The sequence below is a fragment of the Zonotrichia leucophrys genome, chromosome 11, assembly GCF_028769735.1.
Source record: "Zonotrichia leucophrys gambelii isolate GWCS_2022_RI chromosome 11, RI_Zleu_2.0, whole genome shotgun sequence".
NCBI lineage: Eukaryota > Metazoa > Chordata > Aves > Passeriformes > Passerellidae > Zonotrichia > Zonotrichia leucophrys.
The window spans coordinates 9,330,061-9,473,922 of record NC_088181.1 but is presented as its reverse complement, the minus strand read 5'-3'; the positions used below and the strand labels follow the sequence as shown (position 1 = coordinate 9,473,922).

At 40.7% G+C, this 143,862-nt stretch overlaps 4 protein-coding genes across 7 annotated transcripts; 3 read left to right on the top strand and 1 right to left on the bottom strand.

The window, feature by feature from the left end:
* Positions 1–2,912: 2,912 nt before the first annotated feature.
* Positions 2,913–15,345, top strand: LOC135452576 (galanin receptor type 1-like). Its single transcript, XM_064722805.1, has 3 exons — positions 2,913–3,719; positions 4,576–4,641; positions 14,915–15,345. Exons 1-3 carry the CDS (start codon positions 3,012–3,014, stop codon positions 15,230–15,232), a joined length of 1,092 nt encoding a protein of 363 aa, XP_064578875.1. The 5' UTR covers positions 2,913–3,011; the 3' UTR covers positions 15,233–15,345.
* Positions 15,346–17,595: 2,250 nt separating this feature from the next.
* DDX28 (DEAD-box helicase 28) lies at positions 17,596–19,381 on the bottom strand. The gene has a single exon (XM_064722799.1). The coding sequence runs from the start codon at positions 19,364–19,366 to the stop codon at positions 17,735–17,737; it is 1,632 nt and encodes a 543-aa protein (XP_064578869.1). The 5' UTR covers positions 19,367–19,381; the 3' UTR covers positions 17,596–17,734.
* Positions 18,702–34,914, top strand: DUS2 (dihydrouridine synthase 2). 3 transcript variants are annotated; one of them, XM_064722802.1, is made up of 16 exons: positions 18,702–18,808; positions 19,795–19,934; positions 20,810–20,855; positions 21,545–21,636; positions 22,484–22,527; positions 23,183–23,243; positions 24,335–24,382; positions 24,982–25,047; positions 26,680–26,750; positions 27,137–27,223; positions 27,329–27,497; positions 28,434–28,555; positions 31,133–31,276; positions 32,424–32,511; positions 33,144–33,217; positions 34,409–34,778. In XM_064722802.1, the coding sequence occupies exons 2-16, from the start codon at positions 19,812–19,814 to the stop codon at positions 34,644–34,646; spliced, it is 1,473 nt and encodes a 490-aa protein (XP_064578872.1). In that variant the 5' UTR covers positions 18,702–18,808; positions 19,795–19,811; the 3' UTR covers positions 34,647–34,778. The 3 variants fall into 3 exon arrangements, with proteins under 3 accessions (XP_064578872.1, XP_064578870.1, XP_064578871.1); XM_064722800.1 differs by lacking the exon at positions 18,702–18,808 and adding an exon at positions 19,416–19,471 and having other exon boundaries at positions 34,409–34,914; XM_064722801.1 differs by lacking the exon at positions 18,702–18,808 and adding an exon at positions 19,519–19,656.
* A 27,458-nt stretch (positions 34,915–62,372) lies between these two features.
* On the top strand, positions 62,373–127,555 carry NFATC3 (nuclear factor of activated T cells 3). 2 transcript variants are annotated; one of them, XM_064723065.1, is made up of 11 exons: positions 62,373–62,665; positions 77,952–79,071; positions 87,047–87,209; positions 99,678–99,877; positions 100,546–100,718; positions 101,471–101,611; positions 103,161–103,216; positions 103,847–103,973; positions 105,759–106,805; positions 115,325–115,426; positions 124,097–127,555. In XM_064723065.1, exons 1-11 carry the CDS (start codon positions 62,566–62,568, stop codon positions 124,219–124,221), a joined length of 3,354 nt encoding a protein of 1,117 aa, XP_064579135.1. In that variant the 5' UTR covers positions 62,373–62,565; the 3' UTR covers positions 124,222–127,555. The 2 variants fall into 2 exon arrangements, with proteins under 2 accessions (XP_064579135.1, XP_064579136.1); XM_064723066.1 differs by lacking the exon at positions 115,325–115,426.
* The last annotated feature ends 16,307 nt before the right edge of the window (positions 127,556–143,862 follow it).

Sequence of the window (143,862 nt, the reverse complement as noted above, 5' to 3'; positions counted from 1 at the left end):
TTTCTGATTTCCAAATGAAACACTCTGAATTTTTAAATACCACACATAATGTGAGTGTTCCCAGCAAATCAGACACTACAGGCTCACTTGCTATTTATGCTCCTGTACTTATTCAAGACTCGATCTTCTGCTAGTTGGACTAATGAACAGGTCTTATGGCAAGTGCTTTGTCTTGGCATGGTCAGTTCCCTTCTGAGTGTATTTAGATTGGCAATTCTAAATACAGGGGCAGGAGATTTCTCACTGTCAAAATCTCATGATTTAAAGCAGTGGAGAAGTGGCACAATGAAAGAAACAAAAGAAGGAATCTTTATCTTTGTGAAACTTTAGACTGCCATGGTAAACATATGTTCAGGATAAGTTTTCAGCAAAGCATATAAATTAACACTGGAAATCGCTTTCTTGTGTGTCAGGCCAGTCAGGAATATTTCTACACCAGCCAAGCTCCATTTGAAATCAGATTTGCAGCATCTCAGTTCCCTATTGAAAACAAGCTGAGTTCCTGCACATAGTTTAGCCTTCTGGATGTCTAATTCAGCAGGTGACTGTCACTTTCTGTCCAGAATATTCACCTTTCTTCTCCCTGCCCCAGTCATAACACTTTCACAGACCTGGAATGTTCCTTCTGCAAGAATTTAGGTAATTGTTGAATTTTATTTTTTGTAACAAATCTGTACAATTCTATGATCTGTCCCTCCTCATTGCCAAAACTGTGCTATTCTCTGTCCATATTCTGCTTAGCATGCCATGACATCTTTCAGATCTGCAAAGCTGTGTTTGTTTTGCAGGTGACACATGCAAGCAATTCTTAAATTCCTGCATGCATTGTCTCAAATCCCCTGCAGCAGAAACCACACATTCTGCAGTTTTTGTTATTTTTCCCAAACCCACTAAAAGATTTAAATGCGTGTTCTCATTTGCTAACACTGTTACAGGCTCTTTTTAAAGAATTCTTGCTGGTTCAACTGTCCACTAAAGAAAAGGGGAAAAAAACAAATTCACAAAAACCCCAAGCATCAAAAATACAAAGATAGCCATTGAAATCACTTTCAATAGACTTTTCTAAAATGCTACATGTAGCATATGAGTAATATGACAAGAAGTAACCTTAGAGTGGTCATATATCACAAAAGGAAAAAGGAAAACATATTTAAGTTTGATGATTTAAGGGGGTGGGGGGGTGGGTGTGCATAAGGACGAGAGAGAACCACAGCAGACAGAGAGGTGAGTACTGAGCTGACAATGTTTGAGGGAAGGAATGGAGCTGCCTGCAGGCAGCAAAGGAGGCAAAGTGTCAGCAGATGGCACTCGGGCTGCAGCACAGCTCCACAGCTGACAGAGATCCCGGCAAACACACAAACATTCCGGAACTGGAAGATTGAGAGGTGTCTGAGGTCCTGTACCACTGAGAGGTGTCCGAGGTCCTGCGCCATTGAGGCAGCCAGGCTGTGGAGCTGCAGGTGGTGTCAGGTCCAGCCACGATGATCTGCCCATGACAAGGGGAGATGATTTCTTCCACTGTGGCTCAGACATCCTTCCCTACCTGGCATGACCCTGTAACTACCAAAAGCTCTGAGGGAAATAAGGGATTGAGCTCCAGATCAGTTTTAAGCATATTTAAGGGTGTAATCAGAGCAGGCTACAGAAGGCAGCACTGTCACCTCTGAACAACAAAAAATCACAAGGCAGAGCAACTCTCAGTTCCTGAACTTGGTTCCTAGCATTAAGGGGCTCCCCCAGTCAAACCCTCCCATTCACCAGAGCCAGTGATGCCCCACTCTAAGCAAGTGCCTGGAGCTGTAACCACTGAAAACAGAGGTGAGTACTCTCCTTAGCAGGCACCTGTGCTGCATCCATAAATCACTGTGTGCAGGTACTGTTAATGTTTGCCTAAATTTGTTCCCTCCTCACTGCCTGAAGGATCCCTCAAGAATTGTGAGGAAACAAACCATTAGAACTAACCTGCTTATTACTTTCCAAAACATATGTGTTGTTTCTATAAGTAAGCATTATAACCACACTAACTGAGTCCTTAATCTTAAACAAAGCTGTTTTAAAAAACCCAAACTTATCTCTGTTCCCTGACAGTGAATATTACAGCTGCTCACAGCTACTAAGACTGAACATTTCCAGTGCAGATGCTATTGGCACTACTGGGCTGAACCCAAAATGTCGTCAAAGATATATCAACAAGGTCCATGAATATTCAGGCACTTAGGAATTTGGGCAGATATCCCATCAGTGGCAGGACCCAGTGCTGAATCTAAAGCTCTCCCAGCTTTTTGTGTTGGAAAAACAACTATTCAGATGGCTTTATGCTCTAATGGGAGCATTGAATACTGTGAAACAAATAAGCAACTAAAATCATTCTCTGTTGATTAAAATAAAGTGGTTTAGTTTTTTTTCAGTCTTATACAGCCAGTAACAGTGCTGCCCCTCACAGAACTGCACACACTATTGTTGTGCAGCTGCTGCTTATCCATCCCTTTGGATGAGAACTGTTGCTTTGCTCTTTCCCCTCGAGAGCATTAATGCATGGGGACAAAGCTGGCCAGGGGTTGTTTTCTGAAGGGCTCAGGTCGCAGACAGCATTTGTTCTCTGTGCCACAGCTCAGGGTGGAGCTGGGAAAGCAGGTGTGACAGCCACAGATGCAGCAGAGTGGGAGGGAAGCAGAAGAGGAGGAGCATGTGGAAGCCGAGCTGCTGCTGCTCCAAGCTCCCAGGGCAGCCCCATCCTCTGCTCCTCTGGCACAGACCTTCTCTGCCACACCAGCACCAGCTGCCAAACCTGGATGTCACCTCTTGGATGACACAAATTCCTCAACTCCTTTTTTTTGCCAGTCCTGGAATAAACTGCACCAGAGACGCAGAGAACTCGGAAGAATCATCTGAAGAAAATTACTCCTCAAAGGAAAGACACAGCATTGGAAAAGGCAAAAATTCATCTCTGGCCACCCTAACCAAACACAGACAGCAGTCAGGGCTGCAGTGACTGTTCCTTGCCTGGCTCCATGGAGGAGCAGGAATACAACTTTGTGCTTTCCTTTGGAGTCAACACCAGCAAGTGCAGCCTTGAGACCAACCAAACAGAGGCCCCAATGTGCTGGGCAGGAGTGACCAGGGGTGGCCCAGAGGTGGTGATTGTCCCTGTGCTTTTTGGGTTGATTTTTCTCCTGGGAATGGTGGGAAACACGTTAGTGTTGGTTGTTCTGGGACGCCTCCGGCCCGGGGGCCGCCCATCACGCAGCGCCACCAACATCTTCATCCTCAACTTAAGCATTGCAGACTTCTCCTTCCTGCTCTTCTGCGTCCCCTTCCAGGCCACCATCTACTCCCTGCCAGAGTGGATCTTCGGTGCCTTCTTCTGCAAGTGGGTTCACTACTCGGCCACGGCAACGATGCTGGTCAGCATCTTCACGCTGGTGGCCATGTCAGTGGACAGGTACATCGCTGTGGTGCACGCCAAACGCTCGCCCTGCATCCGCAGCAAGCGCAACGCTGCCCTCGGCGTGGCCGCCATCTGGCTGCTGTCCCTCCTCATCGCCATCCCCGTGGCCCAGCACCAGGCCCTCATGAGCGGCCACCAGCAGGCACCCAACAGCTCTTTCTGCTGGGAGCACTGGGCAAACGGCTCCACAGCCAAGCAGATGTACAAGATCACCATCCTGCTGGTGGGATACCTCCTGCCCCTGCTGCTCATCACCTGCTGCTATGCCAAGGTGGGTGCCAGGGATGGGAACAATGCTTAAATGGAGGAAAATATCCCAGACTCTTGGTGGCTTGTGTGCGTACACAACTACACAGCCAACCCTTTCCATATCCTCTCCTGGTACAGAATACCTTTTTGAGGTGGGGGGAGGGAAGGAAAACAGAGAATGAAATTACAGCAGCTCACAAAAAGGATTAAAACTACCAAGATGACATCCAGCCTGTCACCCAAATCCCCTAAAAGCTCTTGCTGTTTTTCATATTTTTCATTTTGCTCTTTCTAAATAACAAATGTTTGCTACTGGCAAGAGGAAAAACCTAAGAAGGGATAAACATTTCCAGGTTATTGCTGTGCTGTAATCAGGTGTCAAAAAGCTAGATATTGTTAATTGAGAATGGCCTAGAGTGCTCCAACACTCCTTACAACCCTCCCTTTGGAGGGTGAGCCACTGCATTTGTTTGTGCTGCCTCCAGGAGTGACAGGACAGCCCCACCAGGGCACAGGACTGGCAGCTGCTCTCTGCCCATGAGCATCACCAGCCTAGGGAATAAATGAAGACAATCTGAGGCTCAATATAAAATTCAAAGTCCATCTGAAAACTCCTGTGGATTTCAGCATAGTGCCAGCTGAGCTCTTAATATATGCTGAACTACTGAAAGCCTAGCAGGTTTAATGCTCTTTCCAAACCTTGTTTCTTGAAAGAGAAATTGGAGAGCTTAGAATTCAAAGTCTGAAACATCAAATTCATCTTTGAAGTCATGTTAAAACAATTACCTCATTTTTTTGGTGCTTGTATGAGGAGTTCAAGTATTAATACACAAATTTCAATTTCCCATTCAATATATTCCTCTTTTTTTCCCCTCAAGGTTTTATACCACCTCCATACAAAAGTAAAGAACATTTCCAAGAAGTCAGAGAGATCAAAGAAGAAGGTAAATATCTTTGGTTTAATCTCTATATTGACTATAATACAATAGATATGCCAGGTTTATAAAGTAATCAGCCTGGTCTGTGCTGATCCCAGCTGATTTAGAGACTTTACAGTTTCTGCCAGTCCTTTTGCCTATGAATCCTTACCAGATTTAACTATAGGTTGTATTAATTTCTATTGGTTCATTACATTCACTAGCATACACTCAGTTTTGTTTGCAATATACTTATGAGGACCAATTCATAATTGGTCTTGCACTTACACTGTCTGCAAGGATAGAATTCAACAGGTATTTGCAATATTATCTCATAACACAATAACTGTCCAAGTTATAATACACCACGAACAATATTTATTAGACAGATGTTACTTAACCTTTCCTCTCAGAGTGTTTTGAACATGTTTTCTGCGTTCATCTAACTTCCACTAGGTTCTGATAAGCATTCTTTTCACCACCTTTTCTAAGGCAACACATTAGGCAGCAATGAGCTGCTGTGCATTGCCTTCTGCAGGAGCACCACCAGACCCAGATGGAACAGAGACTACCTTGAAGAACAAGGTAGCACTGATTTTTTCATAAATGCTGATGCTGCAGCAGATGAATTGTGAATTACAATGTCAAAACCAGAAGTATAATTTCTGGATCAATAGTGCAGACTACAAAGAGAAAGCTGAGTCAGAGTTCTGTGTGTTTAACAGCTACTATGAGAAAAGGCAACCAAGATGTGTTGACAATTTTGATAATGTAAAATGCAGCAAAGTGCTAAGAAGCACTGTCTCTCCACATAGAATCATTTCAAAAGTTTGAAAAATTGCTTTAGGTCTCAAAATTACCAAAAAATCCCTAAACTGATTGGTTTAAATTTCCCTCCAGAATTTCCTTACTTATGTATGAATGGCACACTACCTATTTTGTTGCTAATCTTTCAGATAATACTACCAACAGTTGAAAATTACTACTGTTACTTTCCTGTAAAGAAGTTAAGAATTTCATTTATGACGATGTATCCACTTGTGTCGTTTTCAGATTTGCTCTATAGAGTTAGATGAAAAAACAGCACTACAGTTTCCTCAATCTCAAGTTTAGTTATTAGATATTGCCAAGAGGATCAATTTAAAAAAAATACCCTTTGATTTTAGCAGTTCAAACAAGTTAGTGGTGCAGCACTTTTTCCTCCCTGCCCTTAAGTATTTCCCTGGCCATTATTATGAAACACCCAACAGCAATTCTTGTTCCATATGGCACAGTCAGACCTAGTTAAATAAGTGATCCTTTCAGGTAGAAGAAAAATTAAATACATGCTTCTACATACACACATATCATCCTTCACAGTGTGTCTTCTTCCAGCCCTGTCTGGGTAGAAATTGTCCACCTAGCCTTCCTGCATGCCAAACATCTTCTCTAGTGTACTTACTCAAAGGGTTTTTTTGTTGCAAACACTATTCAGTATTTCTCAAGGGAGACTTCCTTGAGTTGGTTGCAGTCATACTCAATTCTTGTATATTCGTTCAAAACATACTTGAAACACAAGAGTGAGAGCCAGTTTTTTAAAGCACATCTTCTTAAGAACGCAGATGGCTGTCAGTTCTGTTACTCCAGCTTCCTTCATATGTACTTAGTTGGTCCATTTGTGAAGGTAGTTGTGTTTGGGTTTAATTCATAAACCTCATCAGGGATTAAGTGAAGAGCTTTTGTTTATTTAGCTGAAAAATGTTTGACAAATGAATCTTGATCCACATTTGGAAGGTTAATTTAGGACATACAGAACATTGAGTTTGCTCTGAAATATGTGTGACTTCAGTGGTTAAACCCTGATTGCCTTGAGCTATGAGAGAAAGTGTAGCACAACAGCCAAGTCTTCCCACATGAGGTGATAAAATTGTCTGAGTCACATCTGTTAATTCACAATGTGCATCTTCACCAAACTGATAAGGAAAACAAGATGTCATATTCATAAAAAAGAGGATAGTCTGAAATTATGACCATGCAGTTCCTACTTCATTCCTATAATTTCAAGAAAACAGAGCATTTGAGCTACTATCCTCCTCCTACTCCCAAGAGATTGGGATGTGGGTTTGCTCTTTTTGGGTTTTCCCCTTTGGGTTTGGTTTGGTTTGTGGGTTTAGTGTTGTTTTGTTTTTGAACAGTAAAATAGCAAATTTTGCAAACAGTTTTTTGTTCAAATCTCCCAATGCTCATCTGGGCTCCATACATGAGTTAAGGTCTCAAAAGAATCAAATTGCTGACTCAGAGTCCTTGTTGAACAAGATTTTCCAGTGGAACAGTTGCCAACATTACCACTGCAAACAGTTTGCCCTGTCACTCAGCATTTCAGAAGCTATAAGAACTCTCCTCAAGACTGAACACTTAAGACAAAACATAGTTTAGAAAGAAAGCAAATAACAGAGCTCAGGGAATGGTCTTGCTATAAGCAGCATTCCACATGTTGACTGGGAACACACTGCTATTATTCTCCATTATAAGCTGCTTCTGAAAAAAATAGTTTTACCAGGGAAGATTTTTTTTAAATGTCAAGACTTATTTCAGGATCTTTACCTTTCATTGACCTTGCTGGAGTCTTGGTGTAATACCAGTCCCTTCCCACCCCCAGATCCTATAACACTGATAACAGGCAGAAGAGACATCATTCTTACTCACATTGTTTGAGCCATAGCACACAGTAAGAAGCATTACTGGGACAAATCCAAGGTAAAGCCACCAGAAAGGTCATAGAGGAGCTGCTATTTTGTCTGCTATTAGTACACCCTGGAAATCTGGAAACAGCATGTGAACCTCAATAAGACAAACATTTACAGAACAAGTGGGACACTGCTGGATCCAGACCTAAGGTGATTTCTAAAGAGATGATGATGGTGTGGCAAATGAACAGTCCCAGTGTTGTGCAAGTACAAGCATGATTTTCCTAGCTGCACTGCTGTAGCAAAGAAAGCAAAATAATCCTGGATTTAACTGACTCTTACTGGAGCCCAGGTACTTGATACTGTAGCTCAACCTCCCCCTTTAAAGGTCATACTGTACCAGTAATTTGTAATCTATGCTTTCAAAATGAAAAAAAAATTACAAACCTTTTTTGTTTAATAAATCAAACCCATGGAAACAGGAAACAAAGTGTAATGAACTACAGTATTAGGAATTCATTTTTCCAAGGAGTCTCTTGCTTCATCCTCTACCCCTTTATGCCTTTTTGTGACACAGAATGGTTCCCAGAACCTGTTCCCTGTAGCTGTGCTCACTCCAGCTGTGCTCCCTGCCCTCCCTGGTGTTTACTGCCTGCTCCCTCCAGCTGTGCTCCCTTCCCTCCCTGATGTGTGCTGCTGCCCCCTCCAGCTGTGCTCTCTCCCTTCTCTGGTGTTTGCTGCCTGCTCTATCCAGCTGTGTTTTGTCCAGCTGTGCTCCCTCCAGCTGTGCTCCCTTCCCTGGTGTTTGCTGCTGCTCCCAGCAGAGCAGCACCTGCTGCCCAGGGCCCCCAGAGCTACATGAACAGACAAGTGTGTGATAACTCTGTGTGTTGTCACAGTATGGAAACAAAACCCAGCTAAAAGCTCAATCAGTGCCAGGGCTTTGGCTATCCACAGTTAAGGGGAACTCTGACACATGCACCTACAGAGTGGCACTGCCACCCCATTTCCTCTCAAGGGGGACTTGTCAATAAGTACCCACTGCTATATGAAGCATCTTCTCTAAACAAAAGTCTCCAGGCTTCCTTTCACCAGGATCTGAGACCCAGCTCTTGTCTCCCAGACCACAGTGCCACAAGATACAGCTGGGCTTTCAGTGTGGGTTTTATTTCCTGTACAATGTTTGTAAAGTCACTTTTCCCTTCTCTTTCATTACTGGTGATCTTTCTACTGTCTGTCACTGTCCCATTTGCCACAACATCATACTCAAGATCTGTTATTTGAAGGTATGTAGAGGCTAGAAGGACAGTCTAAGAGAGCTCTGGTTTTCAGAACAGACTGCTCGTGGGCAGTTTTTAGACCCACTATTGTAAATTCAGTTACAACCAGATTTTGTTTGAATGGGTCCAGTTTATGAATAATCGAGGGAGCTCTGACAGCTGTCACCCTCTCCAAGTCAGTGTTCCAACACCTGCTGAAAGGAACAAGTATGTCTTTAGCAGAATCCTACAAATGCCATAGAGGCACATATAGAAAAAAAAGAAAAAGAAAAAAAAACCTAAAAGGTTTTGTGCTTGGGTTGTGATCTTTAAGCTTTTAACTTACAGGATGGTTATGTTCAAACTACAGCAACCTTTCAATTTATGCAGACATGAAACTTTACAAAAATTTCCCTAGCACAAAGTTTGCTGCATGCTGGCTTCACATTCCATTATCAGAAGAATTTGACCTTTAATTCAGATTCCCACTTTGAAATCTTTATATAACTTTGCCATCTACACGTCAAATGTTGGACATGCTCAATTTAAAGGGCTTTTCCATTTGTACCATCTCCGCATTAGAGCAAGGAAGATGTTTAGAATTTTTTGCATGCCTAGGCTGAAATTCTGCATGATGAACTAAGACTGTGCCTGCAGAAGAGAGACATGACTGGCTGCTTCCCCATTTAATGCCATTCTAGCTGTACAAGTTTGCCAGCCTTGAAAATCAGATGGTGAGATGCTGCAGGATTTTCCTTTGAAGTTTTGGATAATTGTTTTTTGGGGGCCGCCAGCAAGACCACATGCTAAGAAATTCTGTGCACCCTCTATAACAATGAAGTGTATTTCAGTTCTGTCACCTCTTTTCTCAGCTACTCAGAGTACAGCAAGTCTGTAATTTGGCTCCAAAGAAAGTTAACAATCCCTGTCTGACAGTGTTGCAAAATGTTTCATAAGAGCCCAGCCCCAGGAACTCTGATCTTACATCTGCCTTAAATAAGATGATTTAATGATGGAAATTAATGCAGACTAAGGTCTAGCAGGGCCCTGTGGTGTTTTACTGGCCTCTGGAGCACACCAGGGCTCCTCAGTGTTTACTCAGTTCTGTATTGTGCATCTTTAAAGAACAAATAACAAGTTTTGCAAACTGAACAGTCTGAAATTCTTTTCCAAGTTTAAGAATGTGTCTGGGGATGTGAATTTCACAGCAATTTTGCAAGCTCCCTTGATAGGATAGTAGGAGTTGTGGGACCTTGAGGCCAAAAGCTTCAATTAACAGACCAAATGAGCCACTTCAAGATAACAAATTAGTACTTTGCTTTTCTATTGGTTAGCTACAACAGAAAGGTGAGTTGTCCCTGCCTGGTGGGTCAGCAAATCAGCTATTCATTGCTTCCAGAGCTAAGTAAACACAAAGACACACAGAGTTTACTTGGGACACTCCCTGGAGTGCTGCACTTTGAAGGTCATACAAGAGCTTGAGGTAAAAGATACAGAATCCTTCAAGGTTGATGGGTATTCCTGAACATCTTGGCCAAGAGAGGCAGATAAAAGTTGTGTACTAAACAAATGCTCTGTATGCTAAACGAATTATTTGGCTATTGTCCATGCAAATTGAAAGTTTTCATGCAGACAATGAATATGGCATTCAAGGCCTTGGTATTTGAACAACAGAAAATACAGGAAAGGAACATGGAAGGTCCTGGGATCCATGGAGCAGAAGAATATAACTCAGAAGTGTCATCCTGCACATCGTTTGGTTAACAGGAGCCCAGAGCAGCAGGAACTAAGAGCATCATTACCAATTAGGAGGTAATAGAAATATCACAATGCTCATACACATTTATGCATAGAAAGTGAATAAATTTCAAGGGCACCAACAGAGGATATTAGTGGCATAATCCCAGAATGAGAGATGTGCAGATGAGCAGCAGGAACAGTGCAAGCAAGCTGCTGGGAAATGAAGAGTCCCTCTTAGCACATAAAGCAAGTAATCAAAATGAGCTGATAACATCTGAAAATATATTTACTTCAGTCTCTCCTCTTCTTCATGGCGTTCAGCTGCCATCTCTGGCTCCAAGAAAGAAGACAGAACAATAAAAAAGAATACTGACAGTGTGGTTTTCAGATCACTGAAGAGTAGAATTAGACTGAAGTGTAATTAAAAAAAAGGCCAAAAGGCAACGAGAAGTGCTTCAGTAGTAATTAAGAGATGTGTGTGCTCTGAAGTAGAGACAGCTGCTATCCAACATCTAAGTTACTCAAGAATAGGTATGCCATATTCTAAACATTTTGCATTTATCACTAAGCTATAGGCATGTTTCTGGAGATCAGAGTGTGCTTGGGACCTTTCTGTTAGAATTCTATGTGCAAAAAGGAAAAGAATGTTTGCAAATCCACCAGGGCAAGTCAGATTTGCCAGCAAAGCAAACAAGAACATGGCACCAGGAGTGAAGGAAGTGGCAGATTTCACTTTGCACACTGGCTCACAGACGGACTCTGAGCAAAGGGATGTTCTCCATTGGGTATCCCTGAATGTAAAGCCACAGAAATTCTCTTCCTCTGAGGTTGGTAAGCTCCTCCAGCAGTACAGTGGTATATTGCACTAAGCCACATGTCCTTCCTGGGCACTGACACTGGGTCCCTGCAGAACCTAAAAACAAAAGCTTAAGGCACCGTGGGTCACTACATATTTTCCAAGTCTTCACTACAGTAAATTACAAGTTACAGTGAAGTCTGTCACTCTGTAGTTCACCATAATGAAGTATGGGGCAGTAAAAATGTGCACCAATTGTCACTCAAACTTTAAGGAGAAGAATCTACAAGTTAGAGATAGCATATCAGAATAAAAGATTTGTCAGTAAATGGCATAATCAGACATCCTCCTACAAAGCAGTAATAAAGGAAGAGTCATTTGTAATTTGCTGATAAGACAGTGTGGAAGAACTGGCATAGGCTTCTTTATGCTTCTTCATTTAAATTATGGAAGAAGAAAATAAGGAAAAATAATCTCACCATATTCAGGAAACAGCAGTTGTCTCACTAATGAAGCCCAGTTTGTCCCCAAGCCAGTACTGTTTATTGAAAACCTAATTGAATGTTCTTTCCCATTTCTGTGTGGCTGAGGTACACAGTAGAAATGGATGGTCTGATCAGCTGATCAGAAAAATGATGTGCAGCTGGGCTGTCTCCAACTGGAATTAAATTAGGAAAGTGACAAGCCCTCTACCCCTCTAGACTCTTCTGTCCACTTTATATTTTAATTTCAGGAATGTTTATTAATCTAACATTCAGGTGGTTCTTCCTAAAATATGTAAATCCATGGAATACTTGAAGCATTTGACTCATTAAAGGCAATCTTAATTTTGCCCTTGACAAGATGCCTGACAAGTTGAAGCAAGAAACTTCATTAAAAGCTTATCAAGGACAACAGCTCTAAACACAATTAAATGTTAAAGACTTCATCATCCTCCTGAATGAGGTATCTCACCGAAAATGTTTTTAAACACATTTTCCAATGCTTTTTGAAGGATGAGGGAAGGCTAAAAGCAAGAAATAGCTTGTCCAGGGCCAGGGGGAAAAGTAATAAAAGGGCAAAACAGACAAAGAAATGCTGGAAAGCATAAATGAGAGGCAGATGACCTACAAAGATAACAAATGAATAAGCAAGTAAATTCAACACAATCTGCACATGACAGAAATGGGCAGGGGAAAGGGAAGAATAACAGAAGTTCATTGAATTATCTGACAAGCAAAAATATCTCCTTGTCTTTGTCACCATGCTATTGATTCACTGTACAGGTTCAATGCACTTACTTTGCCTGTACAACAAATACACTGTAAGGAATATCCTGGAGATGCTTGAAAAATTTCTAGGAGAAGTAAGAGAGACTGAGGTGGCCAGTAATGGCCATTGTACAGCTCTATTACAGACCCACCAAAATTTCAGAGTCAAGCCAGAAGGTTTGCATTAAGTGGGGACAGCTTGATCAACAGTAATGCAGTAACCGTGCAAACTGTCACAGCTCATGGAAGAAGTTCAAACAATACACAAATTATTTGGATCAGTCCTCCACAGCTGGTCACAGTCTACAGCAACAGTACTTTAAGCTACAGCAAAGTTACCACACTAAAATCCAAACAGTGTTTTGTTTCAGTTTCCTCTGTTTTAACTACATATTCCTTAACTTGAAAAAACAGAGAAAAGTTCCATTTCCAAGACCTGTTTCTTGAGTCATGAATCACGTATGAGTGCTCTAGTATTGTCTGTGTTTTCCGTCTGCAAAATCCCAAAAAGCTGGACCCCAGAAACAGCTCTGTGCTATTACATAGCAACTGCTAACCCATTGTGTAATACTCAGCCCTATGTTAAATGCACGGTTTGTTATTTCACAATAAAAGGGGGGAAAAGCTAGGTATATAAGCCTTATTCAAAAGCATATTTCAGTGCTTGGAGCCCCCTAATTTAGGCAGATGGATGCTATGAAAGGTTGCCTGGGTAACAAGCCTAAGCTACTTAACATTGCTAGAGGGTAAAGAAGTAGCACCATTATTGCTGGTGAAAGCTAATGATGGGACCTGCTTATTAATAATTTCTTTGGTACCCATTGTACCACAGCAGGTGAGCCAGACCCCACAAGACCACTAGGTCTGTGTCCTCCAGTGTCATCAACTTCTAATCATTCCAGTCTATTTTTAAGGACATCATCTGCCTCCCAGCATGGTTGGTTTGAGGACACTTGGCAGGGGGGTTTGTTCACTCTTAGGGGAACATTGTTAGCTCAGCTGTCTGACAGCATTCTGGTAGGTGAAACAAGGAAGCACCTGGAGTACGTCAGGTACACAATGAACCTACAGGTTATTGCTTTTCAAAGTTAATAGAACCTTGCTTGAGAGACCCATTTGACAGAAATCCCTTTTTTTTACTTGCACTGTAGTCTTGATCTAAAGTAATAACATCTTCCTTAGAGAGGTTAATAGGTTTAAGAAAATGTCACCCTGATAACCACTGACTAAACAAATTTCTGTTCACTAGAAAATCATCCCTTTTCTAGGAAAGGAACTTTACACTATTCACTTGAAATCATGCAAGGGAATTATTGACAGAAACATTGACCTAGATTAGTAAGGCTGTAAATCTTGAACTGAAATGAAACCTGATTTTAATTTTAATCTTTCTCCATTCCTTTTCTGCTACTTGTACAACAATTTTCCTTAGGGGAAGGATATAATCTGCATGTTTGCAAGTTGTTACATTTATTAAAATGACAATATAGAAATGAGAAACACTAAATACCAAAGGTAAAAAGCAGATTCTGCAGAGAACAAAGTGGGGGAGGAGGAGGGAAGTCACCAGCTGTGCATATGCTACAGAACCCCAAAACTGAGGGTTTAAATACAAAACAATTGCTCACCTTGCATTACCATTTTTATTTTTGAAATTTCTTTAAGTCAGGTAGAATTAGCCCTACAAAAACATCAGGAAAGGATCTTAGGGACCCCAAGTCAGTAATCTCTGAGACTTGCCAGGCATTCCCTGGGTGTTCTAGAAGTAGAAAGTGAGAGAAAAGCAACACTACCAGCTTTCCTAAACTTGGAAAGTGCGGTCCTGCTCCCACAGGCCTCAGGGTCTTACAGAAAGAAAGTTGAAGTGAGTTACAGCTTAATTTTATTTACTGTCACTGTTAACCTTCATTTTGTATGGAAATTCCAAAGACCACTGTTTTCATGAAAATTTTACCTCAGGTCAAGCTTTGGAACTCACAAATGACAGACTGTGTCAGAGGCTGGCCAGCTAAGCGGGGAGCAAGCACTGCAGGGACACACCTCCAACCCAGGCAGCACAGGCTGGGATCTCACAGGCACAGGGAGCCTCCCTCAGGTCGTCACCCAGCTAGGAACATGTCAATGAGCACTGTGTATTTTAAAAAAAATCCTCTATGCATTGGTTTTCTGAGTTTCTTCTGTAATAGGGAAGATACTGGAAAAACCTTTCACCTCAGGCCAGCCTTTGTTACTCCTCTCAGTGGCATGCTTACTTGGAAGTTGTTTTCCCCTGCAGTTATTTTCCATAGCCTCAATGTTCCTCACTCTCCAAGTGTTAGGAACTATTATTTCCACTCTTCCTTGTAACACACTGCTGCAGCTTTGAACTGTTTGAAGTTTTATGGGCACTACCTCAAGTGTCAATAGTTATTTGCTTGAGCTAAAACAAATCAATCCAAGTTTACCAGGGTTTTTTGCATCCTTTTTCATACTGTCATGATTTGCCCACCTGGCAGTTGTCAGTGTTGCCTGACAGGAAAGCAAACCCACTCATCCCACAGGCTTGCTTGCTTACTGTGACCATTTAATACACGATCTTCTCTTCTCCAGACGGCACAGACGGTGCTCCTGGTGGTTGCTGTGTTCCTGCTCTCCTGGCTGCCACACCACATCATCACCATGTGGGCAGAGTTTGGGCACTTTCCCCTGAACAACATCTCCTTCACCTTCCGCATCATCTCTCACTGCCTGGCCTACGGGAACTCCTGCATCAACCCCATCCTTTATGCTTTCCTCTCGGAGAATTTCCGCAAGGCCTGCCGCCAAGTCTTCAGCTGCAAGCTCCTCCTGCGGCCCGTGGCCGCTGAGAAACTGGCCAGAGTGCGCATGGAGAACTTCTCCACCACCCACTCCACCACAAACGTGTAAGCCGGGCTCACAAATACCTTTCAGGAGGAAGAGGAGGGAAGAGGGTTCTGTCTGGGGAGAACATGCGTGCAAGCGCACTCCAGGGAGCGGTGGAGTCTGCAAAAGTGTGCACTTTGCCAGGTAACCTACTGGAGTGGTAGGAGACATATTTCCCTCTCCTGTGAGGACATGCAACAGAGCCTTGTACCTTGCTAGACACTGGGTACTATGTGCAACAGAATTATCTGAATGCCCATAAGATAGAGCCCAAATGAAGTTGAGTTATAACCATAGGACCTAAAGTAAGATTTACACAGAAGGCAGAATGTGTACAGACAAGAAGACAGCAGTTAATTACATCTGTAGACAGTCATTGAGATGTGAACAATGAGTGATGCAACATTCAAAGAGCAGTTTGGGAGAAGACAAACTAACGTCTTTGGATGTCTGTTTCTTCAACCAATTTGACCATGTGTGATCTGCATACACATTTAGCTCACTACAGGGGGTAGGGTCTCTATATCCCCTTGAAGGCTTTGCTGCAGCATTTACCTATTGAGCAATTACACCTTTCACATGATGTGCCAGTGGTGTGGCTGTCTGCATTTGGTGGCTCTGTATCAGCTTATACACCCCAAGTGAGTGTCTGTGTGCTCCTGTGTGTAATTACTGCTGTTAATCACTGGCTCCAGCAACTGTCTCTTGGTGAGCAACAATACAACAGAGGTATTTCTCAATATATGCTTAAAAAACTGTGGCTTTGTTTGAAAGTACTGTCTACAAAAGGTTTTGTTGGTAAATAGTGTTCTCTTGAATCTATCGACCCAAGTGGCTTTTTATTAGCCACTTTAGTATATAAATGCCTGACATTTGTGGTGAGGGTTTGTTTGGGTTTTTCGACAAACTGCTGTGATCAACAGTGCCCTAGCAACACAAGGTAAGGGCATTGTACCAAGTTCAAGGTTATTACTTGTAACTATATGAAGTGCATATTACTTCAAAAGTAGGAAGCAAATTGCTGAAAGAATTTCATTATTTCACTGTGTTGTCTAATTCAGTATTTCTGTGTACTGCAATCCAGACTGCCATAGACTGTAAAAATGTAAATTACAGAAGTTAAACTACAATTTGTTGTCCATACAACGAATGGGTTTCCAGTCTCCAAATGGAACACTCTTTCACTATATTTCTAAAGCTTGGGAGCTATTGTATTAAATAATTTTACTACAGTTTGTAACTTCCTTTATGAGCCTCCTAAATGTGCAATATGAACAGAGCACAAGTGCAACAGGATGAAGTCACTGCCTGATCCTTGGGTGACTATCTGTGCAAGTTTTCTCTTTGTTTAACTTTTACTCTCAGTATACTGAGAGTAGCTCCAGTGAATTATTTCCTTAGGAACTAGATTTAGATTCAATGATGTGATCTTCTCATTTACTATAATGTAGAAATCTACTATTACTACATTTCCAGTGACTGCATAGCCTAAAGTGGAGAGCATGGGAAAAACAGCCACCCAGAGAAAGGGTTGGGGCAAATCACTGCACAGAAATCAGAGCTAAAATGCTTATTTGTGTGACTATATACCATGGATACAAACTAGCAGCTAGATATGAAATAACCTCACATTCACTTCAACTCTCTTGGTTGGAAGCAAAGTAGGACAAAGGCACAACATTCAAAAGAAGTCCTACACTCACTCTGTTAGGTGAGAGTCATTAGAACCTGTGAGTCAACACACTTCTTTTATTTAACAGAAGCCATCTTCCAGTGTGCTGGGGTTGGGGTTTTTTGGTTTTTTTACAACCAGTTCAAAAACTGTACATGTCACTATAGTATGCAGAAAAAAAAATGTACAGGAAACACTTTAGGGCTTTTTATTTAATTTATTTTTATTTAATATAATATGAAGGAGCAAGATCCCATTTCTCAGTGAAAGGTAACCATAAAATAACAAATTAAGGCCTTGAAAGAGCCCCAGGCATTATTGTGCCTTCTCATTCCCACTGTACAGGTATCTGGTCTAGAATTCTCTAAATGAACTGCTACATCACAAGAAAATAAAGCATCCTTTGTCCTTTAGACCTTTGTGTCTGTAACTGGTCAGGTTTTTTCTTCTGCCACAGTAGCAATTTTTCAGTTTTAATAACGAATATTAGCTGATGGTAGTGGGCAGTAATGAAATGCAATAGAACTGTATATCATACAAACATACTTTTATTTGGACTTGCATTTAAATTATGTCTCAAAATAAGGAAACCAAATCAACTGATGAAGTAATTCTTCAATATTCTCCAAACGCATTCTGTTACTCTCTTACTAGCTTCCTTTGAGAAAGCCACATGCTGGGATAGCTGTGCAAATGAATACTGCAGCTTCCAGAACAGTGCACAAAGTTAACCTGATCACCTGGTTCTGAAACTCAGCTCTATTCTTTCAATCTGCCTTACACAAAGCAGCTCATCCACTCTGCCTTAACGGCCTCAAGGGAAGCCCCTACCAGGGAATGCCGGGCAACCTGAATCAACCTGCATTAGGAGAAGGTTTATTAATAGAGTCCATTCCTGGGAGACCCGTCCTTTTCCGGGCTGCAGTCTCTATTTTCCGTACCAGGTCCACGTCCCACCGATGGGTGACAAAACTAACCACAGCTCCGGGTGCCTTGCTCCCGACCCGGCCGACTCTCCCGGCACGGTGCAGGTAGTCCTGCAGGGTGTCCGGGAAGTCATAGTTGACCACCAGCTGCACACTGCTGGTGTCCAGCCCCCGGGAGGCAAGGTCAGTGCAGACAAGGACAGACACATCACCTTTCTGGAAAGAGGCGAAGATGCCGGCTCTAGCAGCCGCCGACATCTGCCCCTGCAGCCTCAGGTGCTTGATTCTGTGGTCGTCCAGGATATAGCCCAGCCAGTTGACGGTGCTGGCACTGTTGCAGAAGATGAGAACAGCCCCGCCTGATGATGGGCGCTCCTTGAGCAGCTGCAGCAATTCGGGCAGCTTGTCCCGGCCTTTGAGGCGGACAAACTTCTGCTGGACGTGAGGCGGCAGGCGGTGCAGGCTCTGGGTGCTGAGGGTGACAAACCGGCCCACGTCAGTGAACTTCGCCAGCGTCTCGCTGAGCCCCGCGGGGAAGGTGGCTCCGACCACGACCACCTGCGTCCTCTCCTCGTCGGGCCCGGCCGGCCCGGGAGCGCCGGCGGCCAGGGGCGCGTGTGCCAGGATCTCCTCCAGCAACTCCGTGAAGGACTCGTCCATCAGCGAGTCCGCCTCGTCCAGCACCATCCAGCGCAGCCTCTCCAGGGCCAGGAAGCGCCGCCGCAGCGCCTCCCGCAGCGCGCCGGGGGTGCCCAGCAGCACGGCGGGGCCCGGCGGCGGCGCCCGCAGCTGCCTCCGCAGCCCGCCCGCGGCCCCGCCGCCCGTGAGGCCGCGCACCGCCAGCCCCGCGGGCGCGCACAGCGCCGCCGCCACCGCGCCCACCTGCGCCGCCAGCTCCCGCGACGGCAGCACCACCAGCCCGCGGGGCGCCGCCGGCCCCGCCGCCGCCTCCGCTGCCGGCGCCTCGGGGCGGCCGAGCAGGCGCTCCAGCAGCGGCAGCAGGTACGCCAGAGTCTTCCCGCTGCCCGTCTCGGCAGCGCACAGCGCGCTGCGGCCGCGGCGCAGCGCGGGGATGGCGAGGCGCTGCACGGCCGTGGGCCGGCCGATGGAGAGCCGCTCCAGGCCGGCCAGCAGCGCCGGCTGCAGCCCCAGCTCGGCGAAGGTCGGGCCCTGTCCCCCCTCAGCCGGCAGCGCCTGCACGGCGGGAGCCGCCTGCTGCGAGGGTTCTAGCTGGAAGTAATCCCCGTACGCCTTCCGGTGCTTCCATCCCGCCGACACCAGCGGCGGCTGCTCCCAGCGCCCCACAGTCTGCCAGCGGGGCTGGCTCAGCTCCGGCCGCCGGCTCCGCAGCAGCAGCTTCCCGGAACGCGGCGCCGCCGCCTCCCGCTGCTCGCGCCGCCGGCGCTGCGCGCCCCGCTGCAGGCGCTGCCGCAGGGCCCAGGGGACGCGCACCACGGCCCCGGGGGGCTGCGGGCTCCCCGCCGCCGCCGCTGTCCCGCTGCCCGCCGGCCGCCGCGGCAGCAGCAGCGGGAGGGCGAGCCCTGCCCGGCCCAGCGCCATCGCGGTCCCCACGTGGGGCGGTGGCGCTGCCCGATGACGCCTGAAACAGGCGCTGGCCCCGGTTCTCCCCGCCCCGCGGAGCCGCGGCGGAGCCACGCGAGGACGGTGAGTGTGGCCGGTGGTGCCGCTCCGTTCTTTCGCCTTTTTCCGCTGCCGGCTGAGAGGGTTCCCCGCGCCGCCACCGCGGGAGCAGTCGCGGCCCTGAGGGGCTCCGGCAGGGGCGGCGCGGGGCCCCTCGCTCGGGAAGGAGCCCGTGGGGCGGGGAGCAGCCCCCGGCGCCCTCAGGCTGGGTGAGCTCGGTCCCCGCTGCCCTGCGAGCCCCTCACACCTGGCGGGGCACACACCGCCCCTTCCCAGGAAAGGACGCGCCTCTGTTTGCGGGTGGGAAATGACACTCCGTGACGGTGCCCTTGGGCTCTCTCTTTCAGGGGGTACAGCAGCGGGAATGACGGTGAACACACCGCTGTGCTTCAGGGGAAAGAAGATCCTGGCTCCAATGGTGCGAGTGGGGACGCTGCCCATGCGGCTGCTTGCTCTGGACTACGGTGCTGATATCGTGTACTGTGAGGTATGGAGAAGGAGCTGATGAGGCGGTTTTATCTAATAATATTGTTATTAAGGAAAATATAAATGGACTTTTTTCATTGTATGACTTGTTCTTTTACACATAGTTTTCCATTAAAAATGAGGAAAGAAGAATCTCTGTCTTGAGGCATTTCTCTGAGCCATTCTCAACTTATGGCAAATCCATATTTAAAGACTGTTCAGTAACTTCAAGTAATTTAGACAAAACACCATCACAATTTCCTCAAGTTGTACTTTTATTTGCCTTTTGGGGGGGTAGAGGGTTTTTTGTATTTTTTTTTCAGCAGAGTCAGAACTTTGAAGGAACTTTGAAGGCTGACTTCATGTCTCACCTGGTTAGTTCTGCTGTGCCTCCATGTATTTCACTCTTAGTATTGTTCTCGTTATTTCTTGAACGCTTTTTTTTAAGCTGCCTGAAATTGAGGTGTGGGGTGCTCAGCACAAGAACTGTTAGAACGGATCCAGAGGATGCCACAGTGCTGATCAGAGTGCTGGAGCACCTCTCCTACAAACACAGGCTGAGAGAGTTGGGATTGTTCTCTCTGGAGAAGAGAAGGCTCTGAGGAGACCTCGTTGAGCTCTTCCAGTACTTAAAGGGAGCTTTTAAAAAGGAGGGAGAGGAACATTTTACAAGGACAGATAGTGATAGGATCGGGTAATAGTTTTAAACTAGAGAGTGGAGAGCTTTAGATTAGATATTGGTAAGAAGTTCTTTAACCAGAGGGTGCTGAGGTACTGGGACAGGTTGCTCAGAGAATTGGTCTCTCTAGATAATTACTTAATAAAATGGGCAATTGTTTAGAGCTGACAGGCTGAAACAATTCAACTCACTGAGATTTTTTTATCCTTTCTACTCAGGAGTTGATTGACATAAAGATGCTGCAGTGTAAGAGGGTTATAAATGGTAAGTGTAATACCTGCAAGAAGTCTCTTTTCTAGTTAAAGGGTAATTATTTCTCTGAAGCATTTTCCTAGTGATTATAGTGATGTATCAGTACTTACCATCTCCCTGAATTGTGTCTAGGGGCTTACAGTAAGGTTTTGAAGTGCTGCCTTAGACCTGCTGCTCTATATTTTCAAACTTCCAGTTTGCTTGGACTGCAGTAGAGACAGTTTCCAATTATGTGTCTTTTTAACTGTTAGCTGTTTGTGACATGATAATATACACACCTTTTAGTTTACTCCAACAAGGAAGCAACACATACAAGAACTCACTGTTTATCAATCATTTATTAACTTGAAGTCCTTGGGCTGGACTTGCAATAACATGATTGTCACTGCAAGTTCTTAAAAGGGTATCTTTGAGACCTGGCCCTCTCTGAGTGGCGTAGAAACAGTTGTTTGCAGTGTCCCTGCTGGGAAACAGAAGTTCACTACAAATCTCCTCTCCCCTCCTGCCCCTTCCCAAAAATAGTACTGTTCAATCTGGCTGAGTCATCATTGGGCTTTGATACTTTTCAAAGAACATCACATGCCTTTGATGGCATTTCATTTATATACAAATGACATGGTCATTTGACTTTTTTTAGTTTTTGCATTTGTAGCATTTGTACAGAATTTTTATCTGTTTTATCTGTTTCTCATTTCATACAGAAGTACTTGAAACAGTGGACTTTGTTGCACCTAATGACAGAGTTGTTTTCAGAACTTGTGAAAGGGAGAGGGAACATGTTGTCTTCCAAATGGTAAGAAACCAGATACTCTTCTAACAACATAGTTAAATGAGGTGGCTTCACACCAAAGGTGCTGCAGAATTTCTGAGCTGTTGCTACAAATCAAGATTCTGCATTGTAAGTTCTCCTAAGAGGTGATTAAGATAACCTCTGTGCTCCTCAGCAGCTTGGTTTTGTAAGAGGTACCTTAGATATTTCTGAACTTATGGATGTGGATATAAATTGTGCTGATGTCTGATCACACATTGAAGTTTTTCACTGTCCTGTGGACAGTGTCACTGGAAAGACTGAAAGAGGCAGCATTGTTTAGTATAGATAAGAGAGGATTAATGATTGCATTGGCTTTGCACAAATGGGTTAAAGATTCTCTTTGCTGAAGAGAAAATGACAGTGATTTGCTCTTAGAGACCACTCTGTGTAGGACAAGAGATGATGGGCTTGGAGGGAGGGGGAAGCATGAGTGGACTGCATTAGATACTGAAAAGACCTTTTTCAGTGGTAATGTAGCCCTCAAATAAGTTGCTTGTAGAGTCTGTAGAATTGTTATTAGTGGAGCTTTTTAAGAACATTAAAATAGATATCTGTTGCTGAGGGGCTAAGAACATTTGATATTGCTGTAGGTGAAGAGGGCAGACAGACCTCTTTGGATGCATTTTTGTATCACCTTTTATCATCCAGTGGCTGACTCCACTATGTGCTGTAGGTAAATGTTTGAAGCATCCAGTGTGCCTCTGAGTGGGTCTCTGTCTGCACTGAATGTTCAGAACAAATATAATTGTACACATGTGCAAGTAAGCACCTTGGTTTTTTATTAATTTGTGATATTTTGTAATTATAAATCCTCTTCTTTTACCAACAGGGTTCAGCAGATGCTGAAAGAGCCCTGGCAGTAGCTAAACTTGTGTAAGTCATCTTCTCTCAGCCCCTTCCCACCTTGGGTTTGTTTGGGATTTTTTGTGCAGAGGAATTATTGTAGAAGACAGTTTTTTTATGATACCTCTTGATAGAACCAGGAAAAGTTCAGCTGCATGAATTCTGTGCTGGGATGGCTTCTTGCTAGTGCAAGTGTGTCCTTGATCTCTCCAGAATGAATTTTCCTGGGTATTGCACAGCTGCAAGACCAATATGCTTGAAAATGTGGTTTAAAGCCTGCAGTAATGTATTGTGCAGAAACCAAAAGTGGCTTTTAAAAAGGTGGTTTTAAGCCTCCATTTAAAGAGATGGAAGTTTCAATAGGACTTACTGTAGTGATGAATTTAGTGGTGGATATACTTTATATAGGATTAAATATATAGAATGTATCTGAGATGAGTATCTGCAGCTTCTGCACAGCACTGGTTATTGAAACCTGTGAACAGTCTGATCTTCAGACCATCATTAATATTTATATATTTAACTTAAATAAGTGAGAAGCTAAAAATTCAGAAGTTCAAATTTACCTTAAGTTCTCATTTAAGTCTTTATGATGGTGGAACAATCATAATGTTGGCAAGATGTCTGTCTCTTGATTCTTGTTCTAATATGCTAAAAAATATTTTGATTTTTCCTTCTCTTTCAGAGAGAGTGATGTGGCTGGTATTGATATCAACATGGGATGCCCAAAAGAATATTCTACTAAGGCAAGTGTATTTTGATTCCTCTTAAATGAGCCTTTTGTGTCTTGGAGATATGGAGTGTGGAGTACATGGTCTGGTTTTCAAATTCAAGCAGTAAAATTTTGATGAAGAGAAAAATTAAATTTAATTATTTGTAGTAAGCAGAACACTCTAGAAGGTGTCACGGCCCTAATACAGTAAAATAACATAGACTGTTAGAAAATTGCATTCTTAAAGGCTGGATAAAATGAAGTGTTTAGGATTTTTTAGTATTTTTCTGAAGTCATTAATTCATTGGGTGAGTGGAATAAGTTCCGCCTAGCCTTAATAAAAACTGAAATCAGAATTTGTCATTTGAGCAAATGACTGGCAAAATACAGTCACAACTTAGCTATGCTGAATTCAGTTCTTTGTCAGTTTTAAATGAGAGTACAATGGGTCACTTAAAACCTGTTTTGTTTGTTTTGTAATAAAGCACATTCAGTTCTAAATTAGTCCTGTGTCTGGGACTACAGCAGAGCAGTCAAACTGATTGTTAGGACTGTTAAGCTACTTGGTGTAGAGATAAAGGATCAATAAATTGAACCATGGCACTCCATTTTCATGTCAAATGCTCCACAGAGCTGTAATTAAGAACAAAACACCAAATATCCATCTTGTACTAGGGTGAAATATCAGGAGTACAACTGCTGGTGAGTGGTTGTTCTCCAACAATAGTTCTGGATCAAAAAAATTTGTACAAAAAAGTTGTTGGCCTCTGCATCTATGTATGCAGATGAAATGGTGTGGGAAGAAAAGCTAAAATATTGAATTGTTCATAATTATGTTATGGATGAAAAATGGATGATTATGTTTGCTAAAATAGCTTTCTGAAATCCTGTCTGTTCCTTAAAGTGATGAGAACAAGTTGATAATTACTGCTGAATTATTCTGATACAGGTCTAAGAAATGTAGCACCAAGGTGTTTAGTAATGCTTCTGTATTTTAAATTTTGCCATTTTTTTCCTTAATATGATATTGTGCTTTTGTGCTTTTGTTGTGGTCTGCTATTAGGCAAAACAATTGAGTTGAAAACTGTGTTTGCCTAGTGGGTAACAGCTTCTCTGTTTTCCCAGGGAGGTATGGGAGCAGCACTGCTGTCTGATCCTGACAAAATAGAGTCTGTGAGTATCACCTGGTGGGGTTGGAGCTGCCTTGGGAAAATTGTGCACTGTGCTCTACTGGCAGCAGGAATGGGTAGCATAGACAACAAATTTGTGATTGCTTGAGTGGAATACTCAGTTTAGGACACTGGAGTTAAGGTCATAGATAAATATTCTTGATTTAGTTCTCCTTGCCATTATCTGGACTGTAAAACTTCTACTTCTGGATTTTTTTTCAGTTTAAAAACTTTCAGTGTGGTGCAGTATTTGTGAGTTTTACATGTCTATGCATGTAATTTGAAATCAGAGTTCACTGGTCACACCATATTAAAAGCAGGGTTGAAACTCCAGCAGCAGTTAATTGCTCTCTAAAATCCCAGTTCAAATCAACAAAGAATTGTAAATAAAAATGTCTTAGACTATAAGTAGGCTAGTATACTTACTGGATAAAATTGTATATTCAGTTACAGGTTGTATATGTCTGTCTAGCATGTAAGATTCTTTATACAGGTTTAATAAACAGTGTTACATTATTCTAATTTATTTTCAAGAGAGAAAGGAGGAGAGTTTTAGTAATGCCACTGTTGTGATCAGATTTTTGTCTTCTCTTTTTTTTTCAGATATTGACCACCCTTGTTAAAGGAATTTGTAAACCAATAACCTGCAAAATCCGCATTTTGCCCTCAGTAAGAGCATAAATTGTTCTGAATTGTTCAGCTGTTCCTGCTGTGATTTGCTATCAGTTAGAATATATGTTGTTCTAGTATGTTTCACTGTACGCCTGTTGCTGTGAAATAGCACTTGGAATTTACAATTTCCGTTTGGGATGCTGTCCCAGCGTAAATCTGACCTGCAGGTGCACAGAGACTGTGGCTGTGGCCTTGTCAGTTTCTATGGTAGACAAGGGCACAAAGGCTTTTATCCTCTAAATTTCTCAACTGAGTCATTTTTATGTCATAGAGGTACAAAAGGGTGTAGGCCAGCACCCTCAAGCAGTCACTAGATGCTGTTCGTTCCTATTTTTCACATGGGGTGACCAATAGATAATTGTTTTCTGTTCTTTTAGACTAATTTTTCTTCCATACTGTTTTCTTGTTCTTGTGATTAGAACAGCCAATGGGGTCTGTCTTTTTCAGGATCTTTTTCCAGAATTTTTTTACAGCTGATGTAGCTTCCTTACTGCTTTTTTTTTTTTTTTAAGATGAATTCTCTACATATTTTTAAACCTCCAAAAGATTGTACCTTTTGGAGTACCTTCTCTTTTAAAGACTGATTATTTAGCAATTGAGTATTTAATTACAATTTAGCAATTGGGTGTTTAATTACTTCCCAGATACTATGATTGCATATGACCTAAACAGATATTTCAGTAGATGGATGAACTCTACCTGAGCCAGCTTTGTTCAGAAGTCATTTATGTGCTGGGATAAACAAATGAAGCTTGTGTGAAAAGAATCAGTAACCCAGTCTCAGATCATTTTGGTTCTGGAGTATTAAATTAGAGAACCTTTATGCTAGAGCCTTTTCCCTTTTTGTTGCAAGCTGGTTTTGGATAATGTCATCCATCAGAGCATCAGGTGAGCTTCTGCCTCTGCATCCCTGCCAGCTGGGACATGTTGCAGTTTTCAGCCTGAATCTGATATCTTTGGGATGAGCCACAGATATTCCTTCAGCTTTTGAAAGGAAAATTTGCCTTTTTTTCATTCTCCCTTTCCCTAAAGATGCATAAGACAGGCTAGTGCAGCAGTGTGAAAATTTTATTTCTGCTTCTTAAGAGCATTTTACCTCTTTGAAGATATACTGGGCATGTAAGAGTATCCTTAGAATATTTTAGATGCTGGTTAACATTTTTAAGACACATCTGAGAGGAATATTTATAGTTTTGTGATTGCATGTTAGGTTGATTTCAGAAGGCATCCTCTGACTGAAAAGCATTTTAATTACAATTTACAGAGTAGTCATTAGAGAGGACTTGCTAATCAAATGTTCCAGTCATTTTCCATTGACAGTCTGAAAACCTTTGGAAAATATTCTCCCACTACAGAGTATTGTGTTACCTGGTTGGAGAAAGTTTGTAATCTGTAGGTTCAAGGAAGCATTGAAAATGGATTCTTTTTTTCTGCCATAGCATGTAGGTCTTTAATTGTAGTATATATTAAATGTTTGTACATGTTATGTTATTGATTAAAGGCAGGAATCACATCCTTCTTGATAAAAGACTTTCAGCATTTGTTTCTACAATGCCACATTATAGTTATTCATGATAGTTATTCCTTTTGCTTTGAATTGAAATCATATCAGACTGTCTTATCTCTCAGGTGGAGGATACTGTCAATCTGGTGAAGAGGATAGAGAAAACTGGCATTGCTGCCATTGCAGTCCATGGAAGGTAAATGGATTTTAGGCAAAAAAGATTTTTTAGTTTGTTGATGACTGTACCACAGTATGATATGACTGATACGAGTATCCTCTATACACTAAATGTAATGTGTGGTTCTGATTTCAACTGTTAACTGAACTGGTGTTCTAGGAAATCAAGTCAGTAATTAGGGAATTAAACTCCTTGCTGCTCTTTTCCTAAATATTTTTACTCAAGACCAAATAAAACTAAAATTATCTTGCATACTTTGTATCTAAAAAATGAAATATATAAAACAAATAAGCTGAAACAAATATATCCCAATAATCCTTGTGTCATGTCTGCTGTGGTTTAGAGATCTATAAATTCCACAGGAAATCTTTGGTCTTGTGTTGGTTTTTTTTTCTGTTGGAAAGGAAGAAGGAGGAGAGGCCTCAGCACCCTGTCCATTGTGATGTGATCAAGGCCATATCTGAAGCTGTCTCCATTCCAGTAATAGCAAAGTAAGTTGGACTAATTAACTCATTCTGGTCAGGTGCCTGTACTTAAAATTTCCAAGTGCAGGCAAAAGAGGCATGATTAATTATATTAGTGTTGTTAACTTTTAGTGGAGGATCTCATGAATTCATTAAGGAATATGCAGACATTGAGACCTTCCAGGAAGCAACAGCTGCCTCATCAGTCATGATTGCTCGTGCTGCCATGTGGAACCCCTCTGTCTTCAGAAAAGAGGGGTTTTGCCCCTTGAAGGATGTCATGCAAGATTACATCAAATATGTATGTTTTTATGAAGATCTTACATGTAATTAACATTGTTTAGAATTGTTAATCCAAATCTTACTGCAGTATCTTAACTCCATTTCAAAGACTTGGTTCTGGGGATATTTTAACATAGTGCATGTTACATGATCCTTGCAAATCAATCCCTGCTTCCTCTGTTTGATTTTGTTTAGAAATCTGTATGGAGAAAACATGCTTTTTTGCCCTTGTTTCTTGGGAACATTTATGAGGCTTACTAAAAATGTAAAGAAATCTAACAATATGTAGTCCAACTCTTTTGAAATCACAGTTGTACAAATTGAGCAGATTATTATATGCAGTACACAATATTGAATTTACAACATTGAACAGAAAGGTGAAAGAGTACTAAATAATCAGTTGCTCCTAGATTCACTTTTAGAAATTAATTACTTTTCACAAACACAGTCAAGAAGTATTTGCAGTAGGAAAGCAAAGGGAATGATTTGCCAATAAAGTAATTGGCAAATTACTATGTTGTAGTACTGTAGTTCCATTAACTAAGTCATCTAATGTATAAAGTTTTATCCATTATTCAAAAGACAAAATTTTAATGATGTCATAGGGAATTAGTCAGAAATCTCAACTTTGATCATGTCATCAAATCAAATTCTTTTTTTAATTTGAGCTTGCTATTAACGAGTTACTAAAATATCAGTGCATTGCTAGTCAATGATGTAAACAGGTCAACTCTTTCTTCAGAAGTATATGAGTCAGTTGAACTTTAGTTGGTGAAGTCATGCCAAAATAATCAGATTATAGTCACATTCATGGGTGGTGTTGAATCTGTTACTGAGGAAACTGCACTGTGGTTTGCCTTTCAAAAATGATTGGGGAAGTCATCAAGACACCATGTGCAGTGCAGAAGATAAATTTGTTTGGTGTGGTTTTGAATTCTCTGTTTCTTTCCATCAGGCAGTGAGGTATGACAATCACTACACCAACACTAAATACTGCTTGTGTCAGATGTTAAGAGAACAGTTGGAAACCACTCAGGGTAAGAAGCTGCACGCTGCACAGTCCACACAGGAGATCTGGTAAGCATGGACTTCAGAAAAGAGTTGTACTCTGTCAAACTTGGACACCACTTCTCTGTCTAGCACTGCCTGGCATTTCACACTGTCAGGAGGTGTTACAAAAACCCCAAAAATAAGCCCAAAAATCTAGATGGAAGATGTGAAATATCAGAGTAAACTTTTTCAGGTTTCCTCCATGCTCAGATGTTAAATCTTTAACCCTAAAACTCTTTATATTCAGCACACTCATTTGAGTGGTGCTTCACTGAGTGACAAGCATTTATCCAGTATTTGCATGAAGTGATTAAGAAAAATTTCAGCTTGTCTGAAATTTTGTGGAACTTGTCTTCTTCCAAGGATTTGATTTAGCTTTCCCACTTGCATGTGAGGTTTGTAATGTTACTGGAATATTTATAACATATTTGTTTTAAAATGAACACTTAGAAACACAGAAGCATGCATCAGAGTTCTCTGGTACTTAATTGTAATTTTTTGTGCTGCTTTTCATTCCTGGAACATCTTAATGAATAATGGCAATCTTTTTGAGAAAATATAGTAGCTTTAAAGAATCTTATCATCCTGCATATCTGAAACAGACTGGATGAAATTTCTCAGTGGGAGAGACAGAAATGAAAGAACAAAAATTTTGAGAGAAACCATAAAATAGGCAGATGAATAAAGAATTAGCACTGAATTAGGAGAATTCAGGTTTGGACACATTTCAAATGGAACTAAAAGCTCTGAGCATGTTGTGTTATAATTATCCTTCTGCTAGAAGGGAGGGGAGGAGTCTCCTTGTTTTTTATAAAATGAACAGTCTGAAACTGTTTGATATCTAATGTGTATGAAAATGGATAGAAATGTTGAAAGCTTGAAATATTTTGAAAAAGAATGTATTGGTTTCTAGCAAACCCTAATCAGCATTCTGTTAACATTCAAAATGAATGGAAATGCCTGCAATCCTTTTGCCATTTTATTTGTTTTTACCAATTTTGGCTTTCTAGAAATAATTCTGTCCATGATTATTACATTACAGTACAATGAAGGGAATTTGTATTGCATATATGAAGGGAGCTAAACTTCATTATTCTTAATGGAGCAGTGGAATCCATGAATAACATTTAAACTTTGCAAGTTACTTTTCATTTTGGCAACTTACTTTCATTTGGCAACTTTGTTTTGGTATGCTAACAGACTATTTTGATTATAGATTTTGAGTTTAGGAAAAAAGATAAAGTATAGATTGGATCTCAAATCTTTTGCAACTTCAGTAAAGTCTTAGCCCAGAGGGTGGTGGTGTTTTCTGCTGCATGAATAGCAATGCAGAATGTGTAAAATAAATACTGTAAGTAACAGTTTTACATAGGTAATTAGAGGTGTAACAGTTCATACACATAAACACTGGATAGAGATCTAGTGTAAAACTATGGAGTTTATGTGCTATGCCTAACAATTCTTTAGGGGCTTCCAAAATCAAACTCTCTGGTTTTGTACATGTGATGCAATACCAGCTTCAAAATGGGCTAAAGCAATGTGTGTGCAGGAGAAGGGGACAGAGAGAGCCATTTGGAAATTTATGAAACTGTTTTTTGCCAGAAAACTTGGTCTTTTAACCCCTGTTCTGAACATCCTGTTTCATGTCCAGATAACTGAGGAACATTCAGTTTTTAAAATGCACCACTTTATCTTCAGACAATTGTAGTGCATAATTCTGCTGTCTCCTGGTGGTGAGGATGGGTTACAGCCATTTGAGCTTTAACCTCAGTGCTGAATGCAAGAGAACAGCCTGCTGCTCTTCCCACAAAACATTTTCATAGCAGTATGTGATAAATTGCCTTCCCTTAGAAGCACATAAGTTAGTATTTTTCAGCTTCATTGCTTTTTTGCTTGGAGCATTGGAGGCTTTGTGGGCAGAATCCATTTTGTCATTGAGCAGTCCTGTATCAATCAGCATCTTCATAGCCAAAAGTAAAAGTCTCTTTTATGCTGCAGGTTTTATTGCCATTATCATCTGCAGAAAATCAATAGTCTCAGTTTTTCAAAGTAGATCCAGCCTGCCATGAGTTTGAAATTTTAAAGGATTTGAGGCTTTTGCCTTTGACTAAAATCCTGGTTTCTGCTTCTCTTTATTTGGGCTTGTAAATAATACTCTGAAGTCAGAAAATCTGAGATTTTGAGGGGTTTGGATGTTATAGTGTTTATTGCTTATAGTATTTTTAATCACTATAATTAGAAGAAAATTCTTTTTCTTACTTTTTGCTTGTAATGCCCTTGTGGAGCTGATGCACCAGGAGTCATGCTGAGATGTTTGTTTGCTGCTTCATCCAACTGCAAGTTATTAATGAACTAATAGCTTGAACGTTGCAGGACCTGTATTTCTGACTGATTCTGCCTGCCCTTCCAGGCTACAAATTGCATATGTAGTGCTGGAAATTAGAACATCCTTTTCCTACTTGTAGCTCAATGTAATGTCACTGTGCAGAATTCAGCCACACTTCCACTTAACATATACTGTAAACACAATTGATTTCTACATTTTCTTTCTCTGTCATAATGTGATTCAAAAATTTATAAACTGATCTCTTTCTGTTTGAATAGTGAAGCCTTTGAAATGGGTGACTTCTATGAAGAAACCACAGCTATTTTTGAAGCAAAGAAAACATCTTTAGAAACCAAGGTGCAAGATGAAGATGACCAAACAGAAGATCCAGATGTAATAAAAATGGCTGTTAGATTTGACAAGTAAGTGTGCAAATCAATTTTTTCACTCTCTTGCATCTCTGAATAATAACTGTGAGGTTGACAGTGTCTTAACAGTTTTTTGAAAATGATGATTTGCAAAACAGCACTTACTGGGTGAATTCCTATGAAGCAGTAAGTGAACATCATTGCATAATCACCACTTTCCCTGTGCCATTTGGATGCTGTAGGATGTTCTTTAGTTCCAGGCTTCCCGAGACTGCTTAATTCTCTCACTTAACTTTTGAAAGTGCTGAGTGCTCTAAAAGAAAATTAAAAATAGAATATCTCCATGTAGAAAAGTGTATTACAAATATGTAGAGTTCAGTTATTTTTAGTGAAACTTGACTAAAACATAATTTTTCTATAAAAAGTCCTGAACAAATTTCTTAATACTCTTCTAAGCAGAGAACACGCTCATCTGAAGTCTTCTAAATGTGTTCCACTCATAAGCTGTTCCTTGAAAAATTAATTCATGGAGTTGAATTCTATTTTATATCATTTTTAATTATAATCTCTGAAGCCCGTAGAATTGCTGTTACTTTCCATGTTAAACTCAGATTTGCTGGTTTTTCTAATAGGCCTATCAAACAGCTCAAGTGTGATATGCAAAATCCTCCACAAATGCAGTCATAGTGCTTTAATATTTAGAGGATATATTACCTGACTCCTTGAGAACTGAATACAGATTTTTTAAAATGTTTTTTTTTTCTGCCATGTGTAAGGGTCTGTAATTCTTTGTTGACAACTGAATAAATTCCTACATTTTCTACCCTTTTTTTTCATTTGATTACTGCTTCGTAACAAAAGCAGCTTCTCCTTTTTACTACTGGTGTTTAATTGGTGCTTATAAGAAGCAGTAGCAAACTGTATCTCTCTTCTGTGTCACATAGAATCTCCTTTCTGCTAAGTATGTCTTCTCTAGCTGTATTACTACAGGATGTAAATGTTCAGGAAAACTTTAGATTTTATTTTAGATGTTTTGTCACGCCTATTACTTGAGTTCTCTAATGAAGAAGAAGCATCTTCTTCATAATTTGAGCTGTAAAATTACACTTCAAATAACTGGTAGAAGTAATACAAAAAGCATCACTGTCTTTTTAAAATAGAACTTTGTGCACAGTTGTTGACAACAAATTTTTCTGTCTAGGCGAGAATATCCACCACAGATCACTCCAAAAATGTATCTTCTGGAATGGTGTAGGAAAGAAAAGCATCCTCAGCCTGTTTATGAAACTGTGAGTCAATGAAAAACCCTTTCAAACCTCTCCCTCTGCCTTGTATATGAAATTAAGTATTTTAGGACTCAAGGTAGTGAGAAATTCTGCTTCCCTCTGGTGTAGCTCTTTCAGAAAGCAGCTGCAGAAATGGTAATGCACACAGGTATGAGAACAGCAGCTTATTTTATTAGAAAATTAAAAATCCAACATCAGGCCTTCAGTCTGCTTTTGATTAATTTGTGAAAGAAGTTGCTGTAACTTCCTGGTCATTATATAGGAGCCCATTACTTTCTTTTACTACCTCTGTGAAGTAAAGAATTAATTCTTGGAATGTTTTCTCTGTTCTTGTACATTGTTACAGATAGGAACTGTATGGGACAGGAGCACCTGTTTGGTTACATGGGAACATTATTTGATTACTTTTTAGTTTTGTAAAGCAAAAATATTTATAACTTGGACAATTTGTTAATTTTTTCATGTTGTATATGTATGGTGAAATTTGCAGTGTGAATTAGAGTAATGTTAAAGTTATATTACTTGTTATCCTTGTCTTTATAAATATGAAGGAATGTTGATGATGTTGTTTCTTATTTAAATTGCATGACTGGTTTTTGACAACCCCTTTCCTTTTAATTCTTTTTTTCCTACAGGTTCAAAGACCACTGGATAGGTTATTCTGCTCAGTAGTGACAGTAGCTGAGCGAAAATACCGATCCACTCTGTGGTAAGCCATCCTTAATGGGTTTTTCAGCTGGCTTTTGGTTTCTGAAATGTTGCTTAAAAACTTGCATTAAAAGGATATTCTAGTTTATTCCATTTGCCTTTGATAAAGGTCAACTGAAAGTTACCTCCTAAAGCTACTTCTAGGTGGGAGAAAGGATGAAAAACTTCTGAGAATTGAATGTGACAGGAGGAAGTAAGCACTGGCATAATCAAGTAAACGGTTACCGATTTTAGTTCACTTTGTGTTAGTCCACAAGCTGTATTGGAAGGGGAGCAAATAGGTGACCCAGTTCCATTCTGTATGTGATGAATGCAGAAAGAAGCCAAGGGAGGCAGAGGGGAATGTTGGAGCAGGTTATGTCTTCAGCCACTGCAGCAGATCCATTCCAATAAGAAGTCAGGACTAAGTGTCTGTATTCAGTGAAGCAGAGTTCTTGGAGATCACGATTAATTAGCAGCTCCATCCAGGCCTGCTCTGGCCTGATGATGGTATTTTATACAATCATCTATTAATACCAGAGTAGATTTGAGGCATTTGTACCTAAGGTGATCTTGATTTAACTGCAAAGCTAGAGCTCAACATTGAACATTTTAAACAGGACAAGCACACACAACTGCTTTGCAGCCTTCCTGTTCAGAGACTTTAGGAAGTTATGCTCAGCTGATATGAAATTTTGAGAAGAAAATGTTTTCAAATACTGACTTCCACAAATGTGTGATGGGCAGTCTTTCTCAGAAGTGACAGAATTTTTATTATTGCGGAACAGTTCCTGCTTTTGTCAGCATCAATGAACTTGAACAGCTGACAGAGAATGTACTTACGCCTGAGCCTCTTTCAAGAAAAGTGATCCTTCATAACTCAGTTTTGTTTAGTGATCAGATTTGTAAAAGTTACCTTTCTGGGGGGCAAACACACATTGGCTGTGTACCTTTGACATGGAGAGTGTTCAGGAGACAAGCCCTGATAGAGATAGATTTTCTAGGAATATTGCATCAGGAGTGAAGCATCAACACTTGACACTCAGCAAGATTGAAATAATTTCTGGAAATGACTTGGTTTGTTTTTCTGCTGTGAGATGACGACTAATGCTGTTTGTTTCATGATGTTGCATCAGAGACAGGAAATTGTCTCTTGGCAGTGTAGAGACCTCAGTTTCTACTTTCACGTGTGCTCTGTGTGCTTGCTCTTCAGGGACAAGTCCAAGAAACTGGCAGAACAGGCTGCAGCTATTGTCTGTCTGAGAGCACTGGGTGTCCCAGAGGGAAAGCTCTGTGAGGGAGAAAATCACCTGATTAACAAACGCAAGAGGGGGGACCAGGAGCCCCTGATTAACAGAGACCATGGAGAGGACCTTGCTGAGCCTTCCCATAAAAAAGCCAATTTTATTGAAGACACTTCTGACATGAATGTGCCGACGATGCCACGATAGCATGGAATTAATGGAAATTAGAGGTTTCATGCCTATGCAGCTGCAAATGAGCTCCTGTTTGTATATCTTGCTGTTCACGTTTCGTTTGGATTCTCTCAGAGACAGATACATTTCCCAGTTGTGAAAGATGCCACTGAGATGTTTACTGTTCACCACCCACTGTCCCTATGGTGCCTTTCAGATGATAATTAGGAACTTGATTTTAAACAACATGGAGAAGGTCATCCCAGTAATAAAACTTTTTTAAAATATCAGGTATTTTCAAAGCAACTTTATCATTGGTTTCATGACTTGTTTTTTTTATTTTTAATAAGTCTACAGTGTGCGGGTAAGACATGTATTGATACATCATCCACAAACAGAGGAATCTAACTGTGTATTGGAACTGTGGAGTTAATCAGAAAAATCAATGTAGGAAAATAATTAGCAGCAAAGTAGACATGGTTGTGTCAATTGAGTTTTATGCATGTTTTGCAAGCTTTGTTTACACCCCTCATGTATCAAGAAAAACTTTTTTTGCAGAAAGAAGGACTTAAAAATTGTAAGACAAGCATTAAAATAACATTCTTCTGTGATAACTTCTACTACGTTTTACCTTCAGAAATATGGCAGTAGAATTAATTGTCCTTTTCTGGTCTAATGTGTTAACAATTGTGTCTTTCCAGTAAGGAGCTGGAGCCCAGCCTGGTAGCACTGACTTTGTTGAATGAAGGTCCTTTTTGTCTTTTGAACTTGAAAGTCCTCGTAAATGTCTACAAGTAGATTACTTGCAGTAATGGCCATCCAAATATGGCCTTGTATGTTCTTGAAATGTGACCTTGTTTGTCTCAGCAATCAGCTGTTGGAGATACAGGGGTCTTGATCAAAGGCTCATGTTCTCTTCTTTGTTTTCATCATCATAACTTCTTATTAAAGTAAACTGTAAGTAAATGCTGTATGCCAGGAGAGGATACAGACCCTGTCTAATTCAGGACAGCTCAGCTGAGCTTGTCTAATTCAAATTAGAGTTCTGAATCTTCAAAAGAATGCCAAAAGAATTCAGAGAGATCTGTTGTTAACAGTTTATTGAAACAGTGACTTAGTTTCCCTCAACAGTGTGAGGGATCTTGAGATCATCAGCTCTGGTCTGAAAACAAAAGGATGGAGATGTATCATGCCATGATCTCTAAAGTACTTTGTATAAAGAATGTGCAAGATATAATTCATTTGGCTGTAACTCATAAAGAATCTTTCTATTTAAAATTTTGATTCTTTTCCTCAAGTGGTAGTGCCACATTAAACCATTCTTTTAGAAAGGAAGAACAATATCTCATCAGACAATATTCAGGGTTGTGAAGTTAAAATGTCTGCTGTTTAGATTAAATGACAGTAAATCTATACAGTCTAGGAAGAAGTTTTTCTTATTCAATTTGTACATTACAGTAAATGCACTTAAATGTGTTTTTATTTGATATCATTTTAGTGCTACAATTTTACTCTGAAGCACTAAAAAAATTTGTAGTATTAATGAGAAATTTCAGAAGTAGCCCTTTTCCTATTATAAGTTCTATCTGGAATATCTTACTTTTGTCAGAACTATTTGAAGCCACAATAATAAAGAAAAAGGTCATTTTTAGGTCCTTCTACGAGTGTGATTTGCAGGGTCTAATGTAATAGAATCATGGAATGTTTGAGTGTGGAAAGGACCTCTGGAGATTGTGTGGTCCAAACCCCATGCTCAAAGCAGGATGAATTAGGGCAGGTTTCTCAGGACTGTGTCTAACTGGGTTTTGCACATCTTCAAGGGTTGAGACTCCACAACCTTTCTTGGCAACTCATTCCAGTGTTTGAGCATCCTCAAGGTAAGCAAAAGTGAGGTTTTTTCCCTTCTTCTACATGGAATATCCTGAATTTCAATTTGTGCCCATTGCCTCTTGTCCTGCCACACAGAAGGATCTGGCTTAGTCTTGTAATCACTGTCTGTCTAAAAGGAACGTTGAATCTTTGGGTAATACAACTGATGTTGCCTAAGTACAGGGTGGACTTGCATGGCAACAATTACTGTGGATCAGTGGGAGTTCCACTGGATTGGGATGAGTTAATAGATGAGTCAGTCATGAGAAGCATGTTAGTTCTCTTTTGACCCAGAAAACCCCAAAAAATTACTCAGGAGAAAGTGTGTACTGCTGACTTGAACTTCTTACAGAAGTGAGATAGGATCATTCAATTTAGGAGCCAAAGCCTTCATAACAGTATTTGTACCTTGGGGGTTTTATTTCTGGTATTTTGTCATGTGATGTGAATGTGCCTCCTCCTGCCTCCTGAGTGAGGTACAGCCTGTGCAACTTTTCATATTGCTTCCTTCAGCCAGTGACTCCATTAATTCAGAACCCAGGTTTGTGCTGAGAGCTTGGTGTTCCAGTGCTCCTGAGGAGGTGTAAATTCTGGATTCATGTGAGCATTGAGCAGATTTCTGCAGGATGCTGTCAAACATTCACATGTAATTGTAGTTGAAGACAGATACCTTAATACAGGTAGCATGAATACCAGCCTGGAGGGGCTTTACTACTCTTCTTATATTACAGAATATGTGCCTTGGTTTGGTTGGTGGAGAGAGCTGGGTAAAGCGGCTGCATAGTTTGCTAGGAGTGAAACAAATTCTGTGTTAACACTAACCTGCAAGGTGTGTTTATTAAATCAAAGGGGTGCTAAACCTTGGGGTGGATGTTTCTGTTTTTAATTACCTCATGTTTTCAAGTCCTTCCTGAAACTATTACACTGTTGCCAATGTTACACTTACTCCCCTTAGCTCTCTGCAGTGCTTGTACACACTAACGGGGTTGTCTGTGCTGTATCTATGGATAGGCCAAACAGAGCCTGTGAAAATGAGAGTGACGAGTCACTCTGTTGGAATGAGCTTTCAATGCTAAATATAGAAGGGCTGTAATTCTGGCAAATGGCTAGAAAGTGTAACCTTTGACACCTTTGATCAGTTTCAGGAAGAACCAAAGAAATGTTGCACTTGTATATATATCTATGTGCTTGCCAGAATGTTGTGATTTGATGACTTTATGTTACATACTTTCACTCCTTGTAATTGTTACAACCAATGTGTGAAGACTTTGATCATTGAATACATCCTAACCAGTTCTACAGATAGAATCACACATGATAAATAGAGTTATCCTTTCTCAGCATTGGTGGAAATGTAATTACTTCAGTGACCAGTGTTTTCCTCTTAGAAATCCTTACATTCACATTGCTTTTAAAGAGCAACTGGTTACTGTCTGAGTTTCTGCCGTGCTTCTTTTCCCTGCTGTACCTTCCAGAAACAGAAGGTGGCAGGTATTTTTATTGTTGGCACAAAAATACACTGTCTTCTGCAGTACTTACCAATCCAGCCATTGCACTTCAGCATTCTTGCATAGGGTGGCAATTGAGACCACAGCTGGGTTGCAGGATATTTACCTTCACTTTTCAGAATTTTTTTTTTTAATTTTAATCTGGTGTGAATATAATGCTTGGTCAATACTGATGAAAGCTGTGCTCTATTTTAAGTATTTGCTTAGTGAAAATGTTTCACTGTTAATCCTGTGGAACTCTGTGAAGCAACTGGAGGGGTTTTTGTCCCAGGGGTACTCTCAGCCAACAAAAGAGCATTTGTATTTTTTTACTTGGTAGTGATGCTGCAGAGGGCATTTGTAATGATACCTGCCAAAGTGTGGTCCATGGGTATGGGGAGAACTGTGACTTGTCCTCCCTGTATTCTGCTTACTAGCAATGTGAACAGGAATGCAGAGATATTTTTACCAGCCTTTAGTGTGGATGCACTCAGTGAGGGTCTACCTCCAGGGCCTTGCAGGCTGGAATGCTTTTTGGAATGTCCCAGGCTCTGAGCCCAGCCCCACCCTGGAATGTGAGGTTAAATGTTGGCGGTACAGAGTTTGAATATCAAAATCCTAGAGTTGCCCAGCACTGCAGTTTCAGAAACTGGCAAGTGAGCCACATGTCAGCTCAGCTGCTCTGCAGTTCAAAGCATAAGCATGCCTGGGTTGCTGGGGAAGGAGGGGGAGGTGGGACGGGTTTTGTTTTGGTTTGGTTTTCCCTTGCCCGTTATGACACGCACAAGAACGTGCTTTTCAAACACGTCAGCTGGCAAGACTGTGAGAGGTCCCACACAGGTGTTAGCTGGAAAAAGTCTTCATTCACAAAGGCATTTTACTGCCATCCTTTAGTCAAACCTAGGAACTCAACATAATGAGAGCTGTAGGCTTTTTAAACAGGAACTTGCTTATATTCAGGCTTTGAGTCAAGGAGTGATGAGATGGCCTGCAAGGCTTAAGTTCCATCTGTGCCACTGTGCAGGAGCCGACGCTTGGGGCTTTGAGTCAGAGGTGCTGATGACAAAGCTGATGAAAAACATTAAAAGCTAAACATGGAAAGCAAGCCTTTGGTGAGGAGGGAGTGCATCATGTATTGTTAAAAAACACTTGTCTAGGTCAGTTAAGGAGAAGAACTGCTGAGCTCCTGGGGGAGTCTGGTTCAGTCACCCATATTCCAAGGAGCTCCAGCCTCAGTGGGGTTTGTGAGAGGAGCCTTAAAATGCCTCACTTGTGTTCACTTAGCTCCCAAATGAAATTGTGTTGCAGGAGCTAATGTGAATCAGCTGTTAAACGTCTACCAGTTAAACAAATAAATACTTTTCCCTTGTCCTGATGTGGTGGGAGAGTCTCTGTTTTCTGTTTTTAGAAAATTATTGTCTGCAAGAGCACTCTAGAACAAATCTGATACTTTACTCATTTTAACTTAATTTTCCTTGATAAATTCCATACATTTGTTAATGCTTCAGTATGTCATTGTATTCCTGTTCAATTGTCTTGAAAAATTATTGCTTGGAGATTGCAACCAATGGATATTATCTATGTACAGTTGTGAACATGCATTTTTTGATTAGTATTCTGTTGCATGGAGCTGGCAGAGCTGAATTTGAATACACATCTTCAACCTACTTTTTGGCTGGTTTAAGGCCGTATAAACACATTCCCTTCTCTAGGGCTTTTCTTGTTGATTTGCAGACTTCTCTAAGCAGTGTTAGGCTGCTGTGTGTGCCTGTGCACTTACCACTGCACAGGTGTTAGCATGAGTTGTCAGCAGCTGGTCATGGGCCTTCGTGTTGAACTTCTTAAACAGAAACTGATCAAGTGGTTTCCCTCATTGTGGTCAAAGAAAAGTGAGCGTTATAAAGATATTTATCTTAAATTACTGCATTTATACCTTTTCTAATCTTAAGCATTGTCAAAGATTGTCTTTGTGAGTAAAAAAAAAAAATCAGGCTGTGATTGAACTTCATTGGGAAGCTTCTCACTGACTTACCTGGTTTGGTTCAGTGTATGCTTATTTACTTAAGAAATTGACCTCTGCCATTCTCTATAAGTTTTTCAGGCAGTAAAAGGGGGTTTTTGTTTTTTGGGGTGGTTTTTCTTTGGTTATTTATGGGGTAGTTTACTGTTTCATTAGCTTTCTGAATTGCTGTAAAATTGAAAGCAAAGTTTCTGGCCGTCTGTGTATCCGTTCTAGTTACATTTCCATACTAAATCCCAGTCAACAAAAAGTTTAAAAGCTGAAGCCATTGTTTTATTTAGTGCTGAAATAGAGCCAAATCCTGGGCACCAGACAGAACACAAGTAAACATGTGTGAATAGAGACACCTACATGAGCCACAAAACCCATGAGATCTGAAGGGTGTTAAAAACAATATGAGGCAGTTTCACTTGAGCAGAAGTGTGCATTTATTTGCCCTGTATGGCATACAAAAGGAGTGTTTGTAAGGGTTTGGTTTTTTTGGCAGTTAATTTAACATTGTGTATTCAGATCTGTAGGTGCAAGGGAATGGAAGGTGAGGTGGTCACAAGGGCATCAGAATGATAAGATTTCAGAGAGGTGCAATATTGGGACTGCAGGATTCAGGCAGTAAATCAGTGTACAGTTAGACCATGATGCCTACCTGTCACATCACTGGCATGGTAATTATGTCATGTTGCCCTGTGACATTCTCTTATTACAGCTAATAGCAGCTTTCATGTTTTGCAGTGCCTGAACATGGAAAAGAGTTGTAGTTCTTAGAAAGTTTATAGCCTGTAGGCTATAGAAATACTGCATTATGAATGCTGAATTAATAGGGATTTAATAAATTACCTTCTCTCCCATTAACTTTTATCAGCATGCCAAGTGTTGCAATGCAGACTGTAAAATCAGTGCTAGTTTGCTCACTGGTGTGGGTAGCATGCATGACTGTGCAGCATGACCTGAGAGTGCATATCCCATAATGGCAGCAATGCTGGCTGAAGGGATAGAGGGAAAAAAAAAATAAGATTAGTCACTGCTGTCTTTCTATGCAGTTATATTGGTACAGCATTTACCCATAGATTAAACATTTACCCCTTTTTCTTGTGTTCATTTTTAGTATATAAACTCACATTTGTAGTAAGATTCTCCATTCTTTGTTAGAGGCAAAGTGTGTAATACAGTGTTTATTGAAAATGATGTCTTATGCCACAGAAGCAAACACAGCTTCTGTGTTCTCCACAGGATGGAGGGAAGAGTTTCCATTTAACTTTGTAGAGAAACTGAAGACAAACAGATTTGATCCACCCACACTTTATTTTCCTCATACCTCTTCATAAAAAAAAAAATCAATTTAGATGAAGAGGAGGTTTTACAGAAAAAGTTGATATATTTTCATGAAAGGAAGAGCTAACCTCATCCTGTTAGAAAACATCTTGCATCTTCACCTGTCACTGCCTGCCTGCTGTTGTGTACTGTTTTCCTCTCAGCCCAGCTATGAATTCACGGGATCACCTGGTCAGAGAAAACATTTCACCCACACAGCTCACTCCTCTCACTTCCCCTGTGAGTGGAACCCTCCATGTCACTGTACTGACAGTGCAGACTCGCAGTGAGCAGCTAATTGTATTCCTTCTTGCATTAGGAATTTTTATTGGCTGTTCTAGGACTGTGACTGAAATTGATTTTCACTAAATACAGCTCAGCCCTTAAGGAAGCCATCTGCAACTCTAACAGATTTTGGGATATTGATAAAAACTGATCCTAGCATATTGATGGTACTCTTCACTCAGGTCTGTGTGGGTTGGGAAGAGGGTTTTCAAATGGTAATTCAGGATAACTTCTGCTCAGTTGTTTTCTTAGCCTTACTAAGCTAAAGTTAGCTTTTGTAAACACCTTTCTTTTCTTCCACTTCAGTATTTAGAGTAGGCATGTCAAGCTGACCAGTCTTTTTAGCTGAACATAAGTAGTCACCTTGTTAATCCTGGAATTTCCATTGCAAAGCTTTCTTGCATCCCTGGGTGAATAAAATGAATTTGGGATGTAGCTGTTACACCTGAACAGTATTGTGTAGGTTTTGACTTCCACTCAACAAGGTTTTTAGCTGAGGTGACAAAGTACATCAGTTGTTTTCCAGTCTTTGGTCTGCAAAGATAGTTTCTGTAGTAGAGATCATTAAAGAGCTTCTTCCTTGAGGTTTGTAGGGCACAGTTGGCAGCATCCAACTGCTGCCAGTGTTGGTTTTCCTTTCATTGCTCACTCACACTGCAGCTGGGATCCTCAAGAACATGTGTGTACAAAACATCCTGTTGACAAGCTCAGCACAAACATCAGTGGCAGGAAAAGAAAAGGGCAATTAAAATACTTCTTAGTCTTTTCAAGTACATTATGTCCAGATCAGGACTCAGGTCAGTGATAAGTGTGTCTGTGGAGTTCCTACAGTTGCTGCCTGTAATGTAGCTCATCTCCTAAAAGAATGTAATGGTTTTCATTTTTTGGCATTTCTATGCAAATTATCTGAGAAATTAGTGTCATCAGAAGATACAGACCACCAGATGCACTTCTCTGTTATGCTTCCTTGTGATTGAAGAGATGGAACTGGAACATGTCTGGAAATTCTATGCACTGTACTTCACATTCATTGCCTGCTCAATATTGTGCAGACGAGTTCGTGAGCTTTGTGTAAGTATTAAATGTATTCTGTTCATTTCTATGGATTAATCAATTGATGAACAATGTACAGTATTGAGCTCTGTCAACAACTTGTATCCATATAACAGAAATACACCCCCAGTGCATGGTGAACTGCTGCAGTTAACACAAAACTTGCATCAAGAGGATCTTCCTTGATAAGTGAGGAAGTGGCATGATCTGTCATTAGCTTCCTTCTAACGAGAAACAGGTATCTGCAACCACATCTTTAGACTCCCACGCCACTGTGGATATCAAGATGTTAAACTTGGTTTATTTTAAAGGTCATCGTGTGAGATCTCATGCACAATTTCTAAGCCATAAACAAAACATAGCTCCATAAAAGGAAAATACAGATTATCAAAAGTGAGTGAAACTTAACACAGTGTCTAAAAATAGACTCCTACATTACTTTTCTGACTCAAAAACATTGGCAATTTTGCACAGAGTTTGGGTTTTTTTGGTTCATATGAGAAAAAGTTCAGGTCTGTGTGGAATATACTTTTATCCTCTGTATGATAGCAAAATTCAAAACAGGCCAAGTGTTAAGAGTATATGGAGTGTCTGCTGTGAAGAATTTACCATCTAGGAGAGAAATCTGAACAATAGAGCAGACAGGATATAACTACACAGGGTGAAAGGTAGGGAGGAGCACAAAGCTGACTGACCCATTTTTCACAAGAGTAAAGGAGAAGCTGGAGTACATATTTTTGCACTTTTTGTGCTCTGTGACAAGGATGGATGTGGTGAAGCAGGAGGAAGCTGAGGGACTCAGAATGGACTCATGGTATCATCGAGACAAAGGAGAAAGAAAACCATTATACAAAGCAGCTTAAAGAATGTGTTGTGGATGAACTGGTGAGCAGAAAGTTAAAATAGTCAGGGATCTGGAACTGGGGTCACATGAAACAATATTAATGTTGGGGGAAAATTATTTGCCATCTCCATGAATGCTTTATTGGTAATTTAGGTATGACTTCAAGATCCTGGATGATGTCCTGAATTCAGATCTACCTACTATATACATGAGGACTATTGATGTACTTTCTTATATATGATTGTTGACAGGAGATTCTTTAAAATGGAAATCAGCATTTTTTCAAGTTTCACTAGTTGAGTATAAAGCTTTAGACTGAGTTACTTATAAAGGATGAAATGCTGGTTCAATTAGATGGATTACAGTAACATACTTTGAATCTAAGTTCTCACAAACTTAAAAGCTATTTGGCCAAGGAATTTTGCTCCAAGCTCTTTTCTGTTTGAAATTTTTTAATCGTGTGCTTAAGAAGGAACTGATATGCAGTAATTCATGGAGACTGCATGAGATTTTTCATGAAATGTGTTGTATTTAACTGAGATGGAAGGTGAACTGAAGAATGCCAGAAAGGGGTACTCAGTTAAGGAAGTTGGTACCTGTCCCTGAGTCTTGTAAATGTATTGGAAGGACGCTGTTTGAACTATGTTGCCAGTATATTCTTGGACTAATTATTCTTGAAACAACACACATTTCTCAGAGACACTCAAAGCTACTAAATAAACTCTTGTAGTGTTGAATTCAAACCTCTTTAATTCCTTCTTTCTTGAAAGAGTGGAGCTATAACTGAGGCAAAGGACTATGAAGGCTGACTTGACATCTCTTCTAACTCTTTAACTGACCTTTTCCCACTCAGCAGTAATTTCATGCCTTTACAACTCCAGATCCTCTGTTAGAATAGATACACTCTCTCAGCAAGGCTCACGTAATAGGCTGTGGTTTGAACCAAGGTATCAAGTCCTTGCCTTCTGCTTCTTACTGCGGCCTCTTTTGCTTCTTACCTCCTCCCTTTTGCCAACACAGACACTTGCTTGTGGTTGCTTTTATTTTTCAGCTGAATCAATTCCCTGATTTGATTCACTCTGGGACCAAACAAGTCTCAGTGGTGGCACAACAGCAAGAATGGCACCTCAGTGAGAAAGGATGCCTGGGAATGGAGAGTGTCTAAAGAGGGAAAATGGGGACTGTTGGCCTGTATTAGTCACCTATTAGTCACCAGGAAAGGTCAGTACAGCCACAGCCTCATTAGCTTCAGGCCCAGAGAAATACCCCCCAGCAGTTTATGGGCAGTGTTCATATTAGTCAAATGAGACTTCTTACATCAAATTATCCCTACATGATGAGAGTCATGGCAAAAGAGCCCTTCTGAACAAGGATATTGGGAGACACTTTGCTTTGTAAGTTCTGTGATTTCTGGGAGCAGTTAAGACAAATGTTATTTCCATGTAATTGAAGTTGTATTGTTAAAATACCAGTTAAAATGACTGGCTACTGGCAGAAGAGCTAGACTGAAACAGATCTCTGAGCTGGCTAATAATACTTCTCAAGTATTTATTCAGTTTTGTAGAACATCATGCACCCCTGCAATGAAATCTGTGCTGCAAGAGTTCTGCTAACAACAGCTGCTCTACAGCCAGGCTGGCTGTGCTTTCATGAGCTGTAGCTCTAAAAATGCCTGCAGTGTCCATACACTGTCAGACACACTGGGGAGTTGTTGGGCAGTATCCCCATTATTGAATGGTTAAAGTAGTTGTAGTTCAGGTGGACTAGCCATTGATTTTGATGCATATGACAGCAATGCAAGTTTGTGATGGAAATCTGCTTTTCTGAGCCTAGATGGCGATTTTAGGGAAGACTGTATCTTTTAAGCCCTAGATATTTTATTACGTCTTGCAAGCTCTCAATAGGGATCGTGGCAGCTGATAAACAATTCACTCAAATGTAGCATCTAAAATATCTTGTTTTACCTCCTTTATCCTCCCACTGTTGTTTCCTGAAAACAAACATTTTGAAATCATTATTGAATCCACAGCCTATTTGTAGATGTTTGCCTGAGGAATTAATGCTGTGGAGGAGGTTTGGGTTAGTGTCTATATATGCTGAAGTCCTCTGTCTCTGATTTGGATGCACTGTGGTCAAGTCAGTTTTGTGATTTGTGAAATTCTAGAAGGGTAGAGTGGAAATCTCCTCCCGCCCCTGCATCACACTCTCAGTTCTGCAAGTGCAGCTGTGTGTGCAGCTATCTGGCCAGCTTGACTGGGGAACTGATGCAGGGTTAAAAACAAGCCTGCAAAAGAAAGTGGGTTTGTTAGGTAGAATTTTTTGATAACAAAGGGCCAGAAGAGCCACTCAGGGATCTCCTTTATTGCCCTCTTTAAACCAGGTTATGTAGTTCTTGGGCTACCCAGGGCCCCACAGTTCACATTACCAGATGCTTTGGACAATGTCTCAGTCCTAAATGGAAGATGAAAACAGATACCTTTTCAACACAGAAGTGGCAGCTGGAAGTACTTAAAGGGTAGATATTGGCAACTACAAATGAGCTGAAATGGAAGCTAAGTGGATTCTTGTATGTCTAACAGACAAATAGCATTCTTGTACAAAGTGAGTTGTCTTTCCTGGCAGTAAGGCACTCAGACTTGTTTCTTGACTGAGTAACAGATGCTGTGCCTCTTCTCTATGCTGTGTAAGATAGCAGCATTTAATATTTGGAGGGAAGGTAGTCTGCAGCAAAGAAAAAGGTTGTGCCAATTCAAAGTGTGGACAAGAGAACAAATACATTTCATCTTGCAGCAGTTTTTGAGTTAACTGGTTTTAATTGTAAGATTATCTTTAAATAGTTTAGCCAGAGGCTAAACTTTGCAGATCATTAAATATAAATACTTTTTTTCCAAATGGCCATCAGTTCCTCTCTTTAAAGAAACTACTATACAGTTGCCTACTCCTATGATATTCCTAGTGAGATTTCACTTTTCTTCTAAATCATGGTATTCATTCACTTTCTGTCAAGGTATTAGTAGGCATGGTAACCAACTGTCAGTGGGAACCTTGTCCAGTCCCAGGAGTAACAGGAGCCAACAAAAAGGAACATTTTTCTTTCATTCCTTTCCTATGGTTCTCTGATAGTTTGCCACAAAAAGCAGATTATTTTGACAGAACCAGATTAGGGAGTGTCTCCATGTGTAGTCAGACTGCAGATCTGAGGGGACTGGCAGCTTTGGTGGTGTGAAGGAGTTCATCCCTTGATACAGACCAGCTGCACAACTCTGACCATGTCCCCAAATTCAGTAATGCTCCATCTCAGATCAAGGCAGGGGAGATGGAAACTCTGTTCTCAAAGTCCCTTGTGATACAGAGGCCAAATAAATGTTCAGCTTATGGTCTGTGTGATTTCTGAATGATAAACTTGAAGTTCTGGTTGCTCTAGACATGCAGATGAGTCTGATCCTTTGCTTTACTTGACTGTGACTGAAGCCAAGGTTTGCAGAGAAATCCTCTGTACTGAACTGGTCCCAAAGAGCATAAGGGATAGAAAAAGCAAGGGGAAGGGAAAAATCCAGGGGAGAGAACTGAAAAAAAAGCTGTCTCAGCATCCACAGTAACCTTTTTTCACTACTCTTTGATGCTGCTCCTGAGAATTTATTATTTTCTAAATGAATGAGGTGATGACATCTTGAACAATATGTCTCCCTGAGGAGTCCAGGTATTTCTCACAGCTGCTGGGATAGGTGACAGACAAACTACACAGTTATCTGTGAGCTATGTAACATATATCTAGGAAAGCATATAAACTTTTGGGACATTATTCACAGTTGAAGGCAGATTGGCAAAAATAATACAGTTGGCTCCACTCTCCACGTTCCTACCACATGTACATAAGCCTAGATAAGATAGAAGCTCTTTTAAAGGGATTTATGCATTTGAGTTTTCTTCTGACTTCTGGCTCCAGATTTTTGTCAATAGATTAAAAAACCACAAGCATGAAGTATTACCAAGAGTTTTTTCTGAAGGAAAAGATTTGGGAGGGGAGGAGCAAAACAAAAATGTCCCTCTGTTCCCTAAAACAAAAGCATATTCTTTGGAATCTCTTTATAGAGTTCTAAATAAGGTGCATATACCCTGGTCAATATGTGAAAGGTACTTAGTCTAGTCCCACTGCCCTTCAGAAAATATACCAGGCCCTGGGAGAATCATTGGGGAAGCAGATATGACCTGTAAACAGAATAAGTGTTAGGGATTACCTCCTACCTCATGGAAAAACAAGTACTCTATTATACAGAGTAATAACTCAGCCCTCTATTCATAAAAGTGGGGAATGAGCAGCTGCCTAACAGCTCTTTTTTGTGTGTTATAGAGCCTTTAAAATTTGGTTATGAATTTTTACATACAAATACCTATATTGTGTATCTGGTTTGGGGACAGCAAACATACTGAATCTTGGAAGTTTGAACATTTATGTGGGGTTATAAAATAGTCTGCATATTTGAATTTTTAATTTTCCAATAAACTGCAAGAGTCAGTAACAACAAGCTGGTTCATACAAAAGCAGTGTGAAATTGCAACCTTATCCAGGGTGGGAGAGAGAGGGAGAGACCATGGAGGGCTGTGTGTGACCCTTTTTAAGTAGGAATCTCCTCAGTCCTAATAGTGCAAGTCTGATTTATAGTAGATCAGGGAGCTTTTGCAGGTTAAAACCTCTATTCTACACATCACTGCCACCCCCCTCCAAACAGTTCATTGGGGGCAACAAGGCAGAAAGAAAAGGAAGGAACAAGGAGACAAGGACAAGGAGACAAGGATGGTTTAAGACAGAACTGCTGGCAAAAGCAGTATTTATCAGACTGTGAGCTGTAGATGCCTTTGTTGATGTGGGTGTCTGTGACATTACAAATATTAAAGGCTTCCCAGCAGAGCTAGTCCAAGGAAATATAAACCAAACCCATTTGTTTCAAGATGAAAAACCTCCTGATCTATTGAAAGGAGAATTGCCATTATGGAAGAGATGTGATTTCCTCAGCTGCCCCTGGTGAGGCAGAGCACACAGAATTTACATGTACACCATGGCCCTTCCCTGCACAGATGTGTATTTGTCCTATAAAACTGTTGGTAGAAAAATTTCAACAAGTTGAAGTAATTTAAAATTTCAAGTTTCATTTTCATGACTAATATTAGAGGCTACATCCAGCTGACTTAAAATGAAAAAAATATAAATATCTAAGGCATTTTGGAAATGAAATGGATTTTTTGGAGGTAATTTAATGATGGTAGACTACTTATTCCATTTGTTGCTATGACTCAGTCCTACTGCTGTGTATGGTCAAGCTTCATCTCTAGGCACTGTCATAAGAACTTGGTGGGTGTCAGAGTTACAGTTCAAGTCAGCTGAGAGGCATCTTTGATTTTGTGCCATGAAACTAAAAATCAGAACAAAAGTTGTATTTCCAGTTGAATGTATGGGGACTTTTTAATCTTGTAAAATGAAAACAATGCTCTGTTCTTTATCTGCATGCAACTCTTCAGTGTTAAGGAAAATTTTACATTGCTATCCTATTGTCTCTCCCCCTCACAAGAGGCAAAGTGAGTTTACGTAGGATGAAAGTCTCACCATAATCTTCTATTTTTAGAACTGAACTTTTTCCCCACAAATCCTGAAGACAAAACACCATGTGTGAAGTTGACTATTCTCATCGTATTCCAGCTGAGAGGAGAAATAAAAGAGCCAACATCACAAATAAGCCTTTTTCTCACAAGACTTACAGCACATTTTTTTCTGATAGAAAGCATTCAGATGAATTTCCAAATTCTTAGATGTTTATCTAAACTATACCCACATTTTTTAACCTTTTGTAGTTTTCCTTATATCTGAGACTAAAAAATACATTTATCAGGGCCATGGCTTAGAAAAACAATCATCCCTAGAGGATAAATTGTTTGTTTTCAGAGTTACTGCTATGAATTGTGAGGAGGGGAAAAGTTGATTAATTTCTGTCTAAGTGTCTTTTGTCTAAGATTCTCTCCTATTTGAACTAAGCTTTAGCCTGTTTTTCCTGATTTACTATTTCATATACATCTTTCTGACAATGATCCTTTAAAGTGATTATCCTTTGCTTTACTGCATGCAAAATGTCTTTAAAACAAAGGCTAGCATGAGGAAATTCTATAGCAAACAATTCAGTAGCCCTGTATTTATCACTTCCAATAAGCCTCATTATTTACTGTTCAGATCCCTTTTCTCCAAGTTTCACTACTGATCAGCCTCATCACAGCTTTTCTTCTAAAGTCACTGTACAGCAGAGTATTCCCAGCATTTATAATGGGGATACTATCTGTTCATCCTCCCTGTGTTCATTCAGGGGGTTTTTCCTGCTGTGGGGCTCGTGGCTGACTCAGGGCTGGAGCGTTTCTCTGGGGCCGCTGTGGGCATGGCCAGTGAGCAGGCTGCTCCTGTGGTTTTGTCTCATGACAGCAGCCCTTGGCAGCAGCACTAACTTTAGCCATCCTTGCTCTGTTCCTGCTGCACCACGGGCCCTGCTGACACAGCTCCTTGTGGGGGTGTCAGCAGGGGAACCCAGCCAGCCCTGACAATCCTCCCCTGTCCCCACATAAAGCCCAGAGCTGGGCCAGTTCCCTTGGTCTGGCCCACGGGGTGGTCTCACACGTGGTTCTGCAGAGGCAGCTGAGCAGATGGGATGCTTGCAGGGCACAGAGGGAAGGAGCAGACCATTGCACTGGCATTGCCTAACACCATATTCTTAAAAGCCTCAGAGTGCAAACAGATGAAAATATTAAATTTATTTCCTAATACTTGTAGTTATAGCTCCAGTCTAATGGCTAGGTTGCTGATTTTAAGGGAGTAGGTTTTGAGACTTAGGTGTTATAACTTATCACGTAGCCTAAATTAATTTATTTACTCTAATTGATTAAAACATTGTTAGAGAAAAATCCATAGTTAATACACCCCAGATGCCATTAATGGCAGTCTAAGTAACTGGTATGGATCAAAGCATTGCTCCTTTGCTAATTATTCTTTAATTGCAAGGCTAATACCATCTTTGGTTTGTTATCTGGCACAGTAAAGATACATGTTTAAAACAGCAACAAAGGTCCTGCAAATGGGGTCAGGTCTGGCTCTGTGCCCTGGATTAGAGTGTGCTCTGGCATTCAGTCAAATTGAACCAATTCCAGTGATTTCTGTACTGTACCTGACTTGGGCTGGCTTTTCCTGCAAGTCTTGTAGGTCAGAAACCTGTGATTATGCCTTTGCTGCCCTGCATTCATTCTCCATATATTGTTCTTTGATCAAACCCTCAGATATCCCATGGTTTAAAAGCTATTTTTGTTTCTCCCCTCACTCTCTGCAGTTGACAAGCAATTGACAATTTCTGTTGAAGCAGCAGGTTCACCCTTATTAGTACCTTATTTTTGAAATGGGATGTGTTCAGTTGATACAAATTGCTCTTTTTGTTTTAATTTTATGGAGAAGGTGTGGAGACACAACAATAGAGGAACAGGAAAAGGTTACATGCAAAGCCCTGTCTTTGACATGTTTGTTGTGGCCTCATTGCAAAATTGGTACATAATGAGAGAGCTCTGGTACACACCCATCAAATACCTCAGAGAGTTGGCTCTGAGGCACAGGCAGGTGGGCTGTTGGTGAAGAAAACTGAGGTGATAAAGGTATGATAGATAGAGGTTCCATCCTGATTTTCACAGAGAAAAACCTTGAGTTTAAGCTGTGTGGGTAATGTGTCTTATTTAAATAGTGACTGCAAGGGAGTCACTGGATGAGCTGGGGGTACCTGGCAGAGGTCACCCCTTCCCTGAGCCATCCCACCAGGACATGCATCCCCAGCCCAGGAGGGAACAGCACGGGCTGAGCTGAGTTGAGCTGAAAAACCTGCTTCCAAAGAAAATTACTCCATTCCCACCTTGTTCTGCCCCAGGCAGAAAATTACCACAGCAAAAGTGAGTGAGACATTTCCATCTGGTTGGGTGAGTTTAGGCAGTTCTCATATGGGGGGGTCATAGGGAAGGAAGTGTGTGGAAACCCCCTTTCACACAGGGAAATGTCAACTGGAGCAGCCCAGCACCTCTCCAGCAGCACCTCTACTGTGCTGCTCCCAGCAAACCACTTCAACACGTCATGCTGGGCCATTTGTGACTTCTCTGCTGAAAGATGTTACTGTTCCCATGGTGGAAGTCTCAGGTTTGGTGAAGTTTCATCTGTTTAATTTGCTACCTGTGCAAAGGTAGTTATAGTTCATGTCACTGTGGGCTCCCAGCAGGGTGGTTAACCCCAGAACACTGAGGGTCCCAGGGCTTCTCTGGCACCTCCTCTCAAGCCAGCCTGAAGCTGAGCTGGCGGAGCTCCCTCCCTGCTGCCACTCACGCCACTGGATAATGAGCCAGTTCAGGGAACTGAGACAAAAAGTTGCTTTCTTTGGAGCAGGAGCCCTGAGCTGGCTGAGCTCCCTGAGCTGCCTCAGCACGGCGCTCACATCAGCACAAATCACCAGCAGCACAGGAGGGTGGGGGCCAGGCTGTGGCAACTGTAAATTAGGTTGGCTCAAGGTGTTAGAGAAAAACACCCTGAATGGAAGCAGAAAAAATAGACAAACTTCCCTTCCAGAATACTGTTTTTCTTGAGCAATTGAGCCGCTACTGAGAAATGCAAGGATATAATGTACAAAGGAATTTAAATCCTGCGTAATTCTAATTAAATTTTTAATTTTGTGTCATATTTGGGCCGGTTAAATTATAAATATTGAAGTAGATTTCCCAAAAAAGGGATTATTTCCACCCCTTCCCTTTTGTTTAAATACCTGTCATTCTGGTGATATTATGGGTTAATTAGTTTATTTTCTGAAATGTATTTCTGGAATATTTCCCCTTTAACTACTTCAACCCATAACCTCATGTTCTGAGAGTTACTTAACCTTTGGTCTTGTACAGTTTACTGGAAACCATTCCTTTCCTTTTAGGATTTCTTATTTGTGATTCCCTTAGCAATATAAACCACATATAGCTACTATTTCCTAACATGAAGCCTCACACAGACAGTTGATGTTACAGTTAATTAACAGAAGAGTTTTAGATATTTCACAAAGTTGTTGACACCAGAAATGCTGTACATTAATAGCAATGCTTGACATCATTTACTGTAAGAAGAGATTGTAATCTCAGATTAAAAGCATATTAAAAAGTAGATCAAATTTATTTTCCACCTAAAGGACTACTATAGGAAAGAGTTAACGTTGCTTGGACATCCTATGTGTAGTTCTATGCCTTAAAAAGTTTGGATTTCTTTCAAGTTCTGCTCCAACATTTATTGGCTTACAAATGTTTTCTACACTAATTTTAAAGCTTAATTTTAAACTCTTACAATAAATTTTATTACAGCCTCAATATTATTTGTCAGGGAATCCCCAATGAGAAAAACTCCAAGAAATCCAGTAAGACTATTTTTAATACTCTGAAGATGTATAAATACCAATGTGGAAACTATTTTTAGTTTGATCTTTTGTCTGATTCACTGGTCTGTACCAATTGTTTTGAACCAAGCACAGTGAGAGCCTGGTAGCCAGTTGGACTGGGTTTACAACTTTGGAAGCTGCTTAGACAAATAAGTTTCAAGTACTGTCTTGACTGGAAAAGATTCATTTTCAGTTTATGGTCATACTGTAGCAGACATACCCCTCCCTTTGTAAAAATAAATACAAAACTGCATTCTGTGATATAGATCTTTAATACATTGGCTGGTTTTGGAAGGTGCTACTGTAAAAAAATTTAAAGCATAAAATGCAGTTTTTCTTAACACAGATAAAACTTGGAGCAAGCAATGTCCCATTTGGTGCCTCTGGTGCTTTAGAAGGCTTTTCCTTTTAATGTTTCTTGAACAACTGTATAAACCCAGGGGATTAGAGTCTGCTGCAGGAGAGCACCAAGAAGGGCAGCTGTTGTTCTCTTGAGCATTTTTTTGCTGAGCCATCAGGCCAGCTTAATGCTACTACATGTTAAAAAAGTCATGCATTATAGTGATTGTGGGGACTGCCAGTCCTGCTGAGTCCCTGCCCAGCTGAAACCTCTCCATGGCTGATTGATTGTTTCTTCTTTTTCAATTGTGCAAAACTGGAGAAGATGTGTATGTTGGAGTTATAATGGAAAGCTAAGTGGCAGATTCCAGAGACCTTTTCTTATCTGAATATATTTAGTTCAGCAAAAGGGTTTATTAAGTTAAAGCAAAAAGTGCCATAAAACTACTTACTAGCACCTCCCTGTCTATATTTTACCCATCTTCATGGAGATGACCAGTTTCCATTATCTTATATTCTTTGCCTCCCAAATGTTACTACCTGGATGTAACTACTATTATGATATTTTAGCCTAACAATCACAGAAACCAGAAGTAAATGACAAAATTAGAGAGTAGCCTGAACACTGGGCAATTTTCTAAAGCTATTGTTGTCTGCTTTTTGATTAATCAACAGATTGTGAACCTTGGTGTCAAAAAATGCTTTATAAGAAAAGTCAGACTGAATAAAAATAAAACAGAATAGTTAATTGTTTTTCCCAGGAGCCAGTGCAACCTTGAATGCTTTAAATGTTAACTAGCCAACATTGTAAATGATAAAGGCACATGACATTTCATAATAATCATATTTTCAGTCTGTCAAAGTCAAGCAATTATAATGCTCAAGAAAACATTATGCAATTAAATACATGAGAAAAAAGATTTTTGAGCACTCTAAAGTATGTATCATTTTAGAATGGATATATTTTGTATTTTAACATTAATCACTCTTAATGTCATGGATTATAGAATTGTTTTAGACAAATTTCGTTTTTTAATTTAAGTTTGATACTGACCTCAGAGAATTATTTACCAATCAAATAACATCATAATGTTGAATTTAACAAGTTTAGCCTTTTCTCTTACTGTTTTTCTCAATGGGAAAATATTTGTAACTTATTGGTGTTACTTCTTCTTAATGTATAGGAACACCAGACCCTGGTCTCCAAAGGAGTAAGTAGTAGGTCAATTTATTTTGTACTTGTAGACAGATGATTTGTGCATATTCACAGGCATCTGTGGCCTTTTTGATAATGAAAGCAAAAGGACTGATCATATGATTTGGTTTTGCTCGATGATTAAGTGACCTGAACCCTTTCAATAAGATTTCTAGTTTGAATACATGTTAAAAATCCATTTTATGTGAGCATTCATTTAAACTCTGTTGTTTTGTTCAATATAAATGACCAGCCAAACCATTCTTTGTATACATATCTGATGAATACATATATAGTATCTGCAAATACAGCAAAACTAAATTAATTATAATGGGTGAACCTTACTGAGGAATATTTTTCCAGAGCTGATTTGGATCACTTTATTAATGGAATAGCTCGTTCTCCAGCTAGGAAAAATACTGAGATAGTATTTAATCAGTTATTCCTTTCTGTGTTTTGTCTTTTCTACTTTCCATAAATGTTTAATATAAGCAGTACCTTTATCCCAATCCACTCAATATATAAGGAGCTAGAGGTTGCAGCTAAGTCTATTCTTGGGAAGGGGTTAGGGTAGAAAGATAAGGATCAGGACCAGCAGCATATCAGATGACTGGCTGTAATGAGGATTGATTCTTTGACCAAATCAAATAGTTAAAGCTCCCAGCCCTTGCTCTGTCAAAGAAGAACCAACCCTCTTACATGCTGCAATCTGGACATCCAGCCAGGCGGAAACTCAATCAACTAAAAAATGGAGAGGCAAGGGCAGCTAATGAAAACCCCCACCTCTACTCCAATGCAAAGGCAAAAATAAAGGTAAACCACCTGGCTGGCCTGTTTGACTTCAGACTGGGATGGATTACAGCAAAAAAGACACACAAGCACCTGCAACAGCTGGGGGACGGCAGCCGTGTTCCACGTTGCCTCTCAGCTGAAACCTGTTGTGCCCAAATTAGGATGTTGAGTCAGAAAGCTCATTAGGTACAGACTGAGCAAGGGGTGAGCAGATGGGCTCTAAGGGCTGCACAATGGATCCACAGAGGAAAGGTGGAAGTCTGAGATTCAACCTGCCAGGGAGCCTTGCAAGTTTTCCGCCCCACTGGAACCTATTGTTTCATGTTGGCTTAGGCTGATTGAGTCAAGGACACAAGAGAGGTTTGCACAAGGCTGACAGTCCTGCTCACTCAAGAGTGAGCCCATTAGGCTTCCGATGGAAACTGGGAACAGGCACATCAAGAAAAATTTAGTAATACATTCATTCTAGTTGCTTATTCTGAATTATGGTGAAAAGCTGTAATGAGGGAAAATACTGTTTTTCTGCTCCTGAAGATAATTAAAATACTGATGAAGAAACATTGATTTATGGATAAGCAAATTCTATGTATCATTTATGAAATTACAGTATATAAGCAGGGATGACTTAAGCATATAAGATTGTGGTTATACCTAAGCTAATCAAAGGATATCAAATGTATATATGAAATACAGAAAAACCATTGCACATTCAACTGTGTGTGCATTACACTTGAACAAAACAGAACCATTCCACAGAAGGATAGTATTTATAGATCCTAGGACAAAATAGCTAAAGGGTCTGGGACTCAGGTTCCATTTTGCTACAACAGTTGGGTGATGCTTCTCCTTGTCCAGTACAAAGAGAAATACCAGCCAAAATCATCTGGCCAGGCTGCTTAAATGTTCAAATGGAATGTGTAACAAGTATTCCAGACTTGAGAGTCCTTACTCAGATGCATTTGCAATCTAAGTAAAAAGAAGAACAGGAGTTGTATTACCCTCACCTTAGAGAGAAACAAAGACAATGTTTTTTGTCTATGTAAATAGCAAGTTACTTGTGCCCTTCTGAAGTCTGAAAATTAGACTGCACAAAAAGGGAAGCTTGGAACAGAGCCCGTATTTTCTATATCCCAATAATGTACAAGAGGACTGTCTGCTGGCTAGTGAACATTCAAAAATGAAAGTTAAAATATGGAAAAGTAAGTAAAATGCCATCTTAGTCTTTTTTTTCAAGCCTAAGAGCTTTTAAGAAACCTCATCTGAGTTTCCACAAATATTTATCTTATGCAAACATCACTGTGCATTAAAGGAGTTTGTTCTTGTTCTGGTAGCAATCTCGGTTGTCATCTGATTTCACTCACAAACCACTTTAGGCTTTGTAATAAGACTCTAAGGTATCTGTAAAAGCAATCATTTCAGAAGCAAGTACTTGTGCCTGGAGTGTCCTTATATACTGGTATCAGTAATAATGCAGCTGGTAATTTTACTTTGCTTTCACTCTATCATCTGAGAGCAAAGTACTATGAATTTAAAGTCTGTGAGGAGAGCCATGCAGCTCAGTGCCAGATTTCTGGACCCTCTTAGTCTTTTCAACATGTGTGATGCTGACCTCCAAATGGGAGGCTTGCAACCTGCTCTTTAAAACTCTAGAAATATAAAACAGCAGCAAACTTTATGAAGTAATGTCTGCTTTACATGGCATGTTAAACAAACAATAAAGCAAAGCAATGATTGTTTAATGTAAAAGTATATTGAGGAGAAATATATTAAAGTGTATTTAATATGACTGCAGTAGGTTTAGGAGAGCGATGAAATTTCTTGGGGAAAACTGTAAAATGGTTAAATGAGACTGTGACCTCATTAAGTTTTTATGTGGGTATGTTTTTGTCAACACACACCTTGTCGGCAATCTTTTTTTTTTAACTTTGTAATCTTGCTATTACAAATGCCCCATTGATCAAACAGCAAGCTCAAGATCTAGATAGAAGTGTTGTAGCCAAGTCCTGACATAGGAAAACTTAAAAGGATGAGTGCAGATTTTCATTGAAAATCTATCAAAGTTCAGTCAAATTACTGTCTTGTACTCTGTTTTTTGCTACTGTGTATTCTAATGCCTGAATTAGCACAACTCCTAATTTTGCTAGAAAACTTTCCAATGCTCTGCAATCTACTTTTGTTTTTGTTTTGCTTTTAATTCCCCAACGGCAGAAGTTTCATATTTCACCCAGGCACTGGTAATTAGCCAAGGAAATTATTTTAAATGCCAGATGTCACATATTAAATATAAATAACCTATGACCTTGTGTGCAGAATGCAAGCCTCTTTCCTATATGACTGCTGAATTTAATCTTCTTCAGCATAGGCTCTGTACTGAAATACTATCTTCCTCCTGCAGAACACCATTCTGCTTGCTTAAACAATGGAAGTGCCTTGTTAGCTGGAAGAGACACGAAGGCTATGATAATTTTGTTTGTATGCCATTTGCAAATGAATTTAAGGGTAGTAAGTGTACACATTGAGCAAAAAATGTCCCTTGTTGTACTCATGCTTTCTTCAATAGCTGTTGTAAAAGGCATAACCATAGCTGCAGCCAAGGAACACTATCTGCTCAATCCAGGAGTCTCTCTCTGTGCTTTCTCATCTGCCCTTCCTATGCCACGCTGCTGTGTGGGGCTTTTAAACAGGTCCAGATTCAACCACAAATGGGAATGAGATCAAGCACAAGAAATGCAACCTTCTGTGTTATATTCCTAATTCGAGGCTGTTTGGTTGGTTGAATCATGCAGAACGAATGCCTGACCATGCGTCTTGCAAAGCCTATTCTGGCTACAATTGCACAGCTGGCTTTGATTTGCTGCCCATAGGAAGGGGGGAGGAATCCCTATTACTCCAACACAAATACAGATCTGGGATGTGGCTGCAGATCCAGAATTCCTAGCTATCCAGCATCGGATGATGTGTGGAAAATAAAACACAGCACAATGTAGCCCTCAGGTTTTTGGAGCCGAAAGTCACAACACGCCTAAAAAATAGCCACAGTCTGGAAAGGATTCAAATACCACAGGAAGCACGTTCCTTCCTTCTCCAGTCACATGCAATAACTCCAGGTCCTGACCAGATCAAGGTGTATCCCCATCTGGATGCAATAACACAGCCTAGAAGCAACAAGGACAGAAACCACCTATGCATATTAAATAAATAAAGGAAACTTCTCCTCACAAAACCACAAGTGAAATAAAGTTGCCCTTGTTACTGCCACCGTTTCATTTCTCAGTAGCCAACAAAAGCCAAATCAGCCATCCATGCCCTGGATCTCAAGCACAGAAGTTGACATAATTCTCTGGAAATTGATGTGAGCTCACTCACGTCAGTTGTTTTACCAACTCCCTCCCAGCCACACCCCAATTGCTCTTTAGCTGTGTAGAAGAGGTTTGAAGGTGTATTTCTCTTTAGTTTCATATGCAGAAAGGATGTGCTTTCTGGTGCAGTACAACAGAGTTAGCAAAATGAAAGCTATGGTGAAGGCAAGATAAAAAGAAAGGATGATGTTGGCAATGGAAGAACAGAACTCAAAGACATACATCTGCTTTTGAAGTAAAAAGCTTTATAAAGCTTACTGTAAATAACTTACCACTTTACCTTTTACATGTTCTCTAAATTCTTACCTTGTTAGCTAGGTGGTCATGTCATAACCAATTGCTCTGTTTATTTTAGGACATATAGTCCATTTTCTTTTTCAATTGACAGCAGTCGGTAAGACTAAAAGCAATACTTAATATCCTGCTTATATTATAGCTTTCTGAATGCATAGTGGAGACAAGAAAAAGAGGAGTCAAGATTTACTTCACAGTCAAGGGAAATTAACAAGTCATTAATATTAAAATCTTTAATTTAGCATATTCATTAGAAATATAGTCTGAGCATCTTATCAAAGAACATGGATGAAATACTTGTGTTCAAATCCACCCTTATGAAGAGAGCAAGTTTGATTGTATTTTTCACCGGGGACGTGCATAATGAACAATCTACTGGTATAACAGAACAGGAAACTGCTGTGGTTGCTCCATTTGCTGTAATCTGACACAACGATTATTTAACAATAAGACAAAGTCTAATTCAGCTGCTTTGAGAAGCAAAAGATTGCCCCAAAGTTTTTAGACAAAACTTAGCTGTTAAAAGTAATTTTATGTATAGTGTATTTTACTGACTGGTTCATCGTATATCTGTTTTCATTCAAGAATGTATGAAGGTTTTTCTTAACCTCAGTTAATCCAATTACACATACTTTTCCAGCTTGTCTTGCTACGTGACCTTGGATTTAGAGATAAAAAGAGGCTACAGGCCAACTGGCTGTGAGCTCCTTATAAAGGTTCAGGCTTCCTTCAGAAAAGGGAATTGTATACCTTAAGCGAGCATGAATCTTTGGTTTAAGTGTTGTAAGAACAGTAGCTGTAGCTGCTCATGTATTTTCAGTAAAGAAGTAGCTGGTGGTGTGTGGGAAGTGATAATGGCAAGGACAGTGCTTTACAAGATAAGTAAAAAACATATGGCTGCTTTTGCACTAGAAGCAACTTCCCATTTTGGGCAAACTTGGGCAAACTCCTGCTGTCCCAAGTTCTGCAAAGTATTTTTTAATATTATGTGTTCTGTTTCCTCTAGAATTGCAATGTCACAAAGTAACTTTTCATTTAGGCTTGCTCTCTTCAGCACAGATTACTGACCTTCCTCAGAAGTGCAGAGAGAGAGAATTCACAGAGAATTCACTGCACTCTGTTAAGAGCCTCTGGACTGAGGATTATTCACTGTGGCTAATTCCTCTTCACGTGAGCCTTCTTGTCTCACTTTCATTCACAGGCTCTGATGAGAACATCCAGGTACAAATGCATGCCAGGGATTATGACACACCTGTTGGGATCTGCCTAAACAGCAACAAATATGGAAAGACCCTGTGCATAGAAACAATTGGAATTATTTTAGAATCAAACAATATTAACCTGGAGATGGCCATAGAGTCACAACACACTAACTAGTTCAGATGATTTTTCAACTGAGTAATGAAGCCTTAGAGATAGTGATGATATTTCTGGTTAACATGAGTTTCAAATTAAACTGTGAATATTACATAACTGGCTGCAAGCAAACTTGACTATCTGTGAGTAGTAGTTTAAATCCCATCAATGCCAAAGTTTCAGCTCAAACCTAAAATCTTCCTAGGTCATATATATTAAGGATTAATATTTTACTTATTCCACAGCACACAGTGACTATTTCCTTAAGTCCAGTCATTCCTTGGACACTCCAGGAATGGTTATTCCACTGTCTTCTGGGCAGCCCCTTCCCATGCCTGACAACCTTTTCCATGGAGAAATTCTTCCTGATGTCCAACCTGAACCTCTCCTGGCATAGCTGAAGACCATGTCCTGTCATCCTGTTGCTGATTGCCTGCGGGAAGAGGCCGACCCCCACCTGGGAGTTATAGAAAAGGGATAAAGTCACCCCTGAGCCTCCCCCTCTCCAGGCTAAACCGCAGCTTCCCCAGCCTCTCCTCACAGGACCTGTGCTCCAGACCCTTCACCAATTCCCTGCTGTTCTCTGGACATGCTCCAGCACCTCAATGTCTTTCTTGAAGTGAGGGGCCCAGAACTGGACACAGGACTCAAGCATTAAGCTCCCTCAAGTTGTACTGATTTCTTAGAGTGCAAATTCCAGACACATCAGGACAGTCAGAGTTTCTGTACTGCCATCTCCTGCAGGGAACAGATGCTCATGCTGCAAGAACAAATTCTGGTTTATTTTGCCCTTATTTTTGACTTTTCATCTTAGTGCGAGGCTAAACTATAGATTCTGGTATGTTATCGTGCAGGCAGAGCATCCTGAAGCTTCTGTGATCTCTCTGCTGACTGCTGGGCTCCCTTCATTGATGACATACATTGCTAAGGAATATTTTAATTATTTTCCTTATAGTGTAAAACTTTTAGATGCAGATCTCGCAAAATGCAAGACTGAGAATACACTATACCATACTTTTAAATTCTTTTTGGAATTGCTTTTGGAGGAGAATTCCCCACAGTTCTACAGCCTTGCTGCAGCAGCTGTGGTGACCAGAAAGTTAAGGGCACGAGAAGTGCCACAGTGCAAGCCAGGGTGGCTGGGCACGGGCTGGGCACTGGAATGGGCTGGGCACTGAAGGGGCTGGGCACGGGAACGGGCCGGGCACTGAACGGGCTGGGCACTGGAATGGGCTGGGCACTGGACGGGCTGGGCACTGGAACGGGCTGGGCACTGAAGGGGCTCCCGAAGGAAGCGCTCACAGCCCCAGACCTGCCGGAGTTCAGGGGGTGTTCGGACAGGGTGCTCAGACACACGGTTGGGGTTCTTGGGGTGTCCTGTGCAGGCCCAGGAGCTGCGGGATCCTTGTGGCTCCCTTCCAGCTCAGTATTCTGTGGTTCTGTGTTTGCCTGACTGCCGCTGTTCCCACTGCGCCGGAAGGCAAGCAGCTAACAGCTTTGAGTCCCGGAGCCAGCATTTGTTACCCAAGCGACATTCCTCAGCTTACGCCATCCCACCTAATTATTCCAGTCATTAGCTGGAGCCAAGAGCACCACCTATTCACATGCGGTGTTTTAGAACGTAACGCTCCGCACGCCGCAAGGGAATTCTGCTCCTTCGCTCGGACGTGGGGCCGTCTGCGCTGTGCAGGAGGGGTCACGGCGCGGGTCCGGACCGGGAGCGGGCTCGGAGCGGGGCGGGCGCTGCCGGCGGCGGCGGGACCGACACGTGGCACCGCGCCCCGCGCACGGCCCCGCCCCCCGCGCGCCGCTGGCCGCGCCCGATTGGGCGCCGAGGGCCGCCTACAACTCCCGGCAGGCCCCGCAGCGCCCGGAGAGCGGGCGGTCTCTCTCCCTCTCTCTCCGTCCCTCGGTGGCACGGGCGCTGGTCACGGGGCGCTGTCGGTGCCGTGACGTCACCGCGGGAGGGACGGCCGGAGGACGCACGGACAGAAGGGGGAGGGCCCGGCGGGGCGGGCCGGGGCGGGGGGCGCTGCCCGGGGCGCGGCGCGGGGGCGGGTCCAGCCGCAGCTCGGAGTAGGCGCCCGCCCCCCCCGAGTGACAGAAGCGCCCGGGCACCGGAGCTCGCGCTGGGGCCGCAGCCGCCGCTCGCGCCGCCGCCCCGCCTCCGGCCCCTCCGCCGCCCGGTGTTATGCGGCGCTCCTGAGGGGCGAGCGCAGCCCGGCAGGACCCGGCGCGGCCCTGAGGGGCGACGGGGTCTCGCTGCGCCTCGCCGGCCAAACCCATGACTACGGCAAACTGCGGCGCCACCGACGAGTTCGACTTCAGGCTGATCTTCGGCGAGGACGGGCAGCCCGGCCCCGGGCCGCCGCTGGGGCCCGCAGGTGCGCCCCGGGGCCGGGGGGGTCGGTCGGGTTCCTGTTTTCCTCCGAACGAGGCGGGGAGGGCAGCGGGGACTGCGCCGGCCCCGCCGCTGCGGGAGGCGGCAGCCCGGGGGGAGCGGCGCCGTCCGTCCGTGCCTCAGGCCGCGGCCGCTTCCCGGCGCCGCTCCCGTTCCTCCCGCGGGACGCGGGGGCTCAGCAGCGATCGGCCGGGCCTTTCCCCGCCGTAAGAACTTTCTTTGCGAAAAGAAACCCAAGCGCTCGCATCGTGCGGGAGGAGCCGCCCCGGGCGCGGTGGCGCCGGCGGGGAAAAGGCCCCGGGTTGGATGTGGTGGCCCCACGCCCCCCGAGCCCGGGGAGGGACCGGGCCGGGAGCACCGAGGTGTTAACGGGGCCGCAGCAGGGCAGCGCTCGGGCACTTGCCGTGAAAAGTTTCAGCCGAAGTGTTCCCCGTATATAGAACATCCCAGTGTGTTCTGCAGACTTTGTGTACGTGTGCACGGGCGAGCACCGCGTGTCGAGATGTGATGGTTTTTTTGGGTCCCTGTGTACAGATGCACGCATACATCTCAGAGTGCTTCCATTTTACTTTGTTTTGTAGTACTGGAGCCTGAAAATCCCGTTTTAAAATGCTCTTGTATTTCTTGAAACTGCAGAAAACAAAGTATTCCCTGTGAATTGTGGCGTGAAGAATCAATAAGGACCAGCTGTGCCTTGTTTAGCTGTACCAGAGTTTGATGGCTGCGTGCTTTATTTTCTAACATACTTGAAATAAGTTTTGATTGGTAATGGGCTGTCTTATGTCTAAGTGTTAGATGATAAGATAGCTTGAAACACGGCTGTATCCAGGCTAAATGATGCAGCCATGTTGTTTGGCTCGGTTGTCTGCCTAAGTTAATTAGAAAAAAATTTGTTTGATACAGTCTGTGTGAAAGCACTCAGGATTAACTCCTTAGAAAATCCCTAACTTTCTTGATGCTCAGATTTGATTTGCAAATTCATTCAGATCAGGGAAGGCTTTGTCTATTTTCCATCTCAGTACAATAGCAGATGGTGTGTGTTGTGAAGGGGGCCTGAATTCTGCATAGATAAGTGCATTACAGTACCGTATGAAAACAATGGAAAACATGTGAACAAATGACAACAAAAAAAATTTTGACACCCTCATTTCTATTATTTTGACATAAAACTGGTTGTCTAAACTATGTTCCTTTGTTGATGACAGATGAGAATGAGAGAAGAAGTTTCTCAGAAAGCTGGAAATACTAGTGTGGGATCAACTCACTGTTCTATTTGTATTTGGGTAGCAGTCCTTAATAAGCTGTTCAGATGTTACTCTGAATACAGAGAATGTTCCATGCTTAAAAAGTCAGAACTGTTCTTATGTCAAATTTAAAAATGTGATATTTGGACCATGAACTAGTTTGTTTGCTGTAGCTCTCAGTAAGAAATTCTGCATGTGAAGCTCAAGTAATTTTACTGTTTTGTAGAATTCTGGAGATGATCTTGCCTGCTGTGCACAGATGTGGCCTTCGGGGGAAAGGGTTAGAGTAGAACTCTGCCTTCATGTCCTCTGTTAAAAGAATTGCCAGAGCTCATCTGTTCATTCTGCCCTTGTATTTTACACATGAAGAACTAGAATTCATATGAGAGGTCCCATATTGGAAATCTATTTTTTCCCTTACCCCTCTTCCAAACACATTAGATGAACAAAACAAAAAGTTCTTAGAGCTCCCTGAAGCATCTATTTCATAATCCCATATCACTTCCTTCAGTGGTGGTGTCTGTTGTGCTGCAAAGTAAGCGAAGGGTGTATGCTAATAATAAAACATGTAGGTCACAGGGAAAGTTGCTTAGTTTGAAAAAAATAATACTAAAATTACTCAGTTTTCCATGATCATGGAGAACACCTAAAAACACATTCTGATCCTTTGTGCTTTGTCTCTAGAAGTTTGAGACTGACATTCTGATGAAGGAAATGTCTGGTACTAAGTTCTTGTGCAAATAACATGGAAATCTATGTTAATGGTGTCTTTTATACTGAGACTACTCTAGTGTTGTGAGGATTTTATTCTTTTATATATGTACACATGTAAGTATATACAGTTTCATATTTATATTTAACTGTATTTGTAATCAAAAGCAAGGCAAAGTGAGCTATTCTTTCATTTCCTTGAAATACTTTAGATATCTGAACTACTAAGGAAGTGCTAGTGCCAGGCAGTAGATTATCCCTTTTATGATATTAAAAGAACAGTAAGAGAAATTAAATCAGCTGGGATCTTTAGTTATCCACAGAACAATTTCAGTGGGTTTCAGGATATCAGGACTGACATTTGTAGTTTTGTGCTAAGTGGCAGGACTTCAGACTTCTGTTCTGCATTAGTGCTTCTTTGCTTGATCTGAAAGTTGTAGCTCCTGCTGCAGAGGAGAATGCATGAAAGATGTGTGAACATGCTTGCAATCCCTAGTGTAATACTGCAATCTTTGTAGAATACTTGGATTGAAATTAAAAGGGGTAGCCCATTTCCAGTAGGTTTTGAGTGGAGGTAAAAATTTGCTCAGGTAATTGCTAAATTAAAGATTCTCAAAAGCTCTTCAGCTGCCTTTGAGTGGATGTTAGGTACTGAGCAAGAGTTGCTGCAAACTTGCTTTCTGTTTCTCTGTTTGTTCCGTGTTCTTATCCCAAAGAACAGAGAAATTGTCACTTGGGTTCGTAGTGTTGAGCACTAAGAGCGTTTGGTACAGTTCTAGGTACTGATGAACTTCATCTTTTTATGACCAAGAAATTCAAGTCTCCAGTGCCCAAATTTAATGCTATAGATCACTCTGAAGTAAACCAAATATCTTTGCTTTGCTCTTTGTTGCAAAAGTTTGGGTAGCTGCAGTAGCATCTGATTGCATTGTGCCACCTTGTATCAGCTGCATTTGGAATGTCTCAGTCAGCCCTGCATCACAGAACGTTCAGGTGCTCCACAGTCTGCTGAGAGATGTCACTGTCAGTGCCAGTGTTTGATGTGCCCCCTGGTTTGGGCTTTTTGGTGAAGGGACCTTTGGGATGTAATGGGTGACACTGGAGTAACTGAATTAGCTGGAATGCTTTTGTAATGGTGCCCCGATTCCCTTCACCACCAGTTTTGCAATTCTATTCCGTGTAATTTTGGGGAATTTGTCTAGAATTTATTAGGCAATTTAACTGCATTGAGTTTTTCACACTGCTGAGAACACATTATACTTTTTAAATGCCAAACTTATCAAAATGAAAGTGAATATGAGTTGCTGTAATATTTTCTGAAGTTTTATTTTAGGGGCTCGTCTTCTCTTTAAAAGAATGAGTTTCTACAAGGTAAAAGCTGTATTTGGAGTATATACTACTAAGCTGAGAATCTGGGATCTTACAGGGTTCTGTGTCAAGCAAAACTATTTCTTCCTGGTATATGAAATCAGAATTAACTTTAAATTAGAGGCTGCAAGCTGTTCAGTATGCAGAAGATGAAGAGTTACAGATGAGTTATTGATGCTGCTGTTCAGCCTCCTGCCTAAAATGTTCCTGTTATTTCTGATTAAGTATTCTAAGAGCTAAAGAGGGGCTAATGCTTTGTTACCCCGTGAAACATAATATGAGTTGCACCTTAACTTCTACCTTTTGTTCTTGGATTATGAAGTAGAGAAGGAGAAGTTAATATTTCCATGTAAATAATCTTCACTGGTTGATTTTGTTTATTTGCTTTCCCACAATATGAGGGCTTTAAAAGAACTGATCAAACTACCCTTCTTGGACTTCAGGTTCATAGTATTTATTTTATTTTATTGGAAACCATGAAACAAGCTGAAAACGGGTTCTTTGTATTTCCTGTGACTTAACATTTGGTTAGGTAATACTGTTTGGTAACCTTGTTACAAATGAATCTTATGATATCTCTAACTTTTCTTCTGAAGAGTGTAAAACCATCCCAGTTCTGTGATGAATTTAGCGACTGTTCAAAACATCTTTGTGAGCTGCAGCCTCATTCTGCATATGAATGCTGTGCTTGGATTTGTCCCTTTCATTGATTTACAAACTTGTACTCCTGTTCTCCTCTGAGATTTTTTTCCTTTCTCTTAGAGCTGGTGGGTTATTGGTTTGTTACTGGATAACACGACTGAAATGCACATTTTGCTATAGTGACTGTCAGAGTAATGCCTGATTTTTCTGAAGGTTTTGGTGTCAGACCTTTCTCTGTGAGCATCCATGAGCTGCTTGGGCTGCTCTGCAGTTGTCTCCTGCCCACATACCAAGTGCTCTGAAGTGATGATGGGTGCTGGGTTTTCCCTCAGCTAGGCAGAGTTCTCTTGTAGTGAAAACTGGCACTCTGTATGTGTTATTTCATTTATGTGTGCCATGGAAGTCTTAAAACCATTGATTTATACTGAAACACCACCACAATACAAGTCTTTATAGCTTTGCCTTCATCATTAATATGTGAACTATCCTTTTCCCCTTCCTAAATGTGCATTCATGACTGGTATTGCTGTCAGGGATTGTTGGTAGAGAGTAGAAAGCTGTCAAAGCTGTTGACGGGAGTTTGCATGGTTGAACTTTTTGTTCTTTTCCCTGAGGTTGTGATTAAGGTAAATAATCTTAATAAAATCAAATTGTGGTAGAAAAGAGAGAGTAGTCTTATAATTAGATTGAGTGGGAAATGAAGGGCTGGGTGCTGGCAGTAGCTGTGAACTTACGGTGTGAGTTGACTGAGGATTGCTCTTGGTGAAATTTGATTTTGTGCTCAAAAGAGCTGGTCCAGAACTGTTGCAAAGTTTGCTTTCCCTGGCTGAGTTAAGAGGAGCTTGTGAGACATCTTTTGAAGTGTGTTTACCAGGCTACCTTGCACACCTGTGTGTTTCACTTGAAGTTTTATTATTTTTAAATTACTTTGATTCTATTTAGATTTGGATGCCTATATAAGTAGGTAGGAGAGAAAGTCTTTGCACAAGATGGTAACTGCGGTTAATATATATAATTTGGGCCATCCATCTAAATACAGCTGTCTGTGCTGCTCTGTTAACATTTGCTATACAAAAGAGTGCTCGTGTGGTTAAGAATAGGATCAGCTGGTGCTATTCCAACAAAGGAATGAATGGATAAGTTACTTGAATACATTTATTTTTTTCTCTCTTAGATATAAATGGCACTTTCTAACAGAAATATTTATTTGATAACTGAGTATTAAATATATAGTGATAAACCACCACTTGCAGGAAATTGAGCTACTCTCATTTTATTCTACAAGCTGGTGGATGCTGGTATCTGCATGTAAAAGATTGACACACAGGGACACAATGCAAATCAGTCATATAGGCTGTGGTTATATAATCTGCTGATAGGGGGGAGGAGGGAAAACCAAACAGCTGCATCTGGCCAAAACCAGAGGGTCTTGTGACTTCAAGATAGCTTCGAGAAACACTGAGAGAGACCAAAGGAGAATGTGTACTAAAGTGCTATCAATGGAGTCAAGAATTGCCTGGCAATTAAGAGTAAGAGATTAAGATGGTAATCCTGGCAAGCTGACATGTTTGAGTATGTTGTGATTTTTCACAGTATTCTGGATAAATTAAATCTTGCCTCTTTGAATGAAGCTTGACCAGGATGAGACTATTCAGGGAAAAAACCAAAATCTTTTGTGTGGTGTTGCAAAGCAGTTGTAGTTGCAGCTAATCTAATTTGATAACTTTTCTGTTTTGGCAGTATGGTTCTTTGATCACTACATACTGCATTGAGAGTCACTAGCTAGTGAGTCACTATGTATTGCAGGGATTTTTAAAAGGTCCCCAGTTTGACAAAATGTCACTTATTTTCGTTGTGAATTCATAGTTGCACATCACTCTCTGTCCCCTTTCCTTCCAACTGAATTGTGGGCAGAGTCTAAATGAAAACAAATCCTGAGATTTGGGATGAGGGAGATGGTCTGGTACAGGTCAGCATTTGGGCTAGTGCTTTTGTCTTACATATTTCTGAAAAGTATAAATTCCTTGCTGTTTCTCTAAGTAAAAAGTAGCCCTCTGCTTAAAACACGATGGTCCCTTTACTTTGGTCTGTATTGTCCAACTGGAAGCAGTTTGTGAGATGCCACCTGAAGTGCAGGCAGCTCTGTGATGTTGCTGTGAATGAGAGAGAATAAATTGGAGTAGATGGGCCTGGGTCCATAGCAAGCAGCAGTTTGGCCGTTCCCAGCAATAACGTAAATACGGGAGCTGTTGCCTCAAGCTGCCCTAGTGGGCCAGGGAAGTACGTGGAGCAGCCTTGGCAGGGAGCCCAGCCAGTACAGCAACATCCAAGTCCTTGCATTTGTCCAGGCATGCCATGTGGGCTCGGATGACAGTGGAATTCAAGATGAGTGAAAGGATCAGTAAGGCTCAGTAAAACTGAGCAAGCTTATGAAGAAGGCAGCGTTCTCTTCTACCTTTAGTACACCCATCTGTGAGTGTTCTTGTGAAATACTGGCAAAAGAGAACTTTAAAAAATCCTAGAACTGTTCAAAGTCATTCAGGGAAGATGAATTTGAATCTAAAGCTCTGCAGGTCTGGTGGAAGAGAGAAGAATGAACTTTCTGGAGATCTGACTACAAACCCATGACCTTTCAGCAGTAAAGTCATGAAAATAGAATTCGGTGTGTGGTTTGATTTGGTATTGTGTGATGATTTTGGTGGGTTTTTTAAAGCAGAAACAAAAACTTCATTTGAGGTTGCATGAAAGATGTTTGTAGATAAAAACATGAGCAAGTACTTAGAGCTAATTTATTAATACCAAAAATATTGTATCATATTTATATTAATATTTAAGTTAATAGGAATTGCATGCTTAAAAATGGTCTCTCAGGCTGCACTGTGAAGATTAGTCATCACTTCTAAAAGTGAGAAATATTTTTAATATAGAAAAAATTCTTCAATGGAGAATTTTATATTTCTGGTGTTTTCTGGGTTTTTTTTAGCAGGTTGATAGAGTTAATGAGAATCTTCATGGTTTAATGGCTGCTAACATTGCTTTTTTGGGAACAAATGCTGTGAGAAATGGTTTTTTAATCCCACATTTTAATGTTTTTAATGGTTTTGGGAAAAATGGAAGGATGACTTACACATACTTTCAGAGAGGTAGTATTTGCTCTGTGCTAGAGAGGGAGTGAAATTGTCCCTGACTGTTGTTGGGCCGGGGCAGAAGCTGTCACCTTTTAACTCAAGTTGTTGTACAGAGTAGCCCTCTGTGTCTTCATAGCCAAAATGAAAGTGTGACAGAATGACAAACTGCTAATCCAGTCGTGTTGCATTTATTAACTGTTAGTGAGAATGATTCATTGCTTTGATGGCTGCATAATGGCCTGTACTAATATCTGCAGGGATGTATAGCTGCTCATGTGTGTCTTTGGATGCTTTCTAGAAGTTGTTCCCGAAGTCAAGGACACGAAGGAGGAGATTCAGGAACTGATTACAAAAGGCTTTAATAGTGTCATTTGGGATAACTGTATTCAAACAACAAGGCCATAAGGAAATACATTATTTAATCCAAAGAACTACTAAGAAAATCTGTCAATATTTTGTATTTTGCACAGCTTCTTTAACTGATGTAGGTCTCTGTGTTTCATCAGTGCAATTTGTCATGTTTAGTCTTTTGAGAGCAAATGCTGCTGTCCTTCAGATTTCCAAGCTTTTTGTGTTGGGGGCAGGAGTTAGGCTGATGTACAGTATGAGGTGATGCCTCCAGTCCTGCTGGAATAAACACAAGCCATTTAGGACTCTGGGAAGAGATGCAAAGTTACACGTGGCTAATATCACCGTCTCTACATTTTGGGGTGTCATTCCCAACCTTGCTGAGAAAAATGGTATATGTGCTGAGCTTCAGCCTCCTCTTTTTCATTTGGCTGATTCATGTTTCTGCCTTTTACTGTATCAATCTAGCAAAGTGAATTCAAGGTGTTTCTGATTCTACATTCATGTGAGCAGATGGGAAACCAAGGCAGTTTCAGATTGTCATTCTGGCTCATTACAGTTGATGTACACAGCCTGTGAGTTTAATGCACCTGAAGTCCACTGCATTATAATATTGGTGAAAAGTTGTAATAATTGATGGTTTGAAATACTGAGTTAACTATATGGTAGGAGTGCTTGCTGTGGAATGATTTGCCCTCTGCCATGCAGGCAGCTGCAGCAGTGCAGTGTAATTTGGCTGAGGTGTGAAGAGTTCCCAAACGAGTTTGTTCAGATATTATTGATACCAGTTCTAATCTCTGTGTCATGCTCTGTTGATAATCAGAAAGGGGATGCCCCTATTTCAGTCTCCCCTCCACCGTGTGACTGCTCCCCATTCCTTGCCTTGCCTTGGCTTACTGCTCTCCTTTTCTACCAGTTTGCACAAAGACCCTGCTCTGTGTCACTGAACTCTCCTGTCAACTAAAATACAAATTTTCTTGCATCCTCCTGTCTGTTTTCTTTGATACAGCCCTGCTTAACACCTTCTGATTTTGCAAGCTTGGTTTCTGCTCAGTGCTTGCTTCAGGACTGGAGCAGTGAACTGGCAGTGTCTGTGTACAGAGCAGCAGGTTGCTGTGAGCAAGGTCGTGTTAGAAGGCAGTTGGTGGTAAAGGCATCCATGTAGGAATTAGGTGAGGATTTCAGTTCATTCTGTTTGAATAACTGGAGAGCCTTTCCATGGAGCCTGTTGGTTTTGCCCCCACAAAGGAAGAGTTGTGCATGGTAAATTGGCCCACAGCAGCAAGACTCTAGGCAAACCTGGCCTGCTGGCAATTACAGCCCACAATTAATTCCCTTGTTCCCTTCACTCGGTATTTGCCTGATCTTCTCATTTACCTTTATGCTCAGTCTATTTCCAGTGGGTCAGGCACAGCACACCAGTTTGGGAGTGATCAGGCTTCTCTCAGGTCTCACATCTACACATCTGAAATGCTCTGGGGCTGCAGGGCTGCAGTCCTTTTGCAGACTCTAACAGCTGATCATAGAATAAGAGAGTTCATCTTCAGAGCAGCAGTGTCAGATGGCTGCTCATGCTGTGTGATAGTACCTGCTGTGCCCATGCACTGTGCTGTTCCAAAAGGCTGTACACTAATGTCTCTGAACTCCTGGGTCGTGCTAAGATTACCTTTGATCTGACAGTGAATGACAAATGAGGCTTCATCAGTCTGGAGGGCAGCAGCTTCTGTTTTGTCTACAAGGTTATAATGCAGTGAAGTACCATGTTCTTGAATGATATAGCCACAGATTAAAAATAGAGGAGTCCACAGAACTTGGAGGCTTCTAAAGCAAGAAGCAGATTTTTTTAACCTCTTATGAGTATTAATGAATAATCCTTAAGTACTCAACCAAAGGCTTTATATAAAAAGTTGTCATTTAAAGACATGCTTCATATCAACCAGAGATGATGGCAGGAGAGCTGGAGAAGGCCCAGGTACAAACACTGCTGAGCGCATCCGGTTGTTATTTTCTGTTTTGCAGCTGAACTTAGAGTGACTAATTCTTGTTGAATCTTACAGTTACAAGTGGAATTCTCTACCTGCCTTGTACATAACCTGTTGGCAATGTATCTCAAAGCTGTTCTTTCCGTATTTGAAGTGTAATTTCATTACTTCAGTGTGAAGCTGGATGTACACTAAGACAGCAGTTCTAGTTTAAATGCGTACCAGGCTGTGGCCTAAGGGTTTGTTTAGTTGCATGTTACGTTTTTATTTGATAGTGAACACCTGCAGTTCCTGTCCTGGTTGCTTGTTTCCTCCCATGTCCTAAAGCTTGCCATTCTGTCAGTTGTACATATACAGGTGTTAGTGCACTGTAAATATGATTACCAAAATCATCTGTGTTAAAAGAACATCTCTTCTCAGTTCCCCTCCCCCTTGGTGTGTGAAGGTGTGTGGGAGGGTGGTTGTTGCTCAAAAAACCTTAGTGTAGTTACACCCCGAGAGCCAGTATGTTCTTATTTTAGTCAGTGTCAGTTGTAAACATTTGATATGCTGGATTCTTCTCTTGTTTAAACTGCTTAAACTACTGCAGCTTCTTTATTCTTCTGTATTTCTACAAAGGATAATGAATTCTTATCCAGATTAGAATTGGAAAAGACTCCTTGATGAGCTCCCACTGTTGAGAAGGTTCTTTTTCTTCTACATTTCCAGTATACTTGCTTAACAAAAGAAAATGAGTGAAATTGTGACTGGCACAACAGAACAGCTTCTGGCATACATGATTGACAAAAGTAAAGTTCATTTTTATCTTTTTTTGAGTAATCTGACATGACCATGAAACAGAGCACAAAACCATCAAAGAGAGTAAACTGCTTCGTAAAATGAGAGTTGTAAATCATCACTTTCTGAAAACTTAAACTTGCAGTACTGCTTCATGTATTGCTAACTTTGATCTAGAAGGATGTTTCCCCCTACTCCACCCTGCTACCTTAATTTTTTTTCACAATTTATTCTTTTTCAGTACCATATTTGGCTTGCTAGTCAGTTGTACTCCTTATAAACTAATACATTGCTATGTTTCACTATGGGGTTGTGGGATTTTTTAAGCTGATGTTTAAGCTTGTAGGAAGTGTTTCTGGAAAATTGATAGCTTGTAATGGAAAACTGGAGTTAAATATCCAATTATAGAGCTTTAGTGCAATAGTATACCAAGAACTCTCATCAATCGTGTTTTTAAGTACACAAAATAAAAACTATTGATTATTGACTATTTTGTGTTCCCTGTGAAGATTAAGACTCTTCTTTCATCCCAAGAAATATATAAACTTGTGCAAACCTGCAAAGTAATGAAATAAAAAACCAGCCACATATGCTTTTTGTCCCTTTTTACAAATATTTTTGTAACCATTGTGTTCAGAAAGAGATAATGGTAACTGTCATGACAGAAGTGGAAAACAGAAGAGTTGGTCATTCTTTTTGAAGCTTGTAAGTGAGACAGACTTGCCTGAGAGCACACATGATGTCTGTGTCAGTGTTCAGGTCTTTCCTCATGCTATTTAAAGGACTCGATTGCTGATCCTGTTTTCACAGTAGTAGTTTTATAAAACCTAGGTCAAGTTGCACTTTCTTCGTACCTTGTAGCAACTCCTGTTGTCTGAAAATGTTTGTTTATGGGCTTATAAACTTAGAATAATAAAACAATTTGGGTAATTCTGGCACAGGGCTCGTGTTCAGACATTTGATAGTAATTGACCTTCCTTCTCTGGAGAAATCTGGCTGAGTGCACAGCTGCACATGTGCATGTGCCAGTACAGCACTGGGGAGTGAACAACTGGTGGGCAAGCATTGCTGGTCCTGAATGTGCACTCTGATACAGCAAGTAGCAAGCAAAATGTACTTTAGAAGCAGTTGTTCTGGATATTATTTAATTATATTCCCCAGTTAGACAGCTTATGTTGAAGTGTAGTTAGCAGCTTAGTAAGGGATGAGCCAGCATTGTTTTAATGCTGAACAGGAGCTTCTGTACACGAGGCTGTTTCCAGACAGTAGCAAATGTACATTCAGAATGAGCAACCTTCTGGTTCTCATTGACAGTGGATGACACACACGCCTGATGTGAGATTGCAATGGAAGTCTGCAGCTTTATTTAGCTTATACACTGTGAATATAGAGCATCTGCTCATTTTTGTGATCCCTCAGTAGTGAACCTGATCTCAGCAGGGTGGGGAGGAAGACTCCAGTAAATTTGTAAAGACTCATGGCTTCTCTGTGCTTCTCAGTGGTAAAAGTCTTAGTAAGTAAAAACAAAGCTGAGTTTCTTTCTATGCCATTTGTCCAGAAGATCTCCTTTGATTATAAAAGAAAATGTGTTTGACGTGGTTTGTTCTTAGGAAACAGTGACTTGTTTTGTTTCTTTGTCTCCTTTAAAATGCTTACTGGAACAAATAAACTATTAATACTACTTCTAAAACTGAAGTTGAACTTATTGGCCCATAATCCTTCATTATTTTTTAACCTTTTATTGAGTCCAGTTTTCTTTACTCTGCATTGCTCTTATCTTTATTAGCAGTTTATTCTGTTGTCCTTACCAAAGCAAAAGCATTTAGTACACCTGCCTGTTCAGTGGCATGAAGGGATTTGAGGTGAATGGCACTACTTTTCTTGGTCTATGTATTTTGCTGTGTCTGTTTTGTATTCTTGCCCCCAGGTGCTTGTGGTAGTTTTTGTGCTCTGCCTTCATAGGCTGCCCCAGTTTCTTGAGTGCTTTCATATATTTTATGGTCAGTGAAGGCCTCATGACTTGGCCAACTTCTTTGCTGTCTTTTCCCCCCCAACAGGATTATTTGCATGTAATAGCTCTCCTATGAAGTAACCAGATTTCCAGAACTCCATTTTTTTTCCCTGGGGCTTCTCCATAACTCTTTTCCTTACACTTGCCTGTTGTGAGGCTTCCCTTTGTTTGTTTGCCCTCTGCTTCTTGAAGCCCTGTGTTGGATTTGTTTTGTGCTGTTCTCACTGCTTTCTCTTTTAAGGGTTATCAACAAAGTTTTTTCCATTCTTTCTTTTCCCCCTCCCCCTAGTTGTATGTTTGTGTTTGTATGTTTACTAGTTCCTTAAGATAGGTTAGAGGGCTCTTTCAGGTTGGATTCTCTGCAATCTTTATTAGGACAAAAATATTTTCTGGTAAATAATCTAGTAGAATTAATGACATGATTTGTGAAGGTCTTAGTGTTGTCCTTTTTGTGAGCAGCTAGCAGGTTATTTAAACACATGAACTGTAAGGGGGAGGATTTGTGTGCACAGACTGAAATAAATCTACATGTTTATCAATTGAGTCTGAAAATTATGTGGGTGATTTAGACTTCAAACTGTGTTGTGTTCACAGTGTTAAGTGTGCTTTTGGGATGGGATATTCATTAAGTTTCTTGCTTCCTGTTTTGTGTGTGCAGCTGGGGAGGGGTAACAGCCAGCACAGCCAAACTCAGGACAGGGACCACAGAAACCTGAGTCCCAAAAGTTCTGGCTCCTGTCTGCTCCATCCCTGCCCCTGTTCTTCCCAGCTGGTGCTGGTCATTCTGTGCTAGTCTGATCTCTCCACCTCAGCATTGTGCAAATTAAATTCTCAATGTACATCTGCTTTTTGAAAATCCCTGTGACACTGAAAGTAGAGAAATTGTCTTAAATATTTTAAGATTTCTTGATTATTGGTGCAAGAGGAATAAGGCTCTTTGCAATGGTGAGAGGTTTAGTGCAAACAATGTGCTGCTGCTGTTCCTAAAACAATTAATGACAGTAAATGGTTACACACAGGGCTTGAAGACTTCCAACTGCTGTTTTTCTAAAACATTAGTAGTAGTAGTAGTAATAATAATAGTAATAATAATAATAATAATTTTAGAAGTTCTGTGGCTGTAACTGTTTTATTTCTAAGTTTTGATAAGGTAGATTATAGCCTTCATAGGATTGCCTTTTCTTCCCTAGATCTATGCTTTTATTAATACTGAGTTAGGAAACATATCTGTGATCTTGCACGTTAATACACCAATAAATGTGGAAAACCTAGAACCAATACTGTCTGCATTTCATGTTTTGTGATGGAAAACAGCAAAAAGAAACGCCCTCAAGTAAAGTTTTAAAAAATGATTGTTACCCTAGTGAAAGAACAGGGAAATGCAGTTCTGATAGTGAGCTTGTGTTAATTGTGTGTGATATGTGCAGTAGCCCTTCCTGAGAATTCTGATTCTTTCAGTGTGTGCATATTTAGAAATCACCCTATGCTGATTTTCTGTGCTCTTAACGCATATAGTAGTAGTTATGATATATAATATGGATAATTGTCATACATAACTATAATATGTGTAAAATCATGCAGTGTTTATAATATTGCTAAGTACTCCTTAAATGCAATGTATGCCTTCTTTAATAGATTCCTTATAGAGTTATTCCCTGCTCATGAACCTTCAGCCTTTTCTTTTTGGTTTTTTTTTTGTGAAGTCTGAGGAGTGTAGTCCATTCCTTGGTAACAATGTGCTTTCTCTTCATTTGAAAATGCTTCCCTGTCTCTGAGGAGCTGATGTTTTGTTTCTGTTTTAGTTAATTTTAAGCTGATTGCTATTAATGAAATAGACTGAGTTAATTAACAAACTAATTTTTTGTCATGTAAAGGTCTAAAATACATAGCTTCCAGTCTGGATATTTTAACTGATTGTGAGACAGAATACATTTATTTTAAAACAAATGTTATTAGTCTGCTGGTATTCAGGATAAAAATAATTTTTTAAAGAGCTAATACCTAGAGATACAATTTATGTCATCTAGCTTGGATTTGTGGAAAATTAAAGAGTAAAGACCCCATTTACAAGTGAAAAGAAACAAGAGTGGAATCACAAACCTACAAAATATGAAAAAAAACAGTTGTGTTTTTACTTTTGTTTCAGACAAATGTCTCCTATTGGCAGTGAATTTAATATTGAGAAATGGGGCAAGAAAATCTGCTTCAGTTCTGTGAGACAAAGTTGCTGATTTTGATAACGGGACTTGTACTCCTTCTCAATTGCTTGTTTTTCTTTGGAATATTTCCTGTGTTTTGGATAAGTTAGTGAGGTCTGAGAATATTTTGTTTTGACTTATTTTGCTGAACAACTTGTGCTCAAACTTGATGCAACTGCACTGAAAAATGCTATTCAGCATAGGCACTTGAGAGTTTTCTAACCTACAAAAAATGTATCTTAGGAATAAAATTCTTCATAGTATCTCTAATAATATTCCTTGTTAGGCCTCCTTTGGTTGAATGTTTTTAGTAGCTCATAATCTTCATTCAAGCTTGAGTCACTGTAAAATGCTTTCTATTGTTAAAGCAGATCAATATTATGGATGTGATGTTCTGGTGCTTGTAAGTATTGACAGGACTTGCAGAAAGTACCTTCATCCTATTTGTGTCAAAAAGACAAACTGTTAATGATTTTGGATTAAAAATGTTTAATTATAAGTGGAATACAATTATGAAAGATGAAGTTTCAATTCAGTGTTCAAGCTTAGATCCTTTCAGGATTTTAACCCATTTTTCTGATTGCATTATAATTTCTTTATGAAGATGTGTATAAACTGTGAAATCTGATTGAAAGCAGGATGTATGATAGAAAATCATACTGTAGTCATATTTAGTTGTAAAATAGACTGGGGAAAACTTAAAATTAAGAATTAGCTTTATTTTGTGTAACTAGTGTAATGGCAAATGTCTAGGATGTTGATAAGAGTCTGGGAAGCAAAGGATTTTGTTTATGGCATTTATCCAAGTATTGCATTCTGACTCTTACTACTTTTTTTATCTTTTTTAATTTCGTTTTCAGATCTTGAGTCAGATGACTGTGCATCCATATACATCTTTAATGTAGAGCAGCCATCATCCTCTGTCAACCAGCCAATTTGTATTCCTCGCCATGGACTGCAGTCTCACTCCTCTCCTACAAGATTTCAGAGTCACAAGAACTATGAAGGCACTTGTGAGGTCCCAGAATCCAAGTACAGTCCACTAGGTGGACCCAAACCCTTCGAGTGCCCCAGCATTCAAATCACATCGATTTCACCCAACTGTCACCAGGGGATTGAGGCCAGTGAAGATGAATTACACACAAATGGCACAGAAAATGAGTATATGGAAAGGCCTTCCCGGGACCATCTCTATCTTCCTCTTGAGCCATCGTACAGGGAATCATCCCTTAGTCCCAGCCCTGCCAGCAGCATTTCATCCAGGAGTTGGTTTTCAGATGCTTCCTCTTGTGAATCCATTTCCCATGTGTATGATGACGTAGACTCAGAGCTGAATGAAGCAGCTGCTCGATTTACCCTTGGCTCTCCTTTGGCATCTCCTGGTGGTTCTCCCAGAGGTCCCAGCGATGAATCGTGGCAGCAGCCTTATGGCTTTGGGCATGCCCTGTCCCCCAGACAGTCTCCCTGTCACTCTCCTAGAACTAGTATTACAGATGAAAATTGGCTGAGCCCCAGACCAACATCAAGGCCCTCATCCAGACCTACGTCCCCCTGTGGGAAACGCCGCCACTCCAGTGCTGAGATTTGCTATGCTGGTTCTCTCTCTCCTCACCATTCTCCAACTCCATCCCCCGGCCATTCTCCCAGAGGAAGCATAACAGAAGACACGTGGCTGAACACTTCCATTCATAATGTACAAGGCCTTAACTCTGGGCTTTCACCATTTCAGTGTTGTACAGAGACTGATATTCCTCTAAAAACCAGAAAGACCTCAGAGGATCAGACTGCCACTTTATCTGGAAAAATAGATATCTGTCCTGAAGAGCAAGGTAACTTGTCATCATCCCTTGAAACTGCAGTGGATGATTGCTCTGGATCCCAGCACACCTTGAAAAAAGACTTGCCCGGAGACCAATTCCTTTCTGTTCCTTCGCACTTTACTTGGAACAAGCCGAAGCCTGGTCACACTCCCATATTCCGGTGAGTGATTGCAGAGTGGCTCCTTCCTGGCCTTCCCCTCCTGTGCATCTTAAATAGACATACAAATGCCCTTGTTTTTCAGTGATGCATTAAGACTTCTTAAAGAAAACTTGTTGAAGGCAGAAGGATGCTATAATTAGGAAAAAACAAGTTGAGATACCAAATACCCTTCATCTTTAAAAACACAGTAGATCATTGTAAATAGGATTAGTTTTATTTAAGTAAAGTTTGGGTATATGCACAGGGCCCAGCTGAATTAAATGTCTGTGGATTTTGTACATGCTTTGTAGTTCCATCTAATCTGAGCACTTGACATGTTAATATAGCTAGGGAAACCTGACTTACATGATTTTATAAAACTGGGAGGTCACAAAAGAGGTAGGGAGTTTATTTGCTTTTGTGTCGATCTACTTCTTTGGGCTCATAAATTCTAGAAATAGAATAAAGAAAAAAATTTGTATGGCATGCTGAAAGTCATCCTGAAAGAATGGATGTTTGGGCTGTAGTTCCAAGGTATTTCCACCATCCATGATAGAATTAAATAGGTCTTTTCCTTTTGCAGTCCTGTCATGTGCTAGCAGGATGATTTGTGGAGACTCAGAAGAGGGAACTGCTTTAATTGAGTGAAAAAGTTCCCCCCCTTTCCACTTTTTAAAGGGATCAGTTCAGTGATTTTTCAAGTTATAGAGCTTGTATAAATTCTTGAGAAATTGTCATCCAGCTTGGCTTGTTAATAGCTAAATCCATTTAAACAATACTTCTTATTCAGCCATTTGGTTATTTTTTGCCTAATTTTATAACCACAGGTTTTAATTACTCTCCACAGAATTGTACTGATTTTAGTAAATAGAAGTAATTTTTTTTCTTCTTTTTTAATGTTCTTCCACATAACTGATTATGGATTTTGTTTACTGTAAAATTTAACAGTAAAGATGCCAAGCTGCTGGCTGGATCTGTTCTACCGGGTCTGAAATGACTGTGTTAACAGATAACTTAACTGTCCTCAAGTCTGGGGATTTTTAAAATTCCATTGCCATCTGTTAGTAATAGGTGTTCAATCTGTTTGTAGAGTCTTTTCATTCGAACTAAAACAATGATGTTTTAGTTTAACTTATTTGTGTATTTTGGAATTGTATTATATTTGTGTAGGATACTAAGCAGTCCTAACTTGCCATTTTTGTTAGCTTGTATGCTAACATTGTTCCTAAAAGGTTCCTAACCTGTAGGGTTGGATGTCATGAACAAACAGGCATGGGCTGTGGATCTGTGGCTCTGTGGGGTGAACAAAGTGGTTTGAGACATGGACAGCTCATACCTGTTTCCTCTTGTACAACTGAATAAAAAGAAATTTTAGTGTTTTCATTAAAAAGTAAAAATAGTTTTTCAAATGTCAGACTTTATTTAGAAGAAGGAACTGAATAATTTTTGTAAATATAAGATGGGCAAACAGACAGAAGACAATGAAGACTACACCTATACACAAGGAAGCTACATGAACCTATTAAGCTGGGTGCATTTGCTGCCAAAAATGTTGGCTGATTATTGAATTGGTGGAAATGGCTGCACTGGCAGCTGTATCCCCGTTGAAATGTTGAATTACTTAGCAGTTGTAACCTATTCCACAGGGGCTATGGCAGTGTGCATCTATAGCAGGTAAAACCTTCCATTCTGTCATATTGTATTTTGTAATTTTGATTCTTATAAACCTAAGTTGACCCTTACATTTTATAAATAAAAATGAAATGCAAGAAGGTCCTCTGCTTCTAAATAGTTGATGATGGTGACCAAAAGTGAGTATATTAGTTGTCATAAAGAATTATGTAATTGTTATTTATGTGTTTATTCCATAATGTATGTACAATTGTATTAATTGTAGTATAAATTACAAGATATAGTAAAAATAGTGTACTTGTTAATGTCTTGATTGTGTTGTCAAGCACAAAGTAGTGCATGAAGTAAACAGCAGTATTGATTCCAAGCAGATAAAATAAGTACACACCCAGCTGTAATAACTGACCCCTGGAAGAAGGGGAGTGATTTGCCTTCCTTGTTCTGTGGTGTGAAATGTGTAGGTAGCACCTTCTGCTCTGAGTGCTCTCTAAAGTTTTGTAAATCTGTTATCTACTTTATCTGTCAGGCCTTACCATGTTTTCCTCATTCTTCTGTTTTCACTAAGTGTGCAACGCTTAAGAAAATCTAAAAATGTATAAGATGCTTTTGAGCATTAGTCATATTTCACATGCCATCTAAACTGGTTTGTTTGATGACAGCTTGTTATTTGGTCACAGAAATTCATAATCTGCCAGTCAGGGGCATGTGAGAAATGTCTGTGTATTACATGGCCCAAGTCCATTTCTGCTCCTTGTCCAAGAGAAGTGTGGGCAGGGGCTTGGGCAGGGCCCCTGCAGCAATTCCTTCCTCCAAGTGAGAGAACTGGGCAGCAGCTTCTGAACAGGGAATAGTGCAGGTGGCTGCTGGTGCTGTCACTCACCTGCTGTGATGGCAGACTCAGTTGGTCTTTTTACAGAACATTCAGCAACTAACTTGGTAATTTTATTTATTACATGGTTGTCCTTGTTGCTGTTTAAGATACCTCTTTCTTTCACCCCCAGCCTCCCCACAGGGTGATGAGTAAGACATGGCTTTATCTGTGTCTCATGTTTTCATTCCCCTCCAATTAAAAAAACCCTTTACTGGGATCTTAATGTAGTGATAGTAGATCCAACCTTCCCACTAGCGTTTTACTCCAACTTTCCACAAATGTGCTGATTTTTATCACTGTCTTTCATACTTGCTGTTAGAGTTTGAGTTGTAAGAGTTTCAGAAAGTGCAAAAAATAATCATAAAATCTGTTTTACAGTGCTTTTTTTACTTGAACAAGGGGAATAAAAAGAGTCTAGAGACCACCTAGAAATCTTTACTGAGCAGGTGATGTAATACAATACCTTTGGTGAGGACTTCACTCTACAAGTACAGCTCATAAGAGATCAGGAGCATTGCTGGTGCTGACCTTGGTTATGGTACTGTGGAGTTAAGGACCATCACAGGCATGGCCAGCCCTGGTGCAGGTAACAAGGGGCTGTTAGAAAAGTGCTCTCTGATGATGCAATTGGAAATCATGGCAGTTCTGGTATTTTTGCTTTTAAAAAGTCTTGATTATCTTTTGCTTTAAACTTTCTATTTTAACATGAATGACTAGTGGAAGAGTAGCCTTTAGGTTTGCTCAAGTGCATCTTGAGAATCTAATTTATGTCTCAAGCAAACAGGCATTTGCAGGGTAGTAAACTAAATGAGTCATTAATGTTTTTCTTTCTTTGTTTAGCCCCACGGTGTTTGATGGCAACAAATGGTGCTTTTGTGTCTGGAAGATAACCAGGCAACATTCATTAATGGTCAAAAGTCTTGAAATAAGACCTAGTTTCCTTTACTTCCCTCATGGAATTCACAGAGACTTACACATTGATTTAAAAACTACTACATAAATTGGTCTTTGTTTTCAGACTGTTGTGTCATTCATTTAATCTATGACACTGAGAAGTGATGGGACATCAAATAGTTTTTCTGTCCTAGTGGTAATGAACAAACAGGCTTTAACAGACATATTTACAGCTCAGAAATCATTTTAATGGTGGACATGTAATGGTAGCTTGAGAGTATTTTACTGCTGAAAACTAGGATGGCTGACAAAGTAACTAACTCATTCAGGAAAAAAAATAGTTTACATAAAGTGGTAGATAGTGGAATGCTTGAGAAAAGTGTCTCTTTTGTTTGAATCTTTCTCTTGGGAGTCTAAAGAATAGAGAGGAACAGAATTATGTCCTATTTTTACCATAAGTATCTTGGGCCTTCAGTCTTAATTTTAAGAACTGCACTCACATTGCAAGATTTCTATAGACAAAGTTAGTCTGCCAAGTATTTATCACCTTTTTCTGATAAATAGAAATAACACCAGCTATTCTACTAGCAAAACTTTAAAATGAAAATGTTTGCAAATGACTGACTTTGAAGATAAGAACCCACTTAAGTGAGACAAGCAAAGGAACTTTGACCCTCTCAAGTTTTTAATAAGCAACGCTATCACTGTAATGTTTGCACACCATTACTGAATCCAGGGAAATTCAGGTAGTGTTTAGTGCAGGACCTTAGTGCTGTACCTGTTATTCCTCTCTCTGCTTTGCTCTGGGATGATGGAACAGAGATTTCCACATGGCAGTTCACTGTACCAGTACTCTGACAGCAGTGTGAACTGTTCTGCCAGGAGCAGAATGGTATTTTGAATGTAACCAGATGAATAAAGTCTATTGATAGGCCACTGTGGCAGCTGGAATAGCCCCAAATTTCTTAACTTCAGAACTTCTCCGTCAGGGAGAATATGGCTTTGTTCTAGGCAGTGAAGAGCAGCCACAGCAGTATCTTGGCTCTGCAAGAGACCTTGAAAACCACAGGATTGGATCATGGTTATGATTTGAAATTCTCACGGGGTTGCTGTCTTGCAACACTGACTTGTCACAGAATACACTGTGGGTTCATCTCTGCAAAAACTTGGGATGAGGAAAAAATGTGGAATAGCCGTTGTATGGTCAGTGAGCTTTTTCTCTTTTGAAATGTTGGGGAGTAGCTTTAAGTGGAAAATTATTTTTGCTGTATTAAAATTAATAAAAGTATCTCTCTAGAAGATTTGGGAATCTCAACCAGTGAACTTTCACAACTATCTGGAGGTACAAAGGGGTATCTTTGAAAGGCTGCTACTAGAATTAGTAGCTACAAGGAGGTAGGAACATTTTCATACAGAGTGGCTAAAATGAGTTTTTGCGTCAGTTGCACCTGTGTTCAAAACCAGTGCTACAGGTGGAAGCTGAATTATGCTGAATTATGTTAATGAGTCCCATAGGCTTTGTTCTTCCTTGTGTCCCACACACGCTGCTCTGGGGCCAAGTCAAAGCAAATCCTGTTTCTGCCCCAGGCTTCTTCCTATGGCAGAGGGGCAGAGTCAGCCATGAGCACACCCTGCCTTTTACAGCTCTGAATGCTCAAATCCCTATGGACATGTTTGGCTGTTCTTATACTGAACATCAGCTGTTTCCTCATCAGTCAGTTCTGTTTTGGAGGTAATGGTTGCAGAGAAGAAGGTATCTGTTAGATTAATATTGATAAAATCAATGAAGTGATGCCTTCAAATGTTGTTGTTTCTGCTGAAAATGCTGCCAAGGGGTTCTTTCTTTAGCTCTAAGTTCCCTTTAATAGCTGCTGTTCTCCAAAGTCTTTAGTCTTGATGTGATAGATATGAGTATGAGCTTTCTGAGACTTGCATTAATCAGATTATAAAACTCCCTTGGTATTTCCAGAAGATCATTTGTAGGTTTACAGATTGGTGCTGTTTCAACAATGTGCAAAGATTTGATTTCATGAAAGCTTTAGAATGACTGTCACTCATGACTTCCCTGTCCTGATGTGATTTGGTCATTTACTAGTAGGTTATTGCATTGCTAATAAGGTTTTTAATTAAAAAAAAGAAAGAGAAAGCCTTTCACAGAAGTTTCTAAGTCCCAAGCTTAGTAAATTCTACCCAGTTTGGTGATTTGGCACCAAACTGGGTAGAATTTACTAATGAAACATGGAAATATCTACAAGCAAGTTCCTTCCCCATCAAAACTGAAAAGTGAAGGGCTTTAAAACATGAGTTGTTATTTCTCCTAATCTTTTTCTCGAAAATAACTTGAAAAACCCCTCATGGCCAGCTGCTGATCTGGGTTCTGAATAGAAAGTTACGTGTCTTTATCAATAACACAGAGCTGTCATGCTGTGTAAGCTGGGGAGAGACAGAAAAATACTTGTTCATTTCTGAAACAGCTGAGCTGCTCATTCTTTAACATGTTCCAGATACTTTAAGAGTAATACACCACTATAAATTGAATTGAAGTTCTGCACTATCAGAGATTTAGCAGAAGTTCAGTGAACCTCAGTGCACAGTTGACAACTGATAACTGTGGTGAGTTAAATCTAGCAGTTTTACTGCTGATCCTCACCTATCAGTGTAGACTGAATAATATTTTCTTGAGAACAGATTCTTACACACAGTAAAGCTGGCAGCTTCAGACCTGTTTTCCCATATTCAGCATCTGGTACAAAATAGCATTGCTTCATATGAAAAAGTATTCAAAACATATGCAAGTTTGTTACTTCTTGTACCCCAAAGGCTCACATAATTTTTCTCATTTGATATCGAATTGTACATAGAATTAAAAAGAAAGAACAAAAAACCCCAAGAGTTTGTAGACTGTATTCTGTTGGGTTTTTTAATTGATCTAATGTGCAGTCTTGTGGATTTCTATGACTCTAGGAAGGTGACAGTGCTGGCTAGGAAGTTCCCACTCTGTTTCCCTTAGTTCTGCTTGAAGGTGTGTAGGCAACTAGGACTTTGTTAAATTAATAGGATTAAAGAATTTACATTTCAAAATGAACCCAAGTTAGATCACTGATTTGGTTCAATGTGTACCTCTATAGTATTTGTCAAAAAAATGCGTAAGGATGATGTGGAAGGAAAAATACATAAAACTGATACCCTACAAGGCAGGAAGGTGCATGACAGGGTATCCTAAAACCTGTAAAGAATCCATTGCTGCTGAGAAGTTCAGGGATAAAGATGGCAAGGAAAATGTTCAGAGAGAAACAACAATTTGGGTATCCAACATCAAAGGGGAAGCAGCTGTAACTGTCAGACCAGCTGCTTCTAGAAAACATCTGTTTGATGCAGTGCAGCCTCAAAAGCTGTGTCATTTACTGCGGAATTCCTTGCAATTTTTTTTAGCATTTTAGGCCTCTGCACGTGCACAGTGCTCTTCCTTGCTCACTTATGCTGTTTTTTTCTTTTTATTTTCTTTTTGTTTTCAAAGAATGACAAAATTTTGAGAGTTGGTTATTTTCTTGTCTCCATGTTTGTCCTAGTATGCCAAATATTTTTTCAGAAGATAATGTGAGTCTGATGCAACTTGTGCCACATTATTGTTGGTTAATTGCAGGAGGAGTAAATCTCTCTGAGACACTTGTATGGGTAGTGGTCATGATCAACAAATACTTTTTTTCTTGACTGAATTTACCATTCAACTTCCAGTAATAGCTCCCAATAATTGGCATAGACTGTGATGCATTAACAGAGTTCTCTCATGTACCATATCTGTTCAATGTATACCAGCTATTTTAACAGAGAAATTTGGGTACATAAGAGATAAAATGATTTTCACTTTTAAATGTTCATAATTTAATTTACTCTGCCAGGTAATTACTGGCTTGAATCTGACTGTTCATCTTATTAGAAATCTGTGCAGGTAAAAAGGGTAGGTAACCATTGGTTTGAGGTTCTTCCATGTTATTTCTATTACTGTATTTTGTTCTTCCCTGGAGTGACCTTGCTACTGTATGTAAGGGTGTGGCTGTGGACAAGCTGAACACAACTTTGTGTCTCTGTTGCCTGCTGCAGTAAGTCTTTATGGCTAGATAGAACAAGTAGCTTTTTAAAACTTAGGGTGACCACATAGTGTTCATTTTAATGATAGCTGACAAAATGCAGTGCTTGCCAAAGGAAAGCAAAAACAGCAAGCTGGAAGGCAGTGCAGAGTTAAAACTTCATGACTGTCAAATTCAGTTTACACTGTTCCCTCTAAACCACATTTGAATTTGCTTGCTGATATACTTAAGGTTAAAAAGTGACTATAAAGGCATAGAGTAGCACTGGAAGTGTGGAACTGGGAGGTCGTAGAGTACCTTTCTTTTGCTCAAGAAATTCCATTCTAGTTCAAGATTTTAATGTACCAGTTAAACTATGTTTTTTCACATAACAATTTTAAGCTGATAGTTATTCTTGTTTGATTATCATTCGTTAGGAAAGTGACATCATTGTCTGTGTTTTACGGTGAAGGCTTTGTGCTGTGCCAGATGGCACCGTCTGTGTAACCACATGTCCTTATCTTGATTGCAGCACGTCTTCATTGCCACCTCTTGACTGGCCTTTACCAAGCCATTATGGGCAGTGTGAACTGAAAATAGAAGTCCAGCCTAAAACTCATCACAGAGCTCACTATGAAACAGAAGGAAGCAGAGGAGCAGTGAAAGCATCTACTGGAGGACACCCTGTAGTAAAGGTAGGAAGTCTGGCTTTCTTGAATAGAAGGTAATTTTTAAACTACAGTTACTGGTATTTACAATGCTGTGAATTGTTATCTTTTGTGAAGCTTATAGCCTTTCCTGGGCAAGATTTTCTCCCTTAAATATGATGGTAACTATTTTGAAAACACTGACCAATAAAACCAGTTCTTGTTGAGCTCAGAATAAGATCCTGGTAAATTAGACTTGGCTTTGGCATCATACTCTCTTGGAAGAGAAAGCTATCTGGGTTTGGTGTTGTTGGAATAACTGTGTGCATGAGATGTGATGTGCTGCTCTCTCACTTGGAGTGTTCAGGTGTGTACACAAACATCCTGCTCTGTGCTGGGGAGACTTCTGGGTTGCTTAGGGACAGTCACTGATGTCTCCTTTAATATCCATTGTGTCAGCTGGCTCACACAGCTTGGAATGAAACCCACCCTCATTCTCTGAACATGGGGAAGATGGTGCTGAGAAACTGTGGGGCTCCTGAAGATGCCTTGGTTTGTATTTGCCACATCCTTAGGTGAAAGCAGTATCTCTTCACTTACCTCAATACTGCTTAATGGTCTTTATATTAATTCCAAGCCAGGTTAAGACAAAATTTAATGGCTTGTTTATAAGTCAAATCAGACAATAGTTACAAAATCCTTATTAAAAAAAGAGGGGAGAAAAATCTGATTACATGAAGGTTGCAGCAGGTTTTGTCTTTTCCTCCAAATCCAGGAGGAAATATTTCATGTTCTTTTCCAATAAAGTCAGTGTTTCAGTCTTAAATGTTTTGCTACAGTCTAGACATTAAAAATGTATTTTATATATTCTCTTCCAGTAGTCAAAAGTGACTCATTACTATTGGAGACCAGATGCAAAGTGCTGATAGGATTGGCATAATCCATCCTCATTCTTTCTCCTACTCTTACTGTAGTATAAACATGTTATCACTTTTCTTCCTTATAGTTTATTCCTCCTCTGGCAAGAGAATTGTGTCACACTGCAATTTACATCATTACATTTCATTTCTATATCAATGAAGATATACCAGCAGAGTTTAAGTGTCTTGGATGATCTGCTGTTATTAGTTTGTGTAAGCAGCCTCTGCTTCCAGGCTCTTCATGTGATGAATTTCTTCGGCCTGACTCCTAATCATAATCTTTGGGCTGCTCATCACTGTTTCTTCTCTGATAGTTCACCTTGAACATTTTCATTGTACACCTTTTTTTCCTCTTCGAGACTTTGTATCATTCCCTTCTCTCCCTCTAAAAAGGTTTGGTTATCTGCATCCCATCTTCTTTCTTGAATGTCTTTCCTTGTTTTTCCAGTGCAATTCTCAGGTTGAGCTCTTCATCCAGCTTTCATGTTCCCTGCAAGGCTGCCCAGTGTTTTTCTTCTCACAATGCTGTGGCCTAACCAGCTGCAATTCTCTCCTTTTGTCAGACCTACAGGGTTTCTTAGCACAGCAGAGTCAAGGTCAGGTGCTTCTTAGGGAGGTGTGTGCTGGAAAGTGGAGAAATTTGAGGATGCCTGGCCTAGGCTGGGGTTGGAAAGCTGGCAAGACACGTTCCTTCATGTGGAGCAGTGTGTTGCTTCAGTCAGTGGAGGACAAGTAGACACAACTTCCACATGCCAAGGTGCTCTCAGTGGAATTTAACACATCATTAATGAGGACAGAAACCTGAGAGATTTTAGCTGACAAAATAAATCTTTCCTGAACTGCTGTGAACCGCATTCAAAATTGTTTCATTTTTTTTCTCTGGGTGTTTGTCTTCCTCTAATATTTGCATTAAGGGAATTTATGCTGCTATTTGCAAGATTTGACAAATTTGTAGGCTTTCTTTTGCTTACAGCACTAGATGCTTCTAAGCTGCAGTACTGGATGCTTTTAACTGCAGTAATGCAAATTAGAAGAAACATCTGTAGTGGGTGACTTACACCAATGATTTTAAAAGCTATTTATTTGCATTGAAATTGTGAAATACCTTGCTATATGAGAATGCTGTGTTAAAAATGAGGATGGCATTTATGTGTCTGACAGTCTTACACTTCAACACATGCATTGTACTGTGCCTCTCTAAATTGAAATGAATGCAAATGCAAATTAATATTCAACTTTGCAATTTGGTCTCTTCCAGCTGGACTGCTAATTAATTGTTGTGTTTGATAGGAGATAGGAAGCTGTTATGAAACAAAGCATTGATTTGTATTTAATTTTTACTTATTGCTTGGAAAAACAGCATGGGAAAGGCCAAATTTGGAACAGGTAATACTAATATCTGTAGGCAGGTGGATATTACTTTCATACAAACTGAAATGTTTTCCAGTACTTCTGGAAGCTTATTCCAGAAATCCACATCATAGCATGCACTACTACTTCTTTCTGACTTTTCTTTTTGATGCTCTTAGCTTTAGAGCAGTCACTTCATGTGTGTGATCGCTGCAGTAAAGCACTCCACATTTTCCTGTGTGAAATGACTGTGTGTTTGCCAGTGTCAGAGATGAGAAAGGAGCTGGGTAAAGAGAACAGAATCCTTTCATTGGAACAGACCTGCAGTGCTTGTCAAGTCCAACTGCCACATCTTTGGGTGCTTGAAGACCTCTGTGCTTTTCCTTCTTCCTTGTTTTGCTTTTAAACATTTTATTATAGAAAGCTGGAGTATTTAACCTCCAAACTGTGATGCCTCTCTAGTTCTGTATATGCACTTGATGTATCATTTAAAATAAAGATTTTAAGATAGTACACAGCTTCAAGCCTTTAATGTATTAGTGCATGTCATTAATCTATTACTAATACTGTACCACACCTGTTGCTAGGACACTAAGCTTCTGACAAATTTGGCATCATCTGTTGTGAGTACATTTAATCAGCTTATTTCCAAATGGGAGGAAATTAAATAAGTGGAGCATCATGCTTTGCTTTGTATATCTCTTAACTTTAAGAAAGCTAATTCTATAATGATGTTCCCTTGTTTTTAGCTTTTTTTAATGCTAAATGTTCTAAGCAGCAGATACCTTTCATTTTAAGCTCTGCTTTCTTGGGAGTATGTTCCAGCTAATCCTTGTCATCTGGAACAGTTTCTTTTACCTTGGTAGAGAATCTGCATGATAATGCTGACAGTTTTCACAGGGAAGGAATAAATAATATAGCAGAAAGGTTTGCAAGGAGAAAGGTGGCATGTTGAGCTTTTGTCATCCAAATGATGTGGAAATTTTGTAGTGCATTGCCAGGAGACAGCCTCTGAGCACTCCCTAATTTTACCATTCTAATTCATAGGTTAGAGTCTGCAATTCACCCATCTAGGAGCTTTTTAAACAAGTAGCTGTCACATTTTATCCAACTCCAAATGAACAGTCATCATTGCTTGAATTTCCACCCTTCCCACGGGTATAGATAAAATCATGTTTGCACTTAGAATTTGCTAGAATGAGTTTCCTTCTGTCTGAACTGGTAGGGTTCTTCATGAGACCTCACTTGGGTAATGCTTATGATCAAAAACAGAAAAGCCTTTTAGAGCAGGTGGACACCTGATAAGAATCTATTTGGGATAGTTTGGGGGTTTTTACTTTTGTATCTTAGTTTTCTGATCTAAATGAACTTTCTTAAATAAACAATAAACTTGTCTTATGTATTGTGTTCCTGTTACTCATGTAATTTTCTGCAATTTTCTGAGCTCAAGGATTTTAAATTAATGACATCTTTTGGTAGTAAATCATAAAGGCTGTGTTGTGCACAAGAAGTGTTATTTCCTTTTACTTTTTTGTCCTGTTGCTAGGGAAGAAGGTGCTGCCCATGCTGGTCACCTTGTAACCACACAGAGTGATGTTCTCAGGGACTGTGGGCTCACAGCTGCTCCTTAGCACCTCTCTGTGTGCAAGGAGTGCCTGTCCTGGGGCCACTGTGGCAGCCAGCTGTAGTTATGAACTGATGGGTAATTGGTTCTGCAGCTGATGGTGTACCTGCAGCAGACACTGGCTAGAACCCACTCACACCCTGGGTATGCAGGATGGATTTGGAGTGGTGGTGGCTGTTTAGAATTTGCCTGGACCAAAAATGTCCTTTTCCTGTACTGCAAAGTGCTTAAGGATAGAATCATTCTGTTCCTCTGCCATAAGCAGAATTATTCCTGTAGCAGATTCACAGTAACAGAGGAGGGGATGCATTGTGGAATCCATATGAACAACTCAGCAGTTCTGCAGCTAAAAAAAAAAAAGAAAGATCAAAAATCCAAGCAATATTAAATAAAAGTCAGTTTGTTTAGATGGCTACACACTGCTACTCACTGACAAGCAGAGTTTTCTGTATGAGGTTTGGAGATCTGTAAAAGAAGGACTCTGTGTCAGCTCTGTTTAAAGTGATTGCAGAGCTTGAAGTCAAGATAAGCGCTGCTGTGGATGAAAAAAGTAAACTAATTGAGCAAAAGTAAACTCCCTTTGAACTGCTTTGGAAGTTCTGAGGCAGGAATGTGTTCTCAAAAAGCCTGTCAAACTCTGCCTGAGTCCTGATGGAAGAAACTGCAACCAACAAGAGAGGATCTATCCAGGCAATGGCAGATGATCTGATAAAAGTAAATTAACAAAGCATTGTCTAAACGAGTGTATGTTTCCTGGCCTGTAATTCTGTTGCTGTCACCTTTTCCCAGCTGTTCCCTGTGGCTAATGCATGTAACTACTTGAATATTAGGTATAATATTGGAATTCTCCCTCTTCTCTATGTCCAATAAACAGCACTCCTTTTCTGTGTTTTGCAACCCTTCCCATTCTTCCTGCCTTCCACTCTCTAATTTTCATTTTTGTCTTTAATTTTTCCCTGGTTTGTCCCTCACCAGAAGGCAGGCTCTATCCCAGCTCTAGTTGCCTCCTGTTGATTAGTGACAGCAACCTGCCCATAAATCTAAAAGGCAGAAGGTAAATCTCAGCTTGTGTGAACTGTGTAATGGCAAAAAACATTGACCTTTGGATGAGATTCTAAACCTATGTATCTTTCAAGAACAGTTTGCTTTAGGCATCTTCTGCTTCAGAATCCCCAAAACAGATAGCAAAAGTGATGCCTGTACTCACTAGAAAATGCAGTAATTGGTGTGAAAACCAATAAAAAGTCATCTGCTTTTTGTATCATTGGTTTATTAAAGTTTTCTTTTTTCTACATGTTATGTGGGAATAACCTCTTCCTATCCCAGCAATGCTTGTCCAAAAACTCTCCATAGCATAATTAGCATTTGGAGTTGGTATTTCAGGAATAGCACCTTTTTTTTTTTTCTTGAAGAGCATGGTAGAGCCAAGTGCACATGGATGGTTTGATGGCAGATTACATGGGACTGGCAATTCTGCACTGTGTGTTAGCCAGATACTATTTTAGCTATTAGATGATATCCTTTTTTGTGTAATGTAAAATGGGCCAGGATTAAAACACCTCAAAAAATGCCTGAAGTCAGTATTTAAAACCCCTCCAATCCTGTCTGCAAGCAGTGAGTGTGTAAAAGTGTGAGATTTCAGAAATAGAAATCCAAGTTTTTAAACCTTGAAGAATGTTTTGTACATGTGTAAACAAATGGAACCATATCCAATAATGAACTGATATTTGCCATTACTCTTTTTGCTTTAGTCCTTTGCAGGATCTGTTTGTTTTTGTGACGACCTTTAAAATGTTTTTAATTGGACTTGTGCCCCTACCTAATAGTTTATTAAAGTTTGTTCCTTTTATCTGTCACTATTTTTTTCACAATTGCAAAGGTCTGTACTATTTTAAAGTCTTGAAGTCAGTCTACTCAATAAGTTTATTTAACAAAACACAAAGGGAGACTTTCCTGATGTGTTTGCTTTTCCTTCTCTGTTGATGGAAAGGTGCACTGAATAATCAAATGACAGAAAATAGTACTGCACATCAGGAAGGGATTGAAATAGATGTTTTGGTTTAATGTATTGAACTTTAAAATCAGACATTTAACTTCTTGTAACGTTATAAACTCTGCAGAATCAGAATGAAATTATAAAAAGAATCCAATGTGCTGTTAAGACTTTGTGAGCCAGCAGTTGGGATATTGCATGATAAATCTGAGTGGAGTTTCCTTCCATCAGTTTCTGCAGTCTCTTTTAAGCAGTCCATTGGAGAGTATAGGTCAGCACTCACTGCACCTCTGCAGGGCTGCAAGGGATGACTGAGGTAATTTTGACTTTCAGTAGCTTCCCTGAGCTCTGCTTTCTTCATTTCATGTCCATGGTTTGCGTCAAGTTTTTCCAAATGCAGCTGTTGATAAATTCAGAATAAATTGTATCACTGGCATTAGTCATGGTGTCTTTTGTTTTAAATTATGTTCATCTTCATGCCCTTGGATCCTTGTCATCCCAAGTCATGGCTGATAGATGTGCTGCTGAGCTTGGCAGATAGCCCTTCAGCTTTTAAACCCAGCCATCCTCACAGTTCTTTAGGACAGCTGCTGCACACCACTCAAAAGGGAAAGTCTTGTGGAGAAATGTCTGCAGGAAAAAAGTTCCATTGATCAAAGCCGTTCACTGGTGCCTCTCTGATACCACTGTCCAAAAGATTCCAGCCTTGTGGGTCATGTCTCCCTTTTCTCAGAGGATAAAACATTTAGATGGTTCAGTTTTTTCCTTTAAATAATTTCTTTTTTAAAGAAATTGTCTTTTACTTTTGAAGTGGACTGAAATTTAAGCAGTGAAGGTTCTTTTCCTTTAGGATTGTTTAGGTTTCATAGTGAACTGTACATATTTTGCTCAGTCTTCCAATGCAAAAGGAAGAAGTAGCTGATTCATGAGAACAGCTCTTTCTTTTCACCCTCTGCAATGGGGCCTGCATTCTTCTCCTTTGTCCTCCTTACCTTGTCACTCTGGGGGTGTTCTAAGGAATGCAGAAGTCACTGAAATGCATCCAGCTGCTGTGAGTCTGTCAAGGGGGAAAAAACTATTTACAAGATGCCTTTTATATCAAGGTGTTGAAGAGCCTTGGAAATCTCAATCTGAAGTAAATGCTTAGTAAGTGCTTGTAGGTCCTTACACAGATGAGTTTCCTTCCCTGTTCTTCACATTTGGGCTGAGGATCTCTGTATAGATACCGATGCATTTGGTGAAGATGGATTGTGAACTTTAGGGACTTGATTATGTCAAACTTGCATTGTATTTCAATACTGTGCCCTATTTTTAGGGAGGCCTATTTGTATGTAAAAGCTTTCTTTCTAATCAGCCTACTTCACCAATCCAGTAATGCCCTAAGCAGTGAATTAATTGTGCAAAGGCAAAGGAGCACTGAAATGTTCATCCACAATTAGCAAGCAAAAAAAAGGCACATAAAACATGAGTATTAAACCCCAATGAAAGTTTGATTAAGCATGGCAATTTCCTAATAAATGCTGGAAAGTTTTACAGGAAAAAGGCTTTTAAAATACAATCAAATAGGTTTTGACACCATCAGAATGTTGTTGGTATCACAATATGCTTGATAGCTGAGCATAAAACCTAACTGATGAAATTATCTTTCCCTACTACCACCACCCCATACACACACACCCAGTTCCATGTTTTCTCTTAATTTCTAAGACTGAAAGTGTAGGTGTATAGAATGCTGACATTATTTCTGGATTCAGTGACACTATTTGCTATTTGGGGTTTTGGATACTTTGGTTCAAAAATCCAGACTATTTCCAAGTATCCTAGTGATGTCTGTAAGTACCTGGTTACTGTGAGGTGCCTGTTTGCTCTTGGATATTTTTCCCAAGCTTTGTTGTATGTCTTAAGAAATGACACTTTTACACTTGAGTAGAGATTGGTAAGACTTGGCCTGCAACAATAAATAGAAAACATGGACAGAACCTTCTTCATTTAAAAAAAATGAGGAATGAGGAGGTAAAGATTTTAAGTATTAGAGACTAAAAAGAGTCTTCTCACAAGCTTTTCAAGTTGCTGTTTTCTTTAGATAAGAGCATGGAACCAATGATGTGTGAGCCAGCTATGGTCCAAATATAATCCACATGAAATCTGGAAAAATGCTAATTTATTTTTTCCAGGTTGATGCCTCTAAAATAAGGTGACCTCTTTGTTTTTCTCAGCGAGGAAAGGTTCTCACCACTGCCCCAAAATTCCAAGTTTAAATAGTGCTGTCTTTAGTGATCAAATGAATCCATATAGTCTCTAGCATGACAGATTTTTACAGGATTTTCCATGTGAGCATTAAGAACATAGCAGTGTTTTTGTTGCATAAACTACAGCTTCTTGATGATCCAAAACTCTCTCCTGAAGTGCCTGCCTGTGTAGTTGCTTGGTAAAAGCTGTGAAGTGGCAGTGCCATGCAGGGGTTTCCTGTGTGCAGTGTAGTAACTGTGGAGCTGCTTTGGCGTGAAGCCCTTGTGGCTTATCCTGTAGTGACCTTCAGTCTTTAGCCTTCCAGCTTTAGTTTAACTTACGCAGGCACTGACCTTTGCTATGGAAACGATATAGAAACACAAAAACAACTTGGCTGAGTTTCCTCGGCAGAGCAGTGGGTGGTGGATCAGGATTCTGTTACAGGGGAGGGTTTCTAGAGGTCACTAGTGACACAGTGCAGTAACTTACTGCTTGTCTGCAGCACACTGTTTGCTGCTCCTGGGAAAGTGCTATATCTTTTTTTAAAGTAAAATTAGCAATTTTTTGTTTGTAGTGAGCAGCTCTAATACTGCACATTAATGGAATAAGTGCTGGGAGGGGAGGTTTACCTGAAAGCCTTCCTAGGGCTCAGCCAGTAGTTCAGGTTACTGCTCCTCTGTAAGTGACCCATGACTGAATCTTGAGCACACTGATACTGTAGTGCCTTACCATAATGCTTCCTCATGGTGCTGATTCTGCAGCACTTGCCAGTAGGTTGTAAAATGCTGTTTATTTAAATACCTATGGTCTGTAAAAACACACTGTGTTCTTATTTGTGTATATTCTTTACTAAGGTGAACTAAAGGTTCATGGCTTTATAACTAAAGGTTCATGGCTTTATTATGTATTTGAACAAAATATAGTATTTTTTCTCCCAAGTTAATTAAGTACTTATTTTCATTGAAAAACAATTAGCAGGTTGGGGATTTTTACTGATTTAAATGTTTGGGCTGTTCAACATACAGAATTGTGCATGAAGCAGACAAGGTGGTAAGAAGGCATCACCCTGCTCTCAATGAAATTAGGAACAATCAATATTTTTTTGAATGAGAGCAAAATTGTATTTAAAAGGAATGCATTTTAAATGCCTAAATAAATAATATTTCCTGATTTAAAGTTGATTTGGGGTTGTGGTTCTCCTTCATTACTCACAAGGTAGGTTTTGCATCAATAATGGCAAGTCAGCCTGGAGCAGCCAGCTTGCTTATTACACAAGATTTAAGGGGGAAATGTTCATTCTAAAGCATAGATTTGTGTAATAAATTTGGGGGGTTTCTGTCCACAATCCTTTCAGCTGCCTGAGTTTCACTAGCACGGAATTTGGGGCAGGGAAATACAAACATCCATTATCTGTGGACCATAACTATTCCTTGTGGAGTGAGCAGAGAATCTGTTTTATTATTTTATTCTGAAGACAGGAGGTTTTTAGAATAAAATGGAAGAGGATAACAAAATTTCCTCCTCGTTGTCCCAGAGGACAGGCCAAGGCTGGCTCTAAGACTGAGATGGAAGAGCCAGGTTGGGAATTCTCAGCTGTGCTGCACTGACAGAGCCCAGGGAGCTTTTGGAGAACACTCTTGGGCACAGGGTGGCTCCTGGGGATGGTTCTGTGCATGGCCAGGAGTTGGACTCCATGATCCTGGTGGGTCCCTTCCAACTCAGCTTATTCTGTGATCCTGTGATCTGTGATCAGGCTGTCTGGTTAGCATGCACAGCCTGTTGAGCTCACTGGCTTTTGGCTGTGGCTGCTGGGAGCACAGGGACACTGCAGCCTGTCCCTGCTTGCTTGAGGCTGGGATATTCCCTTTGATGAGGCTCCATTGGTGCAGTCAGGCCCTGAATTACACTCTGTGCTGGAGTACATGGGGGTTGTTCTTCCTTTCCCACTCCCTGACTTACTTTATTGCCACAGGTATTGCACACATTGGTTATATTTATTCCTTTACTTCATGGGGGGATGGGGTGTTTGTGTTTTTACTTAACCTTGAATAAAAGCAGTAAATTGCCTGCAATACCAAGTATATATTTTCAAGTCTCTGCTACCTTGCCAGAGTATATGGCCATAGAGTCTCCTGGGCAATACCAGTGTGACTGCTGGCATGGGGGATGTTTTACCTCCCTAAACTGAGCTCCTGCTCTGTGTCCTCTGTAGAAGATGGTCTTCATGCACTGTAGAGAGACCAGCTTAGTTTTACAAGTATCCCCCACCCTTCCTTATCTCTGGGATCACCAGTATCTCTAGAACTGCTGTGTACATGTCCATTGTTCAGCATGGGGAAGATTAGCCTTAATTGGAAATTAGCTTTGTCACAGTGACCGCATTTGGAAGTCAGTCAAATTTTTGAATAGGTCTGGCTTGTAATTTTTATAATTCCCAGTATTAGAGTGAACACATTTAACTAACGTCACATTTAGGCTGTATTCCATTGTGTTAAGATTTAATTTTAACTCTGAGGAAAATGGATGGTGGAGTCACAGTGTTGAGAACTTGTGACAAGATGGCTGCTGTAATGCTAAACTAATATGTGTCCTAATTAAACGCCTAAAGTAATTCAGACTGATTTAAAAAAAAATCAGTTATTCATTTGGTATTTAATGAAAAAGACACTTCTGGAAAGACACTTGAGTCCTGCATCAAGCATAAAAAGGAACTTATGCATGTGTATATATTTAATTGGTGTAACAGTCCCTATGCTCCACTGTGATGGCAACACTAAGAGGAAAGTTCCTTGTGGTCCTGATGTTCCTGGAGTTTATAGTTGACTTCTGACAGTGAAGGGAGAGAAACCTGCCAGTACACTGACTGTCACCAGAGGTTCTTTACTGTAATCTTTCTAAATGCTTATTTATCACCTTTACTTACATGGGAAGCAGCTCTGACAACCTAGACTGTCTCCACTCAGTGGCTAGAGGGATAATTTGGTTTGGTTTGGTGTTTTTTAACTGGATTTTGCTCTTTTCCCTGAGAACTCCAGGGATAACATATTGGCAAAACAAGGTCTTTCCAGACTTCTGTGTAAACCTAAATTTCTGTTCTTGACTGAGAAAGCTCTAATAAAAGTGACAGACCTGGTAGGTGCTGCCACTTAAATATAGACACCAAGCTGTACCTTGAATATAGAAACCAGGCTTTCATTTGGTCCATGAAACTCCCCGCCAGGAGTGCTGCACCAGCAGTGGGGCTTCTGACTGCTGGGTGTGGGTGTGCTTTGGGCTTGTGTGCCGCTGACTACTGGCTTAAATTACTCTTCTAAGTAGGTTAAATTGACATGTTTTGTTTGGTTTTTAAGTGTTAGTTGTGTAAAGAGCTTGGATAATATTGTTGTGTGACCAAATAACTCTCCCTAGAGACAAAAATATTGACATGGCAAAACCACGTTTAAAGAATGACTGTCTGTCCCTCCCTCCCGTTTGAACATAAGTTGATGTCAAAGTCAATGAAACGTAAATCTGCTCCAGTGCAGTTTAGCAATTATATAACTTACAGCCTGCATCAATCTGCCAGTTGCAGCAGGGTGAAGGAAAAGATTTGTAAGAAATATTTTGTAGGCTTCAGATTTATAATAACAGGGGTTAAAGGAAACTGGTGTTACTGTTGTTTACATTTGTTTCCTTAACAAATTACCCACATACTATCATAAAATGGGCTTTTTCTTCTAGTTTCAGTTCATATTTTTTTTCTGCTGTTTCAGTGTTGCACCAGAATTGCTGCAGTTAGCTCAAGCAACAGGTGGTTTTATGGCAGCTGACTGCATTGGTGGTTACATGTGTATTTGAGAAACGGAAAGATGTGTAAATTAACAGTTGCAGAATTTGGGGGTTTGAAGTATTTTCTTTGCCAAAAATAAACCACACTTGATTGTCTAGATATTGATTGAATCTTCTTGTCCTAATTTGATACATTTTCATTCACAAAACTTCTTAGTTTAATAAAAGTTGCTGTTCCATTTCATAGTAGAAAAGTTAAAAGTTTTTAGTATTTCTAGAATCTTGGTACATCTTAGTAAAATTGGTAATTGGTAATTAAAAACATTACCAGAAACAGACTTATAGCATAGCATAGCTTTGGTGTAGAAATTCTGTAGATAGAAAAATTGTCTTTGAGAGATTCAAAAATAATAATGATATTTTGACATGCATTCGTTCATTCATTCATTCATTCATTCTAATAATTGCTGCCAGTCCTTGTGTTTGGTGGCAGATACCTGTACTCAGATTTCTGAAGTTTTTAATGAAATACTACTGGCTGCTAACTCTGTGGACTGGCTGTGTGTGTGTGGGTGCACCCACAGCTGCAGTGGGAGTCACCCAACCTGTTCTGTTCCTTGTGCCCCCCTCAGCTGCTGGGCTACAGCGAGAAGCCGGTGAACCTGCAGATGTTCATTGGCACGGCCGACGATCGCTACCTGCGGCCCCACGCCTTCTACCAGGTGCACCGCATCACCGGCAAGACCGTGGCCACTGCCAGCCAGGAGATCATCATTGCCAGCACCAAAGTGTTGGAAATTCCACTTCTTCCTGAGAATAATATGTCAGCCAGGTACTTCACAGCATGAGTCAGCCGTTTGGTTGCTATGTGTAGTTTTTGTTTTCTTCGTTTGTGCAAAGGTGAAAGAAAAGTCCTGTAAAATCAGCGTATTTTCCACAAATTTGGGTCATGATGAAGAGACACATCTCTTATAGCAAGCCAGTGTGAGAACAGTCAGAAGTAAAGGAGCAGAGAGGCAGGGAAGCTCTTGTACAAATGTGTTATATGACCGAGGTTGTGTGTCTCATATGAATAATTGACCACTGTGTGGAATAGCAGCTGGGATTTGATGGGTACACTTTGTCGTTCTCTAGTCCTTTCTAAACTAGAACTAAATAGTGGTCTCTTGCTCCTTGTAAATGACATTTACTATGTTAAATAACTCACTTTGGAGGTTAAACAATGTGCAATAACAAATAATCTTTTAAAGGTTCAAAAAAGCAGCAGCTGGACATTTACAAGACAAACCGTTTAACCAGTACTTGCTGCTGTTTCCACACTAAACATTCTTTCAATCACAGACATTTAAAATAACCCTTAAAATACCATAATGGGGGGAAAAATAGAACAGCTTCATTCTTTAACAAAAGAAATACTTAGAGAGTGAACTTTGGCAGTAGTTTGATTTATTTTCTTCCATTTCTCTTGTGATCCATCTGTCCATCCTCTCCCATCTCCAGTATCGATTGTGCCGGTATTTTGAAGCTGCGCAATTCAGACATAGAGCTCCGGAAAGGAGAGACAGATATTGGGAGGAAGAACACCAGAGTGCGCCTCGTGTTCCGTGTGCACATCCCACAGCCCAGTGGAAAAGTCTTATCTCTGCAGACTGCTTCCATTCCTGTTGAATGCTGTAAGATTGCTCTAACTGTGCATCTTCTATACTCATGGTTTCTGCATGTGTCTGGAGTAGTGTCACTCTGACAATATGTATTGCCAGAATTACATGTAGCAATTGGTAAAAAGCATTGTGTGTAAAGCACTAAATTACCAAGTTAATGTATCTTTAAGTAAAGGTGGTACTTACCAACAGCTTGGAGGTTTAGAGGAAAAACAAGAGTTTGGGCTTTAGCCTCAGTGCAGTCATACAGCAGCTTCAGTAGCACCTGTGTATGAGCAGAGGCAGCTGATACATCTCGGTGAAAATATTCATTCTAAAGCTGATACCATTTCATTGATAAGAGTCTGTATCATGACTTTCCCTATACAGTAATACCTAGTGAACAGCTGAACTTCTAGAGAGTTGATTTGTTAAATGTTGGCACTAAGGAATCAAGGAATAACCTTAATCTGAGTTTCCCCATGAATTTATTTTGTCTAGAAACCGCTAAAGTAATTTTTAATCCAGTACTCCTAAACTAAAAATTGAATTTGCTGTAACAGTAGAGACTGTTGGCATTCATGTCTTCTTGGTGTTTCTTTTCTATAATTACGTAATTTCAAAATAATTTTAAAAGCAAAGATAAATCATAGACAAATGTGATTTGTGTATGTAAACAGATGGTCATTTTAGTTTCATCCGTGATTGTTCAAGTTAGACTCATAAAATAAATGTCATTATGATTAAAATTGTAAACAATAATTATTCCCTTAATATTTCTAAAGCTCAGCGATCTGCACAAGAACTTCCTCAGATTGAGAAGTACAGCATCAACAGCTGCTCAGTAAATGGAGGCCATGAAATGGTGGTGACAGGATCCAATTTTCTTCCAGAATCCAAAATTATATTTTTTGAAAAAGGACAAGGTAAATACTGTCTTGCTGGGTTTTTTTCAAACCGAGCTCAGTACCTGAGCTCAGTTTTAAGAAATAAGGATGTTTTAAGAGTAATAATTGGAAAGTTCATTTAGACACTGATCTGTGGCTAGTTGGTAGTTATTAATGAAGTAGTCCTTCTGATTCAGGAAGACAGTTGGAGGGTAACTAACTTGGAATGTGTGTATTTGAAAGATGTTGTACAGATCATACCATGTATTTGCTCCTTCTTACAGAAAAATGAAAAAGTGAAAATGAGATCTAATTGAAATGTAGTATTTAACATTGATGCCATGTTACATCTGATTTAATCAATGCATAGGAACTGACTCCCTAGCTAATGAAATAAATGCTAGCTAGAAAACAATAAAACATAAAATCTGAACAGCTTAAATTATCATTTTGGTGACTCAAGTGTCTGATTTGAACTTTCAGGAAAACAGTAGCAAAAGAAATTATTAAAACCAAAAATTTGCTAACCAAGTGCAATTTTTCTACATCTTATTATTTCTGTATATATGTAAATAAGAATGGTGTTGTTTTTATTAGCAAATACAAAATGTTAGGTAATCATGTGTTCTGCCACACAAGCTGAACACCTTTGGGAGAGGCAGAGCTGCTGCTGTGGTTCCCTGGTTCCCTGTAACAGCACCCAGTGCAGAGGGAGCTGGGTGCAGGGTGTGGGTTATGCCAGGTCAGGGCACAGGGAGGCTGCCCAGTGATTGCCCCTCTGGCACGGGCACCTTGCCCAGCCGCGGGGTCTGTGGGTTCAGGGCGGGGAGCCCCGGGCACCGTGACCCCGGGCTGGGCAGGGAGGGGTGGCCTGGGTTATCTGCTGCTGACTCAGCCTCCCAGTCATCAGCAGCTTGTTTGAATAAGCACAAGTGGCAGCAGCAGCAGTTTAAGCACCCTTCAGGAAGGTTTCAGAAGGAGTGGAGAGCCCTTCTGTGCCCTGCAGAGCCCTTCTGTGCCCTACCCATGCTCAGAGCCCTTCTGTGCCCTGCAGAGCCTTTCTGTGCCCTGCAGAACCCTTCTGTGCCCTGCAGAACCCTTCTGTGCCCTACCCATGCTCAGAGCCCTTCTGTGCCCTGCAGAGCCCTTCTGTGCCCTGCAGAGCCCTTCTGTGCCCTGCAGAACCCTTCTGTGCCCTGCAGAGCCTTTCTGTACCCTACAGAGCCCTTCTGTGCCCTGCAGAGCCCTTCTGTGCCCTGCAGAGCCCTTCTGTGCCCTGCCACTGCTCAGAGCCTCCCTGCAGCTGAGCTGCCTGTGCAGGACCTGCACGCTGGGCTGCACTGCACAGTCCTGCACAGCAGCACCTGCACTGGTACAGTACTGCTGGAACAAGTACAGTACAGTACTGCTGGAACTCCTAAAGCATCTCTCTACTCTGTTTACAGTGTGTGTCTGTCAGTTTAACAGCTTCTTTGTGACTGAAAATAAATCCTGTTTGATATTAAGTATTTAAATACTTTTAAGATGAATTATTAAAGTGTTAAGAAAATGCTTTTTGCTTGAATTATTTGTAAATTTTTCTCAACAGATGGACGACCTCAGTGGGAGGTAGAAGGGAAAATAATTAGGGAAAAGTGTCAAGGGGTGAGAAACAATTTTTCTTACTTTAAAAAGCTTATTTTTTTAAAATGTGTAAATTGATATTTTCATTGTTGTTCTGAAATTTAGACTTCATTTATTAAAATAAGTAGATCGCTGACTAATTCAGACAGACAACTGGAGACTTCTAAATTGTCTTAAGACTATAAAGTAGCCATTAAGAGGATGCTTTGAAGGAACTGGAAATAGCATGCTTGTTGTGAAAGCAATGAAAAAAGAACTTGAAAATTAAAAAGCGGAAACTTAGGATAATTTTGCTAACCTGACAAATTACTTCCAGTGCATTAAAATTTTTTTTAAAAGCTTAATGATTCAAAATTCAGTATTTTAACTGCTAGAAGGTTTTCTTGTACTCTGGCAGATAAGCAAAGCATCCTTTATATGATATGTCTGTTTAATTAAAGCATCTTCAGAGCACTTGTGTTTAAAAGAAAATAAAATTCTCCAAATAAAAGTTTGCCTATAGTTCTGTTTTACTGTGTAATGTGCATGAAGTTTGCCAATTTAAAAATATTAGTCTGCTTTAGTTTTACCATAAGTGTTTCAGTTTTTCTGTAATTAACAGTTTCATTTGCTTTTAATGTGTAAAACTTTTTTATTTCAACTTTTCCATAGGCAAACATCATACTTGAAGTTCCTCCATACCATAACAAAGCCATCACAGCTGCAGTTCAGGTGCAGTTTTATCTCTGCAATGGCAAGAGGAAAAAAAGCCAATCTCAACGTTTTACTTACACACCAGGTATCAAATGAAAAATACAAAAGTGACATTTTATTTTGTTTTTTAAAGTGGACGTACAAAAACACTCCAGACAGTTTTGATCCTTTGATAGGAACATAGGATTAGCTTTGAACTGTTTGTAAAACATTTACTAAAGCTTGTCTAATTAAAAGGCTGAAATACAGAGTAATAAGCTCCAGTACTGTGACTACAGCTAGTTATTTCTTCATTACACTTTCTACAAAATAATTTTTGCATTCTACTTTTCTTTGAGAATGATGATGAAGCTGCTCTTGAAATAACCATCATGATGACACAATGGATAGTGAGATCATAGAAGAACAAATTTGTGCATTTTTTTCCACTGTCAAATGTCAAAAAAAACCCCATAGATTTAGATACAAGGAAGGTCAAATTAGTTTTTCCCCCACTCTGGATGCATTGCAGTTTACTGAGACAAATCAGCTTGTAACTTAGCCAGAAGTAAAACCAGGATATGTAAACTGCAGGTGTAGTAAACAGCCTTTTCCTTCCCACTTGGTGTGAGGAAGAGCTTGCAGCAGATGTGCAGTGCCTGCTCCTGTCCTGCCCCTTGCTTTATTTCAGCTGTGTCCCATTTGGAGCAGTCAGAATTCCCAAGGTGCCAGTGATGGTGGGGACCCTTTGGTGCTGCTTGGAGCACTTGAAGTCAGATATCTGAATGAGCCTTTAAAGATACAGATATTCATATAAACTTCTTAAAACTTCTGTATATGCTGACAAAGCCAACTTCCATTAGTTAACACAATTTAAAATAAGCTGTGCTCACTTGTTGTGCTCTAAAATTACCTACTTTTTAAATTTAGGCAGTGTTACTGAGGTGTCTGGTATTCTGAGTACACATTAACTGTGTTATCAGATTTCTGTGGTATTTGTCAACTGTTTTTCAAGAATATCAGCTCCTAAGATAGTTACACATCTATATTTTTGTTTGGAATATCTCTATTTAAATTATTTTAATGATAGAATGAAATAATGACAGTTACTACTTAAATAAGAAGCAAGCTGAATTGTAACTGCAGCTGTTACTACACAAGCACTTAAAACACTCTATATGTATTACAGTTCATTTGACTGTAATATTTAGTTAACTGTATTTTATAAAGTAGTAAATGAGCATTTGAGTGTTAGTATTTTTCTACTAGTACTTAAGATCAGTATCTTGTTGTGAGCCTACCAATAGTTTAAAAAAATAAACCTGTAACTGAAAGTGTGTCAGTTTGTAGCTCTTATAAGAACAGTTTGCTGCCATCACTGAAATTGGGGAATGAGCTTAAAGAGCTACTGTAATTAAAACATGGTGCACTACTCAGGCTGGGCTGTGTGTTGCCAAAGCTCAGCTGTCCTTGTGATCAGAGGCTAAGGAAGGCCTGAAGCCTGCTAAAAATTGCCTTCACCATTTCCTAGAGCTCACATCTGCCCATTTTCGGTGGAGCCCAGCAGCAGCTCCCCCCCTCTGGTGACAAGAACGTCCTTTAGATGTTCTAGACTTTCTCTGGCTGGGTTGCAATTGTCTCTAAAATCATCCATTGCATAGGAAGATGTGCTGGAAGGGGGAGATGCTTGCCCTTGAATACCTCCTGGGAGAGTTGTTCTGGCTTTGCAGGGTTGGTGTAGCAAGCATAGAAACAAAGAAGGTGAAAGCAGAGCCGAAGGGAAGCAATGACACTAAACGTGCTGCTGTGGTTGTTAAACAGCAGTCAGTTTTGTGTATTTGTCACAGGGTACAGATGGGCTGGAATTGTAAAACTGTTTTGCTTTTTCCAGTTATAATGAAGCAAGAGCACAGAGATGAGGTGGATTTGTCAGCTGTTCCATCCCTTGCCCTGCCGCACGCGGGCGGCGTCCAGGGCCTGCACTCCATGCGAGCCCAGCTGCCCTCCCCAGAGCAAGGGCACCCCCATGACAATCTGCTGTCCACGTCACCCAGGAGCCTCGTGTGTCCCATGCAGCCGCCCTACACGGCCATGGTGACCTCGGCAGTGCCACACCTGCCACACATGCAGGGCAGAAACCTCAGTCCAAGTGAAGAGTGTCACGTTTTGCCTCCTGCCGTGGTTCAGTCTTTTCAGGTAACATCAGCACCTCCTGTGAGGCCTTCTTACCAGCCTATGCAGCCCAGTGATGTGTACAATGGACAGCCTGGCCTTCCCATGAACTCTGCCTCCGGCCCAGCATTCGATGCCATTTCGTTTCCGCAGGACACGGCTGTACCTCACTTGATAAATCTCAGCTGCCAAGCTCTACCACCGGTGCAGTTCCATTCTTCAAACCCAGGTTCTGTGTCAGCATCAAGTCCAGCAGGGCACGCCCTGGCACACGCAGCTCATTCGGGACAGTCACCTGCTCAGCTGCCGTCCATGGGATTCCACTGCCCGGGCGCGGGGCAGGGCTCCCTGCCCTCTGCCATGAGCCGCTCCCTCGGCCAGGCCTCTCCGCAGCTGCAGCAGGTCCCGTTCCACTCTCCGAACCCAGCGGCCGCTTCTTCCCCGTCCCCGACAGCTTCGCACCCGCTGGGCCACTCGCCGCTGTCCGGCCCCTCTTCCCCGCAGCTGCAGCCTCTGCCTTACCAATCCCCCAGCTCAGGGCCCGCCCCGTCGCCGCCGCCCGGGGGCCGCTCGGGGCAGCGCTCGCCGCAGGCCGCCAGTCCCGCGCTCGGAGCCCTGGGCGCGGTGTCGCCCCTGGGGCCCCACCCCGGCTGTGACTCGTCTCCCTTTGCGCCCGAGGGGGCAGCTGTGCACATCAAACCAGAGCCTGAAGACCGGGAATTGAATTTTCAAACCATAGGACTACAAGACATCACACTAGATGATGGTAAGTGGATATAATATTGCAATACTGGGGTTATAATGGGCATTAAACTACCAAGTGGGTGTGGGAGGGTTGTTCTGTTTAGAACACACTGCTCTTCAAAGAAGGAAATTTATATCATCAGTCATGGAGTCATATTTTTGTGTCCAAAGCAACAAATTGTTTAAAACTAATTATATCAACTATTTGTAGTTACACAATTCAAGCATTTTAGTCTGATTTGCCCACAAACTTTGGTTTTGTCATAAAATAAGGCTTGAGGATCAACTCTTACACACATTGACACCTTGTAGTCAAGAAAGTCATTTGAAGTCTTTTCTGATTGTGTCACTGATACGTTTCAGTAAAACTCGTAATACGATATCTAAGTTGCATAGATGGAGTTTGGAGTCTTGTTTCTTGGAGTTGTCCCAGTTTTGAAGGGCAGGCTGGTGTTTTGATAATCTATCACATGCATTTTGGCACTGTCTTGGTCTCCTCACAGACATTCTGTAGATACTGTCATCATTCAGCACCTCTGCTCACAGTGGCTGTTTGCTTTCTCCACTCTGATTACCTTTTTGAGAAGTTCACTTGTTTAACATAAACAGAACAAGAACATTATAATGCTAAACGCCAGACTATAAAGGACTGTATTGTAAATATTTGGACAATTTAAAAAATTTAGTTATTAATTAAATAGTTATTTTCCAATCAAGTGAAAAAAAAAATCAGATCCTAAACATCAGACTATTTGAGGTGTAGATGCAAAGCAACTTAAAGAATATATCATGCTAATAAAGTCTGGAAGAACAGAAGGCCTGGCCTTAAAAGTTGTGTAAAATGTGTTTGGTTTTGATGAAGGGAATCATGCCAGTGTCTCTTTTCTAAAGTAGTCATAAATGTTGTGGTTTAGGGTTTTTTTAACCATCCCTGGTAATTACTTAATTGCATCAGCAGTAGAATAAAGACTTAAGTGTAGGCCATCTGTTAAGTATCTGTGTCAGTCCCAACTCCCTGCATAAATTGAGCTTTGCTATTGTTACCTCCAGACAGTAGTAATAAAATTTAGTAAGAAATGCCTTTAAAGACATGGCACAGTAGGAGGAAAACGAGAGAAACCAGTCTAGTTGAGCTTTCAGTTCAATAGCCACCTTAATTAAACAAAGCTCTCTTTTTAGAAACACTGTTTATCAATCAACTTAAGTTTATTTAGAAAGGAAGGAAGAGACTGATTCTGTCAAGGACTTGCTGAGGGGAGAAAAGCAAGGCTTTATGAAACAGCATGCTGCAAAAAAATAGCATTTTGTACTTCTGTATAGAGGAACAAGAGGGAAATCTAATGTTTCAAGAAGTGTCAGGTTAGAACCTACCTTTTTCTCATCCTTCTTCTCTCCACACCCACAAAAAAAAGTAGAAACAAATCAAATATAACTGAATACTGTGGTTAGACTGTTCACAAAGTAAGCAGAAGTGTTTAGCACTTATGAATATCTTGGCAGTTTGTTTATAATTGTTCAGAAATTAAAATGGATGCACAGTAAAAAAGTTTTTTTCTCTATGTCACAAATATTTGTTGCTTTTTGATACTATTTCCTTTGCTTAGCACTGAAAGCACTGCCTTGTTCTGTGCTGACAAAGCCATGGAATCACAGGAGCAGCTGGTGGAGCCCCACTGGAAGTGTGGCCACTTGCTGATGGTTCAGAGTACAGTGAACATGGGAGTCAAATGGCCACAGCTTAATTAACTTCTTTTTTTAAGTGATTGTTGTAGAAAGTTAAAGTTCTGATAACTGCTGATGAAACATACTTCATGTATGGAGAACTGAGCATGGATTTAAGTGCTGAGCTTGCCCTTGGCAGCAGCCCTGGGTTTGTGAGCAGCTTTCCCTTCCACCGTGCCATGATTTCCTGGGGTTGGGTTTGGGGCTTGTTTGCATTTCCAATCTGCAAATACAAATCAGATGTTGAGCATGAAACCTGCTGTTCCCAAAGTCTGGAAGGGCACAGGGACAAGAAGCAAAGCTGCTCAGTTCTCTCAGTGTGAGTGAATACTTCCTCTGCTTAATCAGCTTTAAGGGAAAAAAACCCCATGTTTAGACAAGAACACTTTTTTCAATAATTTATCTGACATATTACTCTGGTTTAAAAAACAATTCTAAAGTTTCTTTTTCTTGTATAATTGAATTTTAGTTTCTGTACAAATAGTGCCAAGCACAAATAGCGAATAGGCTATTCTACAATAATGTTATAACAATTAAAGAAAAAAATCCAAACATAATTACATACATAAAATGAGTGTTGTTACAATATGTTCTCCCAACTAATACATCAAACCTGAAAGCTCTACTTAGTTGGAAAATAGGTTTTTGAAGGTTACCAATTAAGGCAAATAAACCTCTCAAAATAAAACACTAAGGCAAAGCCAGTTGAAAATTCTTTAAATCATGTCTGGCTTACCGGCCTTAAATATTTAAATCAGTATTCTTAAAATAAACAAAAAACTCTGAGAGCATAAATTATCTTCTTTCTTTTAAGTAATGTATACTGTTTCAAAATTAAAATAGTATCTATTTCTTTGCCAAGAAAATAAAATATTTCAAGAAATATTTTACAAAATTTCAGTGTAGTATGGAAGTGCTACCCCATGATAAATAAATCACAGAATTACTGTGTATCTTGACAGAATTGGATTTAAAATTCTTAAAGACAAAATCCCAATTAAAAAACCCACAAAACTGAGAAATCCCCACACCCACCTTCAGATGTGACTGTGTGCATATTAGTTACATAAATTCATTTAAGTAAGACCCCTAGAAATGACTCTCACTGCCTCTTCAACCAACATTCAGGTGTTTTCTTAAACCCACACCAAAACCCCTTCCCAGTCACTGCATAATACAGAGCTGCAAAGCTGCTCCATCCATCTGTGCTCAAGCCAAGAGCATCTGGATTAGTCTTGATCCAGCATCTCCTGGAAAGTGGAACGCGTTTGCAGCTTCCCTGCAAAGTCCGAGGTGTTTGCCAGTGACCAGGTGGAGAACCTTTTGAAATGTTGCTGTGTTCCTTTTGCCCTTTCCCTGGCTCTGTTCACTCTGTGGTTGAACACAGGTTACACAATGGAAGGACAGATCCTGCCCATGTGTCTGGCAAAGGACTTTCCTTTCCTTCCTTTCCTTCCTGCTTCTTTCCTTTCTCCCCCCTATACTGACCTTTGTGTGACTCTTCATTGTCTTGTTTTTCAGGAGGACCTTGTTGATATCCTTAGACTTTTCTAATCTCCACCTTGAATTTGCTTTTATGTTTTTTTTCCCCTCTTCCTATCCTTGCATCCTACAGGGAACACCTAATTCACTTGAAACAAGGGATCAAAATGCATGAGGTGACATAGATACAAAATTCAAATTACATTATAAAAAATATTTGAAACATAACACAATTTCAAAGTAGTATTGTGTGCTACTACTTCAAAGGCATTCTGAAAAGTTCTCTTTTCTGCTTAGATTTTGCAGTTGTGAGGTTGCACAAACTCAGAAACTTTTGGGCTGGAGCTAAGGAAAAGCAGCTTCATGCACTTTTATTTGTCCCCTCTACCTTTTCTATCTCTCAGTGTGTTGGACCTTTTTTCCCTCAGCATCTCTCAGCAAGTCAGCCCTCTGGCCAACACCTCAGGTTAACATTTCCCTGGACAGACAGTGGAGTTTTAGGGCTGCAACAGATACAAACATGGCAGCTGAAGTGACAGGAAACAGGCAGCTGGTCATTCCTGGCCTTTCCCATATCCATCATCCATACTGCTGCACAGCCATCTAATAAAGTTTCTTCCCCACTTCAAAGAAAAGCTACCCAAAGTTAGACTCAGTCTGGTTATATGATGAGGCTTAATTGATCTACTCCCTCTGTTTTTAAAAAGTGCTCCTAATGTAGTGGTTTACCTATTCCCACTGTCAGGTTTTAGGTTTAAAACTGTTCCAGTACTGTCGATCTCAAATTTAATCTTTTGTGGTTTTGCAGTTTAGGAGGGAATTTACCTTGGATTTCATGGCTTTCTACAGTGATGACATTTCTAACATATACACCTGTATTTAACCATTTTTAAGGTATTGTTTGGCTAGATTCGGCAAATCAGGATGACCTTCTACTAATCCTCTTATATTTTGTTACTCATTGCATCTCCATTACATAAAGCTGGAGATTAGAAAATCCAGTATGTGCATTTACTATAAATCATAACCAGAAATCCCTTAAGCACTTTGTGTATATAAAGCGATGAGGCTGCTTTGTCAGACACATTCCATGTAGATCTCTAGGCTGTTGGCATTCATTCATTTTAATAGTTCTGTGATAACTCTCTAGCTTATAAATTCTCTTGCTGAGAAGCTCAGATTATTCTGATCTTGGCTAGAAGACTTATACATCTTTGCAGGCAGCTTTTTAACTGTAGCTTCAGCTTAATTTCTGGAGAATCAAAGTGGTGAGTAATAAAGTATTGGAGGACTATACTTTGTATTTCTGTCTATATTTAAAACTTACTTATTAAGATCAGTGTTAATTAAGGCAGCATTCTGCCACTGGAGGTCTGCAGAAGCACAGAAAGTACTGAATGCTGGAGTCTGCTGTAGTGTGGAGGAGAGCAGCTCAAACTTGAGATGTACATCTCCAATCCAAGGTGTTTGTATTGTCTCCTGAGTACAGAGTGAAATGTTGCACCTTGCAGTGTGCCCAGCAAGGCCAAGGACTCTGACCTACCCTGTGCCTGGAGCTGTCAGAGCAATCCTGCCCTGAAAGGCATTCTGAAAACTCTACCAGTACAGACTGTTCAGTCAAGTTGTGTTCAAACTCCTCCTTTCTTAGCATTCTGATTATTAAATCTGCATTGTCAAGCAGCATGAGGCAGCAGTGAAAAGCAATCCTGCAGTGAGATGTTGAGGTGATAAGGCAGAACCTGAAATGTATTGAAAGAGAATGGAAATCTACTTTGAGAAAATGTGTGTTATGGACAGAATGAGGATCCAGATCGAGCAGTAGTCTAAAAGCTGAAGGGTGGAGCAGTGAGCAAAGGTGAAATGTTTTGCATCAGGGTTGTCAGCAGTTAAAGGGTGCTTTGACTGTATCTTCTAGGGGATTCACTCGCTGTGTCAGTGAGGCATCCCAGTTACAGATTTCTAATGTGTAAAGATGTCAGCTAAATCCTCAGGTGTCTGTGGCCAGCTGTCCCTGGGAGAGCCACAGAACATCTTGTAACTAATGCAAAGCAAACTCAGCTGACTCACTACGTCAAAAAGATTCCCATTCAAGAATTAGAAGAGGTTAGAGACTTCTTCCATCAGTGCAGGTGGCACTTCTGCACCAAGGTGTGGCTGCTGGCAGTCACAGCAGCACTGGAAGGAGCTCAGTGCACCTTGTGACCCCAGACAAAATCCACACAGACCCTTCAGCACCACTTTCCACTGCACAGCCCATGTGTCCTCTAGAGCCAAGGCTTGTGCTGGATTCTGTGTCAGACTCAGTTCTCTTCTTGTGTGAGGGAAAAGGTAAACATGACTGCAGTGAGTTGGTTTCACCAGGCTACAGAAATGCAGAGTGTGACAGCACAGCCAAGCCATGAGCAGGGTATTTGTTACTGTAGCAGGTAATTGCAGAGCTGGTGATGTGATTCTGCAGGCACATTTCATTTTTCTGTACATAATGTGCACAGGAAAACTACACTCCAACATTCCATACAGTTAATTGGGAAAAAAATTAGTACTGCTTAGTGAAGTTGGCATTAAACCTGAAATTACTGAAAGCAAGCCTGGCCTCTGGCTTGGAATGTGACCTGCAAGGCACCCCCCTGTCTGTGGCAGGGTTTGCCATGGCAGCCCTGGCCTGACCTGTGACAGGTTTGGTCCCAGAGCAGCACAATCAGCTGGCTGCTCCAGCACAGACTACTGAGGGTTAATTAGAGCCTGGCAGCTTCTTATTTTTTGTTAGGGAAAGTTGACACTCGCTGGTCGTGTGGAGTCAAAACCAGGCTAAATATACTGCACTAAGCAATGTGACAGAGTTGAAGAGGTTGTTCACATAAATTCAGCTGGTAGAGTTCTGTCTGAGGCAGACAGAGGAAGGTGTATGTCCCAGGAAATGTGTGCTGCACTCTGTCCATAGTTTTCCTTGAGGTTTGCTGGTCCTTGTTACCTCTGTCAGGAGAGCAATGCACTCACCTGTCTCTGAAACACACAGTGTATATCAAACTTCTTCTTATGACGCACATTAAAAAACTCCACTCTCTGCTACTCACTGAAGCAGCACTGCAGACAATCATGCATTCTAGAATATTTTGGGAGATTTACTCTTCTAAAACCAGTATATCTTCTAGGTTATGTCCCACAGCCTGCACATCCTGCTCCAGTTCAGCAGCAGTAAAGGATACACAGGCCAAACTTTTAATCAGATAGTGCTACAAAAACAGGAAGTTAATTGACTCCTGTAGGAGGAGACCCTGAAAACCAAATGGAATAACTCCAGGAGCTCTTTGGTCTGCCTGTACCCATAACAGAACTCTAATTCAAAGTTGACTTCCTGCTTTCACCCAAACCGAGTGCTCATAATTGAGCGTTTAAAGCTTTTCTTAAACTTTCTTTACTTAAAGACTGAGTCAGGACAATGAGTTCATTCAGAAAAGTATGAATTTTTGATCAGTTAAACAGATCTACCAGGTGTCATTTTTCTTGATTTTTGTTTGAACTTCTTAGGTTTTATTTTGGCTTTATATTCTTTGGGTACAGAAAGCTTTCTCAAATGTTTAGGGTATTACAAAGTATAAAGGTATTTTTAATGTATATTTTTCTGGTACCTCAAGTTCTGCCTAATATGTGTGTTAGAACAAAATCTTTATATTGTATCACAGAGTTGAAAAGGCTGTTGTTTCATGTCCCACGTTTCCCAAACAAGAAGCAGTGTGTGCCTGAGGGCAGTGCATGCTCTGTTCCAGAAGGTGCTGGCTGGAGATGCTGTGTGTGCTGTGCATGGCACAATTTGTCAGGGATTGATAAAAGCAAACACTCACCACTGTCAGCAGCTTTGGTAGCGCACGCAAGAACCTCAGGATCTTGCTAAGGATGAAACTAATTAGAAAAATTGCTCAGAAATATATTTTCCTGCCAGAGTGACATATAATCCTTACTGTATAAGCTGTGCTGTCTTAATGGTGCAGAGGCTGTTGCTTTATAAGCTAATGAACTCCACTGTTCTCTCTGGAGGCTTTTTGGCAGTGTTTGTTGTCTGCTCTTTTGAAAGCTTCACCTTTCCAAAGAGGATTGTTGGTACAGTTAATTTGTTTCCTCACGAGGCAGTTTCCTGCCCATCTCCCTGGATTCATTAGATCTTTATTTAAATATCACTTTCTTGCTGTTTCTACCGTAATTGATGGGGAAAATGATCTTTTCTTATCTCCTATTATTTGACAAGAAATTGTCCTTAATTTACTCCTTTCCTTCACAATAGCAGCGGACATTTTCATTGAAACCCAGATAATGCTTTCCACTTCCCATTTAAACATGTGTAACTTTACACTTTGAACAATTAAGCATAAGAAGTCACCCAAAGAGGTAATTTGAGCTGCTTGAATTTCAGAAGGAAGTAAGAGTAGATTCCTTTGTTCTCCCAGGAGTCATCCCTAAGCAGGGCTTAGATACCATGCTGGCAAAACAAGTGTGTGCCTCTATCCAGAAGGCACAAATTAGCCAGGGTCCAGAATAATTTTCTTAATTGTATTAAAGCCTAGTTGACTGAATTTGCAACCCTGTCTTGGGCAGGAAAAAAAACCAAATCCAGCCCTGTTGTAAGCTCTGCCTAGCCACCGATCACAACTGAATAAACACAGACTTGTTGGTTAAAATAATGAACACACTATTTGACATTGATTTTTCCTCTAGGAAAGCAGTTCCATGAAATGCAGCTCTGCACTACCTGCAGGGTTTCTCACGTGGCCCAAGGCTGAGGGAGCCACCTGTGCCAAGACAGCACTGGGTGTCCTGCAGAGCCGTGCCTTGGGCAGGGTGTGCACTGGGACAGCTCCCTGTGCTTGGGGCAGAGGCAAAATGGCACAACAGGTTTGGTTCACTAGGACTCCTTTGCCCACCCTGGAGTTGCTGTCCAGTGCCACAAGTACTTCTAATTTGACCACAGTAAGTAAAGCAAATTGGAAAAACTGAGGGAGGAATGTTCTAAACACAAATACTAAAATCAGATTTAAGTAGTATAAATTCATGATGATGCAACTGTGCAGACATCCAAAAAAATAACCATTACCTTTATGGCTCTGGCTGCTAAATGAAAGTAAATATACAAGTAAATATACAGGAAAAGTGATAATGTTTTAATAAGTACTCTGATAACTTATAAATAGTTACTTATGTCACATACGCAGTGTTTGTGAATGAAATGGGGGATTTCAATTTAGTGCTATTAAAAGAAAAATGAAAATCACTTCCTGGTTGAGTGAACTGTAACTTTTGGTTTAGTCCAGTCAGTAGTTATGTCTGTCTTCTTCTCTGACACAGACAGTTTTATCTCTGACCTGGAATACCAGCCATCAGGTTCAACAGAGAAATGGACTCAACATTCAGCACTCATGTCCAACTCCTTTGTGGAAAATCTAGAGGGTGAGTCTGCTTACTGAAATGCTTCAATGTTTGAAATTGGAGCACAAAGGAAAGGGGAAAGTGTTGTAAGAGTTTTAAGAGCTGCGAGTGAAAAGCACTGTGTAATGCTGAAGTATTGCTATAACCAGACACCTGTGTATTCTGAAATAGTTGGAAATTTAGCATTTGTGAACCAGGTGTACACTCACTCAATAAAAACCTCCACTCAAAGTATACAGAGCTGCCACAGAACTTCCTGTGTGCTGTAGGATCTAGTAAAATAGCAGAAGAGGATTTGAAAATCTTAAGCCAAATATGGACAAGGTAGAAGAGTGGCCAGATCACTCAACTGAGAAATTTTGAATGTTTCTCTTTTTCAAAAAGATGAAGCAATGTCAATTTAAATAGATGGAATACAGTGGCATGCACCTCCAGTCAGAATATTAGGAATACAGGTCCATAACTAGATTTAGAGTTGAATGTGCACTATAATTGGGTAAGAATATCTGGATTTATTATTTCAGCTTCTTTATTTCTCATATAAGCAAGATAATTAGGCCCTATGACACTTCTAAATACTAATGGTATTAGAATTGTTGCGTGGTCTTTTGGTCTTGTTTGTGTTTAGACTTTAGTGGTTTTCACTTTATTACAAAGATGCCTAAAATGCCAAAGAACTATACTGTCCCTTTCCTCTTAATACATGCACGTATACATTATAAAGACTTATAACATTTTCTACTTTCTCCATAGATTTGTAAAGGTTAATAACTGTAAATGCACAGTAGATTTGGTAACAGTGAAATAACCAAGATCTTCATAAAACTTTCACACAATTACTGTGTAGACTGATCCTAAGTTTGCCTGTGAAACTGAAATAAACCACACTGGTCTTTTGCCAGCTTTCAAGAAACTTAATTCTGCTTTCCTTACCTATCAAAATGTTATTAGTAAGGTAAGTAGCTCCTATTTGGAATGGCAAAGCCAGGGAAAGGACTGTACACCAAGCTGACATTCCTGTGTCTTTAAACAGCAAATCAATTAGTAAAATAAGAGTTATAACTTACTTAGATTATTTCGGTGTTCTGCACTTTATCCTGTGCACTTCAGAATCTGGTAGGTTCAGAATAATTTTTGAAGACCAGGAGTTCTTGAAAAATCGAAATTCAGGCTAATAATAAAATAACCCTCAAATACCAGTGTCCCCAAGTGAAAAATAACACATAGTGTGGTAAACCCCAAATTTAGGCCTATGAAATGTATGCTGACAGGTCCCTTTTATAAAGGGCACACAAACAGAAACCCAGACAGAAACACGTTTACACACAAGTGTTAGCATTTGACAAATGCAATTGAGAAACATGGCATTTTTTAAAATGAAAATAATGGGTATTTTGTGTATTTGGCACAATGTAGTTTGGTATTAATACAGGATAGGATACAGAGGAAAGTAGAATGGTTTTGTACCTTGAAGAATGCTCAGTGTCAAATCAGACAAGTTAACTGTATCCACTGCCAGTACAGAATTTTTACAGAGCCAATTTTCAGGCTTAAATTAGGAAGAACACAGCTTCTAAATTATACTGCTGAGGAGGAGAGCAACTGTGACTGCAGTGTGCTGCAGGAGATCAGAGCATCTACAAAGGCAGGAAATAACCAATGGAATACTTGAGTCATCCTTTATAGGAGGGTAAGTGAGGTGACTGCTACAGGGAGCACCAAAACATGAGGAGAACCCACATGAGGAAACAGCTCTTTATTTGGTTGAAAGGAGTGCACAAAAACTTCTTGAAAAAATTAAATTTTGTTTTGTAGCAGTTTCAGCATCACAGACTGTGGCAAACTTGAAAAGGCAAATTGTAGAAAACAACCAAGCTTATGAAAATATAATAGGTGGTCAGAAGGGTCACACAGTTGCAAGCAGTCTGCAGATTATTTATGAAGGTTCTTAAGTGTGCAATTACTCTGCTGTGAGAGAGACTACAAGCTGCTTCCATATGCAGAAATCAGAACAGAACATAAAAATTATGAAGTTAAATGGGAAATGTAACCAACAGATGACCAATCAGTTACTCAGTTAAAATTAGGTAAGTGATGTTAGAAAGTTTTGTGTATTGATGTTAACAATTGAAGAACTAGAGATTGTCATGGCCAGAATCCTTTGAAAAAGAGACATGTGGCAGGATCTGCCTCAGTGTAAGGTGTCAGCAGAAAGGTTTCAGAGCAGTGACAGTGACAATTGTCCTCAAGTGGATGACATGGCAGACAGCAGCTCTGGAAGAGCAAGCAGCAGTTAAGTGTAAAGTAGAACCTGATGTGGAGCCTGGGTAAATGTGACACTGCTGCTGCTCTGCTTTTCAGAAGGGTGAAAACCAAAAACTGTCCAGAAACCTCTACAGCAAGATCTTGTGATTAAAGGAAACCAGGTAGTTAAAGTGAAAATGAGAGTAAGGGAAGGAATCAAACCTGCACTCATCAATACAGTGCTAACTATTCTCATTCAAAGCTGTCTTGAATTTAAAATAAGAATCATGAGAACCATGAGAACTTGCTCAGTAGTGTTAAAAGTAGTCTTGAAAGGGTGAATAAATGCTAGGAATGTCCAGGGAACAGCAGAGAATAAGAAAATGCTACTCCTTAGATCTATTTTGTGGCCACATTTTGTCCCTGATGCCACAAAGGAATTAGATGAATGCCTGTTGTTGGATTTGCTAGAACTCTGCAGCCAAAAAAAGGAATGAGGAGAAAATGCCAAATACAATAAAGTGAGTGGGAAGCACAGAAAAGGTAATGGAAGGTAATTCCTGGGAAGGAAACCAGTAAGTGACCATCAGGTAATCCTGGGGCAGGTTCAGCACATCTGAAAAGCATTGCTGTTGCTATGGGGAGTTAAGCTTTGCAATCTGCTGTCACAGAATGTTGCAGTTGACAGAATTTTGCACAGACCTTAAAAGATCCCAGAGAGAAAAATCCAAATGGGAAGATTTGGCACAAAAGATACTGTGTCTAACTCAGGAGTTCCCTGGGAAAAACACATTTTGGAGGCTGGTGGAACACCCTGGGGAAGCATTGTTGTATCTTGCACGTCTCTGCTCTTGCCCATTGCAGTGGTCTGTAATCTGAACTGGTTTGCCTGAAGTTCTCCATAGAGGTTTTCAGGAAGTATTTTTGACTTAGAAAAACCTAAAATGTTTGGTAACTGCCAATAAAGATACTTGCTTGTCCTGTAGAAAGTAGATTAGTGGCTTCCTGCAAGGAAAAAGAGGGTTACTTGCATTATTCCCTGAAAGGCCTGTAGGTTCATGAATTTCCTTTTCTTATATTCTTATAAAAGATATATATACTTAGATATACTTCTGTTTTCCTTTGTGCTCCAGTACAAAATATTTGTCTTTTAGCACAATGAGAGGGGAAATTAGATACAGAGCAATTCAGAAGCATGTTTTTGCTTGGCATTTGATTAAGGGGGATAATGCCTTTACTTTTGATATTAGAACTTCAAACACCTTAAAAACACCTTAAGAGAACTTGTTACTCTAAATTCATAGTTCTGGGGGGGTCTTAATTTATCCAGAGCATTCAGGAATTTGTTATTAGAAGCACCAGCTTCTAATGCTGATGTCTTGCTTGATAGCACAAGAGCTCTGTTCTGTTCAAATCCGTGAACATGGATCACTTTCTGTAGGTGGGAATTTCTCCAGAGGGGTTGCTCAGTGCTGGAACAGCTGATGGGATCAGCACCCACAGCTCTGGGTGTCACTCACTGCACAAATGGCTGAGCTCTTCAGCCTAACTCTAGGTCTTAAAACTGTGAATAGCAAGTTGCAAAGTTTGAAGAGCTCATCCTGAGCAGCCTGGCTGTCCGGCTGTGGCTTTGTCAGCTGTCCAGGGCAAGCCTTCAGTGACCAGAGGCAAAATCCTCAGGGGCAGGGGCAGGGAGGCCTCATTGCTCCAGCTGCTGCCCCTTGTGCAGTGAGCAGGGACTGGAAATAGGCAAGCAGAGCACAATGGGAAATGAAAACCATGGGAAGAACCCAGTACAACAGAGTAAGTCGTTGCTCTTATTTTACAGCAGATCCCAAAGTCAGAGCTACTTCTACTCTGTTCTACCCATATTGTTAGGATGCTGCTTCATATTTTGCAATTTTTCATTTTGTAGGCTGGAGCCTCTATCTGACATTTGGTGCTTTCTCAGTGCAGTGTGTTGCTCCTTTTCCAATGCACCACAGAGAGGGAAAGCTTTGCAATGCAATATTGCAGTATCACCAGTACTGACCAGGCCAATCTAATCTGTTTGTAGCAGATTTTCTCCCCACCAATTTAACTTCTGTTCTGCACCCTCTGTTTTTAACTGTTAGTATAAATTTGCCAGCCAGCTTATGTTCTAGATAAATACTAAGGGAGGAAAAGGTGAAACTATTGCAAATAAAGTAACAGCTGAAATTCTGAAATCTGGGAAAACTGCCAAAGAGGTCAATTACATAGACAAAGAAAAGTTGTTAAAATAATTTTCATTTCACAACCCAATATCCAAAAAAGGAGAAAAAAGTGTTTTAAAAACCTGCTGTATCACATTTTGATCTGTGCCATATCTGACAAGTTTTCAAAGTGCAGTTATCAGTGTTGTTATGGAGGAATGTGCCATGAGTGTACACAGGGTGGTGTGTGCACCCCTCTCTCTCTTTGTCTGCTCCAGTTGTCATTTCAGGATTATTGACCTGGACTGTTAGCACAGGAAACACTTTGTGGCATTTTTGATATCATCCACTCAGCTGACACTGATCATTCAGAATGATTTTAGGTATCAGTAGGTACCACATGATTACTAAATACTAGCAAGGCCTCTGTAGTGATTCAGTGTGTAAGGCATTTCTGGTTCCTCCTGACCTGAGGAGTGAGTGGAGGGTCCAGGCTGTGGGATCAGCATTCAGCACCTGCACCACAGGTACCAAACAGGCAGGGATTAACTGGAGGGGCCATGCACTGAAAAGTCAAGGTCTGCTTGCACAACTGTTCATCTAAAGTCTAATGAAACTGGCTCTCTCCAAAGAGGCAGCAAAAGTATGAACTACAAAATGCATAAAGCTGGCAGATAGAGCACAGAGAACATGAAAACCTTCCTGGAGTTCTGTTTTGCAGAATCCCAAACAAGCTCTGCAGCCTTCCCCTGAAACTTGTGCTGAAGAAAGGAAATGGTATCAAGACAAGGAGGTTTAACAAAGCCATGCATGCTGCTTTCCCAGTGTCTAGTTGCTAATGGGATGGCTCTTAAGGTTAAGCAAAAGGGAGTATGAAATCTGTATATTTTTGGGACAGAGTAGCCCCTGCAGCCCATAGTCAAAAATAGGAGAGGTAGGAAAAGCGGTTTTATAAAAGTAAAGAAATTTTCTTTTGTTTATAAAGCATCAGCAGTACAGCCTGAGCTTGTCCTTTATCAGAATTGTTGAAATTTGTTCCTCTCCCAATTTGTCACCTGAAGAATTTGAGTTTTGCTAGACAATATTGTAGAAAACCTGTATTTATGCACATTAATTAAGCTTTCAGTTTTAATCACAGACTGTTACATCTTGTGTGCTTGCCTCTCACTGGAAGAAGGTGACACGTCATGCATTCAAATACTGACCTGAATTTCTCTTTTAGTCTTTAATACAAAAAGGAAAATGTTGGATGATTTCACCCTCAGCCTTGTACATTTTTATGCAAGATTTTATCTCTTACTGACTACATGATTTACATTTGAAACTGCTTTAATTTATACCATTCCCCATCAGAAAGACAAATTCTGATAATGCTGGTATTATATGAATATTATATGTGCCTTGAAAGATTAGAGACTGATCTGAGCTGCTGCCTTCTGCAAGTTCTCCTTTCTCTGAAGCCTTTATTTTTATCCTCATCTGTACCTCATCTAAACAATGGAGAGTGTTCTGGAGTCTGCAGGCTCCCCCCAGTCCATTTGTTGGGTACAGAGTTCCAGACAGCTGAAATGGACATTCCTGGAAAGTACAGAATAGGAAGATGTGTTAGTTGGGAGGCCAAGGTCTGTGAAAAAATGCCTTGGTCAGACACAGCAGGAAAAGCATTTTCAGCCTTTTCTTGAGGCCTGCAAGGTGCTCTAGCAGAACTCTGATTTACATCTTATTTTGAAAAAAGCACACTTGAATACTGGTTGGTTTTATAAATTAGCAATTCTTGCAAAGTCACTGGGACAAGTAAGGTTCCTCCACTAGAATTCTTCATTGGAATGAAGACATGTGCCTAAGAAATGGTAGATATCTCTAATGGAAATCCATGTACACCAGATAAATCTGTATTCACCACATGCTAAAAGTATTGCAAAAAAACCCCACTGGGCTACAAACAGCTTCTTATAAACAAATCAGTGATTATTTAGAACAAAGCAACACAAACTAACCTGTAGCTTTAATATTCTACACAATGACTTCTGCAGAAGTTTGGCAAATAAAACCCCATGTGACCAGCTATTGTCTTCAGAGGAGAATGCAGTGCCAATGGCTACGTGCTGGTCAGTTAAACACCTCTGCCTGTGGGAACTACAAAACATTGCAGGACAGACCAGTTTGTGTTGATGGTGCTAGTACAGATACAGATCAGCCATCAAAACTTAAGGGAAGTAACTAATAATTTCAAAATACTGAGCTTCAGAATGTTGTTGGTAATGTTTTTATTGTAGCACTCATGAAAGTTTTAGCAGTACTGAGCAGCTGGGACACTGGGTTTGCACAGAGCTGCTGTTCAGTGGATAAGAGCTGTTGGAGCTCCTGAGAGCAGGCTAATGAATGCCCTGACAGAAGCTGGTGGAGCACAGTTCTTATGAATAATCACCTATCATTTGTTTAAAAAATAAAAAGTTGTGGGTTTATTTAGCAGTTTTTTACTTGTGTATTGTGTTGGCCTAATCAAAGTTCTTAGAAAAGTGCCCTACCTGCAGTCACACAGTTTGCAGTGTCCTGGTGCAGTTAGGTTCATTGAATGCAGGATTTTCTAAGCCAGATGAATTGCACATCTTGTCATGCTTGAGGGAATTGGCTTTTCCATGGTGTGTTACACCCCTGTTGGAACCCTTGGCTTCAATACCAGGGTGTAACAAGCTGTCCTTGCACTCGTGAGGAGAAAACCATTGCAGGGGTGGATAACAAACTCCTCCATTACACACAGGGCTGTGCAGGAGGTGGTTTTAATGCTCTCCTGAGTGACACAACTTCTTTTCAGAGCTGAATTTTCTAAGTTACATGGACTTCAGCATATTCACATTATTAATAAATTTCCTTTCAGAACCACTTATGGATCCTACTGCAACAAATGGCAATGCTCAGGCTGTTCAGTGCTAGAAACACAATTTACACCAGCTGTAGATTGGTTTTGTTATGCTTCTACCAGACAGGAATAGTTGGTAGGAAAGTAAATCCTGCTATGGAAAATTAAGGAAGCATTAAGAAAGGTGATGAACTACCTCAACACTGTTCTGTAAAATTACCCAATAGAGAACAAAGCAGCAAAAGCCTGGGTTCCAGATCTGTTAAGGTGTTCAATAGAAGCAGCTTATTAGCAGAACAAAACGTTCTAAACATAAAAATGGTCCTTAGTCAACAAAAAGATCCATTAAATACCTGTTTGTAGAAGGTCCAAGCAAACTCATGCAATGATTAAGGAAAGGCCTCTATAATTCAGCCTATTCAAAGTCTTGCTGAGAAGGAGATTATGTGTAACTTACTGCCCACTCAGTAATGGGAATCGACAGGACTCATTGCTTCTAACAATGAAATAATAATTTAGATTGTGGTTATGGTCCAATATTTTTCTAAAATTTGTCATTATTATTTAATGATATATTTTTCATGTCCACATAGAATGTTATTCAGTTTTCTTTGATAACATTACCAAGGTCCATTTTTGTAAAATAGACATTTCTATCACTGCTTTTACACTTAGCCTTTAAAATTATAATTTTTATCATCTTCCAACCTCAATTGTCCTGCATTTAATTACATAGGATTTAGAGTAGGACTTCAAGATTATAATTTCTTAATAAGCTAGGTTAACTTTGTCACATTCATGGAGGTGTCCCTCACTTTTAAATAGTACAAGTTGATTAAACTTGACTGAAGTTGACACACAAACTGGCCTGTGTATTAGTCCATCCTGAATCTTCACTGTAGGGAAATTGACTGATATAATTCAGTTACTGTGGTTTCAGAAATGCAAGTATACAGATAACTGGCCCAGTTAATAGGTATGTAGTGTTTAAAAAGAATATTCTCTTAACCTGAATCCAGGTTCTCAGGAAGTTCTGTAAGTAGCCTGAAAGAGCCAGGAGTTGCTGGAGTTATTTGTTGTACTTGTCACACTCTTGAACAGAAGGAGTTCTGTGGGGAAATCTCAATAAACCTGACCTGTGCTGTGCCTTTCAGTTACCTGTGTGTCATGAATGCTCATGTGCTTATTTCCTTCAAGGAGCTTAGGGATTCTCCTGCAGGGATTATGGCAGGACGTTTTTTCCCTCTTGCTTAACTGTTTCTGAAGCCAGGCTCCTCATTCATCTCCTGTTACATAACAGCATCAAGGCTCAGCTCTGAAAGTATTTATTTTTAAAAGGGTTATGCTGATGAGTTCTGCCTTTTGGAAAGTATAAAAACTGTCAATTTTTAATATTTCTTCTTTTTTTTATAGTGAATGAGATCATAGGAAGAGATATGTCCCAGATCTCAGTGTCACATGGAACACCAGTGGCCAGCCAGCCTGCACATCCGTGTCCTGGGTCTCTGGAGACGAGAATATCTGATGGAATCCAGTAATGGATAAGCTAACGACTCAACATCCATGAAAATGTCACAGTTTCTCTGAAGATTTCTTCATCCTCTTCCTCCTTAGACTTACTGTGCTTCCAACTCTGTGGCCTTTATGAACTGGAACAGTGGATCCTTGCAAAGCCCTTTTAGTGGGTTACATTTTTGATGTAGAGACAGAGCATTTTAATTATAGTTCCTCAGATGCTGTAAAGAGACTTCTTAAAATGGACACACAGAATCTACACCAGATATTTTAACTGTTTTAAAGTTACAAACAAGCTTTGCTTTTTGCATTTAAATAGAATACTTTTATATTTTAAGTGCTTCAGATGTGTGGAGGTGTTAGTTTGCTCTTATAATATTCACAGTCCTGAATGTGGAAGATTTAATGCACATCTTCAGTGTGCTGCTTGCCCTTAGAGGTAGTATAGTTTGTAACTGATGATTTGTAACACCTTTTGGTCATTTTGGAAAGCCTTTAAAGCTTCTGTTGTTTCATTTTTTTTTTTCTTAATAAGATCTTCCAGTGGCAAGTTGTACCTGTCATCTGAAGCCAATGCCATGGAAGCCATTGTGTATATGAATACTGTAGTGTTTTCTTTCTTAGATTCATAGGAAGCAAAGCCAAATGTAGATCTGCACTTGTTTATAAACTGAAGATGTTACTTGATAGGCTGCAAAAAGACCATTCCATCATGAAAGTGTTGGGATAGAAATTACATTCCAAAATTTAACTTTTATAACTTTGTGGATAATCTTCCTGATCTTTATTAGCACAGGCTCCTTCTTGAAATAGCTTTTTTCTTAGCAAGTTACATTTGTAATCAAATTTGAGCAGTAGGATTTTAGATTAAAGAACAGCAACATCAAAGCCATGTTAGATACAGGAGAAAATTTAATGTTTGCTGAGGATCTAAATATTCCCATTATCCCTGCAGAATATGGGTTTGAAATCACCAATTCAGTGGCATTCAAGTTTTCAATGCAATAGATCATCTGATCACATCTGTTATCTTTTGTATTCTGTATGCCCAACCATGCCACTTGGAACTCCTAAGGAGATGACACTTGCAGTTCCTTAAATTCAGGCTGTTTGTAAATGTGAGTTTGCTAAAAGTAATTTACTGTGAATTAGTGGTTGGGCAGTACCATGTGTCCATGTTTCATTTCAAAGGTGTGAAGCAGGAGCTACCAAAGAAATACACAAATTCAGCAGCAGCAGTAAACTCTGCTGTGCCCTGAGGATGCATCTCCTTTATCCCCACAATCTGATGAATTTGAAACAATCTGTTTACATCATTACTTAAAAATCTCTGGCCTTTCCAATCAGACACTGTGGAGAGGATCCAGCAGTGCCTGTGGAGGCCACAGCCTTTTCCCTCCCCAGGAATCACTCATTGCAGAGCTTCCCTCCATGGGACACGCAGGGTACACCAGTCATGGCAAAGGCCAGCAGTACAGGGAGCTCAGAACATCCAAGGTGTTCCTTTTAGTGCTCATTTGGGTGAGCCATGACGATCTAACAAAAGTTAAGAGTGAATTAACACAAAGAATTAGAAAATTGGAAAATATATTTGCATTGGATCCAGTTCAGGCAAGTGTAGCCATTTTAGCAGTTAACACATGGGGAGCACATTCCCTTTGGAGACTTCAAAGGAATGAAGGGGTCTGACAGTGGAGAGCTGTGCTGAGTTACAACACCTGGGAAAGCAAACACAGCCTCTACTGATGTTGCATTTTGGCAAACAGTGATGGGGAAAACTTTGGATTGAGCCTTTTGCAGGCAGAACCTTACACCTGGAGTGAAGTCAGTGCCCAAGCAATACCATAGCTGTAATCTCATCTCTGTAACAGCTGAATCATGAACTTCTAAAGACCATATTAAGTGGGTAAAATTGTAATTTTATCATGTACTTCCTTTTAAGACTGCAGCCTGAGGCTACTAACTTGATGTATCATAATTATTTCAAACAACTTAATGCAAGGCCACTGTGTACCTGCTGGGAATCTTAAGCATCCTTTTTGTGAATGTACTGTTGAGTGGTGCAAATCTTGACATTTGCAGGAAATAATTGGCAGGGCTGGAATCTGGAAAGTGTGATATTGCAATTGTCCCTCAGCAATGGTGCTTTACTCTGTCCTCTACTCGTGTGTGTTAAAGGTCCTAGAAAGAACTCACATGCTCAGAAATACATCTACTTCTGTTTTTAACACCTTCAAAACAAACCAAACCACACAATGCTGTAAACCATGTCATTGTCTCACAGTGTGTGCTGGTGGCAAGGCACGTTCCAGTTTTCATTCATGTATTGGGTCTTTTGCATTAAGCATTGTTTGTAGGAGAATTCTGACTGAAAAGCTTTTCATACTGTATGGGATTTATGCTCCTTTATCCTGCTGGTACAGACTCTCCTTGCAAGTTCTCCAAGTAGCTGGAATTCACACTGTACCTAAAGTATAGGAGCCCAAACAATCCGGAGTTGCTATGCACTAAATTTTCTGATGCCTTTAAATACCTTGATGCCTGTAGACATAGAAATGCTTTCCTATTTAAAAATGAAATTTAAAAAAAATATAGCTTTGGATACTAAAGCAGTTTTGTATTTGCCTTGTAAAAGCTTCAATACAAGGGTCTTAATTTTATTTTAGCTTGTGTGATAACGTAGATAAAGACTGTTAATCTTGTATAATTTTAGTGATATAAAAAGCACATGATCTCTATTGGACTATGCAAATTTAATTAAACAACAGAACCCGGCAACTGTTAATATTTTGTTGGCATCCACTTCCTTGTCCTTAAGTCCTGTCTTCTCCCTGAGTTCTTTCCCAAAAATTTTTAATAACTTAGATTATCCTGAAGGAAAGCCTTAATGATAAGGTCGCTTTTCTATAAGGAGGGTCAAAGATCAATGTTTGGGGAAAAAAAAAGGGGGTAGCATATTAATCCAGGGGGACAGGGGTGAGTTGTGAAATTACCATAAACTAGGAATCTGAATTTCTGTAGTAAAACTTACCTGTTATCAGGGGAACTGCCACCCTTTTTAAACCAAAGAATGAAAAAATGGTTTTGTTCTGATACAAAGCTTTGAAACTCTATTTTTGATACTCATAATGGATGTCATTCCTTGAGGTTTGGAAATCGTTCAAATTGAAATTTTATATTTAAAAATGTGGGACAATAAAGATTAAGTTCTAGATGTTTACAGAGCCTTGTATTGTAATTTCATGTACATTTTGTATTTTAAACATTTTTGTAAGTTATGATTGCAGTGCTACTTGCAGAAATAAAGGGAAAAACTTGCATTTAGGCTCTTAAATCATAGTGTTCAAATAAATAAAAATAATGCAAATACATTGTCATTTATTTGAAATGCAGACCCAGATGTAGTGGGAAGAATCTCCATTTGTGGTGCAGTGTAACCAGCTGTGCCAGGCTGGGACAGGGGAAGTGAGGGGCATTGGATATTCCCCCTGGAAGGTGATCTGGCAGAGACTGGGGCTCAGATTGGAGCCAGCCTGTGAACCTCCCCCTGCCTCAGAGCTGATTGGCAGTGCTGGCAGAGCATCAGCCTGCACGGTACTGCAACTGTTACTGCTTCAATTAAACAATCACGAGATTCTTTTGAAAGATTTTTTCAGAAATTATTATTCAAGAGAGTTCATCATAAAAAGTAATTCCCATTCCTGAAAGGATATTATCATAGATGTAGTTAAACAGTTTCTGAAATAAATGTGAAATTCCAACAAAGTTTACATTACTTGCCAAATCCTGGCTGATCAGGCAGCACGGAGGGAAGTCCCTGTGGGTACAGCCAGGCCTTACAATGTGTATCTCATCTCAGTGATCTCGGTGCTACTGGAAAGGTTTTTATTTCCTTGCAGTTTCCTGCCGGGCCCTTTCCCTGCCCAGGGCGGTGCGGGGCTGTTCGGAGCCGAGCTCGGAGCAGAAGCTGCGGCCTTTGGCTGCCACGCTCACCCGCACAGGGAGAGCGGCAGGAGCCGCGATCCGGCCGGGCTGGGAGCAGCGTCCCGCGGAGCGCCTGTCCCGGCCCGTTCCCTTCAGCTGCGTTTGGCTATAAATACACCAGAAAGGGGATGCTCGAGTGGCACCAGCCGAAGCACGGTAAATATAGCCGAGCTTCAGTAAAAATAGCGCCGGCAGTTTGAAAGCTGTTCACATGTTCTGCAGGGTGATTACCCGGGGTATAATTAGCACACACCGACACCAGCAGTAAGCCATTGACTGCGTCTCCTTTGCCGTCAGTTCAAGTCGCCTTGCAGATGCAAATGGGCTGGAGGCTGCTCCGCTCGGTGCTGGGGGGGCACGGGAGCGCTGGCACACGCACGGCTCTCGGTGCGCAGACCGGGCTTTATTCCAGGCACGGTGGAAACGGCGCTGCTGCCTTGCACAGCACTGGTTTGGTGCTGCAGGTAATCAGAGAAAAGGAATGTCCTGTGCAAGCCAGTTCCTTCAGAAGAGTAACGAGATGTTTTCACTTGGGACCCAGACCCAAAGGAAATGCTGGCAGAAAACAAGGTCTTTTACTTCTCATACTGTAGCCACTATTCCCTTACAATATTTCACAACACACTCTCTTCCTGCTGCTTGTTTCTGGGCCTCTCTCTCCCTGCCCAACTCAAAATACCAATGTATGTTCTGTATCTACCACATGCTCCGCTCGAGCTGTTTTGTCCCTACCTTTTTTCTTTGCCCTTTGGCTTCAATTAATTTACAATAACAGTATTCAGGAACCAGCCACTGCTGTAGTGAGTGAAGTATTGAGATATGTAGAAGGCCATGGAAAAGAAAAAAGGATTTTCAATATATTTAAATTAATGCATAGTTTTGCATACAGACTTCTCTGGTAAAGGAAGTTAACTCAGAACTTTATTCTGCCTGGTAAAAAGATAATTTTTATCAGTCATTCATAAAACCAAAAATCATTGCCATTGCAGAGATCTTCTAAAAAATTATTTTACTCTAACCTATTGTTACTTTTGTTAACACCTGCTACATGCAAAAGAAAACAAGGGAAAAGCCCCCAGACTAAGATACAGAAGCAATAGAAAAGAAATATTTACTTTGCAAAGACTTGGATGTTCCACAGATCTTCTTTTTGAAGAGATTGATCCACTAGAAAAGTCAGGCTATACAAGTTCTCAAGCTGCAAATGTAAAGTTTTAATTTCATTTGTGGTTTTTATTACTGGACACTGAAAAATAAATACTTACCTCTTCCTTCCTGTCATTGCTGTGACACCTGCTGGTAAGAGCTGGAAGAATGTTTGTAGTCTGTTCTTGTTCTTTTCTGTAATTTTTGATCAAAGAAAAGTGGTGCACCTAAAGAGGACTTGATATGAAAATATTGCTTGGGAATGTGGTGCTGGATAATCAGTGGTGTCATATGAAGTAAGCTGGAGGGAAAAGGGAACAGCTACTCTTCCAAGTTCTTCTGACAGTGGAATGATAAATGACTGATGGCTTAGAAAGGTCCTTCTTGTAATAAAAAGCAGGAAAGACAGGGAAGCAGCAGTGTGGAAAATCCTGACTGTTGGGAAGGCAAATATTTTCTAGAAAACAAGCAATAATAAAAACCAATAACCACCCTACGTATTAACAACTGCAGCATGTCTCAATAAATACCTCCACACATTAATGACTGCAGAGTCTGGAATCAAAGACAAAAGTTCCTAAATCCAGCTTCTCCACATCCCCAAGGTTCTGGCAGCAACACCAACATCAAGGATTTAGGCTGGCATAGAGCATTTTTTAGGACAAGGCATGAAAGGTCAGGGTTGCCTTCCTCAATTTACTACAGCTTGGTACAGAAGGTGTGATGGATTCTTCTCTGCCAAGGAGGTAACAAACACACAGCACAGAATAGCTGAGTTTTGTCCTACATGCATCATAATTTTTTTCTCACAGCAATAAAAGGATCTGTTTGTAAATATTCCAAGAACTCCCTCGTGTATCCACCAGCCAAGTGTTTCTTGCAATGTGTTGGAAAAGGACAAGACAAACTTCTAGCAGTCAGTATGTCACTGTTTTCAAGTAGGAAATTCTCTAAGTATGATGCAAGAACAGATTTTTCCAGTCTTCCATCACTTGAAGAAGTGCCCCCAGAGCTGCTGCATAGCCTGTCCAAAGCACTGGTTTTCTATGATTTAATGAATTAAGGTTTACTTTCAAGGTTTGCCATTTTAAGGATTACATCATAATAAAGGTGCAACAACCATTTACAGGTCAGAAACAGCTGCAGTTGACAGCAGATGTGCAGATTTCCAGTTGAACTGCCATTGGTTCAACTTTACCCGGTGTGTTTTCCAGGCTGGGTCTCCATGTGGAAAGGTTGCTCAGCCATTAATCCTCCCCCTGCCTGTCTCAGCAGCTCCTGCTCAGGTCTGTGCTGTGATCAGTTCCTGCTGCACTCACCAGCACACACAGTTCTGCCAGCACATGCATTTCTGCATTTCCATGTTCCCACCATTTCTTCCCTTACCAGGAATAAAAATTGGTTAATAAAATCTTCAACAGAAAGCAACTATGAGAGGTCAAGGATAACTTTATTCAAGTAACAGCAAATACCAGCCTGTGACATTTGCCTGGCTGTAGTCACAGTAGCTGGAGGAGGAGTATAAGCCATCAAGCCAGTAGGACAAATAAGGCAATACTCAAACTGAATTAAGTGCTACTATGGGATTATTTTTTTCTTAGGATATGAAAAAAGAAGCTATGCCAAGAATGTCATCATTGCCATCTGACCTCAGCACTGACAGAAGTTCTAATGGAAAAGCTGCACAAACAATGGAGGATAACAGGCAGTCCAACACTGGCCAGATCCAGGCTGAATGACATCGTGCCTTGGAGAGGCACAGCCATACATTTTGTGGCTGTCAGCAGAGTTTGCTGAGAGACTCAAATGCTGCTTGCCCAAGCCTAAACCCTTTGGAACTAATCCAGCTGCTAAAATGACACTGGAGACCAATAAGGTTTCCTTAGCTAGAAAGAGGAATACAAAACATACAAAAGACAGAGAAAAAGGGGAAAAGAATAAAGAGAAAATATTTTTGGTTACTGAGCAGGTCTGTCTCCAATTACAGACTTCCACTCCTGTGAAAGGCTGACTTCAACTACTTCACAGCAGAATGCAGGAAAATCTCCCACAATGTTCTTTTAGATTTATTTTTTAGATAGCAGTAAAGCTGCAAAAATGATTTTTTAGATAAGCAACAATTAAACATAAAGCAGGACACATTCTAATGTAAATTGTTGAGTTTTTCTGTGCCATTTGTGCCCTCCTGCCCAGACCACCCCCACAGAGACCCTGCCTTCATGACTTTGTATCATTTTCACATATAGTACACCCAATATTTTTTCCAACAGCACATGAACTCTTAGCAGGTCAAACACCATCTGGACCAGATGAGTAAAATGGAATTCCATCACTTACAACAACAAAAAAATTTCCTGCTTGGTTGGAAGGACATGACCTAAAACCAGAAAAATTCTGAGTGACATTAAATATTATATTTAAACAGCAACTCAGTCTTTAATAATCAAAGTAGAAAAAATTTAGAAAGCAATTAAATGTTGTCTTTGTTCTCAGCTTGTAAGATAACTTTCAAGCTACCTGGTGTTTCTTTCATTCAAAATGCACTTGGTTGGCTTCACTGAAGGCCATTCTGCAGACAGCAGAGATGTGCTGCAGTCAGGACCAGCAAGCAGAAACAGCACTGGCTCCAGGCAACATAAAATATCCTCAGGGGTGGAGTTAACTAAAAAGAAATCACATTGCTGAGATTCAAGGAGCTCAGTTGTTCAGTTCTGAAAATGTCCTCCAAGCTCTCAAATTTGTTTAAACAAGTGTCAAACCTTCATTTGGTGTTACTGGCACTCTCTCAGTCACATAGATACCATCAGGATCACAACAGCAAAAAGATTTTTAGGATTACTTTTTTCTTCTTTTTTTTAAGAAGGCAAATTGCAGCTTGGGCATGGGGCCAGGGGTGTTATAAAATTTAATTCACATAGAGATCCTATGCAGTTCTAATTGCCCCCAAGAAAAGCCAGGGTAAGAAAAGCTGACACAGCACAGTTCTCTTGGGTCTCTTTTTCTGGCAAAATGTGTGGGTGCTCAGGAAACGCACACCTGAATCCAGGTTAGCCTTTGTGAGCTCCCCAAAGGCACAGACATTTCGGCCTAAAGCCAGAAGTTAATGGCCAACCAGTTTTAGCTTTCTATTTGCAACTGAAAAGGAGGTTTAAAATCACATGCAGTTTGAATTATTTCTCTCCATTTGTGTATTTTGAGTCACTTTACTCTCAGTGGGACTCCCACAAAACAAACATAAGCAAGCAGGAATAGGAGGTGAAATCTCACATGCAGAAAGGTCACTGAGGGAAGCAGCCTCGGTCTGCCTGCACCGAACCAGGCGGGGTTGATCGGGAGGGTCACAAACTCTGCAGTGTCCCTGTCCTGAGCTCAGACAGGTCCCTGCTGCTCCTGCCTCCAGCTCATGCCGGGACCGCCCCACAGCCAGAGGGGGGGAGTGCCTGACAGCTCCAGGATACCATGAATCCAGCTGAAAAGCAAAGCCTGAACTCCTGCGAGTGCTGCTGATTCCTCATCTCAGGGCTGGCCACAGAGATAGGGGAGATTTGTTTCTAGAACCAGAAAGTGCTGGAAGGAGAAAAGGTTGGGGATCCGCTGCCCCTGAGTGGTGCTGGGCAGTGCCAGGTCTGTCCCCAGAGGCAGCAGTGAGGTGACAGAGCCACAGCGCTGTGCCAGCACACACACACTGGCACAGGGCCGCGGTGGAACAGCAGCGGGCAGCACCTAAGGAGGGGAGAGAGTTCCGCACCTCATTGAGGCAAAACACCTCAGCAATTCAGTGAAAGAGCTGATGCTTAATGGCTGGAAAGGTTTCCATGGATATGGAAGGGAAACAGCCTTTATTGTAACTAAAGGGGTGGCCCGACTCTCCTGCCCAAGAAAAGAGGAGGATCTGGAAGAAAAGGGGTATCAGCTGAGATTAAACCTGGATAAATCTTCTAGAAGACTTGAAAGGGAATAAAGGCTGTAAAAACTAAAGATACCCCACCAAAAATGTGCAAGACACAAAAACTAAACCCTTTAGTAAGGTTATCAGAAGGGGAAAGAGCAAAGCTGATTACTGCACAAAGAGAAAGCTTTCTCACACAGCATAAATGCAACTAGACTAAACACAGCACTGGTTGCTTATCTATTTCTATGCCTATATGTTTTTTAAAAAACAAAACAACTAACCTGACTGCTCTGAGCATTATGATTAAACACAGATTCACAATCTAAATCACTCTTAACTCATGCTAGTTAAAGTAATCTGGGTAACTGCAAGCCATTCCTTATCCTCACACGTGGTGAATTTAAAACTGAGACCCCAGGACATTTTAGCAAGTGACCCAGGGCATCTTGCACTCGATGGAAACACCACCAGAGCAGGTTCCCCCTTCAAAGGGTGCAGCTGCAGGAAAGGTTGCAGCACGTGTGCCACAGAAGCACATTCAATTCCTGGGAGCTGCCATACTGGAGGCTCCCTGCTGGGCATTCAGGTTTTGAAAATACACTGGAACTGCAATTCTCTCACAGGGCAGAACATCACAGCACTTAAGAACCTTTAGTAAAATAAATGGATGTCTTCGGATACTAATAATTCAGTATCACTGTATCAGACGATTTGTGTTACAATTTTGTTTTAACCCACTTTCTGTCATGAGGTACTTCAAATAAATGCCAGAAAAAATCGTGTTAGTCACCAAGAAGACAGCCTCCACTCAGCTGGAATGCAGCAAGTGTTCAATATTTATAATAAAGGTCAAGATTTAAGAAATATCAGGGCCAGCTGAAATAAAGGTGAGTTTCAAGTAGGTATTATGCAATCACCTGGGTTTGTGCAGGCTACTAAGGTAAATGTTTTCTTAAGCAATTATCATTTGAAGTCCGAGTTATTTTCCACTATGTCCCACTGAGATAACAGAAAATCTCTGGTAAGTACTGTGATCTCCAGTTCCCAGAACTCAATATATGTTTTGGTTGACATTTCAGGTCACATATAGAAAGCATTTTAGTCTTATTGGTTACAAAGTGCACCTTTTAGTCCTGGTCTTTGCAAACATATTGATCATGAGCTGTTCCATCACAATCTTTCCCGTAACTCAAACTTTCAACAATTCCCAGCTTTTTCAGCAATTTCCCTCCCTACTTCCAGAAAAATTCACCATCTAAAGTCAGCCTGAAACCAAAGGAACTTTAGGCTGCACTGGCTGTTTCCCCCTCCGTGCTATTACTGAGTCCCTATCAGATTGTAGTGGGACGAGAGAAGGAGCAGCTCCCAGTTAAGATCAGGAGGGTTTGGGTGGGGCACTCACAGCCAGCCCTCCCTCCACTCCCAGAGGAACAAAAGGTGGGGAGGGAGCAGGACAGAGCTGTTCAGGGGCTTTTCTTATCTGCAACTCACATCTGCAGTGGCAGCAATGCCTGGAGCCAGCTCTTGGTTAGAGAGCCTTATCTCACTCCATTCTGTTCCTATTATTTCATATTTAAAGTCCTCCTACCCAGTTCCAAAATTCTGCTGCTATGAAAAGATACTTGTGTTCATCTAATGCCTTATTTATGCCCCAGCATCACATTCACTTAACTAACAGATGGTGGTTGATGAACCCTCGAAATTTTTAACACAGGCTTCTAGTTTTATTAATTTAAAAGTAATGAATAATTTATATATAAACAATTAATATGATGTCCCTCTCTTGTTCTGACAGCAGCAGAGAAGCATCCAGACCACATGAAACAATTGCTTCCAACACCAGCTGTGCACAACTGCCCAGGAAGTCTCTCCCATCTGGCCCTGCCACTAAAGGTACTACCTGAAAGTTGGTGTTGCACCACTGGTGGTTTCCACAAAGCAGATGCAAAACTAAAGGAACTAAAGAAACTAAAGAAAGGACACATGAAGGTGTATTTAAGAAAGGCAGCATTCTGGTACCCCACACTGGAAGTCTCAAAAAAATGGAGTGAGGAGAATCAAACCAAATCAACCCCCTGTAGATTTATTTTCTAAAAAGCAGTGCAGAAAAATCACTTTTGTAAGCAAGAAGAGACGTGGCAAAAGAAGCAGGATTCAGAGGCATGGCCAGGTGGATGTGATGATTCAGGGTAGGCTTTCAGGCAGAGGAGCCATTTTGGAAATAAAAAAATGTGTCCTTCAGAGAAAAGGTGTTCTTGCTACAGTAGGGTTAAGAGGAAATCTTTGTTGTTTGCTCAGTGTTGGGAACATTTAAATTATTTTCTCTTTTTTTGTCTGCATAATTAAGGCTGGCCTTGGTTGGCCTTCCAGCAACAACTGCAGTCCCTGCAGTGGCTTCCCACAGCTGGAGCAATGTTTCCAAGGGTTCTCAGAACAGGCTGGGTGGGCTGGGAGCAGGAGGCACAGCGTGTGCTCACCCTGCTCAGCAGCGCCCACCGCTCCCTGCTCAGAGCCAGACACTCACCTCACCCTGTCAGGCACCCCTGGTACCTCCTGTAAATACCTCCCAGAAATGGCCATTAAATGACTTTTACAGCAGAGCAGAAAGGATTATTTATAAAGTTCCACATTAGCAATCTTTTAGGGAACGCTGCAGAAAGATAAATGTAAAGGCACTTTTGAAAGAGAGGAATGCTTTCCCATCATGGAGCATTATCAAGAGAACATTATCTTTAATACTTTAATAGACTTGAGACAAAAGGCTGGATGTGTGGTTTGATTATTGGTGCATTTACTGTGTTCACAAAAATTACTTTAAAAAAGCAACTTTCTTTGTGCCTCAGAGTGAAAAATTTATGTGGGGGGAGGGGGTGAGTTAAAAAAAAATCACAAGTTCCAGATCTTATTACTGTAGAGATACTATGTGGAAAACAAAGATAATTTTAGACTAAATATTAACATCATGTTTCAAATGTACTCAAATGGGGCCCAAACCAGATGAGCTCATTCCACAAACAAAATCTATACTTGGGGCACATCAGGGCAAACCTGGGCTGTTGTTCAGGGCAGATTGCTGAGCCAGGCTGTGTGTGCAGGCCAGGCAGGGAGAGGCTCAGGAGAACCCCCCAGTGCAGAGCCCACACAGAGCCCACCCCACTGAACATGAGCAGGGATATTCTGGAGAGGGAGTGAACACACAAAAAGCAGTGTGAGACCCCTGAGTGTGGAGCACAGCCTAGGCCGTGCCACCAAGGTGTTCTGGAAGCACAACCTGAGCAGCTGCTCGTGAGCTCACAAGCAGGACAAAAGCTTTCCTTTCACACTTCTGTTATGTCATCCTTACCATAAATTGCCACTTTCATTTTCATATCTAAAAACCCCAAAACAAGCCAGTCACACTTTACTGCTTTTGGCACTACAGAGCCACCACAGGGACAGGTACTGGTTTGAGTTACTTTCCATATTACTGATGGTTATCTATTTACAAACCTCACCACTGGTGGAGAAATCAGATTGAGATCTCAGGATTTGTCTGCCATCCCCGAAAACCATCCATTGGGTTTGGAGTCATTGAAGGGCAGCAAGCATGAAATGTGTTTATGTAATTCCTAAAGCACAGCAGCAGAACCCACTTAGGAGAGAAGAGAGGGTCCCAGGTATTCTCCCAACATCTCCCAGGAGGGGGATTGTCACAGCAGCTACCAATTCTGCACAACACCATCCAAACAGGGATCTGCAAAGCACTGCATGTTCCTAAGGTACTCACAAAGAAAGCTACTGAAAAACTCATCTCTGGGTTTCAGTGTTCCACTGCTGATTTGCAAGCACATGATGGAGTGTTTCTAACATGAAAATTAAAAAAACACCCTATGGTTTATGTGGGTAAAAAATAAAAATGAATTTTAACCACAGGATCTTATTTTTCCTGGGTACACTGAACAATAGAAAAAACCATTCAAGTGGGAGTGGGGATGGCAGTGGTTTTGAGCATTCAGGAAAAAATGCAAGTCCTCTTACACAAAGAGTTTCTGGAGTTCAATTTTCAGTGGCAAGGTCTGTTAAAGAGTAACCATTTTTCCCCTGTAAACTTCACAATTTTTTTATCTGAAGCAAATATGAAACTGAATATTCCCGAAATCAACAACAATATATAGGAATGAGAATAATTTCTGAAGAGAAAATGTGCTTGCCAAATAGAATTTAAAAGTTACTCTAATTCTGTAATAGCTCTTCTGAAGGATTTCTGACTGAGATTGCAGAGTTACAAATTCAAGGGCTCCAAGAGCCAGGCGTGTCTGCTTCATTACTAGCTCCATAATTATTCCTCAAAGTTCCTTTTTACAGCGACATCCACACAAATTCTGCATGTCCCCCCTCACTAAGCCTTGTTTATAGCATTAAAAACTGAGGTGCTGGCATAAGAAAAACTGTTCCTTGGCTCTTCTTTCTGATTCCAAATCCAATTTCCTATTCTGTATCTAGAGGCTAAACATCATTTATGCTCAATGACAGACACGCAACGAACAATCTGCAATTGTACCCAGTAACCCCTTCTTTCCCCCACTTTGGTTTCTCCTAATTGTCTCCAACAATTCTGGAGTCTCTAAGTTATAATCAGTTGGGAGTGCAGCTGCTGAGAGCAGCAACGTGAGCAGAGCTGTGCTGGGAGCTGCATTCCTGCTTGCCTGAATGAGCTGTGCTCATGGGCTGAGCCTGGGCTGCCTGCGGCTCTGCTCCTGCCCACCCAGAGCTGCTTCAGCTCCACCCACAGCGCACTCGGGCTGATTTCTGCCTTTGTGGCTTCCCAGAGCTCCCCAAGAGCAGGGTGCCAGCAGGGCTGCCCTTTGCTGCCAGCCCCTCCCAGCCCACCGGCTGTGTGGGCAGATGCTGCCTCCTCAGCACATTTGCAACCTGCTTTTCCTGCTCAAAACAGGTCAGAGAACCATCCCAGCCCCATAACCATTACAGGAGTCGTTATCCTGGTCATTGCAAGCCCTCTGGAAGCTCCAATATCCAAGGCTGAGCTTGCTGTGAGTTCCCACAGTGCAGCTGCACGGGGCTGTTCAGCCAGAGTAGCTGGGTCTGAGAGGGAACCACTGGTGGAACCTGGTGCCAGTGAAGAGAATAAAAAAAAGAAATAAACAACCCATAAATCCAAAATATTGCCTTCAATGCATTCACAGTCTCCCCTGTTGTTAGCACACTCTCTGGGATGTATTATCAGTGTCTAGGTCCATAGCCTTACCATTTTCTTTCTTCCCAAAATTGTCTCCAAAACAGTCCCCATTACCTGAAAATTTGGAATCCTTTCTTTTCTGGGGGCTTACTTTTTACAAGACAAGGTTAGGTCACTTTAAATAAAACCACGGACATGCTGTTATCAGTTACCAATACCTTTTAACTGAACAAAAAGATTCTACAGACAAGCAGAAGCCACATTTCATTGGAAAATATGGATCTGCCATCCTTACAGGCCTTCTCCTCCTCACAAGCAAGAGAAAAGGCCGATTGCTGTTGTGGCACTACCAGGTGTAACTCCAGCTCTAGGATACATCTCCTCATGGCCTGCAGATCATCATCCATCCATCATCTCTGCTCCAGATCCCATCAGGAATATGATGTACCTGACTTTGATAAAACATTTTAGAGCAATTTAACACACACATACAAAATACACAGCATTGTAAGCAATCTGACAGTTTATAATCTCAGATTTAGATTTAGACAGTTTATAATCCCAGACATAGATTTCTTATCAGTAAAAACTTAGCAAAATGGATTGGTTTTCTAAGTTTTTGAATTGCTTTTAAAAAAAAAAACAAAATAACCAACCAAACTCATCCCAAAACAAAACAAAAAAGACCAAAAAGTCCTGACCTTTTCAAGAACACTTTAATTTCGTGCTATTGCTACAATTAATATTCAGTGTAGCCTGTGTGGATTTTCACAGTGAAGTTCCCAATTGCACAAGGACTGCATTGCCTCAAACAAACTTCTCACAGAAAAGTCCAGTGAGACTCCCCCTTCCAAAATACATCATTTTTCCTCTGCTCAGTTATTCTGCTGTTTCCTTCCACCTCTCACCTATTCTTGTGGATAGTAGTAAGAAGAAATAAAACAATATTTCCTTCATTTTGTTCTTGCATACTCCTAATTATTATTATTTTAAACGTACCCAGAGTGAAGATTTTGAATATTTTTGCACACAAATACAATTTTAAAAGTTGCATCAAATTCAAACATCTGAAGTTATTTTAGAAGGGAACACACACTCAAGTGATCCATGCCAGTAGCGCATTAACTTTTCCCCTACCTCCAGCAAGGAGAAGATAAAATGCTGATAACAAGGAATGATTAAAACCAAATAGCAACAACAAAAAAGCCTTGAAGTTACAATGCTGTAACAGCTGGAAGGTAGGGACCAGTACAGGACATGGGTATAAACCAGAACCATTGCACCTTCATCAGGTCTGTTGAAAAGCTGCTTTCCCAAATTAAGCACAACAGGTTCTTATTTTCACTTATTGCTCAACAAGAGAAGAATGTCCTAGGAGGTCTAGGAGCAGTAGAAGGCCCTGTTTAATGTCCCCAGACTTCAAAGCAACAGAAATTCACAAAGACAACTCCTGTGTTTGAGGGTTAAGGGTTGTGGGTGGGAGGCTTTGTTCCTTTTTCTAACTAGTGGAACCACTGATATGCAACCCCCCACACTCCCTCCCTTTCCAGTTTCTCTTGAAAACATTAGGCACTCCCAAAATGTGGCAAGTGCTGGAGCAACTCAAGATTTAATACAAAACATTAAAACCTTTCCCCATTTTTACCTTTCTTCCTATATGAGCTGCACTCCACAGTGTGAGTGAGTGTGGTATTTTTGGGGTGTCCCATCATTGGGAGGAAATGATGAATCCGACTCCATGTTCTTGGAAGGCTAATTTATTATTTTATGATACTATATTATATAAAAGAATGCTATAGTAAAGAATAGAGAAAGGATGCAAACAGAAGGCTTTACAAGATACTAATGAAAACCCTGTGACTCTCTCCAGTCCCGTGACAGCTGACTGTGATTGGTCACTAAGTAAGAACAATTCCCATGAAACCAATCAAACAAGCACCTGTTGGAGAAACAGTCTCCAAACCACACTCCAGAGCAGCAAAACACAGCCGAAGCAAATGAGATAATGTTGTTTTCCTTTTCTTCTGGGGCTTCTCAACTTCCCAGGAGAAGAATCCTGAGCAAAGAGGGCTCCAACCCTGTTGGTTACTGCAAATGTCATCCGCTGTAAAGCCTTGACACTGTAATGCTGATCTATGGATTTCTTTCTTAAAGCCAGAGACTAAAGAGTAATTTTTCTTTCATTTTGGTCAACACAGTATGTTTTCATTGGGGTGACACTTAAAGCAGTCCTTTTGTCTCCAGTCATTGTCACTGGATTGCTAGCAAACATTTTGTGCATTTCATTTTTTAGAGCAGTTTTTAAAAGCTAATTTTTTTCCCCGACTAAATGCAGTCAGATACCACTGTGATTTTCACAATTTGAAATCGGTTTGTATATTTCAAAGCAGCCGTGTTGAATATCAATTAACTCGGAGAAAACATTTATAACAGCAAAACAAGGACAAATTTGGAAAAAAGAAAAGGAAAAAATGAAAAAACAACACAACCAGCTTAAATCAACAATTTTATGAGCTGCAAAATGACCTCGGACTTTAAGGCTCACAGACACCAGAGCATTCCCGGACACTGGGGCTCCCGGCTCCAAAGCTGCTGTTCCGAGCTCCTTCCTGCGAACCCCGATGGAAAGGGGACATCTGCTGGCAGCAAAAGATATTCTCCCAAAGACACAGCTAACATTGAATCGGCACAATTACAGCAGTACCTTAGTAATGTTCACAGAAGGGAAGGCATTTCCTTTAAACTCAACTTTATATTATCAGCAAGCACACAGAAAGCCACAAAAAATAGCTATTAAAAAAACCTTCAAAAACATGTATTTAAAACTATTTAATACAAAAACATGTATTTAAAACATCTTTTAAAACTATTATAATAACATTGCAATAAAAGAAATTGCAATTAGCAAGAGTAAATTAACATGCTGTCATCTTTATTTGAAGATTTGCATTTCAACTGCATATCCAGCTAAATAACACAGTAGCCCTCACCTATTCCTTTTCAAAAGATTTATAACAAGTAGATATAAAAAGGCAAAATTTTAAATTTACTACAGGCAAACCTTGGTACATTAGGAATTTTCTGTTTCAGAATATTTCAAGTTTTCCTTAGATGCAATCAGGTCTTAGGAGGCACTTCTAGCAATAGACTCAAAACATATTATAACAGATTTTGTCCAATATAGTTCTATGTTAGACAGGACCCAGGAGGTTGAACTGCCAGCCTTCACCAGCAGTTCATTTTAACTGTCTGAAATAGAACAAATACTATTTCAGAAATGAAGGTGCTGAAAATGTGGTTTAAAAAAAAATTAGGAATCGAATTTCACAAATAAAATATTTGTTGAAAATACCTCAGTTCACATAAACAAACAAAACTTTTAGGCCTGTCTTGGGCAAGCCTGCTCTGCAAATGAGGAAATCTCAAGGAGAAACACCTGCTCTGGATGCACAGCTGTAACTATTGAAACAGAGAACATTTCAAACTCTTCAGTCTCACCTCCAACAAGTATAATAAGAATAAGCTGTCTTCTCTCTAAGCTGGGCAGGAACATCCCATGGGATAGGCCAAGACAGAAATCATCTCCAGGTAAAAATATCTGTCTCAAGAGAGTGGGAGCAGAAATGACTAATGAATCATCTCCAAACCAGCACTATCAGTATTGTGAAATCCGGAGAAGAAATACAACCAGTGGTAATTCTGTTCTGCAGTTACACAACATGGCAACACAAGTGCAGGTGAAGGAGTTTGTGATTGCAAGCACAAAAGAAGCTTCTTTTTGAGAATCCAGTTTTGTGGCTGACTGTGAGGATCCTTTCTTTAACAACAGTAAAAGTCAAATCAGAGTTCTTTACCAAACTTCACTACTTCTTAAAGCTTAACACTTTTTTTATTTTTCTATTAAGCTATATGCATTTAAAGACAGAGATTACAAAATTTATCAAAGAACACAAACCACTTCGGCCTTACCCTAAGCTCCCAGCGTTCTCCAGTGATAGAAACCAACATCCAAACACATGTGATGAAAGTATTTATCTTCCATTTGGGAAGGGGAGCTCTTGGAATGAAGCCAGCCCATCAGCTCTAAAGCGTTTGCAGCACAATTCCAGGCCAGCAGCTCCCGAGGGACTCTGTGGTGGCCGCAGCAGCAGCAGAGGCGAAGCTGAGGGCTCAGCGCAGCTCCATGGCCGGGAGCTCTGCCTCACCTGAGGGCCCAGCGCAGCCCCGGGGCCGGGGCACAAACCCTGCGGGCCGGAAAGCCTCAAAGGCCGGGTGCGAGCCCAGCCCAGAGCGGGCCCTCTGGTCCTGCAGCCGAACCCGGGAGAACCGGCCCGCTCGGACTCGGCCGTCCCGGTTTTACCGAGCCAGAGGGCAGCGCAAGGGACGGCTGGCGGAGTTCGGTGCCGCGGGGCCCGGCCTGACCTGGCCTGGCCCCTCCGGGGATCAGCCCCGGGCAGAGCGCGGTGCCCACAGCCCCGAAGCCCCGGGTTCGATCCCCGCGTGGGCCGTTCACTGTACGGTTGGATTGGGTGGTCGGTGGGTCCTTCTCTGCTCGATATCCTGTGAATATTCTGTGGTCCGGCTGCATTTCTGCCCCAGCCACTGCTTTATGCCAGCAGCACTTCGTTTTTCAACGTTCCCCCCTTATTTTTTTGTCTTTTATTCTTTTTTTTAGACAAGACCACCGTTTTCAATATGAACAAGAAAGTCAAAGTTCACAGAAGAGCATCCTCAGGCCTGGTCTCTTGTCAGCCCCACCTGGAAGGCTCTGGGCTACCCAAAATGCTGCCACTCCCCTTGCAGTCATTTTACACCAGTAGCTGCTAAAAATTATACTCTGGTCCCATGTTCCACATGTTTGGTTTCACACACAAAACCACACAGCCTGGAACATCCCCAAGTTCACTTTCTAGAACGGCTTTCCACCATCTCATGCTAAACAGGGAATGAAACAGCAGTGGGTGACAGGTACAGATTTCACACATGGCAGAGCCTGTTTGCAGTTTGTGATGGGCATGGGGCTGATCCCCAAAGCAGAACTGTGATCATGCCAACTAAGCCACAAAGGTGTTAAACGAGTAGGGAGTGTTTGCATCTAAATCACAACTGATATGGCTGAGGTTCTCAATTCCAGCCCTGCCTCACCTTGCCAAGGGAGCAGAAACCCACAAGTTCCATATGGGTTTTATAAGAGGAAAGATGAGAAGGTTTCAATAGCCTGTAAAGCCGTCACCAGCTGGACTGTGGCAGACTGTAAGTGTGTGATAAACGGACTACACAGCTACCAAATTTTCCTCCAAGGCACAATGAGAAAGGTTAATTATCCTTTATACTGTTCAAATTGCTTTAAAAGTAAGATTTTTGGTAGACTTCACCAAGATGAATATTGGAAATAGGTTAGTGTAAACACTCCCATTAAAAAAAAAATTAAAAGACCTTCCCTCCAGTTCCACCTGATTGTGCTGA

Bases quoted from the DNA above. Each gene is read 5' to 3' on its own strand.
- NFATC3 (XM_064723065.1), top strand. From the start codon at position 62,566: ATGACTACGGCAAACTGCGGCGCCACCGACGAGTTCGACTTCAGGCTG. The intron at 100,719-101,470 runs GTAAGATTGCTC...ATATTTCTAAAG, and splicing joins TTCCATTCCTGTTGAATGCT to CTCAGCGATCTGCACAAGAA. The intron at 103,217-103,846 runs GTGAGAAACAAT...ACTTTTCCATAG, and splicing joins TTAGGGAAAAGTGTCAAGGG to GCAAACATCATACTTGAAGT.
- DDX28 (XM_064722799.1), bottom strand. From the start codon at position 19,366: ATGGCGCTGGGCCGGGCAGGGCTCGCCCTCCCGCTGCTGCTGCCGCGG.
- DUS2 (XM_064722800.1), top strand. From the start codon at position 19,812: ATGACGGTGAACACACCGCTGTGCTTCAGGGGAAAGAAGATCCTGGCT. The intron at 21,637-22,483 runs GTAAGAAACCAG...TTTTACCAACAG, and splicing joins AACATGTTGTCTTCCAAATG to GGTTCAGCAGATGCTGAAAG. The intron at 32,512-33,143 runs GTGAGTCAATGA...TTTTTCCTACAG, and splicing joins CTCAGCCTGTTTATGAAACT to GTTCAAAGACCACTGGATAG.
- LOC135452576 (XM_064722805.1), top strand. From the start codon at position 3,012: ATGGAGGAGCAGGAATACAACTTTGTGCTTTCCTTTGGAGTCAACACC. The intron at 3,720-4,575 runs GTGGGTGCCAGG...TTTCCCCTCAAG, and splicing joins TCACCTGCTGCTATGCCAAG to GTTTTATACCACCTCCATAC. The intron at 4,642-14,914 runs GTAAATATCTTT...TCTCTTCTCCAG, and splicing joins CAGAGAGATCAAAGAAGAAG to ACGGCACAGACGGTGCTCCT.